Here is a 143,451-nt window from a genome sequence, read left to right on the forward strand (position 1 = left end):
CCCCTGACTAAAATACAGTGTATGTGAGCCTTTTAGATTGTGAGCCCTTTTGGGACAGGGAGCCATTTAGTTATTTGATTTTTCTCTGTAAACCGCTTTGTGAACTTTTAGTTGAAAAGCGGTATATAAATACTGTTAATAATAATATGTGGATGGATTGGGTGCGGGTATGTTGGATTAGATCTTCTCTAGACTTTGGAACTCCCTGACTCAAGAAGTTCTTTATTGGGAACTCATTTCCTCTCTGCTTTTTATCACCAACTGAAAACTCATGTTTCACTGAATTGAAAATATATTTTAATGCAGAAATACATATTTCTTCTGGGCTGATCATATTTACAGTACATATTTCAGTACAGAAAACACTGAATCTTCCTTATATGTTTTGTATTGACTGCAGACAAAACTGACTATAGAATTAAAATTACACATATATCACTATTAAGGCAGACAGTCACATTTCCTTTTAAAAAATTATGTTCTTTCTTTTCTTATCTATACCCCCTACCCCTCCATTTGATTGTCTCTGAAGTTTACATATGGCTCTGCTTCAGGAATGGATGATGACAAAGAACATTCCTTCTACCAGATGGTCCCAAATGAAGCCCACCAATATAATGGTATAAGTGAACTACTTCTGCACTTCAGATGGACATGGGTTGGGGTCCTTGCTAATGATGATATAAATGGTGAAATATTTGTGCAAAACTTATTCATGGTGTTTCACCTGTATGGCATCTGTTCAGCTTTCCTAAAAAGGCTTAAGGAAATTTATAGCGACGGCATTTTGGATACAGTGAATTGGATGCTAGACATAAACAGTGCGGCCATGAAAAGCAATGCTAATGTCTTGGTTGTCTATGCGGATCACATACTGCATTTGCGATGGTTGTTTTATATATCAGAACTAGGATTAGAAAGGGAGCTTGAAGGTAAAGTGTGGATTTTGACTGCTCACATGGAGCTTACAGCATTGCCTTTTCAGAAGAGTTGGGCTGTACAAGGCATCCATGGTGCTCTGTCCTTCACGATACATTCAAATGATGTGACAGGATTCAACAGCTTTCTTCAGACCAGGAATCGTTTCTTATCGAAAGAAGATGGTTTTATCAGGGACTTCTGGGAACAGGCATTTGACTGTGTTTTTCCAGATTCATTTGCTGGCACTGAAGGCGAGAATCTCTGCACTGGGACCGAGAAACTAGAGAGTCTTCCTGAGGCTTTTTTTGAACTCAGCATGGTGGGCCATAGTTACAGCATCTACACTGCTGTATATGCTATCGTGCATACATTACATGACCTGAAATTGCACCAAGCCAAACACAGAACAAAGTTGACTGGAGAGAGACAGTATCTTCAGAGTCAGCAGTCATGGCAGGTAATAACCCGAGAAGTGACTGGGCAGGGAACATTTGCAAACATTTGTGTCACTTATCTTAGATAGGAACTGGAATTGAAGAATGAAGTTGCAGATCTCTTGACTAAGATATGCAACTTGTTCCTCAAGATGGCCACGGTGCCAGAAGATTGGAGGATAGCAAATGTCACGCCGATCTTTAAAAAGGGAAAGAGGGGGGACCCGGGAAACTATAGGCCAGTCAGCCTAACATCTATACCGGGTAAGATGGTGGAATTCATCACCTATTTCATCAAAGATAGGATCTCAAAACATATAGATGAACAGGCCTTGCTGCGGGAGAATCAGCATGGCTTCTGTAATAATAATAATAATATACAGTATTTATATACCGCCTTTCTTGGTCTTTATTCAAGACTTTATTCAAGGCGGTTTACACAGGCAGGCTTATTAAATCCACGCAGGGATTTTTACAAATTGAAAGAAGGTTCTCTCTTTCAAGAACCACCACATTCAAGATGTTACACTCCGATCTGGTTTCACATTCTGGCCTCCATCCTCCCACGCTCCGAGCAGATGGAACAGCTCAGCTGCAGCTTGCCGGCTGCTTCAAGGTCGCACGGTGCCGGTGGCCTCGAACTGGCGACCTTGTGGATGTTAATCTTCAGGCAAATGGAGGCTCTACCCTCTAGACCAGACCTCCTGCCCCAGACCCTCTAGACCAGACCTCCTGCTCCTGTAAGGGTAAGTCTTGCCTCACGAACCTTATAGAATTCTTTGAAAAGGTCAAAAGGCATGTGAATGTGGGAGAACCCATGGACATTATATATCTGGACTTTCAGAAGGCATTTGACATGGTCCCTCACCAAAGGCTATTGAAAAAACTCCACAGTCAGGGAATTAGAGGACAGGTCCTCTCATGGATTGAGAACTGGTTGGAGGCCAGGAAGCAGAGAGTGGGTGTCAATGGGCAATTTTCACAATGGAGAGAGGTGAAAAGAGGTGTGCCCCAAGGATCTGTCCTGGGACCGGTGCTTTTCAACCTTTTCATAAATGACCTGGAGACAAGGATGAGCAGTGAGGTTGCAAAGTTTGCGGACGACACCAAACTTTTCCGAGTGGTGAAGACCAGAAGTGATTGTGAGGAGATCCAGAAGGATCTCTCCAGACTGGCAGAATGGGCAGCAAAATGGCAGATGCGCTTCAGTGTCAGTAAGTGTAAAGTCATGCACATTGGGGCAAAAAATCAAAACTTTAGATATAGGCTGATGGGTTCTGAGCTATCTGTGACAGATCAGGAGAGAGATCTTGGGGTGGTGGTGGACAGGTCGATGAAAGTGTCGACCCAATATGCGGCGGCAGTGAAGAAGGCCAATTCTATGCTTGGGATCATTAGGAAGGGTATTGAGAACAAAACGGCTAGTATTATAATGCCGTTGTACAAATCGATGGTAAGGCCACACCTGGAGTATTGTGTCCAGTTCTGGTCGCCGCATCTCAAAAAAGACATAGCGGAAATGGAAAAGGTGCAAAAGAGAGCGACTAAGATGATTACGGGGCTGGGGCACCTTCCTTATGAGGAAAGGCTACGGCGTTTGGGCCTCTTCAGCCTAGAAAAGAGACGCCTGAGGGGGGACATGATTGAGACATACAAAATTATGCAGGGGATGGACAGAGTGGATAGGGAGATGCTCTTTACACTCTCACATAATACCAGAACCAGACGACATCCACTAAAATTGAGTGTTGTGAGAGTTAGAACAGACAAAAGAAAATATTTCTTTACTCAGCATGTGGTCGGTCTGTGGAACTCCTTGCCACAGGATGTGATGATGGCGTCTAGCCTGGACGCCTTTAAAAGGGGATTGGGCAAGTTTCTGGAGGAAAAATCCATTATGGGGTACAAGCCATGATGTGTATGCGCAACCTCCTGATTTTAGAAATGGGTTATGTCAGAATGTCAGATGCAAGGGAGGGCACCAGGATGAGGTCTTTTGTTATCTGGTGTGCTCCCTGGGGCATTTGGTGGGCCGCTGTGAGATACAGGAAGCTGGACTAGATGGGTCTATGGCCTGATCCAGTGGGGCTGTTCTTATGTTCTTATGATATGTTCTTATGTTGGTCTTCTCTCCTACACCCCCATGTTGAGGGAAGCTCAAATCTTACTTGCCCTTAGCACTTAGCAATGGGCAATTAGCAGATTTGATCTTACAGTTAACTGAGATCTACTGGTGCATCAAATAATGCTAGAGTAACAACTCTCCAATTTCTTAATAATCAGCAAGGTTCAAAATGATGCTAGGGTGTTGATTACTCATTAGGAAGAAAATTGGGAGATTTGATCTTGTGAATTCTCCTTTGGAAAAGTCTCTGAATTAGAATTTCAGGAGTGGATGTGGGGTTGGGTTGGGTGGTTAGGCTATACTCGGTCTAATGGGACAAGGATCTGACTCCAAATAAGGTCGCCCTATTTTGTTACCCATTTGCATCTATTTGGAAAATGTGTTTTCATTTTTCTAATGGAGCATTTTTCTAGCTCCACAACTTCCTGAAAGGAGTCTCATTTAACAACAGTGCTGGAGACAAGGTTTCTTTTAATCAGAAGAGGGAATTGGTCTCTTGGTTTGACATTATAAACTGGGTCACTTTTCCAAATCAATCTTTTAAGAGAGTGAAAGTCGGAAAGCTGGATCTCCAGGCTCCTCTGGGCGGAATGTTCATCATTCATGATGATGCCATCATATGGCACAGGAGGTATAACCAGGTAGGAATTGACCACAGGTAATGTCACAATTTTTCACATTCTGAATGGACACTCAATCTGAAAGTGAATGTAGTGAGTGAGTGTAGTGAGGAAAGACTGCAGTATTACTGGGAGTATGAAAGTGGTGATAATAGTGGCAGCAGCAATATTGTCACTCCAGAGGCCCAATCCTATCTAAATTCCCAGTGCTGAGGCAGCTATGCCAACTGGGCGAGTGCTGCAACCTATAGTGGGGGGGATGGCAGTCATGGAAGCCTCTCCAAGGCGAGGGAATGTTTGTTCCTCTACCTTGGGGTTGCTTTGTAGCTGCACTGGCACTGGACAGTTGAATATGATTAGATCCCAGGCAATATGTCCATAGTATGTAAGACTTAAGGCATTGAACGTAATTGTCCCAGTCCTTTATCATAAGGGGAAAACAGACTAATGGTGCCATTTGCCATACATACAAATCTTCATCATCCCACTGCATAATCCCAAGGTTGATGGCCAGATGAAGCTTCACTCCTTTTGATCATGGCACTATAGCTGTGGAATGCACTGACAGGGACGCCCATATGACTTCTGCAAAGTGGTGAACAGCTAGCTATTCTGTAAGGTGTTGGGGAAATTGCATGTGCCTTCCTTTATACCAGTGCTCTTCAACTTGTGGGTTGTGACCCCAAAGGAGTTGCAAAACCTCATTTGGGGGGTCATGGCAACTTTCCTAAACCTGTGCAGGAGTGAGTTTGGATCCAATCCAGTTATGGTAATGTCCTATCAAAACTGAGTTCTTGATATAATCCTGAACAGCCTCTTCTTGCTGTCTTACCCTACAGCTCCTAAGCCCTGCCCTCTTCGGGCTACTACCTCATAGGGCTGTTGTAAAGACAAAAGGGGTAGAGGGAAATGGGACAGTTGGGGCAGAGGGTGGGCTCATTGGTCCGAGGAGGGAGGGCAGGATCTGCACTGGGTCCCTAGCCTCATAATTTCCTTATTTAACTACTGAAGTTGTGGCATGAAAAATGTTGAGGACCGCTGCTTTATACTATTGTTCGTTTATGTGTTTATTTTTCTGGTAGTGATAGTTAGTGGTTTTCTTGTTGTTTTCTAGCATATATTTTTCGTGAGTCATTTTGAAAGGTTTTGTTTAATAAAAGCAAAGCAGGAAATTATTGTTCTAAATTGAAATGATCAATAATAACAAAAACAACAACAATAAGCTGCTTTTTCCATTTATGCACCAGGTATTGCCGCTTTCTATATGTAATGATAACTGCCACCCTGGTTACAGAAAAGGAAAACAGGAAGAGAATCCGTTTTGCTGCTATGATTGCATCCCTTGTCCAGACGGGAAGATTTCAAGTGAGAAGGGTAAGAGACATAGAGCCCAATCCTGAACTCAGCGCGCTGGCTCACTGCTGGTGCTAGCCCAGTGCTGGCCGACACTTGGCTAGCACCAGGCGAGTGCCGGAGCTCCACCACTCAGCAGTCACGTGGACCGCTGAGCAGTGGAGAGGTAGGTGAGGCATGGGGGGAGGTGGGGAGGAGGTGTTCTGGGGCAGGGGGAGGAGGAAGGAGGGCGAGGAGAGGGCAGGGAAGAGGCATTTCAGGAAGGTGTAGCAGGGCGGGAGGAAGGCGGAACCAGTGGAACTTCATTCCACTGGATCCAGAGCCTACATGTCAGGATCACCACCTTTGGGTCGGTGTAGAATGGAGTAGCCCCATTGCAGGGCTACTCGCTTTACCCAGGGGAAGAGGACGAAAGTCCCTTTCTCCTGAGGAGCCTCTGACGGCTGCCTGGAGCGCGCAGGATTCGGCAGCAGCCATTTTTGGTCCTGTTGCAGCCCAGCACACTGGGCAGTTCAGGACTGGGCTGTGTCTAAAGCACATTTATCAACACATGGCAGGAAGAGGGAGTGACATGTACTGGCAAGCCTCTTCTTATGCAAATGTACTTCAAAGTGATGCCCTTCCCACTGATCATTAGTATATCCCTAATCGGAGGGAGGATCTCTTCAGACAAATGCCCTACTTTGGCTAGCAGGGTGTGCTTGCGAGTGCATGAGCTTGCATCTTGCCAATGCACTCTCCTTGTCTTCCCCCCCCCCCCCAAGACCAGAGGGGAATGTGCAGGGTTTAGGCACACCAGCATAGGGGTATTCTGTGCTGAGTTATCTATTGATCCCAAAGTATATGAGCAGCAGATCCATGTACATTTAATGATGGAGACCAAATCTGATGCAGCTGCAGAAGTCCAACTTTCCCCCTCTTCTGATATAAGAATGGAAATAAAGTTTGTTTTCCTCTGAAAATTAAAAAGCAGTGTAATTCAATTGCACCAATTTACTTCTAGAGAAGCAAAAATATACCTTTGGGTAAACCGCTACAGTTCTGTAAGAAAGAGGAACGCTGGGAGGATCTCAATGTGTTTAGACTTCTAAATAGACATGGTAGCCATTTTACCACTAAAAGATGTCAGAGACTTACACTATGGCATTTGATTAATTCCAGAACTTACACCCACAAGGTGAGGTGTATTAAAAATTGAAGGAGAGTCGTTCTTTCTTTCTTTCTTTCTTTCAGACATGGATGTCTGTTTTTGTGCCCAGAAGGTCATTACCCCAACATGGACAAGAATACATGCATTCCCAAAAATGTAACTTTCCTATCTTATGAAAATAATTTGGGGATAGCTTTAGCCATGTTGGCACTTTTGTTTTCTTCAGCCACAGCCCTGGTTCTAGGAATGTTTATGAAGCACCGGAACACTCCCATTGTCAAAGCCAACAATCGGAACCTCACTTACACCCTCCTCATCTCCCTTATGTTCTGCTTCCTCTCTTCCTTGTTGTTCATTGGCAGTCCTGAGAAAGTGACGTGTCTCCTCCGCCAAACTGCCTTTGGCATCATCTTCTCAGTGGCTGTTTCTTCCGTGTTGGCAAAAACCACCACTGTGGTTCTAGCTTTCATGGCCACCAAGCCAGGGTCCAATTTGAGGAAATGGATGGGGACAAAACTGACCAACTCCATTGTTATTTCCTGCTCCCTTTTCCAAGTTGGCATCTGTATTGTATGGCTGGCCACCTCTCCCCCATTCCCAGATGTTGACATGCATTCAATGAGTGAAGAAATTGTGCTAGAGTGCAATGAGGGATCACCCTCCATGTTCTACTGCGTCTTGGGCTATATGGGCTTCCTGGCCATTGTCAGTTTCTTTGTGGCATTCCCAGCCAGGAAACTACCTGACAGTTTCAACGAAGCCAAGTTTATCACTTTCAGCATGCTGGTCTTTTGTAGTGTTTGGCTGTCCTTTGTCCCAACTTACCTGAGCACGAAAAGGAAATACCTGGTAGCTGTGGAGATCTTCTTCATCTTAGCCTCCAGTGCTGGATTGCTGGGTTGCATCTTTGTCCCTAAATGCTACATCATTTTGCTGAGGCCTGAACTAAATAGCAAGGAACAACTAATAAGGAGACACTGAAAAGAAAAAAAGTGCAATCCAGTATATATGCACGCACTGGAACATTTTCTGAAATGAGCGGTTTTCAGCATGTGAAACTTTAACAAAATGCTTCCTAAATTCCCATTAAAAAAGGATTAAGTTCAAAGTTAGTTGGAGCGTTTTTAAAATGAGCTAATTCAAAGTGCTCCTCCAGATTGTTTCCAGAGAAATGTTGTACCGAGGGAATGGTTGGCAACTTTCAGTCTCGAAAGACTATGGTATAAGCCTACTGCACCCGGTATTCCCATGCGGTCTCCCATCGAAGTACTAACTAGGCCTGACCCTGCTTAGCTTCCGAGATCAGAAGAGATCAGGCATGTGCATGGTAACAGTTGCTGTTGTACCTAGGGAACACTGGGAACATGGCTATGGAGCACACTACTGTTAGGCTTCTACCCATTCCCACTGTACCCGGGCACAACTACATCTGAACACTGCTAGGGATAGAGCTGAAATCTGATATAAGGCACCTTCAGATTGAGGGTGCCTGTTTGGGGTGATGGTGGATGTAAACCTTTGTTTAACAATTTTTACTCAAGAATGTGATGTAAACACTATAGTATTGTGTAATTGTCATTATTTTTCTTCGGGCAGTGGAATATATCATTCTCCTCTTGCAATGATTCATAGCTGCGTAGGTGTACTTCCGCAGTACAGAGGGGCAAACATAAATGAATGTAAGGATCTGAAAGTGGAAGCAACATTTGCAATCAGGGCATGCTGTATGACATTGTGAAACAAAAACTGGAAGGTTTCAAATGGAGCTCTGCTTCTGAACCAGAATTAAGAGCCAGTGTGCTGTAGTGGTTAGAGCAGGGGTCTTCAAACATGTTGGCAGGAGGGCCGCATTGTATATCTGACTTGGTGCCAAGGGCCTGAACATAAATAAATAATAAAAATATGGAGAACCAATGTGCTGAGAGTTTGATTGAAGTGGGTGTGCTGGAAGGAGGAGGGAAGCAGAAGACAAAATTGTCTTCCACAGGAAGAGGGGAGAATGGAATTTGAAAAAAAGAGTTGAAAAAGCATGGGTATATACCACATTCAGCCACTAGAGGTAATTACGTTGCATTACATTCAGCTCCTCTAGCGACTGAATTCAGTATATACCCATGCTGGGAGATCCTGAATTGCATCTTTTTGAGCCATTCTTAGCCCTGAGAGGATGGGGAACTGTGTGGGTTGGATAAAATCCTCAAGAGGGCTGGATGTGGCCTGCGGGCCAGAGTTTGGAGACCCCTGGGTCAGGACCTGGGACCTGGAGGAGGAATACCTGGATTCAAATCCCCAATCCGCCAGAGAGCTGATTCAGCTGATTCTGGCCTCAGTACTACACAGCGCCATTCTAAACCTCACCTGAGCTGGTGTGGCCATTTGTCTGCTGGCTCAGAGTTTTGGAAATGTGCCATCAAGCAAGTTTGCAACTACTTGTGAGCCAGCAGTTCCAGCTCAAAGGCCTGCACCAGCCTTCCGGCACTGCATCCAGGAGCAGCACCAGCCAGAGCAGGTAGTGCAGGTACGGCACAGGGGCATGGGGAGCTTGGTATGGGAGCGCCCACATTCCTAAGTGTGTTTTGTGTGTGTCTGATTGTAGGCTTTTCTGTCAATTGCAACTGCTCACACTTAGAGTCTACCTGTGTGAAGGAATGAGACACTGAATTGTTTTGGCCTTGATTCACTTTCCCTAATTTTGGTTTCCTGCTACATGAACGAGTCCTGGAAAATTGTGGACTTCCACACCCCTCTTTCCATTACCGCCTTGGTTCCATTGTGATGTTTCAGTCCTGTTTTCTGAATCAAATTGTGAAACCAATTTCAAACTCTGGTTTCACATCCTGTGTTTGAAAGTTAGTTAAAATGCAATTTCCAACTTTCACAAGCCATCTAGTTATTGTTTAAAGAAACCAAATTCCAATTGTGTAATTTTGTTACTTGCACTTTCACCCTTGTGTCCATCTTTCTTCCCTCCAGAATCACTGTTGGCCACTGTATAGTGTCCCAGCACAGGAAATAGATTTCCCCCATGTGCATGTATTCACAAAAGTCTGAAAAGTGCACTGGTAACATAATTTTCATTGAAGATGTGTATGATCCAGCAAATTGGTCCGACTGAATAAGACAGCTGACATTTTAGTGTAGAAGAATTACTTGGAAAAAAATAACTGATAATTACTATGTGGTACCAAAGAATCATGATAATCAATGCTTTCCGAAAGACTTACAACATACCATTTCCCAAACAGAGAAAGGGTTGAAAGGAATGTTAGAGAAAGCCGAAGCAACTCTTTTTTTAAATTTAGTCATTTCTGCTGCAAATTGTACAACCCAAAAATAGCATGTAAATTAGCAAAGGAAGGCTGCAGTGACTAAATATATCTCAGTGACTGACTGATTGACATCTCTCATAGCCTCCAGTGAGCATATTGTAAGCTAAAAGAAAGAATTGAAATAGATAGAAGATTGTGAGCAATTAAAACAAGAGATTATTACACGCTGCAAGAAAAAAAAAAAACAGGGAGAAGAAACATTGGCAACTGGTGTTGACACAGGTTAAAGCAGGTATTCCCTACCTTGCTAAGCATAAATTAGCACTTCATAGAACAAATGCAAAGCTTTAGGAACATAATAATGGTAATTTGGGACTAACTGGGTTTATAGCAAAATTCAACCCTACAGTGCAAGAATATTTCTCATGCTTCAAAAACAAAACGAAAAAAAAAAAAGCATTACAATTATCTAGGTCTCCTATTTAAAATGAGCTGATATCAATGATGATATTGTAAATGATGGGGAAAAAAATCATTGAAAACTGCAAAGGGTTTTGCGGTTATCGCAGTCTTGACTGTATTCCTAATCTGAGAGCCAGGATGGTGTAGTGGTTTGAGAACTGGACTTAGACCAGGAAGATTCAGGTTTAAATCCCTCCTCAACCACAAAGCTTCCTAGGTGACTTTAGGCCAGTCACGATCTATCGGCCTTGCCTCCTTCACAGGGTAGGCTTTGTTTTATTGACATGACTTCTAAAGAAATGGTTAGGGGAGAATTTTGTTAACTTTCAGTTCAAGGCAGAAGTGGACTGTCAGATTCTCTTCTAACTGCACAGGATGGACTTGGGCTACAGTCCTATACAAACTTATCTAGGACTACCTCCCACTGAAATCAGGGCCTTCAGGAGGGCCTTCAGGATTGTGCCCTGGGGCAGCTTAGGAAATGGGAGATAGGATCTGGCAGGTGTTTTGCCACCAGGATCCATCCCCTCCAGTCCACTCACCATCCCTCCCCTCCTCTCCCTGCTCTGAAATTTCCCTCTGCTCTCTTCCCACAATATGCACTGATTCTTTACTGATCAGCCCTGGCAGCACTTCCAGGAGCTGCTGCTGCATACGCTGTTTCTCACTTGCAGTAGTGGCTCAGAAACACACAGTGGTAGCACACCTTTTGAGACACCACAAAGGGGCTTGCATTGCTGGAATGTGAGTTCTGACAGTGCAAAGTCCAATCATTAGGGCCCAATCCTGTGGTCCGCACCGCGCCTCTGTGGCATGGACCGCAAGGCACATTTGCGGGGCTTACTGCCGGGCTCCCGCTGGAGGTGGCTCAGCTCCAGCTGGTGCTGATCCACCACCTGGCGGGCGCCCGCGTTCTACACCTCGGCAGTGCCTGCGACCGCCGGGCTGCAGAACGGGAAATGGGGTGGAGACGGGGAGTTCCGCAGAGGGGGGAGGCCAGTGTGATGTGGGGAGGGGGCAGGGAGACCGGCGTGACGCGGGGAGGGGGGCATGCCAGAGGCGTGCCTGGGGGCGAGCGGGAGGAGGATCCGCGGAGCTCTGCACCGCAGGATCCTAGGTGCTCGTGGAGGCTGCATGCCTTACACAAGCGCCTTTACTTTAGCCCACCTCCCCTCTCCCCGCGCTCTGCTTCCCCGCACAGCTTCCAAGCTGAGGAGGAGGACGGACAGCCAGCCAGACAGCCAGGGAGACGGGTTGTGGCACCCACAGAATGCCCAGGTACTGGCTTGGCGGAGGAGGAGGGGAAGGAAGCTGGCTGGTGCAGCCCCCATGCCAATCTGCAGCACGAGCCTAGGCGTGTCTACTCAGAAGTAAGTCTCATTGTGCTCAATGGGGCTTGCTCCTGGGAAAGGGTGCATAGCCTTGCAGCCTGAGAGCCCAAGCCTATGCAAGTCTTCTCAGAAGTAAGTTCCATTGTGTTCAATGGGGCTTACTCCTGGGAAAGTGTCATAGCCTTGCAGCCTGAGTAGACAGGCAGAGGAAGGGCTCTGAGGCTGCAGTCCTGTCCACACTTTCCTGGGAGGAAGCCCCACTGCCTCTAATGGGACTGACTTCTGAGTAGACAGGCACAGGATTGGGTCCTGAGGCTGCCATCCTATCCACAGTAAGTCCCATTCACTAAAGTGGACTTCTGAGTAGACATGCATAGGATTGGGCTCTTAGGCTGCAATCCTAGGCACTTTCCTGGGGGTAAACTCCATTGACTAGAATGAGACTTACCGTACTTCAGAGTAGACATACCTAGGATTGGGCTCTTAATCCTGGCAGAGATATATATCTGCACCCATTTTCACATGCTAAGGGCAGGTTAAAAGGGATTCTACATGTGTACAATGTGCTGTCCAGCCTTGCCAGAGATCCTCCTCATCCTTCCCCCACAAGCATGCCCTCCGCCAGCCAGCATTTGCAGCTCCTCTCCAGCAATGCACAGCAGCTGCTCAGGGCAGCAGAGAACATACAATTGCATGCCAAGCGCCTTCCCAAAGACACAGAGTATTCTGATACCTGAATTAAACCATATTTAATTGCTTGTTTGCAAATGTAGCTGTTTCTATGTGCACCTAAGGACCCCTTCCGTGTAAGAATTCCTTTTTTGTTCTTACTCCCACAGTTGCTTAGAGTAATTTTACTACATGGAACTCATGTAAGCCTTTTTTCGGAATCCATTCACTGCTTCCTCTCCTCGAAGTAGTGCCACACTACATACTACATGCTACAAGTGCACCTGTACAGTATTTTTCCCCATGTGCAGAAAAAGTAGCTAGGGGGAAGGGGATGTGGAGATTGACAGCCCAATCCTATGCATGTCTACTCAGAAGTAAGTTCATCTTTAGGGGGGAAGCACATTAAAAATATTTTATTTCTCCAATAAAAATGGTATAAAAACAAACAAACAAACAAACAAACAAACAAACAAACAAACAAACAAATAAATAAAAGATTAACAAGTTGTGAGTTCCTGCACCTTTTTTTCTTTCTTTCTTTTTTCTTTTTTACAAAAAACAACAACACTGGATATAATTGCTATTTCGAATCATGCTCCTATTACATTAATTTTTCACCTCTTACATGATTCACGCCTGTGGAATTTTAATGTTTCTCTTAAATGATTATTTCAAATCAGAATATTTTGAAGACAATGAAAGATCAACTGACTTTTGATTTATTGACTGAGAGACAAGCAAGGCTGTGATGAGGGAATATTATTGCCTCTGCATCTTGTAAGAAAAAACTTGGCGAACTAAGAGGAAACTTTGAAGGGTAAGTTGAAATATTCATTGAGGCAGTTAGCTACCTTCCCTATGCCTCATTCATTGAGGTCCCAATCCTATCCTGTACCATTTATGGAAGTGCAGCTGTGCTGATGAAGCATGTGCTGCATTCAATAGTGGGTGCCATTGGATCAGGAAGCCTGCCAGAGATATTATTTACTTACCTCTGGGTACACCTCCTGGTGGCCTATGATCCACTTTGAAACCACACCAGTTATGTAGCTGGCATAGGTTCAAAAAAAAAAAAGTAGGGGGTGCCCCAATCCTAACCTGCCCTGGATCAGGCAGGCTGGCAGGCATGCCCCACATCCAAGGCAGGGTTGGGGTTGAAAGCAGCTCAGTCTAGGGCAAGGGGAATCACTTCCCCTTACCCCAGGTAAAGCAGCAGCAGCCCAAATGGGGCTACCCGGATCTGTACCGCCTAAAGGGTGGCACAGATCTGAGTGTCCCGGAGCTGCCTGGGAACAGGGATAGGATGCGGCATAAGTGCCAGATCCTGGCCCTGCCTCACTTCCCCGTCGCCTGTCACAGGCCTGCCTTCCCCTTGTCCTACCTCTACCCTGAAATTGCTCCCTCCCAGAACCTAGGCCTCCCCAGACCCCCATGCCAACCGAGCTTGCATGAGAGGAGCAGCAATAGCCCACAGGGGGATACCATCATGGACCTTTGCCCTGGATGTGGGGCTGGGGAGATTCGCTGCTGATGTAGGAAGAGGAAGGATCTTTAGGGAAATGATTTGGAAATGGTTTTTATTATCTGTTGGGTTATATGTTGGCACATTGAGAAGTATCATCAAAGAGCCTACAATAAAATACCGTATTTTCCGCTCCATAAGACGCACCTGACCATAAGACGCACCTAGGTTATAGAGGAGGAAAACTTACTTTTAAAGTAAGCCTGCCCTTCCCCTGTGGTGCCTGTGCAAATGAGGACCTTGCCCCCAGTGCGGACCTTGCCCCCTTTGTTCTCCGCCTGCCCTCCCCCTGTGGCGCCTGTGCAAATGAGAACCTTGCCCCCAGTATTCGCTCCATATGACGCACACACTTTCCCCCCCACTTTTTTGGGGGGAAAAAGTGCGTCTTATGGAGCAAAAAATACGGTATGTCTTCATTACAGTGTCAGTGCACCTGATTAAAGCTTTTGTGCCATACAATGGCAACCTCATCAATGTTGAAATCTTTGCCCGGAAGAGCCCAGGGATCCATCTTTCCAACATTCACTCTACGAAAGTAGTTGTTTGGGAAAGTGAGCACATTGGTAATGTCAAACCCCATCATAAATTCCCCTTTCTCTTTTAATTGTACGGTTTCTCCAACACTGGAACATACCAAGATTCAGGTCTACAGAGCTTGCGTCCTGAGTACACTTCTGTACTGCAGCGAGTCATGGACTCTTCACTCACAACAGGAGAGGAAACTGAGCGCTTTCCACATGCGCTGCCTCCAATGCATCCTCGGCATCACCTGGCAGGACAAAGTTCCAAACAACACAGTCCTGGAACGTGCTGGAATCCCTAGCATGTATTCACTGCTGAAACAGAGACGCCTGCGTTGGCTCGGTCATGTCGTGAGAATGGATGATGGGCGGATCCCAAAGGATCTCCTCTATGGAGAAATCGTGCAAGGAAAGCGCCCTACAGGTAGACCACAGCTGCGATACAAGGACATCTGCAAGAGGGATCTGAAGGCCTTAGGGATGGACCTCAACAAGTGGGAAACCCTGGCCTCTGAGCGGCCCGCTTGGAGGCAGGCTGTGCAGCATGGCCTTTCCCAGTTTGAAGAGACAATTGGCCAACAGTCTGAGGCTAAGAGGCAAAGAAGGAAGGCCCATAGCCAGGGAGACAGACCAGGGACAGACTGCACTTGCTCCCGGTGTGGAAGGGATTGTCACTCCCGGATTGGCCTTTTCAGCCACACTAGACGCTGTGCCAGAACCACCTTTCAGAGCGCGATACCATAGTCTTTCGAGACTGAAGGTTGCCAATAGTATCTCCAACACTGTTGTTAAATGACATGGTCCTCAGAAAGCCATGGAGCTAGGTTGGAAATATGAAATTAAAAAAAAAAAATCAATCAAGGAAATAAGTTAATGGTGCTACTTTCAGTGGAATGTGACATCTTCCTTTGAAAGATGGAGAGTGGTAGAACAGTACTAGTTTAAACTCTTTTTGAGAATACAATGACAGTAAATCAGCACGTTCAAATCCTATGGCACTGAAGGTAGATGCTGCAAGACTTCATGTCATTATGTTACTCCAATATTGAGGAAGAGGAAGTGTTCTGCATACACTCATAGCCCCATCCTATAGTTCATCCCAGCTGATGCAGTGGTGCCAAACTGGCGACAGCTGCATCCTGTGGGGCAGGAGACTTGTGGAGGGTAATCATTTTTCCCTTACCCAGCAGTAAGCATCCATGGCGCAAGGGGGTCTACATGGACCCGTAAGCAGAATCAGGTCTGGAATGGATTCTGCTACCTCTGCTGCCACCAAATCTGTTCCCTTCCTGGCCATGATCCATTCTTCCCCTGACCCTTCACCACATCACTCTGCTCTTCCTCTGTCCATTCTGCCCACCCTGTCCTGTCTCCCCTGTCACCTTCCTTCTGTTGGCAGCACCTTTAGGCTGCCAGTGTGTGGAAAGGTTCTGGCTTTCCCATTGCTGTTCCAACAGTATGTGAGTTCACATGCTTCTGGAGCACATTTCACAGCTGGTGTTGGCTGCTATATAACACTAGTGAAACATAGATTCCACTGCATCCAGGCCCCATTAGGATTGGGGCACGGGATATTGTACTCCCATTGCTTATCTACTTCTGAAAAACTAGATAATTTTCCCCCCCAAATACAGTACCTTCCGTGCCTTGATGTTTCGATACTCAAACCTCCCTCTGTCTACTGTTAATCTGAATTTAGCTTTGGATGAGGAGAGGGCATGTAGAGCATATGCCACAGCATAGACAACATTGTAGATACTGTAGCTGTGGCCAGTCATGCTCATTTCAAGGAAAGGTCCAGGAATGCTCTCCAGTTTCTCTTGCCCTGTGCAAGAGTTTAAACCAGTTTAAACCAGTTTTTGGTTAGCGTGATCTGACAGCTTCTGAAAATTAACAGAGGAGCACTCATGGAAAGGAAAATTACTGGATATATAATAGAGGGAATGCATAGAGAGCCTTTCTGGGAATTACAGACTCTATAATTTGAAATGACCAGTCATGCAGCAAGCAACCCCAACTGACTGGGTCTTGAGTAGCATAATGTCTAAGCACAGATCCTGGAGACAGCAAACATGTTGACCAGGCAGGCCACAATGATTGTTTCAGAGTGTTTCTAGATCACAAGCAGGAAAACAGTGAAAAATCTAAGCAAAGTGCTGAATGGTATCAAAGAGGAAAGGTTTGGGATGGAAGTACAGGTGTGCATCACTTAGCTACCTTCCAAACAATGACCGACCACGTATATGATGGCATTCGCTCCTCTGCAACTCCAAACCCCCATGCAAAGTTGTCTTGCACTTCACTGGGGCATCCTGTGGGTCTCTTTTTGACGGTGGTTGAAGCAGAACAGCTGGACTCATTCAGAATTAGCCACTTGTTTGCCAAGCGTTCTGCTGAGCACAATTCTTTGATCTCTGGAACTGAAGTGAGAGGTCACACTCAATTGCGGGTGCCTCACTTCCACCAATCTGGGAGATCAAAGGATTGCACTCAGCAGGGCGATCAGCAGGCAAGCAGCTATTTCGGCACAAGTTCAGTTGTTCTGCTTCAGCAACACTGAAAGGATTTGCAAGCAAAAGAAAAAGATTTATTTATTTATTTATTTATTAGATTTGTATTCCGCCGTCTGGGCCGTCAATTGAGAATATTCCTTAAGCTTCGTAGATAATTCACAAGGATCTCCATTAATCATTTGTGCACTCCCCTGCAACTGAGAAGAATGCTGAGTTTCCAGCAGAGGTTGTTCTTTCGAAAGGGGAGACACAGGCTGGAAAAACTCTTCCAGAGACGGCTGACTCTCTTTGGCATTAGAGTTGTAGGAGGGCATAAACTTCTCTAATTTAGTTTGTTTCAGAGAAGGTAATGATGGCTCAAGGTCAGGACCAGACGGAGACAAAGCTCTTTTACACCTCATTTGGAAAGACTGATTAGCCGTAGTTTTACAAACAATTGAGCTCTGCACAAGGAAATGGCGGCCAAATAACGACAGGCTGACGATAAACTCAAGGGCAAGGCTTATCAAACTCAAGCACTTGAAGTCTGTAAAAGCAAAAACATGCTGGGAAGAAGTTCCTTAGTTCACGAGCAAGAAAAATAAGACAAAAAACTCTCCAAATTGGCAGGGAAAATTAAAACAAAGTACAGTTACCGGAGCTCCGAATTCCAACGTCCTGTGGCTTGGACTCTCCCACGTGACCTCCAGCTTTGTATTCCGCCTTTCTCCCCGAAGGGCACCCAAGGTGGCTAACAATCAATTTAAAATACAAGCAAAGTCTTGTTGGCATCCTTCAGTCTCGGAAGACTATGGTGTCACGCTCTGAATGGTGGTTCCGGAATAGTGTCCTCTCCAGTGCGCGAAGCCTGGGTAAAGTAGGTATGGAGGATAGGCTGTTACCCATGCAGCAAATCCCCCCTCTCCACGTCTCCGAAATGGTCCAATGGAAAGGCAGAGGCCAATATGGTTGGTTCCAGCGACGTCGCAGGAGTTGCCAGAATGTGACTGTGTTCAGCCATGAACTGCCTCAGGGACTCCGGCTCCGGATTTTGCCTCGAGGTTGACTCCTGAAGCCTTTTCCATAACTGGATGTAGCCACAAGGCAGTGGAGGTTTGGGATCAGAGTTTCCCTTCTCTCAGATGAGCTGCCTTCCCAGGCTGACGAGTCCCATCTACCCGGTGGCTGTTTAGTCGCCTCTTACGACAAGTACAGCCAAACTGAGGGCCTATTCTTATCCCCAGCCCCCAGGGGCTAAACAAGTAAGATACAAATAAACATTAAAAATAAAAAAACAATTAAAAACAATTAAACCAAGATAAAATAAATAGCAGCAGATTAAAAGCACGCAGTAAAAGACATAATTTTTAAAAGCCGCCCCTATAAGGCCTCGAAGGCTTTCCTGAATAAAAAAAAGTCTTCATGGCTGGTTCAGCACAAGTTCAATGGTTTTGCACTTTGCAAGCAAAGAGACCCACAAGATGCTCAAGGCAAACTTCATCTGCTTGGCTCCCCACTTCCCCCAGCCTGGTTGTAATATGCACCATTTTTTTTTTAATTGTGCAGGGGGTCGTCTGTTCACTTAATGACAGATTTGCTTAACAGGGATTTGAGAATGTATTCCTATCATAAACAACACACGTCTGTACATAGCAAACAGCTGAACAGCTTTTATACAATCGGAAATGGGTTTATGCTGATGGATCCTAAGATCCATCAGCCAACATGTAGAATTGGATTGGGCCATAATGACTTCATGCTTCCATGTTATTGCACATGAATACCCAATTCTGTGGAACGTTTTTGTCCTTGTTGTTTGTTTTGTATTTTTTTTTATAGAGGAGCATTCAACCAACCCTTCCCTTTTAGTCTATAGCAGTTCAGACACAGATTTACCACCTCATTGAGAACTAGGGCTATGTTGCATTGCATTGCGTTAGTACACACAGAAGTCACGTTCTTTGTACGTTTTGACTAATAAGTGTCAGTTGATACATTTGCCAACCTCTATTGGTGTATGCTTCTTTTGGTTTCTCTTTCCTACTGTCCATCCATTTATTATTTGCCTGGTATGATTGTCAAGTGTATCAGATTATAGATCATGCGCAGTCTGGAAGAATACGGATAAATCAAGAGTTATTGGGCAGGATGGGAACAATAATGATGTGGTTTCAGCATTTTTAAGTTAGAAAGGGGGGTACAAATTTACTGAATAAGGCCCCAATCCTATCCCCTGCCTTGTTATAGCATGCAGATCCTATCCTGTCTTTCCCAGATCACATAGCTCCTTTTCTCACCTCAGACTTACATCAGCAAAATGGCTGGCATAGGTCTATAGAGACCCATAGGCATTTGGGTAACCTACCAAGAGTAAGTACAAAATATAAATAAGCTGGCTGTTTGATCACCCACTACTACTACTACCATCACCATTGACTACACTGTGCACTCCATCAGTTTGGGTGGATAGGCGCAAAAAGTAGGGGATGGGATTGGGCAGTAAATCTAGATTTACAACACAATCCTATGCATATCCTACTTAAAATCACAGTAGATTAAACCTGAATCTCAAACCACTTAGCTGAAATGCTACAGCAGCTTTTTAAGTTCAGTTGCTGAGTAGTCAGTATTGAGTTCCACAGCAAATTTAAGTGGCTCTCAACTCTAATGAAATATTGCTAACATACTGACAAAGATGGAGAGCTATTTTCAAGACATATGAATACTAGGAATAAAAAATGATCACTGACACTTTTTAAAATAATCACTACAGTATTTATTCTTTAATGTGTTTAATGAATAATGGACAGAAAGGCTGGTGTATAACTAGGATTGGGGATAGGTTCCATGGTTCCCAATCCCTGAACAGTAGACGAAAGCATCTTGGTAGGATTTTCTTTTCTTTATCCTTTTCTCTTTATTAGCTGATCTCTTTGGTTCAGGTCAGGCCTCAGCACAATAATGTAGCATTTAGGGAAGAAAATGCAACCCAGCAACCCAAATGTGGAGGCTAAGAGAGAGAAGATCTCCACAACCACCATAGACTTCCCCCTAGTCCTTTCCAGAGAAGCTGTTGGTCTGATCTTGGAAGCTAAGCAGCATCAGGCCTGGTTAGTACTTGGATGGGAGACCGCATGGGAATACTGCATGCTGTAGGCTTATACCATAGTCTTTCGAGACTGAAGGTTGCCAACCACCAGTGCTCAGATAGGTTGGCACAAAGGATAACCAAACACTGCAGAAGACCAGCATGCTGAAAGTGATGAACTTGGCTTCATTGAAGCTGTCGGGGAGATTCCTGGCCAGGAAAGCCACAGTATAGCTCACAATAGCCAGCAGCCCCATGTAGCCCAGGACACAGTAGAACATTGTCACAGACCCCTCGTTACATTCCAGTACCGTTTCTTCAACCACTGAGTGGTAGTCAATGTCTGGGAAAGGGGGAGATGTTGCCAGCCACAGAACACAAAGGCCTACTTGGATAAGAGAGCAGCCAAGAACAATGGAAATTGCCATTTTCTTCCCTACCCATTTTCTCATACTACTTCCTGGTTTGGTGGCCATGAAAGCCAGAACAACCATGATAGTTTTGGCCAACACACAAGATACAGCCACTGAAAAGACAATACCAAAGGCAATTTGTCGGAAGAGACACATCAGCTTGTCTGGCTGCCCAATGAAGAGTAAGGCACAAAGGAAGCAGAGCAGGAGGGAGATGAGGAGAGTGTAGGTGAGGTTCTGGTTGTTGGCTTTGACGATGGGAGTGCTGTGATGCTTCATAAACATTCCTAGCACCAGAGCTGTGATCCAAGCAAATAAAACAGATGAAATGGCTAAAGTCATCCCCAAAGGTTCTTCATAAGTCAAGAATGTTATTGCCTTGGGAATGCACTGGCTCTGTTCTTGGTTTGGATAGTGATCTTTTTGACACGTGGTGCAGGAATCCATGTCTGAAAAGAGACGGGTCACTGCCAACCACTTCACCAAATAGATCTTTCCGTCATAATTATTTTATGCTTGACCAGATATACTAAAGCCAGTCAGATCTTGATAAGGACATATTCCACCTGTCTGGCCAGCCACCTTCCCTTCAGGACATGGGACACAATCATAGCAGCAAAATGGCTCATCTTCCTTCTTTTTCTTATGGGAACCAGGACTGCAGTTGTCATTACAGAGAGAAAGGGGTGTCACCTGGCCATAGAAATGATAGAGGGGATATTTGTACTCAGCAAAGATGTTTTAAACACAATTTTCAAAGATAAAAGAATTGGAACGTGAAATAGATGTGATTGCTATTTCTTGTTATCCTCCGATTGTTTTAACATTTCACTTTTTGAATGACATTAAACCTCAGTGGTTATGGCATTTTAATGTTTTCCTCCCAAATGATAATAATCATGATTATGACAGTTCCGACATCAGTGGTGGGGGGCAAGAAGAACCATAGCCCTTTCTTGGGATTCAGTCTTACCACTGTTGGGCAGTGGAGGAAGCTGGATGCAGAAAACCCCTTCCTTACCCAGACCTCTGAGGCCAGGTCTGCCCTAGAGGGGTCATAACCTAGCATATTACCCTCTGGCAAGCCCTGAGTGGCCCCTTCCAGCATGGGCACTAACTTCCTGCTCTTGTTTTTTTGGTGGACAGACCCACAATGGACATTAATCCAATGTATAGAGAAGGGGAAAAAAGTAGAAACCAATAATAAGAACTAATTCCCATATTTCGTAAACAAAAACTTGATGTTATGGGGTGTTGTGTTCTTTTCCACTGTTTTCCATCTGTAATTCCTGCGAACTTTCTATTGTGTAACATATAAAGCAGAACTGATTCCTATATGATATGTTTCAATAGATAGTGCAATCAGAACACATATCTGCACATTTCAATGTGCAGACATATAACCCAAAAAATATATTATTGAGCTAGAGATGGTTGAAACATGTTATCAAAGAGCCTACAATCTGAGTAAAATATGTCTCCATTACAGCATCATCCCACCTGGTTAAATCTTCTGTGCCACACAATGGCATCCTCATCAATGTTGAAATCTTTGCCCGGAAGAGTCCAGGGATCCATCTTTCCAACATTCACTCTAAGAAAGGACTTGTTTGGGAAAGTGACCACATTGGTAATATCAAACCCCATCATAAATTCCCCTTTCTCATTTAATTGTATGGTTTCTCCAACACTGTTGTTAAATGATATGGTCCTCAGAAAGCCATGGAGCTAGGTTGGAAAGACAAAATGAAAAATTAGGACAAAAATCCTAGGTACCACTTTCAGTTGAATGTTACAAGATCTTCCCTTGACAGATGGAGAGTGATACAGGATATGTACAGGATGTGATACAGAAGAGAATGAGTCTATAAAGCACTTATTTTAGAGGGGAAAAAAAGTGGTTTATGCAAGTGTTACTCATTTTGTAGAAAGAGAGAAACTCTGAATCAGTAAAAATGCTGCCTTTTTATCCTCCAGCTATAGGAAATGGTGTCAAAACCTGAATCAGATAAATGTCACTTTCTGAGAATATATTAACAGTAAAGAAGTACATTCAAATCCTATGGCGCTGCAGGCAGATGTTGCTAGACTTCATTATAGTATGTCACTTTAATATTAGGGACAATGGCAGTGTTCTGCATACACCAAGGTACTGAGCGCCCATTCCTTACAATTTATTTATTTAAAGTCTTTTTATATAGCTTTTCTTAAAATGTGGTGTACAACAAAACATAAATACATTAACAGTAAAACAAAATATTAAAATGAAAACCATTGCAACCATTACAACAATTTTTTTAAAAAATAGCAACAATAAAAGAGGAGATAACGAATAAAATAATGTATAGCAGCATAAAAGTTAAGGGGTCACTAAGGAGTACCTCCCTCCCAAAAGGTCAGGCAAAACGGATGGGTCTTCAAACCCCACCAGAAACCATATACCAAAGAAGCTACTCTCAGAACTTCTGGCAGCTGGTCCCAGAGGTGTGGTGACACAACCAAGAAGGCCCGACACTTTGGCGCCATCCCCCTGGCTTTGTATGGTATGGTATCCTGAGAAAGGCTCTTTCTAATGACCACAAGGGATGTGCAGGAATATATGGGGGAAAGCGGTGTTTGAGGTATCCTAATCCTATGCTGTATACGGCTTTAAAGGTCATCACTCACACCTTGAATTGGGCTTGGAAAGGAATGGTTGGCCAGTATGGCCACCGGAGTAATGGCACAGCAGAATCCACATGTCAAGCTGCAGTGACCAACTAAGCTGCTACATTCTGCATTAACTGAAACTCCTGAAGCGTTTTCAGGGGCAGCCTCATGTAGAGTGCATTATAGTAGTCTAACCAAGACATCACTAGGGCATGGACCACCATTGCCAGATCCGACTGACAAAAAGTAGATTCTCTTTTTTGCCAAAATATAGTATCTTCCATGCTTTGATGTTCCGATACTCAAACCTCCCTCTGTCTACTGTTAATCTGAATTTAACTTTGGATGAGGAGAGGGCATGTAGAGCATATGCCACAGCATAGACAGCATTGTAGATACTGTAGCTGTGGCCAGTCATGCCCATTTCAAAGAAAGGTCCAGGAATGCTCTCCAGTTTCTCTTGCCCTGTGCAGGTCTCCTCATCATCCATATCAGAACTGGGATTTGGAAACAAACAGCCAAATGCTTGCTCCCAGAATTTGTGGATGAAACCATCTCCTTTTGCCAAGTGAGGGTTTACACTCTGAAGAAAATGTTGGAATCCTGGCACAGCACGTGAATGAACTGTGAAGGCCAAAGCACCTTGGAAGGTTTCAATATTCCAATCCCTCTGCATGGGCACTGATGAAATGTCTAATGGGGCTGCCATAATCCACACTTTGCCATATACTATCTCATAGTCATTTTCTCCTTGGCTCAGCAACCATCTCAAACATGTCATAGTTTGGGTTTCTCCATGGACAATAACAGCATTGGCTTTACTTTGCATCACAACAAAGAATGTCTCCTTCCAGCTTTGTTGCGCACTGAAGAAGTCATCAAAAAGACCGAATGTGGCAATTCTTTCTGTGAAGGCAGCACAAATTCTACTCTGAGAAAGTATGGGTAATAGGTTCTTCAGGAAAAGTTCTCCACTATCATCCTTTAAGGTCATCAGACCCACCCATTTCCATGCAAAGTGCAGAAGTAACTTTACAATCCCATCGTATTGATGGACTTCCTTTGGAACCATCCGGTATAAAGGAAGGAGATGAGACTGGCCACTCAAAGTGGGGGCAAAATCACCATAGCTGAACTGAAAGACAAAAGCCGAAGGTTTTATAAGAATGAATTCCAACTCAGTTTTGAATGCTTTACCATTTTGTTTTACATCTCTGAAATACTAATTGGAAAAAATGAACATTCAACTGGAATTACGGTTCTGAGCTTTCCTGGAAATCGGCAATCTTGCAACCCGAATGAATGTTTTTATATCCTGTGAGGAAGACCGCTGTAACATACTCTGTGTGAGGCTGACATCCATTCTGAAATTGTGAGCGATTTTATAATTTCTGACTTTTAAAATACTCTGGAAATGATGAAACATGAGTGCAAAAGAGTGAGAAAGTTCATCCTTTCATCAGCAAGTCAGATAATGCATATATTCTTCATAAAAGCAATCTGACCAACAGAGTAACAACAATGGACAGCCTGATTCAATGTTGCCTCAGTGCCGGAACTGCAGGGAGTGTCACAAATGTGCCATAAACCATTTTGCACCACCCAGGGAGTAAATTGTGCTGGAAGGGAGGCCTATGCATCCCTATTGACACCGCAACGGGAGCCCTGCTAGCAGTGGAGTGCAGGTAAGTGCCGAGTGGCACAAGGGTGTGGGGAGGGCGGTGGAAGGGCATGGAGGATGGGTGGAGGGAGGGCTGAGAGAGAAACAGGTCAGAGAGGGGGAGGGGTGAGACTGGCGGTGGACTCCTCCTCCAGTTCCAAACCACCTGGTTTGAAAACCCAGCATGGGGCTTCTTGTGTTTGCAGCAGCAAAATAGCTGGCCCAGAGTTGAGAAGCCCCATTGAGCAGGCTGGGCTTTACTGGGGGTAAGGGAATGAATGTTCCCTTACCCCGTGGAGACCTCCAGCCTGCTCCATTCCAGCACAGGATGCAGCAGTAACCATTTAGAGCCAGTGCTCATGTGCCGGATAGGATTGGGCCATCTGTTTTGGAAAATAAGACTCTTTTTAGTATCCATTTAAAATAACAATGTGCCTTTGGTTTATGGTATGCCACAAGGTTTCCTCTTGCCCCCACACCATTTAGCATATGGAAGAAACAACCAGTTGAAGTCATTTCAAAGTGTGGGCTGGTGTTTCATAGTATGTAGACTGCGCACAGCTCAACCTTTGCTTTCCAAAGCTGACCCTTGAGGAATGGCAAATCAGGGAAAACAAACTGAAGCTCACACAGAAGTTATGTTAGTGTCAGTCATAGTTTACTCTGAACGTGCAAAAATATATCACAACATACATTTCCAGGAAGGTGAAAGAAATGTTATCACTGCCTCTGATTTCTGAAATCACCCTCTATCTGTGGCAGCTTGTATTGGTCCAAAATGGCGGACAAATGGTGTGAGGTTTCAGAACCCAGTCCCCCAATGACTGTGATCAGGTTGTTCTGACTGTCACATTTATAGTTGGGGACAAACCTATGTTGTGTGGAGAAAAATTCCATTGCAGTGTGATAGACTCTCTTTGGACTGAAACAGATTTCAGACACATGGAATCCCAATGAGACATTGGATAAGATCTTGGGGTTTTCATTTATTTCATCAACTGCAAATGCCAAGGCCAAAACTTGCTGGTAATTCTTTGTGACTATCCTGCAGTAACAACAACAAAAAAACAACACATATTGTTTCACAGAATTGATGCATCAGTTTCTGAAGTACTTCACTCTTGGATCTGCTACACTTCCCATCATCCTTCTACCAAGTTCTGTCATAGAAACTGTAACACGCTTCTGCCATGTTTTAATCACATTCATGCTATTTTACATAATATCATTTGATTTCTAATCTTGTGCACAGAGATGATTCAAAAGGAGCATGGATTACATAACAGCTTGAAAATGAATCATAAAGGTAGAAACTGTTTCAATCAGAGAGCAATGTTAAGAAGAAAGACAAGGATATATTTTAGCAAGGGGGAGGGTGGCAGACCGAAAAGAGGAGGACTCCCAAGATTGGATACTAAGCAAAGTACCTAATAAAATTCTGCCTAATGAAAAATCTTATCAAATATCACAAAGGAAGGTGTTTTGGTGGACATGGTGCTGTAGAAGATGTTACAGTGACTGTGAAATAGCAAAACCCATAATAATAGGAGCAAAATGGGGGGGGGGAGAATAGATATACTTCAGTAGATAATCAAAGATGGGATGGAGAGGAATGGAAAAACTGGGAATGATGGAAATTCAAATTGCATGATAGAGAGGAATGTAAACAAAAACACAATAAGAAAAAAAATCTAAGAATACAATCTTAATAGTCAATTAATATTTTTAACAAGTTATCAACCATAGGTCAATAGGAATGTGATACAAAAAGAACTTACGTGGGATAGTCAAAATAAGGAATAGGGTATGTATTAAAAGACAATGGATCAGAGAATACCAAAGTCTGAGATGCAGTCCCACCAATCATGAAGTGCCCAGCTTTATGATATTTATAAAGAATATTGAGGGGGTCACGGACCCCACAATTAACAATCTCTTCCTGGAGCTCAGTGTAAGAAATCAGCTGCAAGAACAGAAGCAGTTGCAACATCAGTACCCTCATTTTGATCCTATCTTCATGCAGATCCCACTTTTTTGACCTCCAACTATATGATCATTGATCTAACAGCCTGTTGTGAAAGACAGTTGTCCCTGCTGGTACCATTTATGGAACTCTTGCCTTTCACCCTCCCCTCCAAAGCAGACAATTATCAGAAATTGGAGTGATGGAACTCTGTCATTCACGCTCCAGTTCTTCTGAATGTCAAAACTGATGCTCAAAACTTATTTTGGCCCTGATTAGTGTGTTGATATGCACCTGAAAGTCCATAAGGGACGCTGATGAAAATGAGAATTACAGGGCTTATATAAGTGAGGAGTCCAGACTTAACCCTGTTGACGATTATAGGGTATATTTCTTGGACTGACAAGGGATATAAATAATTACCCCTCCAGAAAATGGGCCTTTAGTGTATGGAAATGCATCTCTCTCTCTCTCTCTCTCTCTCTCTCTCTCGTTCACACACACACACACACACACACACACACACACACACACACTTTTCCAACTGCCTCTTTTAACTGCTCTTTCTGAACATGCCAACTGCCCCTCCAACTGCTTTTCCCCAACCACCATTCCACCACACAAAGTTCTCCTTTCCTTGAATCTCTCCCTGTTCCTCACAATCTTTCCTTGCCTCCTCAGTGTGCAACATCAGTGCTGTCCCCCACTGTTCCTTGATGCCATAGTAGACAGTGTGTCAAGCATTGTCATGATAAGAAAACACAATTTATTGTAGAGACAGTGGAAAATTTCTGAGGGAGTTAATCTGATAGAATATAAATGAAAAATCCATCTCCGTTCAACTAAGTTTTCAGTTTTGCTTTACTCTTGACATCGCTCTTTACTCAAAAGCGTGATGGAAGGATCTTCATGAATTGAGTTCACTATGGGGCTTACTCCCATGAAAGTGCTATCAAATTTCAGCCTCTCTGGTCAATCATGTGCTATCTAGCACAGGTGGAATGGGCATGTGTGCTGTCACAAGCATGTCATAAGTCATGTTGTGGCAATGTGGTAGCCTGTGGAACCAGTGGCAAGGTCTGTACCCATATGCTGCTGCCACTAAGAGGTCTGTAGGTATGTTGTCTGCTGAGCAGCAGGTGGGCAGGGGGAGGGTGGAATGCAGGTAAGAGGAAGAGTTATGGGACATGGGGAATTGGGAAAAGACATTTCAGGTCTGGGTGGGGCAGGGACAGTGGCCATGGCTACTGCCAAATCCTAACCCCCCCCCCCCCCCCCACAGGTCTGAAAGCCTGAAATGAGGTGGCTGGGATTTATGCCAGCAATATCGCTGGCATGGATCCAAGTAGCCCCAAATAGGCTGCTGGGGCTTTACCCTGGGTAAGGGGACAAATGTCCCCTTCCCCCAAGGAGAACTCCAGCAGCCTTTAATCCCACACTGGGTGCAGCAGAAGCTGCACTGGCCCTGCTGGATCGCAGTGTGGGTCTGTCATCAGGTTTGGGTTGCCCGCCTCTGATGGGCTAGCTAAAAGACAGGGAAAGCTGTCAAATGCGAGGTGCGAATGAAAGCAGAGACATTCTGAATCCTCATCAAGCAGCACAGTTGCTTTGCTGCACTATTTACAATTCTGTAAGTTCAGTTACATAGAAGTCCATGTTCTATCAGTTCTCCAGCAAATTCTCATGGCTCTCAATTTCAATCAAAATATTGCTGAAGCAGTGAAAGAAATGAAGGACTATTTTTGAGACATAGGGATACTTAGAAAAAAAATAAAATTAAGGGATCACGTGGGAGAGTCAAAGCTACAGGACGTTGGAATTTGGAGCTCCGGTAACTGTATATTGTTTTAATCTTCCCTGCCAAATTTTTTGTCCCATTTTTGATTGCTCATGAACTAAGGAACTCCTTCGCAGCATTTTTCTGCTTCTACAGACTTCAAGTGTCCAAGTTTAATATGTCTCGACCTTGAGATTGTATATCGTCAGTTTGTAGTTATCTGGCCGCCATTTCCTTGTGCAGAGCTCAGTTGTTTTTATAACTACGGCTAATTAATCTATCCAAATGAGGCGTAAAAGAGTTCTTTCCCCGCCAAGTCCTGACCTTGAGTCATTATTACCTTCTCTGAAACAAACTAAATTAGAGAAGTTTCTGTCCTCCTACAATTCTATTCCTAAAGAACTTTCTCTGAGCCAGTCGCCTCTGCAAGAGTGTTTCCAGCCTGTGTCTCCCCCTTTGAAAGAACAACCTCTGCTGGAAACTCAGCAGTCATCTCAGACTGAGGAGAGTGCTCAAATGGTTGACGGAAAGCCTTGTGAATTATCCATGATGCTTGAGGAATACTCTCAACTGATGGCCCAGACAGTATCATCTATATTTTCTCCGATTTCCCATATATTGAGCCTCTTAAAGGAGCAACACCAAATAATTTCTAAGTTATCAAACCTTCTTGTTAATACTTTCTCTCAATCTGCATTGGAGATGAGTCATCCTACTTTAGCCTCAACGTCTCATTCCAAGCTTGTCTCTGCAATCTTGATGGATCATTCAGGCCAACTTGTTTATCAAGCTTCTGCAGCTGTGCTATCCGATCTTCTGGCACCCAGGAGACACCCAGTCTGGTCCAAAATCCATTCGGCCAGAAGACATCTAGCCACCTTACTTAAAATTCCTGTTTTTAAGGTGGATTTACAGAATTTAGTTCAACTACCTTCTGTTCGTCGCCCTTTCCGTCTCCTCCTGGAATTTCATTCTACATATATTCTGAGACTCTTATTTGCTACCACCAGTTCTTTCCAGGAAGTAGGCATATCTGCCCATCGTTATTTTCGTGATACCATCATAACCAAACTTGCTCCAACCAAAACTTATTTCCAAGGAGGAAACATGGATGTTCCTGCGTCAGTACAGTCTCCCTGCTTGGCAAAGAATTGTTCCTCTCCTATTTCCCTTTTGGATTGTTCTTTGTCTGCTTCCAAATTATTTCCCTTCCCTTGCCCTCTGGAGGCTGCTAAACTAGAAACTGTATCCTCAAGGAAAAAAATTGTTGTCAAATTTTTCTGCAGGGTCGAATGATCCTTGTTTTAGTCAGCCTTCTCCTATGCCTATTATGTTGAATTTAGAAATCTCTACTGATACTCTGATTCCAAATGATGTTTTGTCTTCCCCAGTTGTTCCCCCTAATTCTAATCCTATGCCCCTTTCACATACATCCCTTTTCCCCACTTCTATTATTAAGAAAAGCACTTTATCTGATTCTTTTCGTTTAATCGATGCTACTTCTCAATATCCCCGCCTCTAAATTTTGATTTTATTGGTCCTAGTATGCAAAAAAACAATGTGATTAACAAATTTACATCTGGACCCCCTTTAGACACCCAGAACCATTCCCTTATTCCAACTACAACTCAGCTAGAGGTTTCTCACCACCCTCAAGCTTCCTCTAATAGTCATACTGCTCTTCTCTCTCCCTGTTGACTAACTGATGGTTGTTCCCCTCCTTCGCAAAATGCCATGACTATTACTTTGATTTCATGGAACATTTCGGGGTAGTCCAGAAAAGCTTCAGATAAAGCTTTTGAGATGTGGTGACCAGAACTGGACACAATACTCCAGGTGTGGCCTTACCATCAATCTGTACAACGGCATTATAATATTAGCTGTTTTGTTCTCAATACCTTTTCTAATGATCCCAAGCATAGAATTGGCCTTCTTTACAATCAATCAATCAATCAATCAATCAATCAATCAATCAATCAATCAATCAATCAATCAATCAATAGTACCTTTATTGGCATTTAAGTGGGTAAACGAGATTACAACAATCACTAAAAGATAAACATAATAGGAAAGGGAAATGGGAAATAATTCAAAAGAAGAGGGAAGTTTTCCCTACTTTTTATTTTTTAGGAAGCGGGGATATTTTAATAATTTGGGATAAAAAACTGGCAACTGCTGTGGTAATGTTAGCCTGGTTGTCACTTAGCGAAACAAAGAGGGGGTCAACGAATGGGCCGGTGCGATGCCATAAAAAGGGATCCAAATACAGCTTTCGAAGTAAACAATGCGCTGGACAATGAATCAGGATATGCTCAAGTGTATCCGGTTTGAGGTGACAGAACGAGCATAATCTGCAGTTCCGAGGAATATGGAAAAATCTGCCAAAATGATACGAGGAGGGAAAAATATTAAAAAGCGTGAGCATAAAAGCCCTTCTAAGGGAGGGGTTTATTAAGGTATCAAAATAATTAGATGGCTGACCTGGTAGAGGGCAGAGACCAAAAGAAAGAGGGGAACATACTGGGTTAAGATCAGCAAAAAGAGAGGTAAATTCAGCTTCCCAGAGCCTGGTTTGGATTAACTTCAGCTATTATCTGAAAACTTTTGATTTAATTTTACTTCAGGAGACATGGTCTTTGTCTTCCCCGACCATTCCAGGTTATGCCCCTTATCATTTACCTGCTTACAAAAACAATATTTTGGGACGCCCACGTGTTGGACTTTGTTGTTTTGTAAAGCTATCATTACCTTTTTCCTTTTCCCATATACCGATTCAATCCTTATACTTTCAAATTTTTCTTCTGCAGATCAACTTTTATAAAAATTTTGTTGTTTAATGTGTATATCCCCCCTGCTGCTATTACTCCCTCCAATCTATGGGAATCTCTTGAAAAAATTATAGAAGATAATCTAAAAGCTTTTCCTTCTGCTTTGTTGATAATAACAGGGGACCTCAATACTAGAATAGGCCCCAGTAATACTGCGCTAGTCCAACATATGAATTGGTTTACGGATGACCAAATCCCTCCTTGGTTTTATCTTCCAAGGGCTTCCAAAGATTCAACCTTTAATAGTTATGCTGCTTCCTTTATTGATTTATGTGCTTCTGCTAATGTAGTTATATTAAATGGCTCTAGAGGTAACGATACCCCAGGAGAGTTTACCCATTTTTCAGTGAGAGGCCTGAGCGTTATTGATTATGCCCTTGTTTCCCCTGATCTCTTACCATTTCTCTCTGACTTCTCATTGGGCCATCGTTCTGAGGGAGATCATCTTCCACTTTTATTAACACTTTCTTTTCCCTATGATGTTTCCCACTCTTCTCCACTTTCTCCTAACCCCAGTCAATCTTATAAATGGTCTTCTATCTCACAACATGCTTTCTCCCAGTGGACTTGTCACTCGGAGACTACTGTTCTTATCAGTAACGTTCTTTTTCCTTCTTCTTCATCCTCAGCTATAAGAGACTACAATTCTTTTATTGATTCTCTAGTTAATTTTCTTAGCTCGTCTAGTCCCTCCCAGCCATCAAGGGCTCCTTTTAACCACAATTCTCGGTTTGATGCTGATTGTTGGCAACTAAAAAAACTAATATGCTCCCTCTTTTTTTTATTCGTTCTTATTCAATTCCATCATTTTTAAGAGACTACTTTCATTTACGCAGAACATGCCATGATTTATTTGATGAGAAAAGACATCAGTATGCCCTACATAAGTGGGATCAATTACACTCTGCAATTATTTCCCATAATCAAAAGGCCTTTTGGTCTTTAGTTTCCAGATCAACCCGTTCAATTTCAAATTTGCTTCCATCTATCTCTACAGTCACTTGGGTTGACTTTTTTTTTCAAAAAAATTCTCATCTCTGACCCCAATACAACCCTCCAATAATATTCCACAGGATCTTTTGGAATGGCCTCCAGTTTCCCCTAATGAAATACATGAGTTAATTCTCTCTCTAAAACCTGGTAAAGCTCCTGGGCCTGACAACATTTTGAATGAGACTCTGACCGATAATCCCAAATGGTGGGCAGAACCACTTGCATCTCTTTTTACCTTGGTTAATGCCACCGGTCATTTTCCTGATGCCTGGTTGACATCCACTCTTATTCCAGTTTATAAAAAAGGTGATCCTTCATTACCCTCAAATTATCGCCCAATAAGTCTTTTGTCAAATATTGGAAAATTGTACTCAAAGTATCTTTTAACAAAACTCTCTTCCTGGGCAATTTCTAAAAACCTCCCCAGAAAGGAACAGATTGGTTTTCGGACAGGAGCTTCTACCCTTGACCATATTTTTACATTGACTTATCTAGCAGAGAAGTATTTTATTCATAATAAAGCTAAACTATTTGCTGCATTTGTTGATCTCCAAGGGGCTTTTGACTCTGTAAATAGAGCCCTCCTATGGTCCAAACTACTTAAATGGGGAATAGACCTGCGTTTATTATTCCTGCTATGCCAATTACACTCCCAGAATTTTTGTCAGGTCCGGATACCAAATTCCAATACTCTCACTGACAGATTCCCTATTTACAATGGTGTCCGCCAGGGATATATCCTTGCTCCTTTATTATTTAATTTATTTCTATCTGATTTACCTTCTTTTCTTTTTTCTTCTTCCCATTCTACTCCGGTTCTAAATGGGGTCCCTGTCTCTACTCTTTTATATGCAGATGATGCAGTACTATTTTCCTTAACTAAATCTGGACTTCGCTGTATTTTAGCTACATTTCAGGAGTACTGTAAACTTAATGACCTAACAATTAATTCAAATAAAACCCAAATTATGGTATTTTCTCGCACTTGGTCCCCTACAACATGGACGATAGGTCCCAATATATACAAACAAGTCCAGTCTTATAAATATTTGGGTCTTATATTTCATTATAAACCCTCCTGGTCTTTTCACAAGAAAGCTATCACTTCGTCTCTCTCACCCCAACTCAAAGCAATTTCAAAATTTTTTCATAATGAAGGTAACCAGTATGTCCCCATCGCTATTCAGATTTTTCAGTCCAAAATTGTCTCCCATTTGTTTTACGGTGCCCCAATATGGATCAAAGTAATCAACAAGGATATTGATCAGATAGCAGCATCTTTTTTTGCAGAATTTTAGGTATCCCAAACTTAATTCGTGTTTCCACAATTATCCTAGAATTAGGTACTCATCTTCCAACAACTACAGCCTGGTTACTTACTTTTAATTATTGGCTTAAACTGTTTTTAAATTCTCATTCTGGTTCCCTTTTACACGATTTGTTAAGAGACTCTTATTTCTCTTCTTGGTTTCGTTTGATAGACAATAAACTTGCTTCTCTTGATCTTCCATTAGAATCCCTGGCAGATATGAGTCTTCCAAGAGCATATTCATTGATAAAAGACAAGCTCCTATCATCCGAATTCAATTATTTAAGTAATAACCTCAATCCTACTTGTTCCCCTCTTTCTCTTGGTTTAGCCCCATCTTTTGATCATGCACCTAACTATTTTCATACGTTAACCAACTCGTTACATAGACGAGCCTTTATGTTAGCTTGCTTCAACATCTTCCCCTCGGCAGTTCATTCTGGCCGCTTTCTTAATATTCCACGGGAGAAAAGGCTCTGTCCCTTCTGTCACAAGTCTCCTGATTTTTTGTTTCACATTCTCTTTCTTTGTCCAGTTCACCTCGATATTTGTAATCATTACCTTACTTCTTGGATTCCTTCTGATCTCTCCCCCTCTGATATTACTCTCTCCAAGTTCATGAGAGATGGTTGTGTTTCTCTGACTGCAGCTGTTGCTGGTTATCTATCCGAGATCCTTAAAGTAATGTTGTCAGAATTTAAATAACTTTGGTATTTTGCTCTAAATTGTTGAGTTGTTATGCAAATTGTTATGTCAATTTGTAAATTTTGATTGCAAATCGTGTTTGATATGCCAATAAAGGTCTCAGAAATAAATAAATAAATAAATAAATAAATAAATAAATAAATAAATAAAATTAAAAAATGATTTTGACTCATTGGGTGCAATCCTAGCCCCTTATGCCAGTACTTTCCAGCACTGACTTAAGGGCAATGCAGCTCTGAAGTAAGGGAACCAACATTTCCTTGCTTTGAGGAGGCCTCCATGAGTGACACCCAACTGCAGGATGCAGCACACCTACCATTGGCACCACTATGCCAGTGCTGGTAAATACTGACATAAGAGGTTTGGATTGTGTCCTTACTAGTATATTGAAGTGAACGAATATAGGGAAGTGGGTTTGCAGCTTAGTTCAAGGGATAGGATTCAAGAATGCCCATGTCACTGGACAATAGAAACAAAACTTAATTGAAGTATTCAATTTTTCTAATTAAATTTTCTCTTTATCAGCTGATCTTTTTTGTTCAGTTCAGGCCTCAGCACAATAATATAGCATTTAGGGAAAAAGATGCAACTCAGCAGTCCAAATGTGGAGGCTAAGATTGAGAAGATCTCCACTGCTACCATAGACTTTCCCTTAGTGCTCAAATAGGTCGGCACAAGGATAGCCAAACACTGTAGAAGACCAACATGCTGAAGCTGATGAACTTGGCTTCATTGAAGCTGTCAGGTAGCTTCCTGGCCAGAAAAGTCACAGTAAAGCTAACAAAAGCCAGCAGGCCCATGTAGCCCAAGACACAGTAGAACATTGTCACATATCCCTCATTGCATTCCAGCACCATTTCTTCAACCACTGATTGGAATCAACATCTGGGAATGGGGGAAAAGTTGACAGCCACACAGAGCAAATGCCAGCTTGGATAAGAGAGCAGCCAAGTACAATAGAGGTGGACATTTTCTTCCCCACCCATTTCCTCATGCCGCTTCCTGGTTTGGTGACCATGAAAGCCAGAACAACTGTGATGGTTTTGGCCAACACACAAGATACAATACCAAAGGCAATTTGTCGGAGGAGACACACCATCTTGTCTGGCTGCCCAATGAAGAGTAAGGCACAAAGGAAGCAGAGAAGGAGGGAGATGAGGAGAGTGTAGGTGAGGTTCTGGTTTTTGGCTTTGACGATGGGAGTGCTGTGATGCTTCATAAACGTTCCTAGCACCAGAGCTGTGATCCAAGCAAATAAAGCAGATGAAATGGCTAAAGACATCCCCAAAGGTTCTTCATAAGTCAAGAATGTTATTGCTTTGGGAATGCACTGGCTCTGTTCTTGGTTTGGGTAGTGATCTTTTTGACACGTGGTGCAGGAATCCATGTCTGAAAAGAGAGGAGAAGGTCACTGCAAACCACTTCACCAAATAGATACTTTCCATCATAATTATTTTATCCTTGACCAGATATACTAGAGCCAGTCAGTGATTCCAATACAGGAAGCCCCATTGATATTTAGTTGTACTCACTCCCAGTTCAATGTGTATATGATTACATCTACAAGCTGCAATTCTAAACAGGCTTACAGGAAGTAAGCCCCATTGAATAAAACTACTTCTGAGTAAATATGCACCCACATTCCTTTTTTTATTTGTGCTTTTGCTATACAAATTCTCATGTCTCTATCTGCACATGTTAAATCTATCCCTCTTTATGCATACCAAAATTTTCATTATCAAGTCCAGGAGAGATATGGGGAAAAAAGATCTACCTCCCATTTTGCTAATTTCATGCACCTTCCCTGCATTTGATTCCAGAAACTGAGAAGGGGACAAATCAGTCTCATTCCCAAACTGTGAGCTGTGGCTCCTCAGGAAGCTGCAAAAACCAGCCAGGGGAGCTGCGGAATCCTCGCAAAATACCCGCCACCCTATACAATGTGTAGGATTGTCACCCTAATGGAGAGCTGTGGCCAATGGGAGTTACCAGTCGAAAAAGTTTGGGAACTACTGTGCTGGAGTCAGTCAGATCTTGATAAAGACAAACTCCACCTGTCTGGCCAGCCACCTTCCCTTCAGGACATGGGACACAATCATAGCAGCAAAATGGCTCATCCTCCTTCTTTCTCTTGTGGGAACCACAACGGCAATTGTTATTACAGAGAGAAAGGGGTGTCACCTGACCATAGAAAAGATATATGAGTTGTTAGTACTCAAAAAACAATGAACACACATCTTTGATTTAAAGAAATCAGAGCCTATGAAAAAGATGTAATTTGTATTTCTGATCACGCTCCTATTACATTAATTTTTCACCTCTTAGATGATGTAAAATCACAACTCCCATGGAATTTTAATGTTTCTCTGACATGATTATTTCAAATCAAAATGAAACGGAGGCATGGAGGTTACTCTGCACTGCAGCTTGGAAACAGGGTTCACACTGCAGAAAGTCTGCATTAGTGAACTAAACCCATTCCAAAACCTTTATTGGCATAAGCAAAAATTAAATAAAACATTAAAATACAGTACAGGAAAGTAATCAAGACAATGGCTGTGCTACCGAGAAAAGATCACAACGAAACAGAGATATATCAGGTTAAAGGTTTTAACTTAGCAACTGCAGATAGAAATTCTGCTACCTCACCAGTGGTGGCTACAACCGAATCACTCGAAAGTGCAGATAATGTCTCTGACAAAGAACTTAGAGGAAAAGAAAGTACAGAATGTAAATGAATTTCTCGGAGTAGTTGAAGGGACGGACAACAGAGTAAAATGTGGGCCACTGTGTCCAGCTCCAAAGAGCAAAGGGGACACAATCTTTGTTCCAAGGGGATATTAGAAAATCTGCCAAAATGTACGGCTGATGGAAAGATGTTAAATCTCGCCAACATAAATGCCCTCCTTTTAACAGGATTAATCAACATAGTAAAATAGTTGTGTGGACGGCCAGATGAAGGAAGAAGGCCAAAAAACCGAGGAGAACAGGTAGGATTGAGGTTGGATGAGAGATGAATAAATTCAAGTTCCCATAGTTTGGTCTTAATAACTGAATGGGCTTGATGAAGACTAATGTCCACAAGAGATTCAAGGGACAATCCCAATGATAGAAGTTTGGAATTGATCACTTGAAGCCACTTAGTAAAAAAGGAATATTTTAAAAGATGGTTTAAAAGAGATTCAGGGTGGATATTTAAATGCAGACAAAGCCAGAACTTGAATGTAAGGGACCACACCATAGTAGAGGGAAGGTGGATCCCTAATTTGAGAATGAGAGTGGATAATCTGATTAAATTAGGAACCCCCAAGATCCGTCTGAGGAAAGAGGCTGCAACTTGGTCAAGATCATGATTTGCAGCCTCTATCCAAATGGGAGCACCATACAATAATTGAGAAAGAATTTTAGTTTTAAAAATGTGAAGGGCAGCAGGGACATACTGATTACCACAAGAAAAATAAAAATGTGCAATCGCATTTAAATGAGGTGCAACTGAGGAAATGGCAGATTTCCAGTGAGGTGACCAACTATGGCGAAAATGAAAAAGAATCCCTAGATATTTAAAGGACGGTACTTGTTGGAAAGAAAGGGTACCAATCGTCCAGGGAAACAAAGTCCAAGACTTAGCGAAAACCAAAATTTTGGTTTTTTCAGAGTTAATTATTAAGTTATTGGATAAACAATAATCCAGAAAAGCAAGCAAAGAATGACGCAGGCCAAGTCTGGTAACAAGATGTTAATGTTTCTCTTAAACATTAAGTGAATGAACAATGTTCATGAGAACATTAAGAGAATGAACAATGTTCATGAGAACAATGAGAACAATGTTAATGTTTCTCTTAAATGATTATATCAAATCAGAATATTGTGAAGACAATGAAAGATCAACTGACTTTTGATTTATTGACTGAGAGACGAGCTGTGATGAGGGAATATTATTGCCTCTGCATCTTGTAAGAAAAAACTTGGCGAAATAAGAGGAAACTTTGAAGGGTAAGTTGAAATATTCATTGAGGCAGTTAGCTACCTTCCCTATGCCTCATTCATTGAGGTCCCAATCCTATCCTGTACCATTTATGGCAGTGCAGCTGTGCTGATGAAGCATGCGCTGCATTCAATAGTGGGTGCCATTGGATCAGGAAGCCTGCCAGAGATATTATTTACTTACCTCTGAGTACACCTCCTGGTGGCCTATGATCCACTTTGAAACCACACCAGTTACGTAGCTGGCAAAGGTTCAAGAAGAAAAAAAGTAGGGTGTGCCCCAATCCCAACCTGCCCTGGAGCAGGCAGGCTGGCAGGCATGCCCCACATCCAAGGCAGGGTTGGGGTTGAAAGCAGCTCAGCCTGGGGCAAGGGGAATCACTTCTTCTTACCCCAGGTAAAGCAGCAGCAGCCCAAATGGGGCTACCTGGATCTGCACCACCTAAAGAGTGGCACAGATTTGAGTAGCCCGGAGCTACCTGGGAACAGGGATAGGATGTGGCATAAGTGCCAGTTCCTGGCCCTGCCCCACTTCCCCATGCCCGCCTTCCCCTTGCCCTCCCTCTACCCTGAAATTGCTCCCTCCAAGAACCTAGGCCTCCCCAGATCCCCACGCCAGCCGAGCCTGGCTCTTGTGGATTCACCATTTGCCTTGTGTGAGTGGGTCCCACCTCAGCCTCTGGAGGCCAGCGTACACCCAAGCACTGGCCTCCTTATTGCAAAGTCAGCGTGAGAGTGCTTGACGGCACTTTTGCAACGGCGATGGACCAGCGCAAGGGACTTGCGTCGGCCCAGGGTGCCTTCAGGATTGTGCCCTGGTGCAGCTTCGGAAATGGGAGATAGGATCTGGCAGGTGTTCTGCCACCAGGATCCATCCCCTCCACTCCACTCACCATCCCTCCCCTCCTCTCCCTGCTCTGAAATTTCCCTCTGCTCTCTTTCCACAATATGCACTGATTCTTTACTGATCAGCCCTGGCAGCACTTCCAGGAGCTGCTGCTGCATACGCTGTTTCTCATTTGCAGTAGTGGCTCAGAAACACACAGTGGTAGCACACCTTTTGAGACACCACAAAGGGGCTTGCATTGCTGGAATGTGAGTTCTGACAGTGCAAAGTCTATTGTGTTTGGAGCATTAGGGCCCAATCCTATGGTCCGCACCACGTCTCCGTGGCATGGACCACAGTGGCAAACGTGCCACAAGGCACATTTGCAGGGCTTACCGCCGGGCTTCCGCTGGAGGTGGCTCAGCTCCAGCCGCTGCTGAGCCACCGCCTGGCGGGGGCCCGCGTTCCACACCTCGGCAGTGCCTGCGACCACTGGGCTGCAGAATGGCAAATGGGGTGGAGACGGGGGCATTCCACAGAGGGGGGAAGCCAGTGTGATGTGGGGAGGGGGCAGGGAGGCCGGTGTGACGTGGGGAGGGGGGCATGCCAGAGGCATGCCTGGGGGCGGGCGGGAGGAGGATCCACGGAGCTCTGCTCCACAGGATCCTAGGTGCTCATGGAGGCTGCATGTCTTACACAAGCGCCTTTACTTTAGCGGCGCCCAAAGGGTGCCGCTAATGACAGTAGCCCCATTGCGGGGCTGCCTCCCTTATCCGGGGGAAGGGGACGAACGTCCCCTACTCCCAAAGTGCTTCCAGCGGTAGTGCGGTACCGCCTCCAGTGGTAGCTGGATTCGGCGGCAGCCCTCGTGGTGCCGCTGAATGGGGGCACCCCGGGCAGCTCAGGATTGGGCTGCGTGTTAGGATTGGGCTGTTAGTGAGTTGCAAAAAACTGAACAAAAATCAGTGGCTAAATTTTCAGTAAATATGGAATCAAAAATACTGAGAAACAAGAGTGAGAGTGAGAGCTGGTAGTATTTTTGCACATCAACTGAGCAGACAAAGTATATAGATCATATTTCTCTGGTTAAAGATGATGAAAATATAATGCTACTCCTAACAAAATTCACGTAAGCTTGTGTAAGTTTAATTCTAAATTATGTAGGAGAGTTGTGAACCTAGCATAAGGTCCAACGGGGCAAAAGCCCCAGGGGCCGACTGCTAGGACCCTGCAGAAGCCTCTCTGAGGCTACCAACAGGGGTGGAAACTTCCAATTTTCCAGAAGCACAGTTTATAGTGTCGGGGAATCTCACAGAGGTTTTTTCAGACATGAATGACTGCTCCAAGTGCTCAGAACAACAATATCCAAACAGGGCCAAAGATTCCTGCATTCCCAAGATTGTAAACTTTTTATGTTACGAAGAATCTTTGGGGACAGGTTTAGTCAGACTAGCACTTTCTTTTGCTTTGATCACAACTCTCATACTAGGAATATTTGTAAAGCACCATGACACTCCCATTGCCATAGCCAACAACCGGGACCTCACCTACACCCTCCTCATCTCCCTCCTGCTCTGCTTCCTTTGTTCACTGCTGTTCATTGGACAACCTGGGAAGGTGACGTTTCTCCTCCGACAAACTGCTTTTGGCATCATCTTCTCAGTGGCTGTTTCTTGCGTTCTGGCAAAAAAACATTACTGTAGTTCTGGCCTTCATGGCCACCAAACCAGGATCCAGGATGAGGAAATGGGTGGGGAAAAGTCTGGCCAGCTCCATTGTGCTTTGCAGTTCCCTGCTTCAAGCTGTCATTTGTGTGGTGTGGCTGACAAACTCTCCCCCATTCCCAGATACTGACATGAACTCAGTACCTGAAGAAATGGTCCTGGAATGCAATGAGGGCTCTGTGACGATGTTTTACTGTGTCTTTGGGCTACATGGGCTTCCTGGCCATTGTCAGCTTTGCTGTGGCTTTCCTGGCCAGGAAGCTCCCGGACACCTTCAACGAAGCCAAGTTCATAACTTTCAGCATGTTGGTCTTTTGCAGTGTTTGGCTATTGTTCATTCCCACCTACCTGAGCTCTAGGGGAAAATCCATGGTAGCTGTGGAGGTCTTCTCTATCTTAGCATAGATAGCGCTGGGTTGCTGAGCTGTATCTTTTCCCCCAAATGTCACATTATTATATTGAGGCCGGAGTTGAACGTCAGGGAACAACTCACTAAGGGGAAAGCACTGGGGTAGCTCAAGTGATTCAGATGCGCCTGCAAACTTGGACTGTTCTGAGACTACCTTGCTAAGCAGTTGTCACTTTCAACCCCCTCAACAAGCTTTCTAGGGCTACAGCCCTATGCACTCTTTCCTGGGAGTAGGCCTTATTGAACACAATGGGACTTGCTTCCGAGTAGATATGCATAGGATTGTGCTGTATTTATCTATTATGTTTTAAATAAGGGTTTGAGTTTAATTTAAACGTTAAGTTTGTATTAGACATTTATATTGAGTTTTATATGTTAAATCCAACATTTGCATGAGACATTCATACTGGGCATTTACAAGCCTTTTAAGCCTCCATATTTTTTTTAAATGAGACTTTGGCTTTGCTTCTGTTGAAATCACTTTAATATTTACATCCCAATACCAATTAGTAATAATTTCTTGGTGCAGCCTCCACTTCATTGAGCTTGGGAACAGAGGCTGCTAGATGTCTCCTTGCCGTACTTAGCCCAGATAAAATCCCCTGCAGCCAGCGCCAAAGTGGTTACATGGCAGCTGCTATCTCCATGGGAGAAGGGGACTTCTATCCCCCTCCCCTGGGGAAAGGTCCAAGCCCCACAATGGGGCTTCTCATGGGCCGGCTATTTTGCCAGCACAGACTTGAGAGAATTCATGTTGGGCCTTCCATCCCAACTTGGAGTTCAGGATCCTGCCCCCGTCCTGACCCAGTTCCTCGTCCTGAACCACCCTCCCCTGCCCTCCCTCTCCCCAGAACGCCTCCCACCTGTCCTCGAAGCCCTTACCGCCACCTGGAGCTCTAAACTAGCTTATCTAGCTCTAGCACCGGCACTGACTCGGCACAAAGTGTCTTGGGCATGCCTTATGGCACATTTGCGACACCCATTAAAGAGCTCAGGATTGGGCTCTGAGATAGGATTGGGTTGTGCTTCTGAAAGTAGAGGTGATTCAGAAGCAGATAAAGCCAAACTTGGACTCTAACAAATGTTGGAACTCTAAATAATGAACACATAAAAAACCTTGACTTTAACGTCAAAAACATGTTTTCCTCAGCAAAGTCATAATTACACACAGTTATGGTATGTATATCTAATACAGAATTATTACACACATAATTTGAACAGATAACGTTCTCTCCCCGGTAATTAACAAACTACTGGAATTAATTCTGCTGCTTGTTACAACCTCTGGGGAGTGGCTCAGTGACCACAAGCAAGAATGAGAGTGAAGAAAAATGGTATATATACTCTTAAAGAGGGCCACATTGGAATCAGTCTGATCCCGGAGACTTTGGAATTAATCACTCAGATGTCAGAATTGCATATAAGAAGAGTTGATGGCCATTCCGATCTGTCTCTTAGATGCTCCGTGGAGGAGAATTTTGTTTCTGATTCTGCTGATGCTGTCATCTGACATATCATACGAAACGCATACATTGAAATGCATGGATTCGGATCCCTTCCCTTTTCTTTACAGGTATTTGCGACCAGGAAGCATCACGATTGGTGGCATTACATCGCAAATCAGTATGCACTTTGAAGTGGATGACTTCTATCAGCACCCGCGCCACTCAGTGACTGGTGGGACCGTGTAAGGACTTCATTGTTTTCTTCTTCCCAATACGTTTGTGCTCAGCTCCTGTTCTCTGGCAGGCCAGTTCTGGAATTATTTATAATGATCTGTGACCTTATTTTACCAGCTGATAGCATCTATCTGTCATCATTCTTTTTCCTTAGTGTGGTCTGAATAGAAGCAGAGACAACTGATCACCAAAACAGGAATGCAGCCTACAATTAAAAACTAAAAAATAGGAGGGAGATACAGTGGCATAACTAGAACGGGTGCAAAGCACTAAGTTTTGCAGGGATCCTCTCTGCGGCATGCAAGCAGCCCCTTCCCCCCTCCCCTTCAGAACCTTCCAGGCGGTGGAAGCAAAACGGAGGCATATGTCTCCAATTTGGTCCCACTGCCTGGAATGGCTCTGAAGGGGAGTTGGAGACGAGACGAGGGGCTGCTTGCACACTTTAGTGAGGCTCCCTGCAAAACTTAGAGCTTTGCACCCCTTCTAGCTATGCCATTGGAGAGATACATATACACGCTTGATATGGGGCAAAATTGCACTCTGCTGTTTCTAGGAACGAGAACGCAAGAACTGGGGATTTCACTGTAAAAGATGTATTTCAACCCCAAAGTACCTTGTTTTTACAGGAAAAGCAAAAACGGGCAAAGGAATTCTGTCCTGGCCCTTTACTGAATGAAATGGGTTGCATTGAAAGTGGTGTCATTTGGCCTTCCTCATATTCCTGTTCTCTCTTGCAAAATGTCTGTGCCCCAGAGGTGTTTGAAAACAGTGTTCTTTACTTTACTCAGAATTAAGCTCATTGTGTTCAGTAAGACATAGGCTGTAAACTTATCCTACTCACTGTAAACAACACTTCTACACCATCACTTTTTTGCAAGCTGTTTGCTAGGAACTGATAGCTTTTCTTGACGCAACAACAGCTCTGCCAGGTAGGCTAGCCCAAGGCCATGTGGTGCTCTAGGACAGGGCTTCCCAAGTGTTTTCACTTGCGTACCGCTTGGCAGCCCATTTCCATAAATGGTATCTCTCATATTAGCAAAATGAGTGTAATGAATCTAATTGCTGTTATTTCAAATTTATATATTTTCAACTACTGAACGATATCTGGAAATACAGAAATTGATGACCAGAAATTAACGTTGAGGCTTTCTCAGCCTCTTAGCTGCCTTCATTGCTATGCTGCCAGCCCCACTAGGCTTTCCAATGCAGACCTGCAATTTCCCGCCACCGTTCAATTCTTTTTTCATGTACCCCTAAAGGTTATGGCAAGTACCCTTGGGGGTACTCATACCCCAGGTTGGGAACCACTGCTCTAGGTGTATTTCCTGTTGCTTGACAGGGGGTTGGACTAGATGACCTTTTATGCCCTTCCCAACTCTAGGTTTCTATGATTCTATGAAAAATGTGCTGTTACATAGTGCATTGATTATGCATTATGTAGGATTATGGATTATGCATTATGTAGGATTATGTAGGATTATGGAGGATTATGGAGGATCAGGAGGTATGCGCAACCTCCTGATTTTAGGAATGGGTTAAGTCAGAATGCCAGATGTAGGGGAGAGCACCAGGATGAGGTCTCTTGTTATCTGGTGTGCTCCCTGGGGCATTTGGTGGGCCGCTGTGAGATACAGGAAGCTGGACTAGATGGGCCTATGGCCTGATCCAGTGGGGCTGTTCTTATGTTCTTATGTTCTTATGATTACATATAAATAAAAGGCAGTATTATTAAACACTCAGTAGTCATGCCATCAATTTTTAAAGAAATGTAGAATTTATAACTTTGTAAAGGTAAAGCAAGCAGTCACTGCCAAAAGGAAACCTTATAGAATTCTTTGAAAAGGTCAACAGGCATGTGGATGCGGGAGAACCTGTGGACATTATATATCTGGACTTTCAGAAGGCGTTTGACACGGTCCCTCACCAAAGGCTACTGAAAAAACTCCACAGTCAGGGAATTAGAGGACAGGTCCTCTCGTGGATTGAGAACTGGTTGGAGGCCAGGAAGCAGAGAGTGGGTGTCAATGGGCAATTTTCACAATGGAGAGAGGTGAAAAGTGGTGTGCCCCAAGGATCTGTCCTGGGACCGGTGCTTTTCAACCTCTTCATAAATGACCTGGAGACAGGGTTGAGCAGTGAAGTGGCTAAGTTTGCAGACGACACCAAACTTTTCCGAGTGGTAAAGACCAGAAGTGATTGTGAGGAGCTCCAGAAGGATCTCTCCAGACTGGCAGAATGGGCAGCAAAATGGCAGATGCGCTTCAATGTCAGTAAGTGTAAAGTCATGCACATTGGGGCAAAAAATCAAAACTTTAGATATAGGCTGATGGGTTCTGAGCTGTCTGTGACAGATCAGGAGAAAGATCTTGGGGTGGTGGTGGACAGGTCGATGAAGGTGTCGACCCAATGTGCGGCGGCAGTGAAGAAGGCCAATTCTATGCTTGGGATCATTAGGAAGGGTATTGAGAACAAAACGGTTAGTATTATAATGCCGTTGTACAAATCGATGGTAAGGCCACACCTGGAGTATTGTGTCCAGTTCTGGTTGCCCCATCTCAAAAAAGACATAGTGGAAATGGAAAAGGTGCAAAAGAGAGCAACTAAGATGATTACGGGGCTGGGGCACCTTCCTTATGAGGAAAGGCTACGGCGTTTGGGCCTCTTCAGCCTAGAAAAGAGACGCTTGAGGGGGGACATGATTGAGACATACAAAATTATGCAGGGGATGGACAGAGTGGATAGGGAGATGCTCTTTACACTCTCACATAATACCAGAACCAGGGGACATCCACTAAAATTGAGTGTTGGGCGGGTTAGGACAGACAAAAGAAAATATTTCTTTACTCAGCGCGTGGTCGGTCTGTGGAACTCCTTGCCACAGGATGTGGTGCTGGCGTCTAGCCTAGACGCCTTTAAAAGGGGATTGGACGAGTTTCTGAAGGAAAAATCCATTATGGGGTACAAGCCATGATGTGTATGCGCAACCTCCTGATTTTAGGAATGGGTTAAGTCAGAATGCCAGATGTAGGGGAGAGCACCAGGATGAGGTCTCTTGTTATCTGGTGTGCTCCCTGGGGCATTTGGTGGGCCGCTGTGAGATACAGGAAGCTGGACTAGATGGGCCTATGGCCTGATCCAGTGGGGCTATTCTTATGTTCTTATGTTCTTTTCTTGCTGCTTACATTCGAACATGCATAGCACATGTATGTGCTCTTAATGTATAGACCTGTTAGTCACTCAGTGGAGAAATTCTCTGTAATATAGCAAATGACTCCCATTACAGTGTCCTGGGTAAAAACTACCAGCATACCTTGGCTTTGGCATTTGCTGTGGAGGAGGTGAATGCAAACCATGAACTCTTACCTAATGTCACCGTGGGCTTCCACATCTGTGACAGCTACTTCCAAGGGACACCCCGGGCCATGATGGAGCTTCTTTTCACACACAAATCATTTATTCCCAACTATAAGTGTGGTGTACAGAACAACTTGATAGCAGTCATTGGGGGACTTTATTCTGCGATCTCTGAGGACATGGAAATCTTCCTGAGCAGCTACAAAATTCCACAGGTAGAATAAGCACATGGTGAGAATACCTAGGTATGAGAAAACCCCATACCTAGTATGTTCTCCACCCCTGACTAAAGTACAGTGTATGTGGATGGATTGGGTGGGGGTATGCTGGATTAGGTTTTCTTCAGACTTTGCAACTCCCTGACTCAATAAATTATTTATTGGGAACTCATTTCCTCTCTGCTTTTTATCACCAACTCATGTGATTTCACTGAATTGAAAATATATATTTAATGCAGAAATACATATTACTTCTGGGCTGATCATATTTACAGTACATATTTCAGTACAGAAAACACTGAATCTTCCTTATATGTTTTGTATTGACTGCAGACAAAACTGACTATAGAATTAAAATTACACATATATCACTATTAAGGCAGACAGTCACATTTCATTTTAAAAAATTATGTTCTTTCTTTTCTTATCCATACCCCCTACCCCTCCATTTGATTGTCTCTGAAGTTTACATATGGCTCTGCTTCAGGAATGGATGATGACAAAGAACATTCCTTCTACCAGATGGTCCCAAATGAAGCCCACCAATATAAGGGTATAAGTGAACTACTTCTGCACTTCAGATGGACATGGGTTGGGGTCCTTGCTAAAGATGATATAAATGGTGAAATATTTGTGCAAAACTTATTCATGGTGTTTCACCTGTATGGCATCTGTTCAGCTTTCCTAAAAAGGCTTAAGGAAATTTATAGCGACGGCATTTTGGATACAGTGAATTGGATGCTAGACATAAACAGTGCGGCCATGAAAAGCAATGCTAATGTCTTGGTTGTCTATGCAGATCACATACTGCATTTGCGATGGTTGTTTTATATATCAGAACTAGGATTAGAAAGGGAGCCTGAAGGTAAAGTGTGGATTTTGACTGCTCACATGGAGCTTACAGCATTGCCTTTTCAGAAGAGTTGGGCTGTACAAGACATCCATGGTGCTCTGTCCTTCACAATACATTCAAATGATGTGACAGGATTCAACAGCTTTCTTCAGACCAGGAATCCTTTCTTGTCGAAAGAAGATGGTTTTATCAGGGACTTCTGGGAACAGGCATTTGACTGTGTTTTTCCAGATTCATTTGCTGGCACTGAAGGCGAGACTCTCTGCACTGGGACCGAGAAACTAGAGAGTCTTCCTGAGGCTTTTTTTGAACTCAGCATGGTGGGCCATAGTTACAGCATCTACACTGCTGTATATGCTGTTGTGCATGCATTACATAGCATGAAATTGTACCAAGCCGAACACAGAACAAAGTTGACTGGAGAGAGACAGTATCTTCAGAGTCAGCAGTCATGGCAGGTAATGACCCGAGAAGTGACTGGGCAGGGAACATTTGCAAACTTTTGTGTCACTTATCTTAGTTAGGAACTGGTGTTCTCTCCTACACTCCTATGTTGAGGGAAGCTCAAATCTTACTTCCAAGTAAGCACTTAGCAATGGGCAATTAGCAAATTGGATCTTACAGTTAACTGAGATCTACTGGTGCATCAAATAATGCTAGAGTAACAACTCTCCAATTTCTTAATAATCAGCAAGGTTCAAAATGATGCTTGGGTGTTGATTACTTATTAGGAAGAAAATTGGGAAATTTGATCTTGTGAATTCTCCTTTGGAAAAGTCTCTGAATTAGACTTTCAAGAGTGGATGTGGGGTGGGGTGGTTAGACTATACTGGGCCTAATGGGACAAGGATCTGACTCCAAACGAGGTCACCCTATTTTGTTACCCATTTGCATCTATTTGGAAAATGTGTTTTCATTTTTCTATCTAGCTCCACCACTTCCTGAAAGGAGTCTCATTTAACAACAGTGCTGGAGACATGGTTTCTTTTAATCAGAAGAGGGAATTGGTCTCAGGGTTTGACATTATAAACTGGGTCACTTTTCCAAATCAATCTTTTAAGAGAGTGAAAATCGGAAAGCTGGATCTCCAGGCTCCCCTGGACAGAAAGTTCACCATTCATGATGATGCCATCATATGGCACAGAAGGTTTAACCAGGTAGGAATTGAACACAGGTAATGTCACAATTTTTCACATTTTGAATGGACACTCAATCTGAAAGAGTGAGTGTCGTGAGTGAGTGTAGTGAGGAAAGACTATAAAAGTGGTGATAATAGTGGTGGCAGCAATATTGCCACTCCAGAGGCCCAATCCTATCTAAATTCCCAGTGCTGAGGCACCTATGGGCAGCCAACTGGGTGAGTGCTGCAACCTATACTTGGGGGGGGGGGGTAATCATGGAAACCTCTCCAAGGTGAGGGAATGTTTGTTCCTCTACCTTGGGGCTGCTTTGCAGCTGCACTGGCACTGGACAATTGAATAGGATTGGATCCCAGGCAATATGTCCGTAGTATGTAAGACTTAAGGCACTGAACGTAATTGTCCCGGTCCTTTATCATAAGGGGAAAACAGACTAATGGTGCCATTTGCCATACGTAGAAATCTTCATCATCCCACTGCATAATTCCAAGGTTGATGGCCAGATGAAGCTTCACTCCTTTTGATCATGGCACTATAGCTGTGGAATGCACTGCCAGGGAGGCCCATCTGACTTCTGCAAAGTGATGAACAGCTAGCTATTCTGTAAGGTGTTGGGGAAATTGCATGTGCCTTCCTTTACACCGGTGCTCATCAACTTGTGGGTTGTGACCCCAAAGGAGTTGCAAAACCTCATTTGGGGGGTCATGGCAACTTTCCTAAACCTGTGCAGGAGTGGGCTTGGATCCAATCCAGTTATGGTACTGTCCTATCAAAACTGAGTTCTTGATATAATCCTGAACAGCCTCTTCTTGCTGTCTTACTTTACAGTGCGTAAGCCCTGCCCTCTTCAGGCTGCTACCTCATAGGGTTGTTGTAAAGACAAAAGGGTTAGAGGGAAATGGGACAGGTGGGGGCAGAGGGTGGGCTCATCGGGACCCAGGAGGGAGTGCGGGATCTGCACTGGGTCCCCAGCCTCATAATTTCTTTATTTAACTACTGAAGTTGAGGCATGAAAAATGTTGAGGACCAATGCTTTAGACTATTGTTCGTTGATGTGTTTATTTTTCTGGTAGTGGTAGTTAGTGGTTTTCTTGTTGTTTTCTAGTATATATTTTTCGTTCATTTTGAAAGGTTTTGTTTAATAAAAGCAAAGCAGGAAATTATTGTTCGAAATTGAAAAGGTCAATAATAACAAAAACAAGAACAATAAGCTGCTTTTTCCATTTATGCACCAGGTATTGCCGCTTTCTGTATGTAATGATGGCTGCCACCCTGGTTACAGAAAAGAAAAACAGGAAGAGAAGCCGTTTTGCTGCTATGATTGCATCCCGTGTCCAGATGGGAAGATTTCAAGTGAGAAGGGTAAGAGACATAGAGCCCAGTCCTGAACTCGGCACGCTGGCTCACTGCTGGTGCTAGCACAGTGCTGGCCGGCGCTCGGCTAGCACCAGGCAAGTGCCGGAGCGCCACCGCTCAGCAGTCACGTGGATCGCTGAGCAGTGGAGAGGAAGGTGAGGCATGGGGGGAGGTGGGGACGAGGTGTTCTGCGGCAGGGGGAGGAGGAAGGAGGGCAAGGAGAGGGCAGGTAAGAGGCATTTCAGGGGATGTAGCGGGGCGGGAGGGAGGTGGGACTAGTGGAACTTCATTCCACTGGATCCAGAGCTTCCATGTCAGGCTCACCACCTTTGGGTCGGTGTAGAATAGAGTAGCCCCATTGCAGGGCTACTCGCTTTACCCAGGGGAAGAGGACAAAAGTCCCTTTCTCCTGAGGAGCCTCTGACGGCTGCCTGGAGCGCGCAGGATGCGGCAGCAGCCATTTTCGGTCCCATTGCAGCCCAGCACGCTGGGCAGTTCAGGACTGGGCTGTGCCTAAAGCCCATTTATCAACACATGGCAGGAAGAGGGAGTGACATGTGCTGGCAAGCCTCTTCTTATGCAAATGTACTTCAAAGTGATGCCCTTCCCACTGATCATTAGTATATCCCTAATTGGAGGGAGGATCTCTTCAGACAAATGCCCTACTTTGGCTAGCAGGGTGTGCTTGCAAGTGCATGAGCTTGCATCTTGCCAATGCACTCTCGTTGTCTCCCCCCCCCCCCAGACCAGAGGGTAATGTACAGGGTTTAGGCACACCAGCATAGGGGTATTCTGTGCTGAGTTCTCTATTGATCCCAAAGAATATGAGCAGCAGATCCATGTACATTTAATGATAGAGACCAAATCTGATGCAGGTGCAGAAGTCCAACTTTCCCCCTCCTCTGATATAAGAATGGAAATGAAGTTTGTTTTCCTCTGAAAATTAAAAAGCAGTGTAATTCAATTGCACCTATTTACCTCTAGAGAAGCAAAAACATATATTTGGGTAAACCACTACAGTTTTGTAAAAAGAGGAATGCTGAGAGGATCTCAGTGTGTTCAGACTTCTAAATAGACATGGTAGCCATTTTACCACTAAAAGATGTCAGAGACTTACACTATGGCATTTGATTAATTCCAGAACTTACACCCACAAGGTGAGGTGTATTAAAAATTGAAGGAGTGTCGTATCTTAGCCTTCCTTCCTTCCTTCCTTCCTTCCAGACATGGAGGTCTGCTTTCAATGCCCAGAAGGTCATTACCCCAACATGGACAAGAATACATGCATTCCCAAGAATGTGACTTTCCTATCTTATGAAGATAATTTGGGGATAGCTTTAGCCATGTTGGCACTGTTGTTTTCTTCAGCCACAGCCCTGGTTCTAGGAATGTTTATGAAGCACCGGAACACTCCCATTGTCAAAGCCAACAATCGGAACCTCACCTACACCCTCCTCATCTCCCTTATGTTCTGCTTCCTCTCTTCCTTGTTGTTCATTGGCAGTCCTGAGAAAGTGACGTGTCTCCTCCGCCAAACTGCCTTTGGCATCATCTTCTCAGTGGCTGTTTCTTCCGTGTTGGCAAAAACCACCACTGTGGTTCTAGCTTTCATGGCCACCAAGCCAGGGTCCAATTTGAGGAAATGGATGGGGACAAAACTGACCAACTCCATTGTTATTTCCTGCTCCCTTTTCCAAGTTGGCATCTGTACTGTGTGGCTGGCCACCTCTCCCCCATTCCCAGATGTTGACATGCATTCAATGAGTGAAGAAATTGTGCTAGAGTGCAATGAGGGATCACCCTCCATGTTCTACTGCGTCTTGGGCTATATGGGCTTCCTGGCCATTGTCAGTTTCTCTGTGGCATTCCCGGCCAGGAAACTACCTGACAGTTTCAACGAAGCCAAGTTTATCACTTTCAGCATGCTGGTCTTTTGTAGTGTTTGGCTGTCCTTTGTCCCAACTTACCTGAGCACGAAAGGGAAATACCTGGTAGCTGTGGAGATCTTCTCCATCTTAGCCTCCAGTGCTGGATTGCTGGGTTGCATCTTTGTCCCTAAATGCTACATCATTTTGCTGAGGCCTGAACTAAATAGCAAGGAACAACTAATAAGGAGACACTGAAAAGAAAAAAAGTGCAATCCAGTATATATGCACGCACTTGAACATTTTCTGAAATGAGCTGTTTTCAGCATGTGAAACTTTCTCCAAATGCTTCCTAAATTCCCATTAAAAAAGGATTAAGTTCAAAGTTAGTTGGAACATTTTTAAAATGAGCTAATTCAAAGTGCTCTTCCAGATTCTTTCCAGAGAAATGTTGTACCTAGGGAATGGTTGGCAACCTTCAGTCTCGAAAGACTATGGTATAAGCCTACTGCACCCAGTATTCCCATGCGGTCTCCCATCCAAGTACTAACCAGGCCTGACCCTGCTTAGCTTCCAAGATCTGAAGAGATCAGGCATGTGCATGGTAACAGTTGCTGTTGTACCTAGGGAACACTGGGAACATGGCTATGGAGCACACTACTGTTAGGCTTCTACCCATTCCCACTGTACCCGGGCACAACTACATCTGAACACTGCTAGGGATAGAGCTGAAATCTGATAGAAGGCACCTTCAGATTGAGGGTGCCTGTTTGGGGTGATGGTGGATGTAAACCTTTGTTTAACAATTTTTACTCAAGAATGTGATGTAAACACTATAGTATTGTGTAATTGTCATTATTTTTCTTTGGGCAGTGGAATATATCATTCAGTGTTGTCCTCTTGCAATGCTTCATAGATGCTCACGCAGATGTACTTCCGCAGTACAGAGGGGCAAACATAAATGAATGTAAGGATCTGAAAGTGGAAGCAACATTATGTTACCCTGCACATGCCCAATCTTGTCTGATCTTAGAAGCTAAGCAGGGTCAGGCCTGGTTAGTACTAGGATGGGAGACCACCTGGGAATACTGGGTGCTGTAGACTTATACTATAGTTTTCGAGACTGAAGGTTGCCAACCATTTGCAATTAGGGCATGCCATATTACATTGTGAGACAAAAACTGGAAGGTTTCAAATGGAGCTCTGCTTCTGAACCAGAATTAAGAGCCAGTGTGCTGTAGTGGTTAGAGCAGGGGTCTTCAAACGTGTTGGCAGGAGGGCCGCATTGTATATCTGACATGGTGCCAAGGGCCTGAACATAAATAAATAATAAAAATATGGAGGACCAATGTGCTGAGAGTTTGATTGAAGTGGGTGCGCTGGAAGGAGGAGGGAAGCAGAAGACAAAATTGTCTTCCACAGGAAGAGGGGAGAATGGAATTTGAAAAAAAGAGTTGAAAAAGCATGGGTATATACCACATTCAGCCACTAGAGGTAATTACGTTACATTACATTCAGCTCCTCTAGTGACTGAATTCAGTATATACCCATGCTGGGAGATCCTGAATTGCATCTTTTTGAGCCATTCTTAGCCCTGAGAGGATGGGGAACTGTGTGGGTTGGATAAAATCTTCGAGAGGGCTGGATGTGGCCTGCGGGCCAGAGTTTAGAGACCCCTGGGTCAGGACCTGGGACCTGGAGGAGGAAGACCTGGATTCAAATCCCCAACCCGCCAGAGAGCTGATTCAGCTGATTCTGGCCGCAGTCCTAGGCAGCGCAATTCTATACCTCGCCTGAGCTGGTGCTGCCATCTGTCTGCTGGCTCAGAGTTTTGGAAATGTGCCATCAAGCATGTTTGCAACTACTTGTGAGCCAGTAGTTCCAGCTCAAAGGCCTGCACCAGCCTTCCGGCACTGCATCCGGGAGCAGCACCAGCCAGAGCAGGTAGCGCAGGTGTGGCACAGGGGCATGGGGAGCTTGGTATGGGAGCGCCCACATTCCTAAGTGTGTTTTGTGTGTGTCTGATTGTTGGCTTTTCTGTCAACTGCAACTGCTCACACTTAGCGTCTACCTGTGTGAATGAATGAGACACTAAATTGTTTTGGCCTTGATTCCCTTTCCCTACTTTTGAAATTGTCAGGGTCCCTCTGGCTTACCTTGGGGAGACCTGGGACAAGGGGGCTGCTTGCAGGGCGACAGGGGGCTCGAGGCAAGAAGAAGGCTGACCCGGAGGCCAGCTGTGGAGGAACACTGACTGGGAGAGCCAGGAAAGGAGGAGGGTGGAGGAGTGTGAGGGCCCAGCCTTTTAGCCATCTCAAGGAGGAAGGGGCAGGGCCTAGAGGGGCAGGTCAGCAGCATACAGCCTAACCGGGCCAGGGATGATGGCAGTCTGGGCTAGGCAGCCGGCTGGAGCAGAAGCCAGCCTGCCTGAGAGCCAGGACTCTCTGGGAGTCCAGGAGCCCCAGCAGGTGGGGAGAAGGACCAGGGTGACGCAACCCCCCACATTCCTTTCTGAGGCCCCCTGCCTGGGTCATTGCTGCTTGAGCTGGAATCCTCAGTGCCCCACTGCTGCCTCTCACACCTGGGAGGGTTCACCGAAACCCGGGGCCCCACAGTAATATTATCCCAAAATATCCCTGCCTGAGGGGGGACATGATTGAGACATACAAAATTATGCAGGGGATGGACAGAGTGGATAGAGAGGTGCTCTTTACACTCACACATAGCACCAGAACCAGGGGACATCCACTCAAATTGAGTGTCAGGACAAACAAAAGGACAGACAAAAGAAAATATTTCTTTACTCAGCTTGTGGTTGGTCTGTGGAACTCCTTGCCACAGGATGTGGTGATGGCATCTGGCCTGGACGCCTTTAAAAGGGGATTGGACAAGTTTCTAGAGGAAAAAACCATTACGCTTTACAAGCCATGATGTGTATGTGCAACCTCCTGATTTTAGAAATGGGCTATGTCAGAATGCCAGATGCAAGGGAGGGCACCAGAATGAGGTCGTTTGTTGTCTGGTGTGCTCCCTGGGGCATTTGGTGGGCCGCTGTGAGATACAGGAAGCTGGAGTAGATGGGCCTATGGCCTGATCCAGTGGGGCTGTTCTTATGTTCTTATGTTGAAAATAAAATTTTGTTACTTTCACCCTTGTGTCCATCTTTCTTCCCTCCAGAATCACTGTTGGCCACTGTATAGAGTCCCAGCACAGGAAATACATTTCCCCCATGTGCAGGTCTGAAAAGTGCACTGGTAACATTTTCATTGAAGATGTGTATGATCCAGCAAATTGGTTCGACTGAATAAGACAGCTGACATTTTAGTGTAGAAGAATTACTTGGAAAAAAATAACTGATAATTACTATGCGGTACCAAAGAATCATGATAATCAATGCTTTCCGAAAGACTTACAACATGCCATTTCCCAAACAGAGAAAGGGTTGAAAGAAATGTTAGAGAAAGCCGAAGCAACTCTTTTTTTTAAATTTAGTCATTTCTGCTGCAAATTGTACAACCCAAAAATAGCATGTAAATTAGCAAAGGAAGGCTGCAGGGACTGAATATATCTCAGTGACTGACTGATTGACATCTCTCATAATCTCCAGTGAGCATATTGTAAGCTAAAAGAAAAGAACTGAAATAGATAGAAGATTGTGAGCAATTAAAACAAGAGATTATTACATGCTGCAAGGAAAAAAAAAAAAAAACAGGGAGAAGAAACATTGGCAATTGGTGTTGACACAGGTTAAAGCAGGTTTTCCCTACCTCGCTAAGCATAAATTAGCACTTCATAGAACAAATGCAAAGCTTTAGGAACATAATAATGGTAATTTGGGACTAACTGGGATTATAGCAAAATTCAACCCTACAGTGCAAGAACATTTCTCATGCTTCAAAAATGAAAAGAAAAAAAAGCATTACAATTATCTAGGTCTCCTATTTAAAATGAGCTGATATCAATGATGATATTGTAAATGATGAAAAAAAATTCACTGAAAACTGCAAAGGGTTTTGCAGTTATCGCAGTCTTGACTCTGTTCCTAATCTGAGAGCCAGGATGGTGTAGTGCTTTGAGAACTGGACTTAGACCAGGAAGATTCAGGTTTAAATCCCTCCTCAACTACGAAGCTTATTAGGTGACTTTAGGCCAGTCACTATCTATCGGCCTTGCCTCCCTCACAGGGTAGGCTTTGTTAAATTGACATGACTTCTAAAGAAATGGTTAGGGGAGAATTTTGTTAACTTTCAGTTCAAGGCAGAAGTGGACTGTCAGATTCTCTTCTAACTGCACAGGATGGACTTGGGCTACAGTCCTATATAAACTTATCTAGGACTACCTCCCACTGAAATCAATAGGTCTTTCTTCTGAATAGACACGTATATGATTACACTGTTGGTCTCCATATTAGCATCCATTCATGGGGGAAACATGGAAGGCCAAAAACAAGGAGTAGAGGCATGCATAATTCAACCCAACTTTCTCACACCATATGGCTACTGCAACTTAAATTTGATATTGGGAGATATGAGGAAAAGTAGCTCAAAAGCCATGACGCTTCTTAGAGTTGTACAGAGAATTTGTACTATACCTGTAGCTCCAACAAAGACGAAAATGAAATTGAGACTGCGTGCTCCCTCTCTAATGGCAAATTTATGGTCTTGTTTTGTGTGTGAAGTGCATAGATGAAACGGAGACATGGAGATTACTCTGCACTGCAGCTAGGAAACAGGGTTCACACTGCAGAAAGTCTGCATTAGTGAACTAAACCTGTAATTGTAGAATGAGATTCTGATTACGTTTTCCTCTTTCTTAGCTGATCTCTTTGATTCAGGTCAGGCCTCAGCACAATAATGTAGCATTTAGGGAAGAAAATGCAACCCAGCAACCCAACTGTGGAGGCTAAGAGAGAGAAGATCTCCACAACCACCATAGACTTCCCCCTAGTTCTCAGATAGGTTGGCACAAAGGATAACCAAACACTGCAGAAGACCAGCATGCTGAAAGTGATGAACTTGGCTTCATTGAAGCTGTCGGGGAGCTTCCTGGCCAGGAAGGCCACGGTATAGCTCATAATAGCCAGCAGCCCCATGTAGCCCAAGACACAGTAAAACATTGTCACAGAGCCCTCATTGCATTCCAGGACCATTTCTTTAACCACTGAGTGGTAGTCAGCGTCTGGGAATGGGGGAGATGTTGCCAGCCATAGTACACAAAGGTCAGCTTGGATAAGAGAGCAGCCAAGAACAATGGAAGTTGCCATTTTCTTCCCCACCCATTTTCTCATATTGCTTCCTGGTTTGGTGGCCATGAAAGCCAGAACAACCGTGATAGTTTTGGCCAACACACAAGATACAGCCACTGAGAAAACAATACCAAAGGCAATTTGTCAGAGGAGACACACCAGCTTGTCTGGCTGCCCAATGAAGAGTAAGAAAGGAAGCAGAGCAGGAGGGAGATGAGGAGAGTGTAGGTGAGGTTCTGGTTGTTGGCTTTGATGATGGGAGTGCTGTGATGCTTCATAAATGTTCCTAGCACCAGAGCTGTGATCCAAGCAAGTAAAACAGATGAAATGTCTAAAGTCATCCCCAAAGGATGTTCTTGGTTTGGATAGTGATCTTTTTGACATGTGGTGCAGGAATCCATGTCTGAAAAGAGAGGAGATTCCATTTCAGAGCAGATTCTGTTATAAGATAGTTACCATGCAGTTGTTTGCCTTTTCCCTCAGAAGGAAGTGTTCTGCCAAATTCCCAATCCAAGCTCTGCCTGGAGAATTATGCCCACATTTAGCTAATTAGCACCCCTTTTGTACCCAAGATTGACTCTGGTTCTGCCCTGCAGTACTGCTGGACCCCACCACCAGGATAGCTTCGCCTGTTTAACCTACAGAGGTCCTCCTTCCTGCCAGCAGCCTGCCGCCACTACAGCAGCCCCTTGGTTCTCAGCAGGTCTCAGCAGCCAAACACCAGTCTTAGTGTCTCCAGTAGTTTCTGCTCCAGCAGCTTCCAAAGTCCATTCACACATCAGTCCATCAGCAGTCCATTAGCCATCAATTCCTCAGTCCATTAATCCAGTCTATTCTTCCTCAAGCTTTCCTCCTTCTGCTGCCCACAGGAAACTCTACCTTCATCAGGTGCTTTTATGCCTGATGGCCTTATTGCCTTCAAGTGGCTGCAGCTATGCAGCACACTCTGCTGGATGCCCAGGCCTTACCCTTAAAGGGGCCACTGCTGATACCACATCTACCTCCTCACCAGATCTTCAGAAATTCCAATACAGGAAGCCCCATTGATTTTTAGTTGTACTCACTCCCAGTTCAATGTGTATATGATTACATCTACAAGCTGCAATTCTAAACACACTTCATTGAATAAAACTACTTCTGAGCAAATATGCACCCACATTCCTCTTTTATATGTGCTTTTGCTATACAAATTCTCATGTATCTATCTGCACATGTTAAATCTATCCCTTTTTATCCATACCAAAATTTTCATTATCAAGTCCAGGAGAGATATGGGGAAAAAAGATCTACCTCCCATTTTGCTCATTTCATGCACCTTCCCTGCATTTGATTCCAGAAACTGAGAAGGGGACAAATTTGTCTCATGTGCAAAAGGTGACCCAGGTGTTTGGATCAAATTATTTCTTTTTTTTTTTTTTTTTTGGGGGGGGGGTGCTCCTGTGGACTTCAAGGGAAGCACTCTTAATGACCCTCAGAGGACCAAGCAGGTCTGGGAAGAGGGGCCTTCCATGTAAGGCACACTGCCTGATGAGTAGCGCATTCCCATGCTTTCAAGCCACATGCATTTTATGCTCCTTATCACAGTGAATCTCTTTCTGTGCTGAGTTTCTACTAATTACTTTCAGAATGGAACTTAAAGAACAGAACATGGTGAAAACAAATCATGGGAAAAGTGGAAAAACCGGTGAAATGAAAGAGAGTTGCTCTTAGTTTTCAACTAAAGTTTGAGGTGCAAAACCTGTTTATGTGATGCTGCTGAACAATTTTTCATTGTCGACTTTAATACTTTATTGATGCTGTGTAATGTTGTTATTAAATGCTATTTATTCTGTTTTAGTGTGTCATGCATCTTTTTCATGCTGTTAGGCATTTGAGGTGATTTGGGGGTGAACTTCAAATGGCTTTGGAATGAGTTAGAAATATTCCCATTGAAATTAAAGCAACTATTGCACTTGTTCTCCAGATTTTCACTGTATGGGCCGATCACATAAAAAAGGGGCAGAAAGATGTTCTTCAAACTGTTCTACTGATTATTTCAAAGGTGTGTAAACACATTAGTTCAAACTAATTGATGAACAGGAATACATTTAGGAATACTAACAGACCAACAATCTCTGTGCCAAGGAAAACTGTAGACCATTACTGACAGTTATTGCAAGCTCTTTACCAAATAGACATTTTTCAGCATAATTATCTTACTCTTGACTGGATATATGACAGCAGTGGTTCCCAAACTGTGAGCTGCGGCTCCTCAGGAAGCTGCAAAAACCAGCCAGGGGAGCTGCGGAATCCTCGCAAAATACCCACCACCCTATACAATGTGTAGGATTGTCACCCTAATGGAGAGCTGTGGCCAATGGGAGTTACCAGTCAAAAAGTTTGGCAACTACTGTGCTGGAGTCAGTCAGATCTTGATAAAGACAAACTCCACCTGTCTGGCCAGCCACCTTCCCTTCAGGACATGGGATTCAATCGTAGCAGCAATATGGCTCATCTTCCTTCTTTCTCTTGTGGGAACCACGACGGCAATTGTCATTACAGAGAGAAAGGGGTGTCACTTGGCCATAGAAAAGATACATGAGTTGTTAGCACTCAAAAAACAATGAACACATGAGCTTGGCTCTTGCGGATTCACCATTTGCCTTGTGTGAGTGGGTCCCACCTCAGCCTCTGGAGACCAGCTTACATCCAAGTACTGGCCTCCTTATTGCAAAGTCAGCGTGAGAGTGCTTTACGGCACTTTTGCAATGGCGATGGACCAGCGCAAGGGACTAGCGTCGGCCCAGGGTGCCTTCAGGATTGTGCCCTGGGGCAGCTTGGGAAATGGGAGATAGGATCTGGCAGGTGTTTTGCCACCAGGATCCATCCCCTCCAGTCCACTCACCGTCCCTCCCCTCCTCTCCCTGCTCTGAAATTTCCCTCTGCTCTCTTCCCACAATATGCACTGATTCTTTACTGATCAGCCTTGGCAGCACTTCCGGGAGCTGCTGCTACATACGCTGTTTCTCATTTGCAGTAGTGGCCCAGAAACACACAGTGGTAGCACACCTTTTGAGACACCACAACGGGGCTTGCATTGCTGGAATGTGAGTTCTGACAGTGCAAAGTCCGGTGTGTTTGGACCATTAGGGCCCAATCCTATGGTCCACACCACGCCTCCATGGCATGGACCACAGTGGCAAAGGTGCCGCAAGGCACATTTGTGGGGCTTACTGTCGGGCTCCCGCTGGAGGTGGCTCAGCTCCAGCTGGTGCTAAGCCACCACCTGGCAGGCGCCCGCGTTCCACACCTCAGCAGTGCCTGCGACCGCTGGGCTGCAGAATGGCAAATGGGGTGGAGACGGGGGCATTCCGCAGAGTGGGGAGGCCAGTGTGATGTGGGGAGGGGGCAGGGAGGCCGGTGTGAGGCGGGGAGGGGGCATGCCAGAGGCGTGCCTGGGGGCGGGCGGGAGGAGGATCCGCGGAGCTCTGCTCCACAGGATCCTAGCTGCTCATGGAGGCTGCATGCCTTACACAAGCGCCTTTACTTTTGCGGTGCCCAAAGGGTGCCACTAATGACAGTAGCCCCATTGTGGGGCTGCCTCCCTTACCCTGGGGAAGGGGAAGAACGTCCCCTACTCCCAAGGTGCTTCCAGCGGTAGTGCGGTACCACCTCCAGCAGTAGCTGGATTCGGTGGCAGCCCTCGTGGTACCGCCGAGCGGGGGCACCCCAGGCAGCTCAGGATTGGGCTGCCCGTTAAGATTGGGCTGTTAGTGAGTTGCAAAAAACTGAACAAAAATCAGTGGCTAAATTTTCAGTAAATATGGAATCAAAAATACTGAGAAACGAGAGTGAGAGAGAGAGCTGGTAGTATTTTTGCACAGCAACTGAGCAGACAAAGCATATAGATCATATTTCTCTGGTTAAAGATGATGAAAATATAATGCTACTCCTAACAAATTCTAATTCTAAATTATGTAGGACAGTTGTGGACCTAGCATAAGGTCCAACGGGGCAAAAGCCCCAGGTGCCAACTGCTAGGACCCTGCAGAAGCCTCTCTGAGGCTACCAACAGGGGTGGAAACTTCCAGTTTTCCAGAAGCACAGTTTATAGCGCCGGGGAATCTCACAGACGTTTTTTCAGACGTGAATGACTGCTCCAAGTGCCCAGAACAACAATATCAAACAGGGCCAAAGATTCCTGCATTCCCAAGATGGTAAACTTTTTAAGTTATGAAGAATCTTTGGGGACAGGTTTAGTCAGTCTAGCAGACTGAGGGAGGAGGAGCTTCGGTCTCAGAGGGGGAGGACATGTTTCACCTGAGCTCCATCTAAAAAACTTCTTTTCTCCTGTTTATGTGTGCCTTATTATAACTTATTCTATTCTGTGGCACCTCTGAATGTAGGTCTGCAAGCCAAGTGTTTTGGTTTGCAAATGTCCTTGGTGGGGATAAGAAATCAGTGTTTATCTGTTGGTATGAAGAAACGAAGCAAGCAAGAGAGAACCAGCCCAGCTGCCTCCGGGGAAACCGTCCTGAAAAAGAAACGCAGCCTCAAGGTTTATAAACAGCTGCTGCTATCTGAATGCCCACTTAATCATGCAAAAGTGAGTAAGACTGTGGAATTAACTTCAGAGGGGGTCGAGGAGATAGAAGAAGGGAGTCAAACATTAAGTCATCCTGGAGAGAGGAGTGAGACGCCATTATCCTCCGGTGTTTTCAAGGGGGCGGTGAAATCCAGCTCAGTGTGCAATGCAGCTACCAGCACAGACAATTTGAAATGGATAGGTCTCAAGGAACTGAAAGCCCTGTCTGGTAAACAATGTGCTCTTATCTCACAAACTCTGCTTACTATCTTTAGAGGCCAGCAGGCTATGGCCTGTAAGTTAGAGGCTTTGTGTGGTCAGTTGAAAATACTCACAGTGAAGGACAGTCCTCCCTGTGTGGTTGACATTCCTGTTGTTTCTTCAACATCGGAAGTGAGGATGGGAAGAAGATTGCAACCTTGCAAGATCTCCCTCTCCATTTTTCAAAGCCAGCTAAACTATGGCAGATGGCACAAAAAATTCAGAGCAAAATTTTCTCTGAGCAGTCTTTTACGCTGCGATTTGCACGAGGTGGACTTGCAGAATGTGACCAGATTAAGTTCTTTTCCCAATTGGCAAAATATCCTGTTGTCTTTTTGACAGGATGTTATACCTCAAATGCTTCTTAAGTCATCTTCTCTTTTACATCGTTTTGGAATACGACCTAGGAAAGTCTACTATGAACCTCCCATTATTGCTTTCACTCAATCTCGGGGAGTTAGACATCCCAATACAGTCAGGGCAGAGGTTTCTCCTATTGGGCCTAGGACTTTTGAGCATTTGGATTCACAGCTTTTAGACCCCACTTTTGAACTTCAGCTGAAAGAGTCCTTTTCAGAGCTAGCTTTGCTAGAACAGGAGCATTTGATTTCAGCCTTGAAGGAGCTGGGGCAAGACTTTCAAAACATACAAGACACATCAGCTTCTACTCCATTCCATAAACAGGATGTTTCTCCAGAAGATTCGATGGAAATGGAGGTAGCTGCGAAGCAGATACCTGCTCCTAAGATTATTCATCCAGACCTACAGTGTCTAATGGACTTCAAAGAACAGTCTATGTTATTTTCTCTTTCTTCAACTTCTCTGTTGCTCCCTTCTCAGGTTGGAGAAAATACCCTGGAAGAAGTAAAGTCTGTGTCTGTTGCCCATGGTTCGATGCTCTTGTCTGCACAAAGTGGATGTCAAACCCCTGGAATAATAGAAACTGACGTTTCACTGCAAAGTCATCTATCTAATAATTTGACTATGTCGGAGGTTGTTGAACCTTCATCTGGCAATGACCAAACAATTTTGGACTGTTCAGCTCAGTGTACTCATCCCTCTCCAAAAATTGCAAACTTATATCCTGTTGTGGAGTTGGGCTCAAGCCTAGTTGGGATTCAAAGAGTTTCCAATGGGGTTCCCTGTAGAAATGTGGGGGCTGTGACCCCGGTACCGAACCCCTGCGTGGCAGCCGATATTAGTTTTACCATCTCCTCTTTTGCAAATAGTCAGGCTCCTTCAGCAGCTTTTTGACCTGAGTGCAGCCAATGAACTTAATCTTGTTTCATGGAATGTGGCGGGGTGGGCGGGGAAATTTGGGCAGTCTGATTTTTTTGATTTTGTCAAGAAATGGGATGTTTTATGCTTCCAGGAAGTCTGGCTCTCCTCTTCCCCCCCCCCCAACTAGATGGCTTTAGAGCTTTCTTAACCCTGGCGGTCCCTGGTTTGGGAAGGGGCAGACTTAAGGGGGGATTACTTTCATTGGTTTCTACGAATTTGTCCATTGCAGTGGAATCCTTGCCCACTTTTGACCGTTATACTCTGGTGGTAAAACTCAATTTACAGCTAATTCCCTTAATTTTGGTAAATGTGTACTTCCCACCACTTGTGGGTTTAGCCACTCTAAGGCAAATATGGATCAATTTTGAGAAACATCTTGGGGAGATCCAAGAGGCTAATCCTTCTGCTCAGGTGGTCATTTTGGGGGACTTTAATGCAAAAATGGGCAGAAATGATTTGGAACTTGTTATGAAATTTGGAGCTTTCCCCCCACCCTTTTCAGACCCTCCTCCATTGCACAAATGGGTATCCAATGACTGTAGGTGTAATCGCCAGGGCTTATTTTTGGCCCAATGCTGCATAAAGCAAGATCTAATAATCCTTAATGGCTCATGGCCAGAGGATTACCCAGCAGTGTGTTCCTTTTGGAAGGGGACTAAACCCTCACTTCTAGACTACGTGGCTATTTCTAGGTGGTTGCTACCGGATTTGCTGGATTTTAGGGTACTTAGTAGATCAGAGAGTGATCATCTCCCTTTATTGCTCAAATTTTCAACAGTTGAGCAGTTTAAGTCAAGAGAGATCCATCACCTTTCTGACCATTCAGGTCCTGTGACAAGTTGTGTGAAATGGACCAGTCATGTCAGTGCTAAAATTCAGGGGCTTTTGAGCTGTTAGCGGGTAATGGGATTCAGAGATGCAAATATAGCTAAGGAAGGTGATCCTTTGTCATATTATAATAATGTTGCTGCCTTAAAACCTTTTTTAAGTAATTATACGCGCAACAATATTAGTCTGAGAAGTAGATCTTATGAATGGTACGATTTTGTATGTAGGATCCTGAAGAAGCAGGTTACCGCTGCTTTGATTATGGTGAGAGAATCTCAATTGGAGGCTCATTATGCGCACTTAAAAAAATTAAAAAAACAATTTAAGGAAACAATTAAATTTAAGAAGGAAATCTTTATAAAGAAAAATTGGGAAGATTTAATTAGTGCGGCTAACCAGAAAAATACATCTCTCTTTTGGTATATAATTAATCCATTACTGAAAGTGTTTCCCTCGGGAGCCTCAAATCATATCACGGCATGAGAATGGGTGGAACATTTTCAGGGCATTTATATATTGAAGGAACCCCCTTGTCCAGTTTTAAGATCAAAATTATTAGCTGAAGATCTCCCATCTTGGGAACCTGTAACCACTGAGGAGATTGTCTCTCTTATTAGGAGAGTTAAAAGTGGAAAAGCTCCAGGGGAAGATTTTATTAGATTTGCTTAAAGAACATCAGGATTGGTGGGCTCCAACTTTGGCTGCCCTTTTTACGTATATGGATGAAACAGCTTTTGATTGGGGTTGGGCGATTATAGTTCCCATTTATAAAAAGGGAGGTCATGAAATTCCCTCAAATTACAGGCCTATCAGCCTGCTTAATGTTATTAGCAAACTCTACACTCTGCATCTGAGAGAGAGACTGTTGGCCTGGATGGAATCTCAAGACATTATAGCCGATATTCAGGCAGCCTTTTGCCCTGGAAGATCACACCTTGATCAGACTTTAGTGCTACAATTTCTTGTTGAAAAACATCTGGCCACTAGGGGTTCTAGACTTTTTGCAGCCTTTGTTGATTTCAAGGCTGCTTTTGATCTAATCCCTAGATCAAGGCTATGGGATAAGTTTGCAACTTTGTCCAGTGATCGTCGATTATTGCTGCTTATGGTTAGCTTGTACAGCAATTCTGGCATAAGGATTAGGTGTTCATCTAATGGTCACTTAACGAATCCAATCTTGGTTAATAAAGGGGTTAGACAGGGTTGTGTTCTTGGCCCCCTTTTATTTAAATTTTATATAAATTCATTGATTACTTCTTTTGATGATCTGGCTTTACATCCTCCAAAGCTTGCTGATCGTCATGTCCCTGTTCTGGCATATGCAAATGATGTGCTTATATTATCAAGAACACAAGTCGGCATGAGGAGGGCTCTTTGCCATCTAGCCCTGGTTAGTTCACAGGAGGAATTAACTATAAACTCTGATAAAACAAAGGTGCTGGTTTTTGCTAGACGTTATAAGGCCTTTCGATGGCTCTTAAATGGGAAACCCATTGAGCAGGTTAAAGTAATAAAATACCTGGGGGTGATAGTTCACTATCAAGGAGGCCGTCTGGCCCATAAAAACTATGTTGGTCAATCAGCACAAAAAAACATCTAGTGCCATTTATTGTTTTTATTCATCTAAAGGTGCCAAATTTTTCCCTGCGGCTTTAAGGCTGCATACTGCCAAAACTAGGGTTCAATTGCTCTATGGTTCTGAGATCACCCCATATTTAAATACTAGGTCTCTGGAGGTGATCCAGACCAAATTTTTGCGTCAAATGATGTACGTTCCCTGAAGTGTGCTGAACACTGTGGTTAGGCTGGAATCCAGTACCCCAAGTATAGAGATATCAATGTGGCTAAATGCCTTACATTATTTCTTGAAGATTCTCTTGAGACAGGATAACTTTACTTATTTGATCCTTTCGGATTCTTTCATAGGCACCTGTGAAAGAAGGTGCTTGGATCATTTCAAACTCTGCGATCTCTCCCCAGAGTCTTTAATGATGATGAGCCCGGGAGACGCAAAAGAAATATTGCATCAGAGGTTGGTGGACCTTGAAATGAGATCTTGAAATGAAATGGGCAGGAGGTCTGGTCTAGAGGGTAGAGCCTCCGTCTGCCTGAAGATAACATCCACAAGGTCGCCAGTTCGAGGCCACCAGCACCTTGAAGCAGCTGACAAGCTGAAGCCGAGCTATTCCATCTGCTCTGAGCGTGGGAGGATGGAGGCCAGAGTGTGAAGCCAGATCGGAATGAAACACCTGAATGTAGTGGTTCTTGAAAGAAAGAACCTTCTTTCAATTGTAAAAATCCCTATTTAATAAGGGATTTGGATAAGCCTGCCTATGTAAACCGCCTTGAATAAAGTCTTGAATAAAGACCAAGAAAGGCGGTATATAAATACCTATTATTATTGTTATTATTATTATATTATCTGTGAGAGCCAGTCTTTCTGTGTATGTTTTTCTTGGGGATCAAGCTTTTGTACTTTCACCTGCCAGATATTTTTATAATATTGTTATTCTTAAATTTAGGATTGCTTTTACCAAAGCTAGGTGTAATGTACTTTTATCAGCAATTCTTTTGGGGCGCTACGCAAGGCGTCCCTATTCAGAGAGACTGTGCCCCTGCCCTCAAAATGTGGTGGAGGCAACTGCTCACATTGTTTTGCAATGTCCATATTACAATGATTTGAGAGCTAAATTTATCTCCCGGATCTTCGGTACTGAAATGGGGATGCAGGTGGAGGAGCAGCTTGCTTTTCTGCTTTCTGACGTATACTCAGATATATCATTCAGGGTTGCCCACTTTTGTTATGCTGCACAGTTGGTAAGAAAGAAAATTGAGAGTGTAAACCTCTGATTTTATGATTTTATATATATGTAAAGGGGTGTTGGTTTTAATTCTGTGTATTTTGTCTTGTTGTCTGTGTTTAGCTGGTCGGATGACCGTAAATAAAGTATCTGAGCTGAGCTGAAATTTAATCCAGCAAAGGCAGAGGTGCTGCTGTAAGGAGAAACGACCTGGATTTGGGGAAATAGCATGTTCTGGATGGGATAGAACAAAGTGTGAAGATCAGACTTGCAACATGAGGGAGGAAGGATCCTGGATCTGGTTTTGCTCCTGCATAGCAGACATAGGGCCCAATCCTATCCAATTTTCCACAAGTGCCAGTGCAGTTGTGCCAATGGGGTGTATGCTGCATCCTGTGGTGGGGAGGTAGTCACAACGTCCTCCTCAAGGTAAGGGATATTTGTTCCCTTAGCTTGGGTCTGCATTGCGGTTGCACCGGTGCAGTAACGTTGAATAGGATTGGGCCCATAGCCAGCAGTGCTTTTGTGGAGTAACACCCAGTGTGCCAACCACACTCCTGTCTAGCTAGAGTAGATCTGACCAGTTTCTCTCTCTCCCTCCCACGCACCCCCAAATTAGATTACTATAACATGCTGCATGTGCACCTATTCTTAAATACATTGAGAAGGTTCAAGACATTGAGAAGGTTCAAGTGGCCCAGAACACCAGAATGAAAATGTTACTCTATTCCAATGTCTCATTTGTTCAGTGGCAGATCATCAATTAATGTGATGCAAGTTCCTCAAATATATATTCTAAGGAGAAATATGCTCTAATTCTCCCATTTCTGAACCAGACCCTGCCAGTTTCTGTGTGTACTGCTGCCTGCTGCCTTGGTTATTTCAGAAGACAAAAAGAGGGGAAGCCATTTCGCTGTTACGATTGCATCCCATGTCCAGAAGGGAAGGTTTCTAACCAGAAGGGTAAGAGATGTATCTTATAACCCTCACTACAATGCCTTATGATAAGGCATCTTTCCCAGGCCTGTCTTATAACCCTGGGAAAGTTGCCTTGGATATTCCTGCCTATATTACAGCTGAGACCAGACCACACGGGTTAGATGGAAGAGGCAGATTCCATGTGTAGAATTCCACGGGCAGCCCAATCAAAACCTTGGCCTGAGCCTGTGCAGGCCCCCTGCGCCAGTTCCCCAGGGTCCCAAACAGATCATAAGGCCTTGAAAATGTGTAATGAATAGCAGAATGTACTTTATTTTAAATCAATCAATAATGCAAATGTCTTTCTGACTGAGGGGACAGCAGGCCATGGGCACAAGAACAAGCCTTTAGTGCTCCAGAATTATCTTAGAAGGGACCCAGAACGAAGCAACGTGAGGTTCAGAAGCCACAACTTTTCAGATGCAATGGCAACCAGTTCATCACAACTGATCCCTCCTGTCACCGAGCCCTGGCAGAACCCTGTCTCAGACTGGAATCGTGAATCAGGTGTGTATGGAGAATGCTGGAGCAAACTGTGTCCAAATCTCTTCATTTCAGATGCTGATGATTGTTCTGAATGCCCCGATTATCACTATCCCAACAAGGACCAGGATTCATGCATTGCCAAGCACACAACCTTCTTGTCTTATGGCGATCCTTTGGGGGTCGGTTTAGCCAGTCTGGTCATTTTCCTTTCTGTGTTGACAGCTTTGATCCTTGGAACCTTCATTAAGCACCACAACACTCCTATTGTCAAAGCCAACAACCGCAACCTCACCTACGCCCTCCTCCTTTCCCTCCTGCTCTGTTTCCTATGCACATTGCTGTTCATCGGACACCCCACAAAAATGACTTGTTTCCTTCGACAAACTGCGTTTGGCATCATCTTCTCTGTGGCTGTTTCTTGTGTGCTGGCAAAGACCATCACGGTGGTTCTGGCTTTCATGGCCACCAAGCCAGGAAGCAGGCTGAGGAAGTGGGTGGGAAAAAGGCTGGCCAACTCCATTGTCCTTTATTGCTCCCTTATCCAAGCTGTCATTTGTGCTGTGTGGCTGGCAACTTCTCCCCCATTCCCAGATGTTGGTGCACACTCTGAGAATGAAGAAGTCATACTAGAATGTAATGAGGGGTCTGTGAGTATGTTTTACTGCGTCCTGGGCTACATGGGCCTCCTAGCTGTGATCAGTTTCACTGTGACTTTCCTGGCCAGAAAGTTGCCAGATGGTTTCAGTGAAGCCAAGTTCATCGCATTCAGCATGTTGGTCTTCTGCAGTGTTTGGCTGTCCTTTGTTCCAGCTTACCAGAGCACCAAGGGGAAATCCATCGTAGCCGTAGAGATCTTCTCCATCTTAACCTCCAGTGCTGGGTTGCTGGCTTGTATCTTCTTCCCCAAATGCTACATTATTGTGCTGAGGCCTGAACTGAACAACAGAGAACAACTAATTAGAGGAAAAGTTGAAAAGAATAAAATTGAAGGTAGAAAGAAGAAAAGTGACAAAATAGAATACAGTTTGTTTACTGAAAAGAGTTACATGCTGCTCTTCTGTCTCTAAGCGACCAGCTGGGGGTACACTAATTAATGGACTGAGGAAATAATGGCTGATGAACTACTGGAACTGCTGATGGACTAACTGACCAAAGGACAGATGGGTGAATGGACTTTGGAGACTGCTGGAGACACTGGAGATTGGTGTGTGGCTGCCACGCCCAAGGACGTGGCACGCTGAGGACCAAGGTGCTGCTGTAGTGGTTGGAGAAGCGGCTGGCAGCAGAGGGAAGGAAAGAGGACCTCTGCAGATTGAACAGGCAAGCTACCCAGGTGGTGGGGTCCAGCAATCTTTTTGCCAAAATGTTATATAATGGTATTGAGGCCTGAATTGAATGATAAGGAGCAGTGAATAAGAAGAAAAAACGAATGAAAAATTATGATGTGTCAGCCTGCACTTGGAATTTTTCTGAGAATATTTCTCTCTTTTTTTCCTTAGTTCTGGTGTCTTGAAAAAGGCGTTTTGGACCTGGCTGATTGACTGAAGTGCCTTTCACTCTGGAATCTTTCTGGATGCCTCAACAGCATTCAGTACCATCAACCATGGTACCCATTTTGCGGCTTCATCACCATCTCATCATCATCAATAACAATAAAAAGGCTGCTTGCATTTGTGTGATACAGATTTGTATTTTAATCCTGCTCATTCTTATTTTATTTGTTTTCTTGTTGTCTGCTACTTTTAGTTATTGAGAAGAAAGCAGGATAAATGGACAATAAGAATGTTTATGGGCGCAATCTGAACCCACTTTCTAGCAGTGGCATAAGGGCATTGCTGCTCCGAGGGAAGGGAACAAACATTCCCTTACTTTGAGGAGGGCTCTGTGAGTGCCATCCAACTGCAGGATGCAGCACACATCCTATTGGCACAGCTATAACAGGGCTGAAAAGTTGGTTAGGATTTGGGCCTAAATTGTCTAAATTTAAAAGAAAAAAAAATCAAGATTTCAAAATTAAAAGAAAATAAAAATAAAAAAAGTTCCATGGGCTGTAAAGCACCATACTCCCATGTGGTGGAGAAACTTGTATTACACTTAACCAATGTTTCAAACCTCCGATATGGCATCAAGTGGAAGTGGTGATCTTTCTTGATCTTGGAGTTCTTGACAGATCAGTTAGAAGAAACTCTGAGTTGGAGGCCAGAGACTAACCATTAGACATAAGAGCATAAGAAGAGCCCCCCCCCCCCCAGATCAGGTCAAAGGCCTATTTAGTTCAGCTTCCTGTATCTCACAGTGGCCCACCAAGTGCTTCAGGGAGCACACAAGACAACAGATACAACCTGCATCCTGGTACCCTCCCCTGCATCTGGCATGCTGAGGTAACCTACCCTTAAATAGGAAAAGATAGATTCAGAAGTCCTGAATGCCACAACATGCTCACAACACTCACACCAAACATAGTAGGAAGCGGTAGAAACACTAAGGGCGCAATCCTAACCAAATTTCAGCACCAGCTTAAGGGCAATGCAGCTCTGAGATGAGGGAACAAAATTCCCTTACCTTGAGGAGGCCTCCATAACTGCCACCCAACCGCAAGATGCAGCACATGCCCCATGGGCACAGCTGTGTCAGTGGTGTAAAGTTGGTTAGGATTGGGGCCTAAATGTGTTGTTGGTCTGACTGTATGTGAGACACAGAAGGCAGTGGTGGGATTCAGAGTGCTGAAGACCAATGTTGGCTATCCATATCTGCTGGAACATAGCTTGCTGAATTGCGGGGATTTGCCAAGGCACAGCAATCTCCTAACTCAAAGGTGAGTACAAATGCTGGAATGGTCTTCATAAGCACACTCAGGAAGGGCTAGGCAGTAGCACCAGCTAGGTTGAGGAGCATGGCAAGAGTACTAATATTGCTTTTCTAGGGGAAGACTTCTTGGAAGGCATCTCACTGGCTCATAAGTTGCAGCTTCAGGAAGCACTTGGAGGAAAGGTTGCTCCAACCTTTGAGAGGCAGGATGGTACAGTGGTTTGGGTGTTAGATCTGATCCATGTTCAAAACCCTGCTCAGCCTTGACACTTCCATGACACTTTCATGATCTTGAACCTGTCTAATCTAGATCTAATCTACCTCAGAGGGCTGTTGTGATGACAAAAGGAGGAGCTATGCACACAATTCTAAGCTCCTTGGAGGCAGTGGTATAGAAATGTTAATGTATTATTATTATTTAATAATAATAATAATAATAATAATAATAATAATAATAATAATAATAATAATAATAAAAAACACCAGTTCAGTTTCCCCTACACCAGTGTTTTTTCAAACTGGGGCGTCGCAACGCCATAGCCTAAGGGCCCTAGGCTCTTCCCCTTATTGGGGGGAAAGGCAGAGACGCAATCCCTTGGATCACACCTCTGATCAGGGCGCAGGGGTGTGTTTCCACTCACCCCCCTAAAGTAGTCTCCTGGAGGTTGGAGGGGCCCAGCACCAGCCTCAGCAAAGCTCTCCACGCAGCACAGACCCCTGCAGAACTTCCAGTTTTGCAATCGAGAAACAGGAAGTGGTCACGATTGCGTTCTGCAGAGGTCTGTGCTGCGTGGAGAGCCTTGCTGAGGCTGGTACCAGGCTCCTCTGACCCCCGGGAGGCTGCTGCAGGAACGGGTGGGTGGAAGTGCACCCTGTGCCCCTCCACGCCAGAGTGATGCTGGGCATCATGTCGCTGCCTCCCACCCGTGCAAGCACTTACAGGCTCTCAGATTCTCACAGAGAGTTTGAGAAATACTGCCCTACGCAAATATGTCATCCTATTCATTTTGATGTGGCATTCTCTTGTCGCTCAATCCCATACCATCTATCTCAGTGGTTTTCAACCTTTTTCATCTCCGGCACACGGAAAGGCATTAAAATTGTCAAGGCACACCATCAGGTTTCTGACAATTGACAAGGCACACCATGCTGCCAGTGGGGGTTCACATCCCCCATTGGTCCTACTAATAAATGACCTTCCCCCAAATTCCTGTAGCACACCTGTGGACCACTCCTGGCACACCAATGTGCCATGGCACAGTGGTTGAAAATGACTGGTCAAACTGCTTGCTTCTGTCCCATGACTGATTTGGAGAAGACTTGTGTTTACAGATGGTAAACATGTTTCCTTCATCAAGGCCACAGATGAAAAAGAGACAGGTGGAACTGCTCCTTCTGTAATTATCCAGATGACAGTGATTACTTCAGCTCCTTGTTTAACCCCATGGAGGGTCAATGATCACTAGTTAACTATAGGCCAAAAGAAAATAGAAATATCCCTCCTACAATGCAGATTTGTGGCTAGGCCCAAAAGATAGGCAAGATTTCATCCTTCTGATCTTTGATAGATCAGCCTCCACATCAGAATATGAGGGAATGACCATTCAAAGCAGGCACTGACTATAGTGTACCCTTGGAGTCTGTAGGTAGAACCTAGAAGCAAAGATACCTTTGCCTTCAGGGAACCTTTGAATACGGGATGGTAGCTATAACGGTCTTGCTGTTCTTCATGCTGTTGCCCCGCGTGGGCTGCAAAACTAATGCGGTGCAGTGCAATACTGGAGATCCTGTCTTTGCTCTTCGCAGCTACATGCATTCTGACAATCTGGTCATCGGTGGCATCACCTCTCACATCTTCATGCCTACTGAGCCAGATAACTTCAATGAACATCCTCGTCAGTCAGTCATTAGTGAAACACTGTGAGAACAATGCCTTTTTCTGTTCTTCTCTCTGTGTGTCTGTATGCTTGTGTATGTCATATTGTACCTCAGTTCTACAGATGGGAATTAACCTCGCTAGGTTGATTTTATATAGTCATTTATTTCATTCAAATAATTAAAATTCAGGTTAAAGGAAGGATACAAGATAAAAAAAATACCTGATAGCAACCTACAAACCCCCCCCCCCTTCTTTAAATGGCAAGAGGGTGCAGAAGCACATAAAATCATCAACAATAAATGAGGGACATTAAAATTCTAGTCATTGGAAAGTTTTTACGGCTCTCATAAATCTAGATGCAAAATTCCAGTGTCAATAGTACAGAATTGATTCAGCCAAGATCCAGTGGGTTGGCAGTAGCCACTTAGCAAGTCTTCACCTACATTCATGGTTTTGTGTCCAATCAGAAAGAAGACCTAAAGTTAATTGAGGTAATTTCATTTATTGAAGCAGATGCTCTTGGTGGAGAGGAACTCAAGGGCAGTGATTTTGTTAAGTCCAAAATTGACCTGTGATACAGGATGTGATTCTCATTGTAGTGTAATAACAAAGAACTACCAGCATATCCTGGCTTTGGCATTTGCTGTAAAGGAGATCAATGCAAACCACCAGATCTTGAAAAATGTCACCTTGGGCTTCCGGATCTATGACAATTATCACCTTGCTAGGTGGACCTTTCAGGCTATAATGGAACTTCTCTCTACACAGGATAGATTTACCCCCAACTACAGGTGTAGCATCCAGAACAATCTGATAGCAGTCATTGGGAGTCTATACCCTGAAACATCCCTCTACGTGTCAAGCATCCTATCCATCTACAAAATTCCACAGGTAGATGTCTGAGTGTAACATGGCAATGCAATGATATGTTCAAGTCTAAATTTACTCCAGGGGTGACTTTGTGGTTTGGAAACAGAGACAGATATATTGAGTACAAACTAGGATGTCACATATTTGTTGAATCCTCCTTGTTCATAAATATTTGCTAAAGACACCAATGCCAATTAAAAGTGTCAGGGTGCAATCCTAACCCCTTATGTTAGTGCTTTCCAGCACTGGCATAGCGATGCCAATGGGACATGTGCTACATCCTGTAGTTGGGTGTCACTCACGGAGGCCTGCTCAAAGTAAGGGAATGCTGGTTCCATTACCTCAGAGCTGCATTGTCCTTATGTCAGTGCTGCAAAGCACTTCTGACTGAAAACCATTACAAATCATTTAGATAAGTTTTATTTTTCACTCTTCTCCCCACTCATTCACTTATTCTTCCTGTAGTTCACATATGGCTCAACTCCGATGAGAGATAACTCTGAACCCCCTTCCTACTACCAGATGGTTTCAAGTGAAGCCTACCTATATCAAGGAATTATTCAACTACTCCTGCATTTCAAGTGGACCTGGGTTGGGGTCCTTGCTGCAGATGACGACAACGGGCACCGATTTGTACGGGCTGTACTTAAAATGTATCCTCTGAGTGGGATCTGTGTTGCCTTCATAGAAAGAATAATGCCAGTTTCTGTTGCTGAGATTTATCACCTTCTGAATCTGATGATAAGAATATATCATCTTTCAATGAGCAGCATTGCTAATGCAGTGCTTGTGTATGAAGAACATATATTACATTTCCGATTGTTGCTGCATTTACCAGAACTAGAATTCGTGGACACAGAACCCAAAGGTAAGGTCTGGATTATGACAGTCCAAATGGAGCTCACAGCCCTGCAGCTCCAAAGGAGTTGGGACATACAAGCCCTTCATGGTGCTCTTTCTTTTGCTGTTCACTCAAATGAAGTGTTTGGATTCCAAAATTTCCTTCAAACTAGAAACCATTTCTCCACCACAGAAGATGAATTTTTGAGGGATTTCTGGGAACAGGCTTTTGTCTGCACATTTCAAAATCCATTTGGTGGCGAGGAAGCTGAGACACTATGCACCGGGAAAGAGAAACTGGAGAGCCTTCCTGGGGCTTTCTTTGAAATGAGCATGACTGGCCACAGCTACAACATCTACAATGCTGTCTATGCTGTTGCCCATGCGCTGAATGCCATGCAATCAAGCAAACCTAAACACCAGGCAATGGCGGCAGGGGCAAAAATGAAATTTCAGGATCACCAGCCATGGCAGGTAATAGTTTGATGGGACACAGATACAGCAGAGGGCAATACCTGTGGGTGGAATAGCATGTCTCAATGTATTCAGAAATTGTTACTTGAGAGGGTTCATCGGGTATATCTGGATAAGTGATTTCATGTAGCAGTTTATGAGACTTTTGCATGAGACCCTGGGCTCCTGAAGTTAGTGTGCTAGATCAACCACTAGTTTCCACTGTGTAAGGGTAGCTTAATATGTTGTCCATTGACATCTTCAGGGAAACTCTGAGCTTTCTTTTCTAATCCAGCTCCACCACTTTCTAAAGAGAGTGTCATTTAACAACAGTGCTGGGGACAAGATTTCATTTAATCAGAATGGGGAACTGGTAGCTGGCTTTGATATTATCAACTGGGTGACTTTCCCAAACCAGTCCTTTCAGAGAGTGAAAGTTGGACAGATGGATCCTCAAGCGCCCCCTGACAAAGTGCTCACCATTCATCATGATGCCATCATATGGCCCAGCAGTTTTAACCAGGTAGGAGCTGCCTCAGGTAATTGGGAAAATCTCCCAGTGCTTAACACATTTTTATGCATAATTTGAATTCCAATGGAGAAGCACAGGGTTTTCAATATTCTTTGAGTATGTCCTGCTACGTCATTTTACTGCTTAGCTACAGAAAAACTTTAAGACCTAAGAAGACACTGAATGTCCTTATCTCATGCCTTAAGCACAAAGAGGACAAATGCAATATGCAGTCAGTCATAATATGATGACTACCAGGTGTTTTTCATTCATTTTGGAATGAATGAAAAACATCTGAATCAGGCCCACTCCATGCAATTTTTCTTACTATTTCATTTCAAACCCAAAGACTTATTAGTGCAGACGGTTTCCAGAAACCCATTCCTATCCATTAGTTCCACATTTTGGATCCCAACCCCCATTCCCAAGCAGCATGGAGCGGCTTCAAGTCAGTCCGCTCTCCTTGGACTTGTGCCACCTCCTGAGCCACTGCAGTGGCTTACCTGAGGGTAAGGGGAAGAGTTTCTCCTTACTGCTGACTGAGCCACTTTGGCATCCTATCTTGTACTGGATACAGCGCAAGCCTCCTAGCTTGCCTGTTCCAGCGCAAGACAGGATCGCACTGCACATAACACTGAATAAATAAGCAAAGTGGTTTTGGTCCTGAACCCCTCCCTGAACTCAGATTGATATTAGATGCTTCTTGTTGTTGTTTTGTGTTGACAGCAGCAGAGCTTGGTGACCACCATTTTATTATGCCACACTGTCCTGGATGTAGCATTGTTCTAATCTAGGCCACTGTTGGAGAAAAATGGCAGCCAGCGGAAGACATCTTTAGTGTGGTGGCTACCATTTTTTTTCTCCCACAGTGACCTGGAGCAATGCTAAGCCCAGTGCTAAGCTCTTTCCAAGAGAAAGCCAAGCATACACATCATTCCACCAGGGAAAGGGAAATGTGTAAATGATGGGTAAAAATGCCACTCCCTTCCCCACGTTCTTTGCCAGGTTCTGCTCCTACATGTGACTGTTGCGAGGGCATCACCCAATTGGCTGTCAGGTGAAGGGGAGGTGATTAGAGTGTGGCTATTCAGCATGTCAACCTCTACACATCATTCTGGTTCTGGCAAGTCAGGACCCAACCCATCCATTTGTTTATCCAAGATTAGCTGGTTTCTGTTTGAAGCCTGGTAGGAATTTTTTGCTTCCCTCCTGCTTGGCCTAGAAATGGAGTCCCCCACCCCACCCCAGACAGTCCTCATGAGGAAACATAACCCTTCGGCTCCCCGCCTGCCTGCCCACCCCAAGGATCGCCCTCCGCCTGCCCGCCCTCCCCCCACCCCGGAACACCTCCCTCCTGTCTCCTTCCCACCTCCTCCCTGTCCACCCCTGAGCCTTGCGTCAGCTGAGCTCGGCCAACACAAGGCTTGCCCCACAAGTCACCGCAAAGGCTGAATGCAACCTCCGTGATCCAGCACACCCCTGTGCACTGGCACAGCTTGCTCCTGAGGAGGCATAAACATGCTTAACTCATGGTTAGGATTGTGCCCTTACTGTGTTGCTGTTTAAATAATATCTATGGAGAAGTAATAATGGTTCCAACTTTGTTGTTGGTAAACCACCATCCAAAGGCTCACTTGGTCAAACATCAATCAACTAACGTGATGTAAATTCCTCAAATACATTTTCTACATACTACTAGACTAAGTTTTCCATTTACGAACAGGCATTGCCCCTCTCTGTATGTACTGCCAGCTGCCACCCTGGTTATTTCAGAAGACAACAAGAAGAGAAGCCATTTTGCTGTTATGATTGCATCCCATGTCCAGAAGGGAAGGTTTCTAAGCAGATGGGTAATAAATGTGCTGTACAAATATATCAAAAATTTCAGATATAATCCAGACATTCCTGGTCACTGCCATACATCCCGTGCAAAAATGCACAACAGTGTAATGTAAACAAATGGCCACTGAAACATGCTATATGCACAGAGCATATGCTGCAACATGCCACACACAAACATGTGTGATACTGCCACATGAAAACATGCACCACAAGAGACCATGGTCTATTCCAACATACAGCAAGTTTACTGCTTGCATGACATGACAGTTAAAGTGAGCACTTGACATTGCAATTCCCATGCTGTTTTTGTGGGTGCATAAACTCACATGTAGCTTCACCTCTCTCTCTTAGACTGAAGGTCACAGACATTGACCGGGGCGGGGGGGGCGTGAACATTTATGACAAGGTTGCTTTATGATGGTTAGTGGAAGTCTTTGTTGCTACCATGACAACTGAGGGACTGATCCAGTGCATGGCCACACTACTGTGTAATGAATAGCATGGAAAAGATGTGGGATTTTGCTTAAGAACAATGATGAGGGTCCTATAAATGTAAAAAAAAAAGAAAAAAAGAAAAAAGGGCACTTCCGCAGTTTTTGTCGCAAAACCGGAAATGCCTTTTTTCGCAATTACAGAGGCTAAGGGAGCCATCTGCAGGGCCCCCCAGACCCCCGCACTCCCCAGGACTCCACCACTGACTGGAGGTAAGCAAATTCACACACCCCCTCCATCCCTGGCAGCAGCACGATCCTGGGGATCGCATTGCATTGCATGGGGATCGCATTCCCCTGCCCCAGCAAATACTTACATAGTTCCCTCCTCCTAACAAGAACTTTGGGAACCACTGCTATATATACAAACCCGTGACTGTATTTTTACTTATTTCAGACATGAATGATTGCTACAAATGTGCAGATGACACCTATCCAAGCAAAACCCAGGATTCATGTATACACAAGGACATCAGCTTCTTATCTTATGAAGAAACTTTGGGGATCTGTCTAGTCTGTGGAGCTCTTTCTTTTTCTTTCTTCACAGCTCTGGTGCTCGGACTGTTTATGAAGAACCACAACACTCCCATCGTCAAAGCCAACAACCGAAGCCTCACCTACATTCTTCTCACCTCCCTCCTGCTTTCCTTCCTTTGCACGCTGCTATTCATTGGACGCCCTGAGAAGATGACATGTCTCCTCCGAAAACCTGCTTTTGGAGTCATCTTCTCGGTGGCTGTTTCTGCTGTGCTGGCAAAAACCGTCACTGTGGTCCTGGTTTTCATGGCCACCAAGCCAGGGTCCAGAATGAAGAAATGGGTGGGGAAAAGACTGGCCAACGCCATTGTTCTTTGCGGCACACTTATCCAAGCAGGCATATGCACTGTGTGGCTGGCCACCTCTCCCCCATTTCCAGATGTTAATAAACACTCAGTGATTGAAGAAATAGTGCTGGAATGTAATGAAGGGAGTGTGGAAATGTTTTATTGTGTCCTGGGCTACATGGGCTTCCTGGCCACTGTCAGTTTCACTGTGGCTTTCCTTGCAAGGAAACTACCAGACAGTTTCAATGAAGCCAAATTCATCACTTTCAGCATGTTGGTCTTTTGCAGTGTTTGGGTCTCTTTTGTTCCAACCTACTTAAGCACAAAGGGGAAATATCTGGTAGCTGTGGAGATCTTCTCTATCTTGGCATCCAGTGCTGGTCTGCTAGTTTGCATCTTTTCTCCCAAATGTTACGTTATTATTTTGAGGCCTGAGCTAAACAGCAGGGAACATTTAAGGAAGAAAGTTTTGGAGAATGCAAGAGTTTAACTGTGTTAATATGCAGTCCTCTATGTGTGTGTGTGTGTGTGTGTGTGTGTGTGTGTGTGTGTGTGTGAGAGAGAGAGAGAGAGAGAGAGAGAGAGAGAGAGAGAGTGATAATGTGCCTATCCTAGAATTTTATCTTCAAGAGTTTACTTCAACTTTAATTTGGGTTCCAGCCCAAAGACACAGCAGACCTAACCTGGTCACTTCAGTACATGTTCCTTTGCTAGTAGATTCCACTGTTTGGCTTACTCTTTAATAGGTGGCTGTAATGTTGCAGTCTTCACATGCTGGATAAAATTAAATCATTAATAACTGCATTTAGGCCTCAATACTTATAGGGCCTTTTGCTGCCAGAATCAGACTCAGGGAAACAACAGTGGAAGGGGAAGAAAGTGAAAATGATGTTATTCTTTGGGGGCGGGTGGCCCATGCCTTTGTTTCATCCCCAAAGTAGTGACCTTATCGGGAAGATACTCTTTAGGGTTGGCTATTTAGGGTCATTCAGGCACTAGCATCAGGCTTGCAGGAAATATTCCAATCATTCAGAAATACTCTCTAGATATTGTTTCAAATGATAACCTCATCCAGGTACAACTAGATAGAATATGGGTGTGGGAAATTGGTCATGGGTCACACTATCCTTCTACTGTATAAATGCATGTGTTTACCTTCAAGAGGGCAGTTGAAGCTAGGCAGTCAAGCACTCTTTGGTACTGAGGAAGCTGAAGGAAGACAGATAATGTCCAAGAGTAAATTTTCCTCCACAAATAAGTCAAATTGTACTCTCAAGAAGATCATTCTTATCATCAGACAGCAGTCAGCACCAGACACAAAAGGCACTCTATCAGTGCATCAGTGTGTCATTACTTAGATGCAGATGCCAACTGATGAGGAAGATAAATTAATGGGAGAGGCAGGAGGGGTGGCTGGAGGGTGGAATGGGGGCAGGGAAGGGGAGAATTGAGTCTGGGAGAGTAGGGGTTGAGCAGATTGCATCTGGCAGGGGGGCTGGATCAGCATTGCTAGAGCCACCAATATCCTAACCCCCATCCTGAACCTGACCCTGCTTTTTAGCTGGCATAGGTCCAAGTAGAACCCCACATGCCATAGAGACTTACTTCCAGGTAAGGATGCCAGATGCAAGGGAGGACACCAGGATGAGGTCTCTTGTTATCTGGTGTGCTCCCTGGGGCATTTGGTGGGCTGCTGTGAGATACAGGAAGCTGGACTAGATGGGCCTATGGCCTGATCCAGTTGGGCTGTTCTTATGTTCTTAAGGGAACATATATTCCCTTACCCAGAGGAGACCTTCGTAACTGCCCCCCAACCGTAGGATGCAGTCATCACCATTTTGATGTGACTGCATTGAAGAGGGGGGAGTGGATAGGATTGGGCTGTTAACCAATTGTTTCCTTTTCAGACATGAATGAGTGTTACAACTGTACAGAATAAAGCTATCCAGACATATCAAGAACATTTGCTCTTTACTGAACCTTTGCTCTTTCCTTTTCTTTGATCCTGGAAACCCTGAACTATGAATTGGGGATTACCTTCCCCTTTAATTATTAAAAGAACTAAATTCATTGTTTTTCTTGTCATCCCCTCCCAGTAGAAAATGAGTAATTAGCTAGTAGCCAACCCAATACTACTAGATGAGTGGGTTGTTTTTAATATACCTAGATACATTTAGAGGCCAGTCTATGGAACAGGAACAGACAAGGCTGCATCTTGCTGTTCCCTGATGCTTCCTTTCCTTGTTAAACCGAAGGCTGTGGGGCTGAATGAGAGGCTATTCCAGTCATACCATTTCTGCCACTGAAACTAATGACTGATGGAAATAGAGAATCAATGTGTCAAAGGAAGATCTTACTTTGCGGCTCAGAATGGGAGCCTTACTTGTGTTGCTGCTTGCACTACTTCCTCAGATGGCATGCATGGTTCACATTCTTAAGTGTGGGCTCTGTGATCCACACCCTCCATTCCGGAAGTATCATCAGTCAGGAGACCTCATCCTTGGTGCCATTGCTTCTCAGGCCTCCATCAACTCCAGTCTAAAAGGCTTCACTGAAGAACCAGCTCCAGTATCATTTCAAGACCTTATGTAAGGAATTACTTTTTTTTCTTCATTTCTCTCCATATTCTTGGGCACTGACTTGATCAGCCCTAGGATATACAGTCCCCGAACAGTGGCATGCTGGACTGGGGCAGTAAACCTGTGCACATTTACCTGGAAGTAAGTTCCACTGTAATCAGAAAAGTTTATTTCTGAGTAGACATGCACATGATTGCATTACAGAATATCTAAAAGGTTAATGTCATATAGGACATGTTTAATAAAAGAAACCCCCTTTTGTCAGTGGGGGAAGTGGAGCTTCTGAAAATCCTTTTGTTTCTTATGCTTTGTATGCGTTACATATATATATAAATGTGTGGGGCACTGGTTCATGACCCAGGAAAGCATGACCCAGGCCAGCACTGTGAAACAGAAAAGGGAAGCAGTGAGCAACCTTTAGTGGAGTCTCATGACTTATTAGGGTATGCAGTCAATACAGTAGTAATGTTGTGCAGTGTGCAATAACCAGGTGATACAGCATGCACCTCTCGTTCTAGCTCAGACACCAAGAATTACCAGCACATCCTGGCCTTGGCATTTGCAGTAAAGGAGATCAATGAAAATCTTCAGCTCTTACCTAACATCACTTTGGGCTTCCACATCTATGACAGCTTTTACGATGCAAAGTGCACTTATCAAGCCACATTGCTGCTTCTGTCTACATGGGAGAGATTTGTCCCCAACTACGTATGTGACGTTCAGAATAAATTGACAGCAGTCATTGGGGGACTGGATTCACAAACCTCCCTTCATGTGGCAACTGTCTTGGATATCTATAAGGTTCCACAGGTAGGCTATGGATGTGTGTAATATGTTTGAAGTCTGGGAATAAACCACAGGTAAGATTTGGAAGTTTAGAGGCAAAGGTAGGTGCATGTGGAATAAGGAGGAAGACTTCAACTTTGTGTGAAAGTCTTAGAAAAAGATGTGTAATGGTTTGAATGAGTTAGATTTGGACCCCAATGCTATCCTGTCCAGCCTTGCTGCATCATGCGAGCTGGCCTGAGACCACAGCATGACAGAGATGTAAGTAAAGGAATTTGCCTGGCACAAGTCTGAGTGAACCCAAGGAATTATGGTGAGGCCGGGGAAGGGCATAAGGTACTGGTGGCTGATAATCACTCATTGTCCTCCCCAATATGCCTCCCAATGTCTCTGGTCCTCACCCAGTCTTCCTCCCTCTGACCAGTGACTCCACCTCTCTACCCACTGCCTATCCAATTATGCCAAGTTCCTGGTGCCGGGGGATCTAAGAGGGCTGCAGCCACATGGCCAGCACTGTTCACCATTTCCAGCAGCATCCCAAGTAGTGTGTAGTAGCATATCACATATTGCAGTGCTGTAAGTTCTGGAAGTGCAGCCTGATGATAGAACTGGGCTGTCAGACTCTCATGGTCTTCTTTCACTTCTCACCATCTTTCTTTAGCTCATCTATGGACATCCTCCTGCAATGAATGATAAAACCCCAGGACTTCCATTCTACCAGATGGCTGCTACAGAAACACTGCAATGTACAGGAATTCTCTATTTACTTCTGCATTTCAGGTGGACGTGGATTGTGCTCATTACAACATATGACGATGATGGAGAAAGTCTTGTGCAGTCAGTGTTTCCACTGTACTCCCAGCATGGCATCTGTTTTGCCTTTATAGGAAGACTCCCCCAAGTAACTTTTATTACTGAAACTATAGACCAGGTGATCAAAATACATGATCGCATAATGGGGAGCAGAGCCAACACAGTGGTGCTTTATGCAGATAGGGAGAATGTTTTATTTGTGATAGTCAAAAATTTTACAAAGACAACATATACGATGAGTAAACCAAAAGGTAAAGTGTGGATAGCAACTGTCCACGCAGATCTTGGTGCGCTGGAAGATGAATGGGAACAAAAACTCATCCATGGTGACTTATCCTTCACGCTTCACTCCAATGATGTGCCAGGATTTTATGAATTCATTGAGAACAGAAGCCCTTCCACTTCAATGGGAAATGGTTTTCTCCATGACTTCTGGCTAGAAACGTTCTCCTGTATAATACCAAATGTGGTTGTTGGCCATGATAAGTTCCTCAACTGCACAGGAAAGGAGAAGATAAAGGACCTTCCTGCAGATGCATTTGAAATGAGCATGAGTGGCCAGAGTTACAGCATTTATAATGCGGTCTATGTCATGGCCCATGCTTTAGATGCCATGTTATTGTCTCAGCTCAAACACAGATCAATGGAGGAGAGTGGGGCATGGAACAAATTGTGGCAGGTAATGGGCACAAATATTTAGCTCTGTATTGTGGGTATAAGAACAGGCATTAACTGTAATTGCATCTTCCTGCTCTCACATTTTCATCTTTGCTTGACTTCCCATGGACTGGAAATGGCAGAATAGCTCATGTTTCAATCAGCAGTCCGTGCTTGCATTCTTCTGGTCTAGGACTGTACTCAGTGCACGATGTTCAGTGTTGTAAGTTTGCTAAACCAGATTTCAACCTTGTGTTGGATTGGTATACCTCTTTTCCACCAAAATAAAATCTGCCACAAAAGTGGAGACTGTTTGTCACTTTCATGAGTCACTCCACAGAAACCGATGAAAGTGTTTGGGCTTTTGTGCAGTGGCGAGATCAGGTTCTTCTTTCTTTACAAAACAAAGACTATTACTATATCTGTGGACAGAGGGCACAAATTCAGATGCTGCCCCCACAAAAAGCTATCTGTTTGTAGACATCAAATTTACTATTCTGATGAACTGCCAGAATGACTGAAAATTCAAGTGCAACTTTTGAATGAAATGGAAATGAGTTTTGATATGTAAAAAATAAAGTCAGGTCTTAACTCTAAAATTTAAAACATGACTATGTCTTGAATACAATGTAATATGATACCATCCAGGACACAACAGATATTGGTACAGGTTGGGAATCCCTTATCTGAAATTTTGAAATACAGAGTATCCTGAAATATGGAACTTTTTTGAGTACCAATATACTTTAAAAAAAAAAATTACCTAAAGAAATAAAATCAGAAACTGGGTTTCATGCACAAAATTATTTAAAAATATTGTATAAAATTACCTTTAGTCTATGTGTATAAGCGGTATATGAAACATAAATGAATTTTGTGTTTGGACTTGGGCCCCATCCCCAAGATCTCATGTTATGTATATGCAAGTATTCAGAAATGTGGAAAATGTGATATCCAAAATGCTTCTGGTCCCAAGCACTTCAGATAAGGGATGCCCAACCTGTATATTTCAGGCTGATCAGTGAAACACACAGCTTTCTCACAGCTTCATTTAACCCATTGACTTTTCTTTCTTATTCCAGCTCCATCACTTTCTGAGAGGGGTCTCATTTAACAACAGCGCAGGGGATGAGGTTTCCTTTGATCAGAATGGGGAGATAAGCACAGGATATGATGTTATCAACTGGGTCAGTCCCTCCAATGAATCATTTCAAAGAGTGAAAGTTGGGAAGATAGTTTCCTGGGCTCCTGCAGCCCAGGCATTCACCATTAACGAGGAGGCCATAACATGGCCCAGTTGGTTTAATCAGGTAGGATCCAGATTTTGCAGATGCACTGTAGCGAGTTTATGTGTCCGATATGGCAAATATTAAACTTTATGCAGTCAAAGTGGCATTTTTCAGCAGTACCTTCTGAAACCTGTCTTTTAGATAGGACAAAAGCCACTATAAAATTATCCACCAAAAATAATCCCAGTCAGTAGGCCAAGAAAGATATCATTGTTGATAGTACTAAACCTGCCGAGAGGTTAAGAATGCCATGAATGCATGCTTCAGGTCTACTTCCCTGCAGAGCTTGTTTTCCAGGGTGACTGTCAGCCCAATCCTATGGGCACCTTCCACTGACGGAATGAGCATTCTCTTGCCACTCTGGCTGCAGTGACATATGCAATAAGGCTGCCAGCATGAAAGACTGGTGGCCGCAAGTGTTTGCCACCTCCAGAGGAGGTGAGTTGATGCAGGAGGTTGACTGTGGACGGGGAGGGGGAGTTTCATATTGGAGAGGGGATGATAGGGACAGGGTTTATGGATGCTGAGAGGTGTGTTGGGAAGGGCAAGGGGCACAACTGATATATATGCATATATGATATATATGCATGGCTTTGCCTCTCCCTTGCGTCCACTTGGATGCACGCCAACCAAACTATCACAGACTCTAGTAGGACCATTAGGAACCATGGCACAGCTGAGTAAGAATTTTGATTACTGACCTCTCCATCATTCCATGGTCCTTCACTGGCCCTCAGGATGCAGTGGATGCTGTGTCAGCACTGCTGTGCCTCGCAGGCCAGCCAAAGATAGGAATGAGTTATACATTTTTTCCATTCCAAAATATAGATGAATTGCTCTTGCATACAGCTGTTTCATACCTGTCTATTCAGGTAGCAACTAGGTGGGAAGATCACAGAACGATGGCCCTAGCATTTTCAACATTTACATGGTGACTAAAGCTGTGGAAATGTAGTTCACGTGTCACTGTAAAAAGAGATGAAAAGTCCCAAGAATCCAAAAGATTCCAAGTTTGTTTTTCTCAAGATAATCATGCCCTCTTTTGTTTCCGGATTAGGCACAACCTGGTTCTGTATGTAGTGAGAGTTGCCATCCTGGATCAAGCAAGAAGATGAAGAAGGGGAAGCCATTTTGCTGCTATGATTGTGACCCATGTCCAGAAGGAAAAATTTCAGATCGGACTGGTTAGAAATATGTACTGAGTTATTTAAACAGATTTTCAGGGAATACGTGGGTGGAGAAAATTTTTTTTTGGGGGGGGGGGTTAGTATGAAGGGCAGTGTGTGCATGTGGCATTGTCACAAAACCTAGACCAGGAGTGATAATACAGGATTCTTGTAAGGATTTCAACAACTTCATTAACCTAAACACTCTGTTCACTAGAGAAAGGCTATATCAATGTCTACAGTGTCGTTTAATATCTGTGTGTCCAACCTTTGGGAACAAAACTTTAGAATTGGGCTATATGTTTGTTAAAGTAACTTTTGCAAGGCTCCCAATTTCACCTGAGTTCCAAACTCTAGTGCAGGGAAGTCAAAGTCATTTCATGCAGTGGGCTGAACAGCATTATTGTCTCTTGCTGAGGGCCAGAAGTGACGTCATTATGCAGGAGATGTCCTAAAATAAGCACTTTTTCTCACATAGGCATGAGAAAAAAGTTAGCTGCAAATGACAGAAGAGAAATTATGCAAATCTTGATCATATTTTCAAGATATGGGACAGCCCAATTATCACACAGGCTGCCCTTTCAGCAGTGACACCTCAGCACAACTCAGAGGCTGAGAGCATCTGATGGCCCAACGCCAAGATAAAGAGCTTCTGTAGGCCACATATGGCCAGCAGGCCTCATGTTTGACAGCCCTGGTTTAGGGGGTAAATATGAAGTTTTTGGTTTAGACCTCCAGAGCTGCAACCTATTGGAAGGTTTCATTTTTTCAAACATGCAAACATGCCACAGGCTCCTCAGCATCATTAGATCTCTCCACAAGGACATGAAGGCACTGTTGTCTTTGATGGCTCCACATCAGATCCCTTTGACATCCAAAGTGAAGTAAAGCAGGACTGTGTTCTTGCACCAACCTTGTTTGGGATCTTCTTTGCTGTCCTGCTGAAGCATGCCTTTGAACTGCAACAGAAGGCATCTATCTCCGGACCAGATCAGACAGAAAGCTCTTCAACCTCTCCAGACTGAGAGTAAAGTCCCATGTCCAGCTGAAATGTCTGTGTGACTTCCTCTTTGCTGACGATGCAGCTGTCACTACCCACTCTGCCAAAGATCTCCAGCAGCTCATGATTCATTTTAGCAAGACCTGCCAAGATTTTGGACTGACGATCAGCCTTAAGAAAACACAGGTCATGGTTCAGGATGTGGACTCACCTCCCTGCATTACAATCTCTGCTCATGAACTGGAAGTTGTCCATGACTTTGTGTACCTTGGCTCAACGATCTCCGACACTCTTTCTCTCGATACCGAGCTAAACAAACGCATCAGTAAAGCGGCTACCATGTTTTCCAGACTCACAAAGAGAGTCTGGTCCAACAAGAAGCTGACAGAACATACCAAGATCCAGGTCTACAGAGCTTGCGTCCTGAGTACACTTCTGAACTGCAGCGAGTCATGGACTCTTTGCTCACATCAGGAGAGGAAACTGAACGCTTTCCACATGCGCTGCCTCTGATGCATGCTTGGCATCACCTGGCAGGACATAGTTCCAAACAACACAGTCCTAGAGCGAGCTGAAATCCCTAGCATGTATGCACTGCTGAAACAGAGACGCCTGCTTTGGCTCGGTCATGTCTTGAGAATGGATGATGGCCAGATCCCAAAGGATCTCCTCTATGGAGAACTTGTGCAAAGAAAGAGCCCTACAGGTAGACCACAGCTGTGATACAAAGACATCTGCAAGAGGGATCCGAAGGCCTTAGGAATGGACCTCAACAAGTGGGAAACGCTGGCCTCTGAGCGGCCCGCTTGGAGGCAGGCTGCGCAGCATGGCCTTTCCCAGTTTGAAGAGACACTTGGCCAACAGACTGAGGCAAAGAGGCAAAGAAGGAACACCCATAGCCAGGGAGACAGACCAGGGACAGACTGCACTTGCTCCCGTTGTGGAAGGGATTGTCACTCCCAAATTGGCCTTTTCACACTAGACGCTGTTCCAGAACCACCATTCAGAGCGCGATACCATAGTCTTCCGAGACTGAAGGTTGCCAACTGAACTGAAGATACTGTAGCTGTGGCCGGTCATGCTCATTTCAAAGAAAGGTCCAGGAATGCTCTCCAGTTTCTCTTGCCCTGTGCAGATCTCCTCATCATCCATATCAGAACTGGGATTTGGAAACAAGCATCCAAATGCTTGTTCCCAGAATCTGTGGATGAAACCATCTCCTTTTGCCAAGTGAGGGTTTACGCTCTGAAGAAAATGTTGGAATTCTGGCACAGCACGTGAATGAACTGTGAAGGCTAAAGCACTTTGGAAGGTTTCAATATTCCAATCCCTCTGCATGGGCACTGCTGAAATGTCTAATGGGGCTGCCATAATCCACACTTTGCCATACACTATCTCATAGTCATTTTCTCCTTGGCACAGCAACCATCTCAAACATGTCGTAGTGCTGGTTTCTCCATGGACAATAACGGCATTGGCTTTACTTCGCATCACAACAAAGAATGTCTCCTTCCAGTTTTGTTGCTCACTGAAGAAGTCATCAAAAAGACTGAATGTGGCAATCCTTTCTGTGAAGGCAGCACAAATTCTACTCTGAGAAAGTATGGGTAATAGGTTCTTCAGGAAAAGTTCTCCACTATCATCCTTTAAGGTCATAAGACCCACCCATTTCCATGCAAAGTGCAGAAGTAACTTTACAATCCCATCGTATTGATGGACTTCCTTTGGAACCACCTGATATAAAGGATGAGACTGGCCACTCAAAGTGGGGGCAAAATCACCATAGCTGAACTAAAAGATAAAAGCCAATGGTTTTAAAATATGAATTCAAAGTATCTCAAAATGATTTTCTGTTCTTACCCAGGTATTGAAGATCTTGCAGTACTGATCTGTGTTCTCATACCCTTGACTCTTTTAATACATTGTACACAAGACAATTCAAAAGCTTCAGCAAGTCTAAAGCTCTGCTGTACTGCTCCTGGTATAGAAGACATGAACATGTACAACCAATATGGGGTGGCAATCTGTCTGCACTGCGGGAATTTTTCTTTTTGCCCTCCAGGAACTATACCAAAAGGCTCCACTTGGCTTTCAACTCAGAAGCAGTACCTAACGTCATTTTTAACGCCAGAACACATTTTAGGAATTTTAACATAACTATCCAGAGAACTTTTATACAGACCGGAAGCCAAATGCTTTTTAAATCCAAATTTCATAAGCCACTTACCCTAACTAAGAGACTGTCTTCTAGTTCTCGAACAAATGTCTCTTCCAGAATTCCCTCGTGTAGCTCAGTGCATGGTGCCAATCGAATCCTACCGGTGGTGGATCCTGTGGGTGCAGGAACCATGTCTACAAAGTGCCAGCACACGAAGACCTCCTTCTGTTCCCAACCGGACTCCTCGATCCACCCCCCTTGTGATGCTCCAAATACGCTTCCTTAGGATGATCCTCTCTTAGCCTCAAATTCATTGATCTCAACCAAACCTCTGACGCCCAATATAGCTGAAAGGCCATTATTTGTGCCTCCCTTGTCCAATTCAATTCCCGGCTATTTGACCAATTCCATGGGCCCAATCCTACAATTAGAGAAGACTAGTGTGCACTCTTCCAGATATGATTTGAAAAATTTGCACACCAACGCGTCCCGGGAGTTTGAGACCCAACAGAGTGAGCGTCCCCCTCCCTTGGAGACTGCTGAGTGCCAGCCTTTGCCAATTGTAACATCTTTGCTTATACCTGACTTGGACGCCCGTCCCAAGGCATCTTACCATCGATCTCCCCCTAGACAACTCTCTTGCCCAACTCCTTTAGTGCAGAAGGAAGTACTAGGTGACTCTAACACGTCTACTATGAAGCCAGATCCAGCTGGAAGTTATTTCGACTCAGTAATGACTAACTCTGGCTGGCCTCTCAATCGCCCTGCTACGCCCCCATTGAACTCTAATCCTCCCCAACTGTGACTAAGGCAACTCTCGGCTGACAGCTATCTTCCTCACAGCCCCGATGTCGTTACACACTCATCCAGCCAGGTAAAGCTGGTTGCCTGGAACATTGCGGGCTGGAAACAAAAGTGCCTTGATAAGGAATTCCTAACCTATTTAACATCTTTTGACATCATACTCCTGCAAGAAACATGGTCAACAGAACCAATCTTCCTTGAAGATTACCAATCCTTCCATCTACCAGCCTATAGACTTAACAAGAAGGGTCGCGCTCAAGCGGGCCTGGCAATTCTAATCAACCTGCGCCTGCCAGTGACCCTTGTGGAGGCATCGAAAAATCTTTGTAACTTATTAATCATCAAATTGGTTATTCAACAGTGGATTTTTCTTGTTTTTAATGTTTACTTACCCCCCTGTCAAAATAGATCGCAACGGGAGCAAGCTTGGAATTTCCTTTCAGAACAATGCAATGCCGCATGCAGTACTCTTCCTAATGCTACAGTTATCCTTGGTGCAGACTTCAACTCAAGAGTTGGGGATGGTATTGAGATCTTTCACAAGATGGCCTGCGAGGATTGCAAACCTTTTATTTCTACCCATGGACGCCTAGCGAGGTTCTCTAAAGATATCTGTTTCAACGATGCTGGGTTTTACCTGGCAAATTTTAGCCTCCAGTTCAATTTGATTTGGCTCAATGGCTTATGTAACTTTTTAGGGGCTTCGGAATTTACTTAAGTTTCCCCAGTAGGTACCAGTGTTATTGACTACGTTTTAATCTCAGCCTCTCTTTTGCCTTTTGTTTCCACCTTTAAAGTCGACGACTTTTAACTGAGTGACCATTTGCCTCTATGTACTGTTTTCAACATAGACTCACCTTGTACTGTTCCCCCACTGTGTGTTAGGGATAGCCCCACCCGCTTGGCAAAAATTAGATGGAATGACTCCACCCTTTCTGAAATTCAGTTATTATTGAACAACTCGAGGGGTAAGATCCTGAGGGAACATGTTCTGACCCTATCAGAGCCTGAATCTATAGTGTCTGCCTTTGAATCTCTAATGAACTATATCCTTGTAAATATTGTTAATCCAATGGGCCTAGCCAAAGGCAGGCCTAGTAATGACAATTCAGGATGGTATGATCGGGACTGCAAATGAGCCAAGGCCCATGCCAGGGAGTGTTTCGGAAACTTTAGAGTTAGCAATTTAAAGGAAGATCCAAAAATCTACTTCACAGCCACTGCCTCCCTAAAGGATCTGATTAAGTCTAAGCAGCATTAGTTCATCAAAAAGTCCTGGGAAAGACTGATCCAAGCTACAATTAGCAACAATCATAAGCTATTCTGGGATATTGTCTCTAGAGCCTCCAATGAAGGTACGGGCAAGCCTAACCTAATCTCTAATTACACTTGGCGCCAATAATTCTCTGACTTGTTTTATGATCCAACAGCTGCCTGCAGTGGGGACCCAGAGTTCTCCTTTGCCAACTTTGAGGCTTGGCCCAACATATCGAAAGGGGAAATCTTTGATCTAATTGTAACTCTAAAGTCGGGCAAGGCCCCGGGGCCTGATGCCATTCCCACCACCTGGCTCAAAGAAGACCCATCGTTTTGGACTTCCATTCTGGCCCCGCTTTTTTCATCTATCAATGCCTCAGGTTGATTCCCCAAAGTATGGCTTAAAGCCACAGTGATCCCTATTTTTAAAAAAAGTGATTCTAGGAAGCCGGATAATTACAGACCTATCAGCTTAATCTCTCTAATCAGCAAGCTGTATGCAAAACTTCTTCTCCAGCGCCTCAATCAATGGATTACCCATTCTAACATCATAGGTATAGAACAAATAGGCTTTAGACAGGGGAAATCCACCTTGGACCATGCCCTCACCCTTCAACATCTAGCACAAAAGTATTCAATACAAATGAAATAAAAACATTTTGTAGCATTTTTTGAACTTAAAGGGGCTTTTGATAATGTGAACAGAAACCTTCTTTGGAAAAAACTAGCTCGTATGGGACTAGATCCTAAATTGCTTGCTCTTATCCGGGGCCTATATTCTAATACATCCGCTCAAGTCAGATATACCCCGGGAGGCAATTACACCGACGAATTTCTTACCAACAACGGGGTGAAGTAAGGCTGTGTGCTGGCTCCCGCAATGTTTAATCTCTTTCTAAATGACCTGGCTCCTTCCCTGGCCACAGTTGACGGACACCCTCCCAGATTGAGGGACTTGTAGGTCCCGATCCTACTCTATGCTGATGACGCGGTCATCTTATCTCGTTCTTACTTGGGGTTAAAATGTCTGATTAGGAAGTGCATTGAATTTTTCTGCTCTAATGAGCTACAAATTAATTACAACCAATATGCACTTTGTTGGTGCAAGTCTGAGTGGAACCAGGAAGGTGAATTGAGGCCAGGAAGGGAAATATGATATTAGCAGTGCCACTGCTGCCAATACAGCCACCTTCCTGGCCTCAGTCCACTCCCTCCCTGCCCCATCTGCTCCACACTCCATCTCCCCGCCACTGCTGGACTTACCTTGCTGCGCCTGGCAGCGTGGTTCACTTGTGCTACCACCATTTGTGGCAGCATTCCTAAAATAGCTGCAAGTGGTGCATGGTGCTCACTGCCAGGAGCCATTTTATTGCAGTGGAACCCAGTTCCACTGTCATAAACCCCTCCAAGCATCAGCACAATCCTGGATAAGATTGTGCCTTATGACTTTGGATATTATATTTATTAAGCAATATAAAGCATTTACAGGACAAAAAAAATTGTAGGCTTTTCTCCATTAACTCAATAGTTAATGCAATCCTAAACAACTTTCCAGTGCCAATGCAGCCCCAAAGAAAGGGAACTAACATTGCATTACCTTGAGGAGGCCTCCATAATTTCCCCCCACCACAGGATGCTGCATGCATTCCAGTGGCACAGCTGCATTGGTACTGGAAAATTACAGCCCAATCCTAAAGGCGCCGTTGATGCCAGGTGCCGTTGATGCCAGGTGCAGCGGTGCCAAAGTGGCTACATGGCAGCTGCTATCTCCATGGGAGAAGGGGACTTCTATCCCCCTCCCCTGGGGAAAGGTCCAAGCCCCACAATGGGGCTTCTCAGGTGCTGGCTATTTTGCCGGCACAGACTTGAGAGACTTCATGTTGGGCCTTCCATCCCAACTTGGAGTTCAGGATCCTGCCCCCGTCTTGACCCAGTTCCTCCCCCTGCCCCACCCTCCCCTGCCCTCCCTCTCCCCAGAACGCCTCCCACCTGTCCTCGAAACCCTTACCGCCACATGGAGCTCTTAACGAGCTTATCTAGCTCTAGCGCCGGCACTGACTCAGCACAAAGTGTCTTGGGCATGCCTTATGGCACATTTGTGACACCCATTAAAGAGCTCAGGATTGGGCTCTGAGTTAGGATTGGGTTGTGTTTCTGAAAGTAGAGGTGATTCAGAAGCAGATAAAGCCAAACTTGGACTCTAACAAATGTTGGAACTCTAAATAATGAACACATAAAAAACCTTGACTTTAACATCAAAAACATGTTTTCCTCAGCAAAGTCATAATTACACACAGTTATGGTATGTATATCTAATACAGAATTATTACACACATAATTTGAACAGATAATGTTCTCTCCCCGGTAATTAACAAACTACTGGAATTAATTCTGCTGCTTGTTACAACCTCTGGGGAGTGGCTCAGTGACTACAAGCAAGAATGAGAGTCAAGAAAAATTGTATATATACCTCTTAAAGAGGGCCACATTGGAATCAGTCTGATCCCGGAGACTTTGGAATTAATCACTCAAGTGTCAGAATTGCATATAAGAAGAGTTGATGGCCATTCCGATCTGTCTCTTAGATGCTCTGTGGAGGAGAATTTTGTTTCTGATTCTGCTGATGCAGTCATCTGACGTATCATGCGAAATGCATACATTGAAATGCATTGATTCAGATCCCTTCCCTTTTCTTTACAGGTATTTGCGACCAGGAAGCATCACGATTGGTGGCATTACATCGCAAATCAGTATGCACTTTGAACTGGATGACTTCAATAAGCACCCACATCACTCAGTGAGTGTTGGGACCATGTAAGGACTTAATTGTTTTCTTCTTCCCAATATGTATGTGCTCAGCTCCTGTTCTCTGGCAGGCCAGTTCTGGAATTATTTATAATGATCTGTGACCTTATTTTACCAGCTGAGAGCATCTACCTGTCATTATTCTTTTTCCTTAGTGTGGTCTGAATAGAAGCAGAGACAACTGATCACCAAAACAGGAATGCAGCCTACAATTAAAAACTAAAAAATAGGAGGGAGATACAGTGGTGTAACTAGAGCAGGTGCAAAGCACTAAGTTTTGCAGGGATCCTCTCTACGGCATGCAAGCGGGCCCCTCCCCCATCCCCTTCAGAACCTTCCAGGTGGTGGAAGCAAAACGGAGGCATACCGTTTTGGAAGCAAAACGGAGGCATAACGTATGCCTCCGTTTTGCTTCCACTGCCTGGAATGGCTCTGAAGGGGAGGGGGAGAGGACGGGAGGGGTCGCTTGCACACTTTAGTGAGGCTCCCTGCAAAACTTAGAGCTTTGCACCCCCTCTAGCTATGCCATTGGAGAGATACATAAACACACTTGATATGGGGCAAAATTACACTCTGCTGTTTCTAGGAACGAGAAAGCAAGAACTGGGAATTTCACTGTAAAAGATGTATTTCAACCCCAAAGTACCTTGTTTTTACAGGAAAAACAAAAACAAGCAAAGGAATTCTGTCCTGGCCCTTTACTGAATGAAATGGGTTGCATTGAAAGTGGTGTCATTTTACCTTCCTCATATTCCTGTTCTCTCTTGCAAAATGTCTGTGCCCCAGAGGTGTTTGAAAACAGTGTTCTTTACTTTACTCAGAATTAAGCTCATTGTGTTCAGTAAGACATAGGCTGTAAACTTATCCTACTCACTGTAAACAACACTTCTACGGCCATCACTTTTTTGCAAGCTGTTTGCTAGGAACTGATAGTTTTTCTTGACACAACAACAGCTCTGCCAGGTAGGCTAGCCCAAGGCCATGAGGTGCTCTAGGACAGTGCTTCCCAAGTGTTTTCACTTGCGTACTGCTTGGCAGCCCATTTCCATAAATTGTATCTCTCATATTAGCAAAATGTGTGTAATGAATCTAATTGCTGTTATTTCAAATTTATATATTTTCAACTACTGAACAATATCTGGAAATACACAAATTGATGACCAGAAATTAACAGTTGTTGATGCTTTCTCAGCCTCTTAGCTGCCTTCATTCCTATGCTGCCAGCCCCACTAGGCATTCCAACGCAAACCTGCAATTTCCCACCACTATTCAATTCTTTTTTCAAGTACCCCTAGAGGTCATGGCAAGTACCCTTGGGGGTACTCATACCCCAGGTTGGGAACCACTGCTCTAGGTGTATTCCCTGTTGCTTGACAAGGGATTGGACTAGATGACCTTTTATGCCCCTCACAAATCTAGGTTTCTATGATTCTATGACAAATATGCTGTTACATAATGCATTGATTACATATAAATAAAAGGCAGTATTATTAAACACTCAGTGGTCATGCCATCAATTTTTAAAGAAATGTAGAATTGATAATATTGTAAAGGTAAAGCAAGCAGTCACTGCCAAAAGGAAAGCATTCTTTTCTTGCTGCTTACATTCACACATGCATACCACATGTATGTGCTCTTAATGTATAGACCTGTTAGTCACTCAGTGGAGAAATTCTCTGTAATATAGCAAATGACTCCCATTACAGTGTCCTGGGTAAAAACTACTAGCATACCTTGGCTTTGGTATTTGCTGTGGAAGAGGTGAATGCAAACCATGAACTCTTACCTAATGTCACCGTGGGCTTCCACATCTGTGACAGCTACTTCCAAGGGACACCCCGGGCCATGATGGAGCTTCTTTTCACACACAAATCATTTATTCCCAACTATACGTGTGGTGTACAGAACAGCTTGATAGCAGTCATTGGGGGACTTTATTCTGTGATCTCTAAGGACATGGAAATCTTCCTGAGCAGCTACAAAATTCCACAGGTAGAATAAGCACATGGTGAGAACAAAAGATTCATATTTCATTTGTCTTTTGAGATGTGGCATTGTGTTGCCAACTCAGGGAGGAGCTTGTCTGAGATAGACTTGCAGAGTTGTCCATGAAGTACTGGGGGAAACCAAAACAAGTTCTTGAAAGTGTTTTGCCTTTCTAGTGGTCAAAGTTTCCTATTCAAGGGTTTATGGGGAATTGCATTCATTTTTATAGCTAAGAACATTTGCACAGATAATAAAGTCATCGTCAATTATTTGGGAGACACGCGTATCTTAAGAATGCCTCATGTTATTTCCTTAAACTTATGATGAATACTTATTATTATTATTATTATTATTATTATTATTATTATTATTATTATTATTATACCGCTTTTCAACAAAAAGATCAAAAATGGTGTACAGAGACAAATCCAATAACTAATGGCTCCCTGTCCCAAAGGACTCACAATCTAAAAAGATGCAAAAGAACACCAGTAGACAGTCACTAGAAAAGACAATGCTGCGGTGAGGAGGGCCAGTTACTCTCCCCCTGCTAAATAAAAGAGGAGCACCCGCTAGAAAAAGTGCCTCTTACCCAGTGATCAGGACCCCATACCTAGTATGTTCTCCACCCCTGACTAAAGTACCGTGTACATGGATCGATTGGGTGGGGGTATGTTTGATTAGATCCTCTTCAGACTTTGGAACTCCCTGACTCAAGAAGTTCTTTATTAGGAACTCATTTCCTCTCTGCTTTTTATCACCAACTGAAAACTCATGTGATTTCACTGAATTGAAAATATATGTTAATGCAGAAATACATATTTCTTCTGGACTGATCATATTTACAGTACACCAGAAAACACTGAATCTTCCTTATATGTTTTGTATTGACTGCAGACAAAACTGACTATAGAATTAAAATTACACATATATCACTATTAAGGCAGACAGTCACATTTCCTTTTAAAAAATTATGTTCTTTCTTTTCTTATCCATACCCCCTACCCCTCCATTTGATTGTCTCTGAAGTTTACATTTGGCTCTGCTTCAGGAATGGATGATGACAAAGAACATTCCTTCTAACAGATGGTCCCAAATGAAGCCCACCAATATAAGGGTATAAGTGAACTACTTCTGCACTTCAGATGGACATGGGTTGGGGTCCTTGCTAAAGATGATATAAATGGTGAAATATTTGTGCAAAACTTATTCATGGTGTTTCCTCTGTATGGCATCTGTTCAGCTTTCCTAAAAAGGATTAAGGAACTTTCTAGCGATGGCATTTTTGATACAGTAAATTGGATGCTAGACATACACAGTATGGCCATGAGAAGCAATGCTAAAGTCTTGGTTGTCTATGCAGATCACATAGTGCATTTGCGATGGTTGTTTTATATATCAGAACTAGGATTAAAAAGGGAGCCTGAAGGTAAAGTGTGGATTTTGACTGCTCATATGGAGCTTATAGCATTGCCTTTTCAGAAGAGTTGGGCTGTACAAGGCATCCATGGTGCTCTGTCCTTCACAATACATTCAAATGATGTGACAGGATTCAACAGCTTTCTTTAGACCTGGAATCCTTTCTTGTCGAAAGAAGATGGTTTTATCAGGGACTTCTGGGAACAGGCATTTGACTGTGTTTTTCCAGATTCATTTGCTGGCACTGAAGGCGAGACTCTCTGCACTGGGACCGAGAAACTAGAGAATGTTCCTGAGGCTTTTTTTGAACTCAGCATGGTGGGCCATAGTTACAGCATCTACACTGCTGTATATGCTGTTGTGCATGCATTACATGACATGAAATTGCACCAAGCCAAACACAGAACAAAGTTGACTGGAGAGAGACAGTATCTTCAGAGTCAGCAGTCATGGCAGGTAATGACCCGAGAAGTGACTGGGCAGGGAACATTTGCAAACATTTGTGTCACTTATCTTAAATAGGAACTGGTCTTCTCTCCTACACTCCCATGTTGAGGGAAGCTCAAATCTTACCTCCAAGTAAGCACTTAGCAATGGACAATGAGCAGATTGGATCTTACAGTTAACTGAGATCTACTGGTGCATTTCTTATCTGACCTCGAAAGCTAAGCAGGGTCAGGCCTGGTTAGTACTTGGATGGGAGACCACTTGGGAATACCGGGTGCTGTAGGCTTATATCATAATCTTTCAAGACTGAAGGTTGCCAACCAACCTCACTGGTGCATCAAATAATGCTAGAGTAACAACTCTCCAATTTCTTAAAAATCAGCAAGGTTCAAAATGTTGCTTGGGTGTTGATTATTAGGAAGAAAATTGGGAAATTTGATCTTGTGAATTCTCCTTTGGAAAAGTCTCTGAATTAGACTTTCAGGAGTGGATGTGGGGTGGGGTGGTTAGACTATACTGGGTCTAATGGGACAAGGATCTAACTCCAAATGAGGTCAACCTATTTTGTTACCCATTTGCATCTCTTTGGCAAATGTGTTTTCATTTTTCTATCTAGCTCCACCACTTCCTGAAAGGAGTCTCATTTAACAACAGTGCTGGAGACAAGGTTTCTTTTAATCAGAAGAGGGAATTGGTCACGGGGTTTGACATTATAAACTGGGTCACTTTTCCAAATCAATCTTTTAAGAGAGTGAAAGTCGGAAAGCTGGATCTCCAGGCTCCCCTGGGCAGAATGTTCACCATTCATGATGATGCCATCATATGGCACAGGAGGTTTAACCAGGAAGGAATTGAACACAGGTAATGTCACAATTTTTCACATTCTGAATGGACACTCAATCTGAAAGAGTGAATGTAGTGAGTGAGTGTAGTGATGAAAGACTGCAGTGTTACTGGGAGTATAAAAGTGGTGATAATAGTGGCGGCAGCAATATTGCCACTCCAGAGGCCCAATCCTATCTAAATTCCCAGTGCTGAGGCAGCTCTGCCAACTGGGCAAGTGCTGCAACCTATAGTGGGGGGGAGGGCAGTCATGGAAGCCTCTCCAAGGTGAAGGAATGTTTGCTCCTCTACCTTGGGGCTGCTTTGCAGCTGCATTGGCACTGGGCAGGATTGGATCACTGGCAATATGTCAGTAGTATGTAAGACTTAAGGCATTGAACGTAATTGTCCCAGTCCATTATCAAAAGGGGAAAACAGACTAATGGTGCCATTTGCCATACATAAAAATCTTCATCATCCCACTGCATAATCCCAAGGTTGATGGCCAGATGAAGCTTCACTCCTTTTGATCATGGCACTATAGCTGTGGAATGCACTGTCAGGGAGGCCCATCTGACTTCTGCAAAGTGGTGAATAGCTAGCTATTCCGTAAGGTGTTGGGGAAATTGCACGTGCCTTCCTTTATACCAGTGCTCTTCAACTTGTGGGTTGTGACCCCAAAGGAGTTGCAAAACCTCATTTGGGGGGTCATGGCAAATTTCCTAAGCCTGTGCAGGAGTGGGCTTGGATCTAATCCAGTAATGGTACTGTCCTAACAAAACTGAGTTCTTGATATAATCCTGAACAGCCTCTTCTTGCTGTCTTACCCTATAGCTCGTAAACCCTGCCCTCTTCGGGATACTACCTCATGGGGCTGTTGTAAAGACAAAAGGGGTAGAGGGAAATGGGACAGTTGGGGGCAGAGGGTGGGCTCATGTGGTCCGAGGAGGGAGGGCGGGATCTGCACTGGGTCCCCAGCCTCATAATTTCTTTATTTAACTACTGAAGTTGTGGCATGAAAAATGTTGAGGACCACTGCTTTAGACTATTGTTCGTTGATGTGTTTATTTTTCTGGTAGTGGTAGTTAGTGGTTTTCTTGTTGTTTTCAGGTATATATTTTTTGTGAGTCATTTTGAAAGGTTTTGTTTAATAAAAGCAAAGCAGGAAATTATTGTTCGAAATTGAAAAGATCAGTAATAACAAAAACAACAACAATAAGCTGCTTTTTTCATTTATGCACCAGGTATTGCCGCTTTCTGTATGTAATGATAACTGCCACCCTGGTTACAGAAAAGAAAAACAGGAAGAGAAGCTGTTTTGCTGCTATGATTGCATCCCATGTCCAGACGGGAAGAATTCAAGTGAGAAGGGTAAGAGACATAGAGCCCAATCCTGAACTCGGCACGCTGGCTCACTGCTGGTGCTAACACAGTGCTGGCCGGTGCTCGGCTAGCACCAGGCAAGTGCCGGAGCTCCACCACTCAGCAGTCACGTGGACCGCCGAGCAGTGTAGAGGTAGGTGAGGCATGAGGGGAGGTGGGGAGGAGGTGTTCTGGGGCAGGGGGAGGAGGAAGGAGGGCAGGGAGAGGGCAGAGAGGAGGCGTTTCAGATGGATGTAGCGGGGCAGGAGGGAGGCGGGACCAGTGGAACTTCATTCCACTGGATCCAGAGCCTCCATGTCAGGCTCACCACCTTTGGGTTGGTGTAGAATGGAGTAGCCCCATTGCAGGGCTACTCGCTTTACCCAGCGGAAGAGGACAAAAGTCCCTTTGTCCTGAGGAGCCTCTGACGGCTGCCTGGAGCGCGCAGGATGCGGCAGCAGCCATTTTCGGTCCCATTGCAGCCCAGCACGCTGGGCAGTTCAGGACTGGGCTGTGTCTAAAGCACATTTATCAACACATGGCAGGAAGAGGGAGTGACATGTGCTGGCAAGCCTCTTCTTATGCAAATGTACTTCAAAGTGATGCCCTTCCCACTGATCATTAGTATATCCCTAATTGGAGGGAGGATCTCTTCAGACAAATGCCCTACTTTGGCTAGCAGGGTGTGCTTGCAAGTGCATGAGCTTGCATCTTGCCAATGCACTCACCTTGTCTCCCCCCCCCCCAGACCAGAGGGTAATGTACAGGGTTTAGGCACACCAGCATAGGGGTATTCTGTGCTGAGTTCTCTATTGATCCCAAAGAATATGAGCAGCAGATCCATGTACATTTAATGATAGAGACCAAATCTGATGCAGGTGCAGAAGTCCAACTTTCCCCCTCCTCTGATATAAGAATGGAAATGAAGTTTGTTTTCCTCTGAAAATTAAAAAGCAGTGTAATTCAATTGCACCTATTTACCTCTAGAGAAGCAAAAACATATATTTGGGTAAACCACTACAGTTTTGTAAAAAGAGGAATGCTGAGAGGATCTCAGTGTGTTCAGACTTCTAAATAGACATGGTAGCCATTTTACCACTAAAAGATGTCAGAGACTTACACTATGGCATTTGATTAATTCCAGACCTTACACCCACAAGGTGAGGTGTATTAAAAATTGAAGGAGTGTCGTATCTTAGCCTTCCTTCCTTCCTTCCTTCCTTCCTTCCTTCCTTCCTTCCTTCCTTCCTTCCTTCCTTTCAGACATGGAGGTCTGCTTTCAATGCCCAGAAGGTCATTACCCCAACATGGACAAGAATACATGCATTCCCAAGAATGTGACTTTCCTATCTTATGAAGATAATTTGGGGATAGCTTTAGCCATGTTGGCACTGTTGTTTTCTTCAGCCACAGCCCTGGTTCTAGGAATGTTTATGAAGCACCGGAACACTCCCATTGTCAAAGCCAACAATCGGAACCTCACCTACACCCTCCTCATCTCCCTTATGCTCTGCTTCCTCTTTTCCTTGTTGTTCATTAGCAGTCCTGAGAAAGTGACATGTCTCCTCCGCCAAACTGCCTTTGGCATCATCTTCTCAGTGGCTGTTTCTTCCGTGTTGGCAAAAACCACCACTGTGGTTCTAGCTTTCATGGCCACCAAGCCAGGGTCCAATTTGAGGAAATGGATGGGGACAAAACTGACCAACTCCATTGTTATTTCCTGCTCCCTTTTCCAAGTTGGCATCTGTACTGTGTGGCTGGCCACCTCTCCCCCATTCCCAGATGTTGACATGCATTCAATGAGTGAAGAAATTGTGCTAGAGTGCAATGAGGGATCACCCTCCATGTTCTACTGTGTCTTGGGCTATATGGGCTTCCAGGCCATTGTCATTTTCTCTGTGGCATTCCCGGCCAGGAAACTACCTGACAGTTTCAACGAAGCCAAGTTTATCACTTTCAGCATGCTGGTCTTTTGTAGTGTTTGGCTGTCCTTTGTCCCAACTTACCTGAGCACGAAAGGGAAATACCTGGTAGCTGTGGAGATCTTCTCCATCTTAGCCTCCAGTGCTGGATTGCTGGGTTGCATCTTTGTCCCTAAATGCTACATCATTTTGCTGAGGCCTGAACTAAATAGCAAGGAACAACTAATAAGGAGACACTGAAAAGAAAAAAAGTGCAATCCAGTATATATGCACGCACTTGAACATTTTCTGAAATGAGCTGTTTTCAGCATGTGAAACTTTAACAAAATGCTTCCTAAATTCCCATTAAAAAAGGATTAAGTTCAAAGTTAGTTGGAAGCTTTTTAAAATGAGCTAATTCAAAGTGCTCCTCCAGATTGTTTCCAGAGAAATGTTGTACCTAGGGAATGGTTGGCAACCTTCAGTCTCGAAAGACTATGGTATAAGCCTACTGCACCCGGTATTCCCATGCAGTCTCCCATCCAAGTACTAACCAGGCCTGACCCTGCTTAGCTTCCGAGATCAGAAGAGATCAGGCATGTGCATGGTAACAGTTGCTGTTGTACCTAGGGAACACTGGGAACATGGCTATGGAACACACTACTGTTAGGCTTCTACCCATTCCCACTGTACCCGGGCACAACTACATCTGAACACTGCTAGGGATAGAGCTGAAATCTGATAGAAGGCACCTTCAGATTGAGGGTGCCTGTTTGGGGTGATGGTGGATGTAAACCTTTGTTTAACAATTTTTACTCAAGAATGTCACTATCTATCGGCCTTGCCTCCCTCACAGGGTAGGCGTTGTTGTATTGACATGACTTCTAAAGAAATGGTTAGGGGAGAATTTTGTTAACTTTCAGTTCAAGGCAGAAGTGGACTGTCAGATTCTCTTCTAACTGCACAGGATGGACTTGGGCTACAGTCCTATACAAACTTATCTAGGACTACCTCCCACTGAAATCAGGGCCTTCAGGATTGTGCCCTGGGGCAGCTTGGGAAATGGGAGATAGGATCTGGCAGGTGTTTTGCCACCAGGATCCATCCCCTCCAGTCCACTCACCATCCCTCCCCTCCTCTCCCTGCTCTGAAATTTCCCTCTGCTCTCTTCCCACAATATGCACTGATTCTTTACTGATCAGCCCTGGCAGCACTTCCAGGAGCTGCTGCTGCATATGCTGTTTCTCATTTGCAGTAGTGGCTCAGAAACACACAGTGGTAGCACACCTTTTGAGACACCACAAAGGGGCTTGCATTGCTGGAATGTGAGTTCTGACAGTGCAAAGTCCGTTGTGTTTGGACCATTAGGGCGCAATCCTGTGGTCTGCACCGTGCCTCCATGGCATGGACTGCAAGGCACATTTGCGGGGCTTACTGCCGGGCTCCCGCTGGAGGTGGCTCAGCTCCAGCCAGTGCTGATCCACCACCTGGCGGGCGCCCGCGTTCTACACCTTGGCAGTGCCTGTGACCGCCGGGCTGCAGAACGGCAAATGGGGTGGAGATGGGGGCGTTCCGCAGAGGGGGGAGGCCAGTGTGATGTGGGGAGGGGGCAGGGAGACTGGCGTGACGCGGGGAGAGGGGCATGCCAGAGGCATGCCTAGGGGCGAGCAGGAGGAGGATCCGCGGAGCTCTGCTCCGCAGGATCCTAGGTGCTCGTGGAGGCTGCATGCCTTACACAAGCGCCTTTACTTTAGCCCACCTCCCCTCCCCCCGCGCTCTGCTTCCCCGCGCAGCTTCCAAGCTGAGGAGGGGGACGGGCAGCCAGCCAGACAGCCAGGGAGACAGGTTGTGGCACCCACAGAATGCCCAGGTACTGGCTTGGCAGAGGAGGAGGGGAAGGAAGCTGGCTGGTGCAGCCCCCATGCCAATCTGCAGCACGAGCCTAGGCGTGTCTACTCAGAAGTAAGTCTCATTGTGCTCAATGGGGCTTGCTCCTGGGAAAGGGTGCATAGCCTTGCAGCCTGGGAGCCCAAGCCTATGCATGTCTTCTCAGAAGTAAGTTCCATTGTGTTCAATGGGGCTTACTCCTGGGAAAGTGTCATAGCCTTGTAGCCTGAGTAGACAGGCAGAGGAAGGGCTCTGAGGCTGCAGTCCTGTCCACACTTTCCTGGGAGGAAGCCCCACTGCCTCTAATGGGACTGACTTCTGAGTAGACAGGCACAGGATTGGGCCCTGAGGCTGCCATCCTATTCACAGTAAACCCCATTCACTAAAGTGGACTTCTGAGTAGACATGCATAGGATTGGGCTCTTAGGCTCCAATCCTAGGCACTTTCCTGGGAGTAAGCTGCATTGACTAGAATGAGACTTACCGTACTTCAGAGTAGACATACCTAGGATTGGGCTCTTAATCCTGGCAGAGATATATATCTGCACCCGTTTTCACATGCTAAGGGCAGTGAAAAGGGATTCTACGTGTGTACAACATGCTGTCCAGCCTTGCCAGAGATCCCCCTCATCCTTCCCCCACAAGCATGACCTCCGCCAGCCAGCATTTGCAACTCCTCTCCAGCAATGCACAGCAGCTACTCAGGGCAGCAGAGAACATACAATTGCATGCCAAGCGCCTTCCCAAAGACACAGAGTATTCTGCTACCTGAATTAAACCATATTTAATTGCTTGTTTGCAAACGTAGCTGTTTCTATGTGCACCTAAGGACCCCTCTCATGTAAGAAATCCTTTTTTGTTCTTACTCCCACAGTTGCTTAGAGTAATTTTACTACATGGAACTCATGTAAGCCATTTTTCGGAATCCATTCACTGCTTCCTCTCCTCGAAGTAGTGCCACACTACATACTACATGCTACAAGTGCACCTGTACAGTATTTTTCCCCATGTGCAGAAAAAGTAGCTAGGGGGAAGAGGATGTGGAGATTGACAGCCCAATCCTATGCATGTCTACTCAGAAGTAAGTTCATCTTTAGGGGGAAGCACATAAAAATATTTTATTTCTCCAATAAAAAATGGTATATAAATAAATAAATAAATAAATAAATAAAAGATTAACAAGTTGTGAGTTCCTGCACCTTTCTTTCTTTCTTTCTTTCTTTCTTTCTTTCTTTCTTTCTTTCTTTCTTTCTTTCTTTCTTTCTTTCTTTCTTTCTTTCTTTCTTTTACAAAAAACAACAACACTGGATATAATTGCTATTTCGAATCATGCTCCTATTACATTGATTTTTCACCTTTTACATGATGTTAAATCACGCCTGTGGAATTTTAATGTTTCTCTTAAATGATTATTTCAAATCAGAATATTTTGAAGACAATGAAAGATCAACTGACTTGATTTATTGACTGAGAGACGAGCAATGCTGTGATGAGGGAATATTATTGCCTCTGCATCTTGTAAGAAAAAACTTGGCGAAGTAAGAGGAAACTTTGAAGGGTAAGTTGAAATATTCATTGAGGCAGTTAGCTACCTTCCCTATGCCTCATTCATTGAGGTCCCAATCCTATCCTGTACCATTTATGGAAGTGCTGATGAAGCATGTGCTGCATTCAATAGTGGGTGCCATTGGATCAGGAAGCCTGCCAGAGATATTATTTACTTACCTCTGGGTACACCTCCTGGTGGCCTATGATCCACTTTGAAACCACACCAGTTACGTAGCTGTCATAGGTTCAAAAAGAAACAAAGTAGGGGGTGCCCCAATCCTAACCTGCCCTGGAGCAGGCAGGCTGGCAGGCATGCCCCACATCCAAGGCAGGGTTGGGGTTGAAAGCAGCTCAGCCTAGGGCAAGGGGAATCACTTCCCCTTACCCCAGGTAAAGCAGCAGCAGCCCAAATGGGGCTACCTGGATCTGCACCGCCTAAAGAGTGGCACAGATCTGAGTGTCCCAGAGCTGCCTGGGAACAGGGATAGGATGCGGCATAAGTAGCAGATCCTGCCCCTGCCCCACTTCCCCGTCGCCTGTCACAGGCCTGCCTTCCCCTTGTCCTACCTCTACCCTGAAATTGCTCCCTCCCAGAACCTAGGCCTCCCCAGACCCCCACGCCAACCAAGCTTGCATGGGAGGAGCAGCAATAGCCCACAGGGGGATACCATCACGGACCTTTGCCCCGGATGTGGGGCTGGGGAGATCCGCTGCTGATGTAGGAAGAGGAAGGATCTTTAGGGAAATGATTTGGAAATGGTTTTTATTATCTGTTGGGTTATATGTTGGCACATTGAGAAGTATCATCAAAGAGCCTACAATAAAATACCGTATTTTCCACTCCATAAGACGCACATGACCATAAGACGCACCTAGGTTTTAGAGGAGGAAAACTTACTTTTAAAGTAAGCCTGCCCTTCCCCTGTGGTGCCTGTGCAAATGAGGACCTTGCCCCCAGTGCGGACCTTGCCCCCTTTGTTCTCCGCCTGCCCTCCCCCTGTGGTGCCTGTGCAAATGAGGACCTTGCCCCCGGTGCGGACCTTGCCCCCAGTATTCGCTCCATATGACGCACACACTTTTCCCCCCACTTTTTTGGGGGGAAAAAGTGCGTCTTATGGAGCAAAAAATACGGTATGTCTTCATTACAGTGTCAGTGCACCTGATTAAAGCTTTTGTGCCATACAATGGCATCCTCATCAATGTTGAAATCTTTGCCCGGAAGAGCCCAGGGATCCATCTTTCCAACATTCACTCTACGAAAGGAGTTGTTTGGGAAAGTGAGCACATTGGTAATGCCAAACCCCATCATAAATTCCCCTTTCTCGTTTAATTGTACGGTTTCTCCAACATTGTTGTTCAATGACATGGTCCTCAGAAAGCCATGGAGCTAGGTTGGAAAGATGAAATTAAAAAAAAAAAATCAATCAAGGAAATAAGTCAACGGTGCTACTTTCAGTGGAATGTGACATCTTCCTTTGAAAGATGGAGAGTGGTAGAACAGTACTAGTTTAAACTCTTTTTGAGAATACAATGACAGTAAATCAGCACGTTCAAATCCTATGGCACTGAAGGTAGATGCTGCAAGACTTCATGTCATTATGTTACTCCAATATTGAGGAAGAGGAAGTGTACTGCATACACTCATAGCCCCATCCTATAGTTCATCCCAGCTGATGCAGTGGTGCCAAACTGGCGACAGCTGCATCCTGTGGGGCAGGAGACTTGTGGAGGGTAATCATTTTTCCCTTACCCAGCAGTAAGCATCCATGGCGCAAGGGGGTCTACATGGACCCGTAAGCAGAATCAGGTCTGGAATGGATTCTGCTACCTCTGCTGCCACCAAATCTGTTCCCTTCCTGGCCATGATCCATTCTTCCCCTGACCCTTCACCACATCACTCTGCTCTTCCTCTGTCCATTCTGCCCACCCTGTCCTGTCTCCCCTGTCACCTTCCTTCTGTTGGCAGCACCTTTAGGCTGCCAGTGTGTGGAAAGGTTCTGGCTTTCCCATTGCTGTTCCAACAGTATGTGAGTTCACATGCTTCTGGAGCACATTTCACAGCTGGTGTTGGCTGCTATATAACACTAGTGAAACATAGATTCCACTGCATCCAGGCCCCATTAGGATTGGGGCACGGGATATTGTACTCCCATTGCTTATCTACTTCTGAAAAACTAGATAATTTTCCCCCCCAAATACAGTACCTTCCGTGCCTTGATGTTTCGATACTCAAACCTCCCTCTGTCTACTGTTAATCTGAATTTAGCTTTGGATGAGGAGAGGGCATGTAGAGCATATGCCACAGCATAGACAACATTGTAGATACTGTAGCTGTGGCCAGTCATGCTCATTTCAAGGAAAGGTCCAGGAATGCTCTCCAGTTTCTCTTGCCCTGTGCAAGAGTTTAAACCAGTTTAAACCAGTTTTTGGTTAGCGTGATCTGACAGCTTCTGAAAATTAACAGAGGAGCACTCATGGAAAGGAAAATTACTGGATATATAATAGAGGGAATGCATAGAGAGCCTTTCTGGGAATTACAGACTCTATAATTTGAAATGACCAGTCATGCAGCAAGCAACCCCAACTGACTGGGTCTTGAGTAGCATAATGTCTAAGCACAGATCCTGGAGACAGCAAACATGTTGACCAGGCAGGCCACAATGATTGTTTCAGAGTGTTTCTAGATCACAAGCAGGAAAACAGTGAAAAATCTAAGCAAAGTGCTGAATGGTATCAAAGAGGAAAGGTTTGGGATGGAAGTACAGGTGTGCATCACTTAGCTACCTTCCAAACAATGACCGACCACGTATATGATGGCATTCGCTCCTCTGCAACTCCAAACCCCCATGCAAAGTTGTCTTGCACTTCACTGGGGCATCCTGTGGGTCTCTTTTTGACGGTGGTTGAAGCAGAACAGCTGGACTCATTCAGAATTAGCCACTTGTTTGCCAAGCGTTCTGCTGAGCACAATTCTTTGATCTCTGGAACTGAAGTGAGAGGTCACACTCAATTGCGGGTGCCTCACTTCCACCAATCTGGGAGATCAAAGGATTGCACTCAGCAGGGCGATCAGCAGGCAAGCAGCTATTTCGGCACAAGTTCAGTTGTTCTGCTTCAGCAACACTGAAAGGATTTGCAAGCAAAAGAAAAAGATTTATTTATTTATTTATTAGATTTGTATTCCGCCTTTCTCCCCGAAGGGCACCCAAGGTGGCTAACAATCAATTTAAAATACAAACAAAGTCTTGTTGGCATCCTTCAGTCTCAGAAGACTATGGTGTCATGCTCTGAATGGTGGTTCCGGAACAGAGTGTCCTCTCCTGTGCGCAAAGCCTGGGTAAAGTAGGTATGGAGGATAGGCTGTTACCCATGCAGCAAATCCCCCCTCTCCACATCTCCGAAATGGTCCAATGGAAAGGCAGAGGCCAATATGGTTGGTTCCAGCGACGTCGCAGGAGTTGCCAGAACGTGATTGTGTTCAGCCATGAACTGCCTCAGGGACTTCGGCTCCGGATTTTGCCTCGAGGTTGACTCCTGAAGCCTTTTCCATAACTGGATGTAGCCACAAGGCAGTGGAAGTTTGGGATCAGAGTTTCCCTTCTCTCAGATGAGCTGCCTTCCCAGGCTGACGAGTCCCATCTACCCGGTGGCTGTTTAGTCGCCTCTTACGACAAGTACAGCCAAACTGAGGGCCTATTCTTATCCCCAGCCCCCAGGGGCTAAACATGTAAGATACAAATAAACATTAAAAATAAAAAATAAAAACAAATTAAAAACAATTAAAACTAGATAAAATAAATAGCAGCAGATTAAAAGCACGCAGTAAAAGACATAATTTTTAAAAGCCACTCCTATAAGGCTTCGAAGGCTTTCCTGAATAAAAAAAAGTCTTCATGGCTGGTTCAGCACAAGTTCAATGGTTTTGCACTTTGCAAGCAAAGAGACCCACAAGATGCTCAAGGCAAACTTCATCTGCTTGGTTCCCCACTTCCCCCAGCCTGGTTGTAATATGCACCATTTTTTTTTTAATTGTGCAGGGGGTCGTCTGTTCACTTAATGACAGATTTGCTTAACAGGGATTTGAGAATGTATTCCTATCATAAACAACACACGTCTGTACGTAGCAAACAGCTGAACGGCTTTTATACAATCCTAAGATCCATCAGTCAACATGTAGAATTGGATTGGGCCATAATGACTTCATGCTTCCATGTTATTGCACATGGATACCCAATTCTGTGGAACGTTTTTGTCCTTGTTGTTTGTTTTGTATTTTTTTTTATAGAGGAGCATTCAACCAACCCTTCCCGTTTAGTCTATAGCAGTTCAGACACAGATTTACCACCTCATTGAGAACTAGGGCTATGTTGCATTGCATTGCGTTAGTACACACAGAAGTCACGTTCTTTGTACGTTTTGACTAATAAGTGTCAGTTGATACATTTGCCAACCTCTATTGGTGTATGCTTCTTTTGGTTTCTCTTTCCTACTGTCCATCCATTTATTATTTGCCTGGTATGATTGTCAAGTGTATCAGATTATAGATCATGCGCAGTCTGGAAGAATACGGATAAATCAAGAGTTATTGGGCAGGATGGGAACAATAATGATGTGGTTTCAGCATTTTTAAGTTAGAAAGGGGGGTACAAATTTACTGAATAAGGCCCCAATCCTATCCCCTGCCTTGTTATAGCATGCAGATCCTATCCTTTCTTTCCCAGACCACACAGCTCCTTTTCTCTCCTCAGACTTACATCAGCAAAATGGCTGGCACAGGTCTGTAGAGACCCATAGGCATTTGGGTAACCTACCAAGAGTAAGTACAAAATATAAGTAAGCTGGCTGTTTGATCACCCACTACTACTACTACCATCACCATTGACTACAGTGTGCACTCCATCAGTTTGGGTGGATAGGCGCAAAAAGTAGGGGATGGGATTGGGCAGTAAATCTAGATTTACAACACAATCCTATGCATATCCTACTTAAAATCACAGTAGATTAAACCTGAATCTCAAACCACTTAGCTGAAATGCTACAGCAGCTTTTTAAGTTCAGTTGCTGAGTAGTCAGTATTGAGTTCCACAGCAAATTTAAGTGGCTCTCAACTCTAATGAAATATTGCTAACATATTGACAAAGATGGAGAGCTATTTTCAAGACATACGAATACTAGGAATAAAAAATGATCCCTGACACTTTTTAAAATAATCACTACAGTATTTATTCTTTAATGTGTTTAACGGATAATGGACAGAAAGGCTGATGTATAAGTAGGATTGGGGATAGGTTCCCATAGTTCCCAATCCATGAACAGTAGACGAAAGCATCTTGGTAGGATTTTCTTTTCTTTATCCTTTTCTCTTTATTAGCTGATCTCTTTGGTTCAGGTCAGGCCTCAGCACAATAATGTAGCATTTAGGGAAGAAAATGCAACCCAGCAACCCAAATGTGGAGGCTAAGAGAGAGAAGATCTCCACAACCACCATAGACATCCCCCTAGTGCTCAGATAGGTTGGCACAAAGGATAACCAAACACTGCAGAACACCAGCATGCTGAAAGTGATGAACTTGGCTTCATTGAAGCTGTCAGGGAGCTTCCTGGCCAGAAAAGCCACGGTATAGCTCACAATAGCCAGCAGCCCCATGTAGCCCAAGACACAGTAGAACATTGTCACAGACCCCTTATTACATTCCAGTGCCATTTCTTCAACCACTGAGTGGTAGTCAATGTCTGGGAATGGCGGAGATGTTGCCAGCCACAGAACACAAAGGCCTACTTGGATAAGAGAGCAGCCAAGAACAATGGAAGTTGCCATTTTCTTCCCCACCCATTTTCTCATATTGCTTCCTGGTTTGGTGGCCATGAAAGCCAGAACAACCGTGATAGTTTTGGCCAACACACAAGATACAGCCACTGAAAAGACAATGCCAAAGGCAATTTGTCGGAAGAGACACACCAGCTTGTCTGGCTGCCCAATGAAGAGTAAGGCACAAAGGAAGCAGAGCAGCAGGGAGATGAGGAGAGTGTAGGTGAGGTTCTGGTTGTTGGCTTTGACAATGGGAGTGCTGTGATGCTTCATAAACGTTCCTAGCACCAGAGCTGTGATCCAAGCAAATAAAGCAGATGAAATGGCTAAAGACATCCCCAAAGGTCCTTCATAAGTCAAGAATGTTATTGCTTTGGGAATGCACTGGCTCTGTTCTTGGTTTGGATAGTGATCTTTTTGACACATGGCGCAGGAATCCATGTCTGAAAAGAGAGGAGACGGTCACTGCCAACCACTTCACCAAATAGATACTTTCCGTCATAATTATTTTATGCTTGACCAGATATACTAGAGCCAGTCAGATCTTGATAAAGACAAACTCCACCTGCCTGGCCAGCCACCTTCCCTTCAGGACATGGGACACAATCATAGCAGCAAAATGGCTCATCTTCCTTCTTTTTCTTATGGGAACCAGGACTGCAGTTGTCATTACAGAGAGAAAGGGGTGTCACCTGGTCATAGAAATGATAGAGGGGATTTTTGTACTCAGCAAAGATGCTTTAAACACAATTTTAAAGATAAAAGAATCGGAACGTGAAATAGATGTGATTGCTATTTCTTGTTATCCTCCGATTGCATTAACATTTCACTTTTTGAATGACATTAAACCTCAGTGGTTATGGCATTTTAATGTTTTCCTCCCAAATGATAATAAACATGATTATGACAGTTCCGGCCTCAGTGGTGGGTAGCAAGAGGAACCATAGCCCTTTCCTGGGATTGAATCCTCCCCCTGTTGGGCAGTAGAGAAAGCTGGATGCAGAAAACCCCTCCCTGACCCAGACCTCTGAGGCCAGATCTGCCCTAGAGGGGTCATAACCCAGAATATTACCCTCTGGCAAGCCCTGAGTGGCCCCTTCCAGCATGGGCACTAACTTCCTGCTCTTGTTTTTTTGGTGGACAGACCCACAATGGACAGTAATCCAATGTATAGAGAAGGGGAAAAAAAGTAGAAATCAATAATAAGAACTAATTCCCATATTTCGTAAACAAAATCTTGATGTTATGGGGTGTTGTGTTCTTTTCCACTGTTTTCCATCTGTAATTCCTGTGAACTTTCTATTGTGTAACATATAAAGCAGCACTGATTCCTATATGATATGTTTCAATAGATAGTGCAATCAGAGCACATATCTGCACATATCAATGTGCAGACATATAACCCAAAAAATATATTATTGAGCTAGAGATGTTTGAAACATGTTATCAAAGAGCCTACAATCTGAGTAAAATATGTCTCCATTGCAGCATCATCCCACCTGGTTAAATCTTCTGTGCCACACAATGGCATCCTCATCAATGTTGAAATCTTTGCCCGGAAGAGCCCAGGGATCCATCCTTCCAACATTCACTCTAAGAAAGGACTTGTTTGGGAAAGTGACCACATTGGTAATATCAAACCCCATCATAAATTCCCCTTTCTCATTTAATTGTATGGTTTCTCCAACACTGTTGTTAAATGATATGGTCCTCAGAAAGCCATGGAGCTAGGTTGGAAAGACAAAATGAAAAATTAAGACAAAAATCCTAGGTGCAACTTTCAGTTGAATGTTACGAGATCTTCCCTTGACAGATGGAGAGTGATACAGGATATGTACAGGATGTGATACAGAAGAGAAGGAGTCTATAAAGCACTTATTTTAGAGAAAAATAGTGGTTTATGCAAGTGTTACTCATTTTGTAGAAAGAGTGAATCAGTAAAAATGCTGCCTTTTTATTCTCCAGCTATAGGAAATGGTGTCAAAACCTGAATCAGATAAATGTCACTTTTTGAGAATATATTAACAGTAAAGAAGTACATTCAAATCCTATGGCGCTGCAGGCAGATGTTGCTAGACTTCATTATACTATGTCACTCTAATATTAGGGACAATGGCAGTGTTCTACATACACCAAGGTACTGAGCGCCCATTCCTTACAATTTATTTATTTAAAGTCTTTTTATATAGCTTTTCTTAAAATGTGGTGTACAACAAAACATAAATACATTAACAGCAAAACAAAATATTAAAATAAAAACCATTGCAACCATTACAACAATTTTTTTAAAAATAGCAACAATAAAAGAGGAGATAACGAATAAAATAATGTATAGCAGCATAAAAGTTAAGGGGTCACTAAGGAGTACCTCCCTCCCAAAAGGTCAGGCAAAACGGATGGGTCTTCAAACCCCACCAGAAACCATATACCAAAGAAGCTACTCTCAGAACTTCTGGCAGCTGGTCCCAGAGGTGTGGTGACACAACCAAGAAGGCCCAACACTTTGGCGCCATCCCCCTGGCTTTGTATAGCATGGTATCCTGAGAAAGGCTCTTTCTAATGACCACAAGGGATGTGCAGGAATATATGGGGGAAGGCGGTGTTTGAGGTATCCTGATCCTATGCTGTATATGGCTTTAAAGGTCATCACTCACACCTTGAATTGGGCTTGGAACAGAATGGGTGGCCAGTATAGCCACCGGAGTAAAGGCACAGCAGAATACACATGTCAAACTGCAGTGACCTACTAAGCTGCCACATTCTGCATTAACTGAAACTCCCGAAGCGTTTTCAGGGGCAGCCTCATGTAGAGTGCATTACAGTAGTCTAACCAAGACGTCACTAGGGCATGGACCACCATTGCCAGAGCCGACTGACAAAAAATAGATTTTCTTTTTTGCCAAAATATAGTACCTTCCATGCTTTGATGTTCCGATACTCAAACCTCCCTCTGTCTACTGTTAATCTGAATTTAACTTTGGATGAGGAGAGGGCATGTAGAGCATATGCCACAGCATAGACAGCATTGTAGATACTGTAGCTGTGGCCAGTCATGCCCATTTCAAAGAAAGGTCCAGGAATGCTCTCCAGTTTCTCTTGCCCTGTGCAGGTCTCCTCATCATCCATATCAGAACTGGGATTTGGAAACAAGCATCCAAATGCTTGCTCCCAGAATTTGTGGATGAAACCATCTCCTTTTGCCAAGTGAGGGTTTACACTCTGAAGAAAATGTTGGAATCCTGGCACAGCACGTGAATGAACTGTGAAGGCTAAAGCACCTTGGAAGGTTTCAATACTCCAATCCCTCTGCATGGGCACTGCTGAAATGTCTAATTGGGCTGCCATAATCCACACTTTGCCATACACTATCTCATAGTCATTTTCTCCTTGGCGCAGCAACCATCTCAAACATGTCATAGTTTGGGTTTCTCCATGGACAATAACGGCATTGGCTTTACTTCTCATCACAACAAAGAATGTCTCCTTCCAACTTTGTTGCACACTGAAGAAGTCATCAAAAAGACTAAATGTGGCAATCCTTTCTGTGAAGGCAGCACAAATTCTACTCTGAGAAAGTATGGGTAATAGGTTCTTCAGGAAAAGTTCTCCACTATCATCCTTTAAGGTCATCAGACCCACCCATTTCCATGCAAAGTGCAGAAGTAACTTTACAATCCCATCGTATTGATGGACTTCCTTTGGAACCATCCGGTATAAAGGAAGGAGATAAGACTGGCCACTCAAAGTGGGGGCAAGATCACCATAACTGAACTAAAAGACAAAAGCCAAAGGTTTTATAAGAATGAATTCCAACTCAGTTTTGAATGCTTTACCATTTTGTTTTACATCTCTGAAATACTCATTGGAAAAAATGAACATTCAACTGGAATTATGGTTCTGAGCTTTCCTGGAAATCGGCAATCTTGCAACCCAGATGAATGTTTTTATATCCTGTGAGGAAGACCGCTGTAACATACTCTGTGTGAGGCTGACATCCATTCTGAAATTGTGAGCAATTTTATAATTTCTGACTTTTAAAATACTCTGGAAATGATGAAACATGAGTGCAAAAGAGTGAGAAAGTTCATCCTTTCATCACCAAGTCAGATAATGCATATATTCTTCACAAAAGCAATCTGACCAACAGAGTAACAACAATGGACAGCCTGATTCAATGTTGCCTCAGTGCCAGAACTGCAGGGAGTGTCACAAATGTGCCATAAACCATTTTGCACCACCCAGGGAGTAATTTGTGCTGGAAGGGAGGCCTATGCATCCCTATTGACACTGCAACGGGAGCCCTGCTAGCAGTGGAGTGCAGGTAAGTGCCGAGTGGCACAAGGGTGTGGGGAGGGCGGTGGAAGGGCATGGAGGATGGGTGGAGGGAGGGCTGAGAGAGAAACAGGTCAGAGAGGGGGAGGGGTGAGACTGGCGGTGGACTCCTCCTCCAGTTCCTAACCACCTGTTTTGAAAACCCAGCATGGGGCTTCTTGTGTCTGCAGCAGCAAAATAGCTGGCCCAGAGTTGAGAAGCCCCATTGAGCAGGCTGGGCTTTACTGGGGGTAAGGGAATGAATGTTCCCTTACCCCGTGGAGACCTCCAGCCTGCTCCATTCCAGCACAGGATGCAGCAGTAACCATTTAGAGCCAGTGCTCATGTGCCGGATAGGATTGGGCCATCTGTTTTGGAAAATAAGACTCTTTTTAGTATCCATTTAAAATAACAATGTGCCTTTGGTTTAAGGTATGCCACAAGGTTTCCTCTTGCCCCCACACCATTTAGCATATGGATGAAACAACCAATTGAAGTCATTTCAAAGTTTGGGCTGGTGTTTCATAGCATGTTGACTGCGCACAACTCAACCTTTGCTTTCCAAAGCTGACCCTTGGGGAATGGCAAATCAGGGAAAACAAACTGAAGCTCACACAGAAGTTATGTTAGTGTCAGTCATAGTTTACTCTGAATGCACAAAAATGTATCACAACATATATTTCCAGGAAGGTGAAAGAAATGTTATCACTGCCTCTGATTTCTGAAATCACCCTCTACCTGTGGCAGCTTGTATTGGTCCAAAATGGCAGACAAATGGTGTGAGGTTTCAGAACCCAGTCCCCCAATGACTGTGATCAGGTTGTTCTGACTGTCACATTTATAGTTGGGGACAAACCTATGTTGTGTGGAGAAAAATTCCATTGCAGTGTGATAGACTCTCTTTGGACTGAAATAAATCTCAGACACATGGAATCCCAATGAGACATTGGATAAGATCTTGGGGTTTTCATTTATTTCATCAACTGCAAATGCCAAGGCCAAAACCTGCTGGTAATTCTTTGTGACTATCCTGCAGTAACAACAACAAAAAACAACACATATTGTTTCACAGAATTGATGCATCAGTTTCTGAAGTACTTCACTCTTTTATCTGCTACACTTCCCATCATCCTTCTACCAAGTTCTGTCATAGAAACTGTACACGCTTCTGCCATGTTTTAATCACATTCATGCTATTTTACATAATAGTATTTGATTTCTAATCTTGTGCACAGAGATGATTCAAAAGGAGCATGGATTACATAACAGCTTGAAAATGAATCATAAAGGTAGAAACTGTTTCCATCAGAGAGCAATGTTAAGAAGAAAGACAAGGATATATTTTAGGAAGGGGGAGGGTGGCAGACTGAAAAGAGGAGGACTCCCAAGATTGGATACTAAGCAAAGTACATAATAAAATTCTGCCTAATGAAAAATCTTATCAAATATCACAAAGGAAGATGTTTTGGTGGACATGGTGCTGTAGAAGATGTTACAGTGACTGTGAAATAGCAAAACCCATAATAATAGGAGCAAAATGGGGGGGGGGGGAGAATAGATATACTTTAGTAGATAATCAAAGATGGGATGGAGAGGAATGGAAAAACTGGGAATGATGGAAATCAAAATTGCATGTTAAAGAGAGGAATGTAAACAAAAACACAATTAGAAAAAAATCTAACAATACAATCTTAATAGTCAATTAATATTTTTAACAAGTTATCAACCATAGGTCAATAGGAATGTGATACAAAAAGAACTTACGTGGGATAGTCAAAATAAGGAATAGGGTATGTATTAAAAGACAATGGATCAGAGAATACCAAAGTCTGAGATGCAGTCCCACCAATCATGAAGTGGCCAGCTTTATGATATTTATAAGGAATATTGAGGGGGTCACGGACCCAACAATTAATCTCTTCCTGGAGCTCAGTGTAAGAAATCAGCTGCAAGAACAGAACCAGTTGCAATATCAGTACCCTCATTTTGATCCTATTTTCATGCAGATCCCACTTTTTTGACCTCCAACTATATGATCATTGATCTAACAGCCTGTTGTGAAGACAGTTGTCCCTGCTGGTACCATTTATGGAACTCTTGCCTTTCACCCTCCCCTCCAAAGCAGATAATTATCAGAAATTGGAGTGATTGGACTCTGTCATTCACGCTCCAGTTCTTCTGAATGTCAAAACTGATGCTCAAAACTTATTTTGGCCCTGATTAGTGTGTTGATATGCACCTGAAAGTCCATAAGGGACGCTGATGAAAATGAGAATTATAGGGCGTATATAAGTGAGGAATCCAGACTTAACCCTGTTGACAATTACAGGGTATATTTCTTGGACTGACAAGGGATATAAATAATTACCCCTCCAGAAAATGGGCCTTTAGTGGCACAGTTCCCAATGAATACAAATATGTTGACCAAACTGGCCACTGCTATCTTCTGTAAGTAAGTGTATGGAAATGCATCTCTCTCTCTCTCTCTCTCTCTCTCTCTCTCTCTCTCACACACACACACACACACACACACACACACACACACACACACACACACACACAGTTTTCCAACTGCCTCTTTTAACTGCTCTTTCTGAACATGCCAACTGCCCCTCCAACTGCTTTTCCCCAACTGCCATTCCACCACACAAAGTTCTCCTTTCCTTGAATCTCTCCCTGTTCCTCACAATCTTTCCTTGCCTCCTCAGTGTGCAACATCAGTGCTGTCCCCCACTGTTCCTTGATGCCATAGTAGACAGTACATCAAGCATTGTCATGATAAGAGAACACAATTTATTGTAGAGACAGTGGAAAATTTCTGAGGGAGTTAATCTGACAGAATATAAATGAAAAATCCATCTCCGTTCAACTAAGTTTTCAGTTTTGCTTTACTCTTGACATAGTTCTTTACTCAAAAGAGTGATGGAAGGATCTTCATGAATTGAGTTCACTATGGGGCTTACTCCCATGAAAGTGCTATCAAATTTCAGCCTCTCTGGCCAATCATGTGCTATCCAGCACAGGTGGAATGGGCATGTGTGCTGTCACAAGCATGTCATAAGTCATGTTGTGGCAATGTGGTAGCCTGTGGAACCAGTGGCAAGGCCTGTACCCATATGCTGCTGCCACTAAGAGGTCTGTAGGTATGTTGTCTGCTGAGCAGCAGGTGGACAGGGGGAGGGTGGAATGCAGGTAAGAGGATGAGTTATGGGACATGGGGAATTGGGAAAAGACATTTCAGGTCTGGGTGGGGCAGGGACAGTGGCCATGGCTACTGCCAAATCCTAACCTCCCCCCCCCCCCCCACAGGTCTGAAAGCCTGAAATGAGGTGGCTGGGATTTATGCCAGCAATATCGCTGGCATGGATCCAAGTAGCCCCAAATAGGCTGCTGGGGCTTTACCCTGGGTAAGGGGACAAATGTCCCCTTCCCCCAAGGAGAACTCCAGCAGCCTCTAATCCCACACTGGGTGCAGCAGAAGCTGCACTGGCCCTGCTGGATCGCAGTGTGGGTCTATCATCAGGTTTGAGTTGCCTGCCTCTGATGGGCTAGCTAAAAGACAAGGAAAGCTGTCAAATGCGAGGTGCAAATGAAAAGCAGAGACATTCTGAATCCTCATCAAGCAGCACAGTTGCTTCGCTGCACTATTTACAATTCTGTAAGTTCAGTTGCCTAGAAGTCCATGTTCTATTCAGTTCTCCAGCAAATTCTCATGGCTCTCAATTTCAATCAAAATATTGCTGAAGCAGTGAAAGAAATGAAGGACTATTTTTGAGACATAGGGATACTTGGAAAAAAATAAAATTAAAAAATGTTTTTGACTCATTGGGTGCAAGCCTAGCCCCTTATGCCAGTGCTTTCCAGCACTGACTTAAGGGCAATGCAGCTCTGAGGTAAGGAAACCAACATTCCCTTGCTTTGAGGAGGCCTCCATGAGTGACACCCAACTGCAGGATGCAGCCATTGGCACCACTATGCCAGTGCTGGTAAATACTGACATAAGGGGTTTGGATTGTGTCCTTACTAGTATATTGAACTGAACGAAGATAGGGAAGCGGGTTTACAGCTTAGTTCAAGGGATAGGGTTCAAGAATGTCCATGTCACTGGACAATAGAAACAAAACTTAATTGAAGTATTCAATTTTTCTAATTAAATTTTCTCTTTATCAGCTGATCTCTTTTGTTCAGTTCAGGCCTCAGCACAATAATGTAGCATTTAGGGAAAAAGATGCAACTCAGCAGTCCAAATGTGGAGGCTAAGATTGAGAAGATCTCCACTGCTACCATAGACTTTCCCTTAGTGCTCAGATAGGTCGGCACAAAGGATAGCCAAACACTGCAGAAGACCAACATGCTAAAGGTGATGAACTTGGCTTCATTGAAGCTGTCAGGTAGCTTCCTGGCCAGAAAAGCCACAGTAAAGCTAACAAAAGCCAGCAGGCCCATGTAGCCCAAGACACAGTAGAACATTGTCACACATCCCTCATTGCATTCCAGTACCATTTCTTCAAACACTGATTGGTAATCAACATCTGGGAATGGGGGAAAAGTTGACAGCCACACAGAGCAAATGCCAGCTTGGATAAGAGAGCAGCCAAGTACAATAAAAGTGGACATTTTCTTCCCCACCCATTTCCTCATGCCACTTCCTGGTTTGGTGGCCATGAAAGCCAGAACAACTGTGATGGTTTTGGCCAACACACAAGATACAGCCACTGAGAAAACAATACCAAAGGCAATTTGTCGGAGGAGACACACCAGCTTGTCTGGCTGCCCAATGAAGAGTAAGGCACAAAGGAAGCAGAGAAGGAGGGGGACGAGGAGAGTGTAGGTGAGGTTCCGGTTGTTGGCTTTGACGATGGGTGTATTGTGATGATTCACAAAGGTTCCAAGCACCAGAGTTGTGATCAAAGAAAATAACAGAGTGAAACTTATTAAACTCATCCCCAGTGTTTCTTTATGAGTCAAGAATGTTGCTGCCTTTGGAATGCACTGACTTTGTTCTTTGTTTGGGTAGTGATCTTCTTGACATGTGGTACATGAATCTGTATCTGAAAATAGAAGGCAGTCACTTTCAGAAGTGATTCAAGTTCATGCACTTGTGTGAGTGCGTGTGTGTTTTACAGTTTCAGCAATTCTTATTTATTTCAAACATTCTACTGAGGAAGTATTATAGTTCTTGTATCTTGGCGCACCACTCTGGTGGGTCATGAGACATCTTGTGGCCCAAACCAATAGGAGCACCAGTGGAACATGAGTTCTGCCAATGCATGCTGTTACAAAAGCACCATAAAGTGCCCCCATACAATTATGAAGAGAAGGGAACAGAATAGGAAGAGGAGCAGGCCACCCCCTGCCTAATTGAGCAAAAAGAAGCCAGTTTGGAAAACTATGTTTGATTAGCTGTTCCATTAACTATGTGGAAAGTGGGAAGACTTTCCCAGGAAGAGTAGACTCCTGGGAAGTGCTTTGCGCTCTCTTCCCTGAAGTTTCTAAAAGCATCAGGGAGCCCTGAGGAGGGCTGTGTGTGGCTCCCTGCACCTCCTGGAGCCTCCAGCAACCCTTTGTAAGTGAAAGTAAGTGAAAGCACCCCTTTTGCCCCCTTAGCGACACAATCCATGGGGTCGTGTTGCTGCCCTTGCCCCTTCCCCCACCACTTAAAGGGACAGGGGAACCTTTACAGGAACTGGTGGGTCACAACCTACCAGTTTGAGAACCACTGTTCTAGTGTGGGCTATAAGCAATAGTCATACGTACTAGATATACTACCTGTTTGGTCAGACATCTTTCCTTCTGGGCATGGGACACAATTGTAGCAGCAAAATGGCTCCTCTTCCTTTTTTTTCTTATGAGAACCAGGATGGCATTTGTCATTGCAGAGAGAAATGGGCATTGCCTAGCCATAGAACATATAAGGTGTTAGCACTGAGGGGAAAAAAATGAAGTACAATGCTTGGTTTCAGCAAAATTCAATGTTTTGTCTTTGTGATAAACTGAAAAATAAGAGCAGTTCCAAAGCAAACCTGTATGTTGACAGCACTGAACTCCAAACCCATTCAATTTGACTCAACTCAAGTCAACTCAACTTGACTTCTCCCAGTGGTTTCATGTAGATCTTAATCCAGGTGGTGGGTGTATTGGAATTGCAGACGATATTACCGAGGAGATAGGGTGTGGTGTCCACAGTGCCCCTTGCTCTGAGTAAATGCAGGATTAAGGTGGTAGCTGGAGGTGTGCTGCACAGCTGCAGCCACTAGAGCATAAGGAGATCCCTCAGGTATATAGGAAGCACCTGAAGCAGAAAGGGTTTGGTGGGTTTTGAAGGAATGCAGGTTGGAGGTAGGAGAGGAGACTGACTGACTTGGTTTATGGAATTGGGAATCAGACTGTGGATTGTGACTGGACTTTGGCTTTGGACTTTGATTTGGATACCCTGACGGATTGGACTGACCTACCTGGAACCTGACTTTGGACTGTAACTTGTCTTATTGGCAACTCTGATTGATTGGACTGGTTTACAAGGCCCAGTGGATTGGGATTTGGCAAAACAGTGGGCAAGATAGAATCCTGTGGCACCTCACAAGCCAAAGGCCAGGGTAATAAATGAGTGTCCAACAAGAACAGGGTAATAAATGAGTGTCTCCATTACAGCTTCATCCCACCTGGTTAAAGTATCTGTGCCACACAATGGCATCCTTGTCAATGCTGAAATCTCTGCCGGAAGGAGCTCAGGGATTCATCCTTCCAACTTTCACTCTAACAAAGGACTTGTTTGAGAAAGTGACAATGTTGGTAATATCAAATCCCATCATAAATTCCCCATTCTGATTTATGTATGGTTTCTCCAGCACTGTTGTTAAATGAGATGTTCTTCAGGCACTGATACAGCTAGATAAAATACAAAAAACACGACTTCTATTGTGTCACATACAAATTGGATTTCAAAATACCTGTCTATATGGATCAAGATAGAGTGAAGAAAAACATGTAATTTTTAAATATTAGATTTTTGTTCAGAGTGGGGGGTGTTTGCTTATTTGTTTTGGTGGATAAAGGGATAGAGAAAGTAAGATTTGAATCTGCAGGTTGTTGCCCTTTTTATATCTCAACAATAAGTAGTGATGCTAAAATCTGAATCAAGGAAATGTAAGTGGTTGGCAATTGACCTTTATGAAAGTCAAGCTATATGCTGAAATTGTAGACAACTGATGTGAAAAGAATATCATTGCATTACTTGGAGACCAATTCTGCCGCCCCCCCCAACTGATGCAGTCGTGCCAAAAATGAGTGCACTGTATCCAGTGGGGTGCAGATTGGAAGGATTTGAAGGAGAAAGGGAAATTACCCCTCACCTCCTACTCCACAATAGTAGAAGTTTCTTCAGACCTGTTGTAACAGCTACAGAGGAGACAAAGGGGACTGGGAGGTTTGCAAAGCAGGGGATAGGATCCAGCATACGCCATCGCTACCAGATCTACCCCCTTCCACAGTCTCCCTGTTCCCATTCCTCCCCACTCACCACACAGTTCTCCCCGTCCATCCCCACCAGTGCTTTACCTTCTCAAGTGGGTGAAGTGGGGTATGGTGTTGGAGCTCCGTTGGCAGCCATTATATAACTGCAGAATTCACTTCTGCTGTCATAAGAGGCCCCGCAAGGCAGCCCAACTTGCAATAAGATTGGGTTGTTAGCTATATTGCGCTACCTAATGAAATCTTCTAGACACAGGAGCGTGTTATGATTCTGTATTCCTGACTAATCGGGGCAACTAAGGTTCAGTTTGCACAAGACAAGGCAGTTATCACCTGCCACGACTTTATATTTTGATATTTCAGCCTCCCTTTGTACGCCATTGGTCTGGATTTAACACTGGATGAGGACAAGGCATGTAAGGCATTTGCCACAGCATAGACAGCATTGTAGATACTGTAGCTATGGCCAGTCATGCTCATTTCAAACAGAGGCCCGGGCAGACTTGCCAGCTTCTCCTCCCCTGTGCATGTTTCCTCAGCATCCACATAGGTATTTGGAAAAGAACACCCAAATGCTTGCTCCCAAAAGGTTTGGAAGAATTCATCTCCGGTGATCAAATGAGGGTTTAAGTTTTGAATAAAATGTTGGAACCCTGGGACTTCACGTGAGTGAGCTGTGAAGGCTAAGGCCCCATGGAAGGCTTGTATATCCCAATCCCTGTGCATGGCCATGGTTGCAAAATCCAGCTGGGCAGACAGAATCCACACTCTACCCACTGCTATCTCATAGTCTGTTTCTCCTTGGCGCAGCAGCCCTCTCAAACAGATCATAGCTAGGATTTCTCCATAGACAACCACAGCATTTGTTTTACTTCTTATAACAACTAAAAATGTTTCCTTCCACTTTTGTTGCACTTCTAAGAACTCTTCAAAGAAATGGAACACAGAAATTCTCTCTGTGTAGGCCGGGCAGATGCTATTTTCGAAAAGGATTGGTAAGAGGCTTTTCAGGAAGAATTCTCCACCGTTGTCATCCATGGTCATGAGACCCACCCATCTCCACGTGAAATGCTGAAGGAGCTGAACCATCCCATTGTATTGATGAAGTTCATTTGGAACCATGTGGTATAAAGGGAGAGAATGGAACTGACCACTCAAAATGGTCTGAAAATCACCATATGTGAACTAAAATTAAAAAGCGAAATCTTAAAAAAATAATAATAATTAGAAGTTCAGAAGGTTTGTGTCCTGATATTTGCTAACCTCTGAGGCTACAATCCTATCCACACTTTCCTGGGAGTAGGCCCTATTGACTATAATGGGACTTACTTCTGAGTAGACATGCATAGGATTGAGCTCTGAGGGTTTTTTGTGTGTTTTTTTAGTGTTTCTTTCTTACTAGTGGTGGCTCAACTGGAATTGAGGCTCTCCTTCTTCCTGGATATGTAAGAGCCTGCCAAAATGTATACATGGAACACAAACAGCTCCTTATGCTCACAGCACAATTCTGTCTTTGTGCTGGGCCAGTGCTGCAGCTGCTGTAATGGCCGGGGTGTGTGTGTTGCAAATGTGACACCACGCAAGAAGGCAACACCGGTGGGTAGGCCTGCATCACCCTACTGGCACTATATGGCCTCATGTGTAGTTAAGTATGCTGCCCAGAGATGATTCTCTCTCTCTCTCTCTCTCTCTCTCTCTCTCTCTCTCTCTCTCTCTCTCTGTGAGTGTGTGTGAGAAAGAGGTCATTTTCTTTGCATACAAACTCACAACTAAACACATTTTCCAGAAAGGCAAGGATAAGGCAAACAGAGTTTTCCCATACAATCTGAGGTTTTTGAAGCTGACATTGCTATTATTACAACTAAAATTGTATGGGTTTAATGGCCACAGGTCTAATAAACTTGTATATTTTAATTGTAATAATAGTGTTTTCATAACTGCTAATGCTCATTGAATACCATCTACCTGTGGAAGTTTGTAGAGGTCCAATATATTGGCCAAAAGACTTGAGGTTTCAGGGCTCAGTCCCCCAATGACAGCCATCAGGTTCCTCTGTGTGTCACATTTATAGTTGGGAGCAATTCTATGCTGTGTGGAGAAGAATTCCATTGCAGCATGATAGATCCTCCTATGACCAAAGTAGGTCTCCTCAATGTGGTAACCCAAGGAGACATTGGGTAAGAGATTGAGATTGTCATTGACCTCACTCACAGCAAATCCCAAGGCCAGGAGCTGTTGGTAATTCTTTGTAATTATCCTGCAGCAAAAAAATTAAATATGTCAAAGCAGTAGGGAAGAAATCAGTGATTCTTTCCTCTTTATCATGCTCCAACAATTTCTTCTGCATCATTTTTATTGCATCCTGCAATTTCTTCTGCAATACATTTTCAACATTATCAAACTGATATATCTTTGAATAGGCTTTACAGAAGGTGGATCATCATCCATGATGTTCTCTTTACTCTCCCAAAACATATTTTTAGAGATGTAAGGAATCAAATCATACCGTAAATCAATCATACCCCATTACTTCTAATCACAAAAGCCAATGGAAAGGTTTTGCTTGACCATAACTATCTACTGTCACACAGTGAATGAATTTTTAAAATTACATTCCAGAATAGCATTTTGATGGTTCAACAACTCAACCTCTTCAAGCGGTTGACAAACCTAGGGTTAAGTGCATGTCAGAGAGAAGGCATATCACTTTACGTTGGAGAGTCACCATCATGAATAGGGTGATGAACGAAAGTGTATGGTTCCAAAAAGGATACCATCTGAGCGGCAGTCCCACCAATCATGAAGTCACCTGCTTCGTAATATTTATGCAGTCTAACAATGGGAGTGTGGATGGTGCAGGCAAGAGTCTGCTCCTGAAACTCAGTGTAGGGTATCTGCAATAAGAAAAGCAGCACTTTCAGAAACACCATTCTGATCATCGTAGATCCCTTCCAGGTGCAGTTTTCACATTTTCCAGAGATATTCCGACCATTACAATTGTTCTCACTATAGCAATCTGTCCTGAAAGACAGCTGATTCTGTTTATATAATATGTGAAGCCCTTACTCTTCAATCTCCAAAACATCCAAAGGCAAAAGAACCAGTAATTGGAGTGGCCGAGATCTGCCTCTTCCATCCCAGTTCTGAATATGAGGTCCAAAGGTTTTAACTCTATCTGGCCATGTTGCTATGTCACAACTTCTGGAAATCTACACAGAGACTATGAAATGGAGAACTACAAGGCATGTAATTGAGGGAATCCACAGGGAATATTGGTTAGAATAACAAAGGGTATATAATTGGGAAGGATCAGACATATAATTAGTTTCCCCAAGAAATTTGGGGCCTGAGTGGCATCATATCTAGCAATTTCCTAAGGAAATCAAAATATGTTGATCAGATTGGCCAAAACTACTCTCTATTTCGTAGCGGGTTAAAAAGTATCAAGGCTCCAAATCACCCAAAGAGCAAAGGGAAGAGCCACCCCACTAATGCAAGCATGTTTAATGCGATTATTTTCCATTGCTACTCTTTTTCTTTGATTTGTGCATATTTTAATCTATGGCAGGTAATAAAGGTGCTTAACATTTTGTATATTTATTACTGCATTTCATATGTAGTATGGTGCCTCAGATGCCTTATTTGCAAGGGAAGAAGCAGGATAGGAGCATTTTAAACCAACAAACAAGACTTTATGGAATTTTTTTTTCCCCTGTGTATCTTGTATGTTGGGGCAAAATAATGCACATCTTTCCCTGGTCTGTATGACTGGCTAAAGAGAGAGAGAGAGAGAGAGAGAGAGAGAGAGAGAGAGAGCTCAAAGCAAAAAATTCTGGATTCTGGTCAAACAGCTCAGAGTGCAATCCCGCACCAGCCTAGAGTGTTCCAAAAGTGCCATAAAGCATAAAGCGCTATGCATAAAGCATAATGCGACAACTCTAGAGTCAGCAGTGCTGTGTGTGTGTGTGTGTGTGTGTGTGTGTGTGTGAGAGAGAGAGAGAGAGAGAGAGAGAGAGAGAAAGAGAGAGAGCATGTGTACCAGGGTGGTGTAGTGGTTTGGGAGATGGACTAAGACCCAGAAGATCCAGGTTCAAATCCCCCTTCAGCCATGAAGCTTCCTGGGTGACCTTGGGCCACTCATTTCCTCTCAGCTTCACCTACGTCACAGGATTGTTGTGAGGACAAAAGGGGGGAGCAGCTGTGTAGACTGCCCTGAGCTCTTTGGAGGAAGGGTGGTATAAAAATGTGGAAAATAAATAAATAATACATAATAGCACTGCTGCTCGGAGAATGGAGGAGAGCAGAGGCAGGGAGGGGTATAACAGGATGGGGTGGCTGGAACAGGCCCGGGATGGGAGGCCTCTGCTGTGTGCTGGAATCCCTACATGGGGCTACCCAGATTTGCCCATTTGCCCTAATGATTTAGCTTGCGCAGCTTCAAGTAGCCCCGTTGGGCAGGGTGAAGCAGCACTGCTCAGGGTAAAAAGGAAAACATTCCCCTCCAGCCTCTTCCTAACTGGCATTGGATACAGCAGAGGCCAAGCAGCCTCTTGGAATTGGGCTGCCTGTTACTTTGCAGCTATGCTACAGCTGCTTTGTAAGCCAAAATGCATTGCAGCCAGTATGCCTGTCCGTTTCCTCTCTGCAAACTTCAACAGCACTAAATTGTAATCAAAATATTGTTGAAGCAGCAAAGGAAACTAAGAGCTATTTTTGAGACATTTTTGAAAGAAACAGAGAAACATTTTTGACAATCGCTACTATATATATTTTTTAATGTGTTATAACAGATGTCAAACAGGGAGGTAAGTGGATAAGTAGGATGGAGGTCTTTGATTCCCAGGTCAGTAAACACTATGAAAAAAAAAACAAAAACCCTCATTCTAAAATTAGTTACTGTTTATGCTTTTCTTTTTGTTAAATTATCTCTTTTGTTCAGCTCTGGCCTCAGCACAATAATGTAGCATTTAGGAAAAAAGATGCAACCCAACAGCCCCAATGTGGAGGCTAAGATGGAGAAGATCTCCACCGCTACCATAGATTTCCCCTTAGTGCTCAGATAGGTTGGAACAAAGGACAGCCAAACACTGCAGAAGACCAACATGCTGAAAGTGATGAACTTGGCTTCATTGAAGCTGTCAGGGAGCTTCCTGGCCAGGAAAGCCACAGAAAAACTCACAGTAGCCAGGAAGCCCATGTAGCCCAAGACACAGTAGAACATTGTCACACATCCCTCATTGCATTCCAGTACCATTGCTTCATCCGACTGGTAGTCAACATCTGGGAATGGGGGAAAACTTGACAGCCACACAGCACAAATGCCTACTTGGACAAGGGAGCCGCCAAGAATAATGGAAGTAGCCATTTTCTTCCCCACCCATTTCCTCATGCCACTTCCTGGTTTGGTGGCCATGAAAGCCAGAACAACTGTGATGGTTTTGGCCAACACACAAGATACAGCCACTGAGAAGACAATGCCAAAGGCAATTTGTCTGAAGAGACAAACCAGCTTGTCTGGTTGTCCAATGAAGAGTAGTGCAGAAAGGAAGCAGAGAAGGAGGGAGATGAGGAGAGTGTAGGTGAGGTTCCGGTTGTTGGCTTTGACGATGGGAGTGCTGTGATGCTTCACAAATGCTCCTAATACCAGAGCTGTGAGCCAGGAAAAGAATAGAGCAAACATGGCTAAACCCATCCCTAAAGGGTCTTCGTATGCCAAGAACGTCAACGCTTTTGGAATGCACTGGTTTTGTTCTTTGTTCGGATAGTGATCTTCTAGACAGAATGTGCAGGACTCCATCCCTGAGAAGAAAAGAGATGCAATTTTAGATCTGATTCAAAGGTTGTTCTTATGTGTTTCAGCAACTTGCTTTTTTACTTCAATGAACTGCATGATTTAGGTGTTACTGAATGATTTGGCTTTCAAGCTATGGGGTGACAGTCACCAGTGAAGCATGAGTCAGCTCTGGCTATCTGCTGGCCTGCCTGCCTACCTGCCTACCTGCAGCTTAATGGCAGCTGCTTCAGCCGGGGATGGGGGGGATCGTGCCAAACCATCATCCGGCATCAGTGCTAGCCTCACCTAGCATTTCTATTCACACAGACTTCGCATTCATTTCATTGTAAAGGTTTGTGAAGAAGGATCTGCAGAGGTTGCCTCACTGATGAGTTAATGTGCATTTTGTTGGGTGGAGTCTGAAGGTGTCGGCATTTAGTACATACTCTACCTGTCCGGTTAGAAATCTTCCCTCCTGGGCATGGAACACAGTCATAGCAGCAAAATGGCTCCCCTTCCTTCTTTTTCTTGTGGTTCCCAGGATGGCAGTCTTCATTACAGAGAGAAAGGGGCATCACCTAGCCACAGGAATGATGTATGAGATGTGAACATTTGGTTTTCCATGTTCCATTTCACTGCAAATCAATATGCTGCTGACCACTGTGAAGAGAGACCTCAGAGCTGAGGGTAGAGGGTGCTATTCCAGCTCCGTATGCAATGGGGTGCAGCTGTTGTTTGCAACTTCCTATCTTGCTATTCTACTTTCCAGCTGAATCAAGTCAGACAAGAAAAATGCCCCATGGTCCTCAAGTCACCAGGATAAAATGATGTGCTCTGGATTCAGTGTGCTGATCAAGCCATTAAAACACACACACACATACTCATGTGATAAAAGATGAGGCAAGACTTTGGAAGCTAATAGATTTCACAATTTGCTTATAGCCCAATCCTAACTAAATGCTGGGCTCTGCTGCCTAATGAGTCTGGTAGGAGACCACATGGGGGTGGAGAGGTAAGTAAACATTTCTTTTACTTACTTACCTCCACTCCCACATGGGTCTTCTCAGACCTGTGCCAACTCTCTAGCAGACTGTTCATGTAGATCAGGGGTGTCCAAAGTCTTTGGCAGGAGGGCCACATCATCTTTCTGACACTGAGTCGGGGGCCGGGGGAAAAAAAGAATTAATTTATATTTAATATTTGAATAAATTTATGTTAAGTTTACATAAATGAATATATTAAAGATGAACTTATATGAATGAATGAAGGTCTTGCAATAACTTGAGGCTTATAAAAGGCCTTGCACAAAGCAAGGCTGGCCTTTCCTTTGCTGCCACTACAGCATCACAGACGTGAAACAGCAAGCAGTGGAGGGAGCCCGCATCCCAAAGCTCACGTGAGACGTCAAACAGTTGCCCTCACACTGAGAGCATTTGCGTCAGGCCAGTGTGGGCTCCAACAAATCTCCAGAGCGCCAGAGGCTCATTGGAGATTGGGGGCTCTCTGAGGGCTGCATTGAGAGGCCTCGAGGGCTGCAAGTGGCCCCAGGGCCGGGGTTTGGGCACCCCTGATGTAGATGGAAGGAAGAATGTCTGGGGCGGAATGGAGGACAAAATCTATATTGCCGGAGCCATTGTAGCCTATTCCCACCCTCTTCCCACCCCCTCCCCATTCTAGATACCCTCTGCCCAATTCCACCTACCTATACCCCCTCTGTGGGGTTTTCAGCACCAGTGGGGATGAAGGGCTACATTGGTGCTCCTCTAGTGCTGCTGCCTCTGTTCCACTGTGGTAAACCCCTTGACGTGATGGCCTGATCCTAGTTAGGATTGGGCCATTATTTATTTAATTCAGTCATTAATTAATGTAGAAGGGATTGAGGGGAAACCTACAGTTAAGCAAATAACAGAACAATCCTACTTAACTCCCAACTCTTGATGCAGCTGTGCTAACGAGAGCGCACACTGCATCCAGTGGGAGGCAGGCCTGAAGGTGACCGCAAGGTAACTTTTGTTCCCTTAACCTGGTGCAAGCCTCTGCTGCCTCAATGACTCCCCTTTCATCTGCACCATTTCTTTTGCTGTCACAGATACAAGTGGACATAGAGAGGTGGAACAATTCCAGGAAGCAGGGTAGGAAATTGGCAGAGCTGCTACTGCTGATAGCCACCCCCTTCCTGCCCTTGACACAACCCCATCTCATCCCCATTTTCCTCCTCCTTGCCTCATTTGGCCTACACCCACCCACCCCTGCACCAACTTCCTGGCACCAGTGTGTCTGCATGGTCTGGTGTCACACTAGCACTGCCACTCACTGCTTCTGGTATTCTCAGACGTTCTAAAATGTTTGAAAGCCACAACATTTAAGAAGCATTTAATTTCTTAAATATAGTTACTCACCAAGAACATTATGTTTTAATCAAGTGGACTCTCACTTTATACCTGGTAAACAATTACAAAGCTTGATTTTTTTTAAATTACTTTTTATATTAATTGTGATGCAAACAGGAGCTCAGTCAACATATTTCCTTGAGCTGTACATTAGAGGTCACATGTGACTTGCAGGTCACAGTTTGCCCACCAGACATAGACAGCAAAGCAATTATTGTCCCAACAGGTACTAATTTACAGTGCATTCAGACCTTGTTAAGTTCAAGCCATCAAAAAATGATATAAGCATACTGGGCTGAAGACAATCATGATCAGCCCTGAGACACAATAATTCTCCATTACATTGTCATCTCACCTGGTTAAAACTTTGGTGCCACTCAATGTCATTGTCATCAATGCTGAAACCTTTGTCTGGAGGAACCCAGGGATTCATCCTTCCAACTTTGACTCGAGCAAAGGAGTGGTTTGGGAAAGTGACCACATTGGTAATATCAAACCCCACCGTACATTCCCCATTCTCATTTAATTGTATGGTTTCTCCCACGCCGTTGTTAAATGAGATGCTCCGCAGAAAGGAATGGAGCTAAAGGAAGGAAGGAAGGAAGGAAGACTAAGATATGACTCTCCTTCAATTTTTAATACACCTCACCTTGATACAACTGAGCATCCAATCATAACTAAATCCCTCCCTGCCAAAACGGCTGTGATAAGGAACAAGGTTAGGATCCAGTGAATGTCAGTGCCTCTGAGCACCCCTGTCTTCCAGTCTTCCACCAACCTCCTCCTCACCTAGGAACATCCCCATTTCTTCCATTCTCCACCCTGTTCAGCCATCCTCGCAACAATTCCTGCCCCCACTCCTAGCTTACCTCCACACCGCCATACGCCCATTTATGACAAATGGAAATGGCATCCTAATTCTAATTAAAATTCGGCCGTCAGCAAGAATAAAACTGACTTGTAGTATCTATTATTTTAGAATAGATTTATGAAAATATTTTCAATTTCACTTTGATTTAGAAGTAGAGATGACAAAATTTGAATCAGCAAAGATAGCTTCTGCTATCCCATCAGTCAACAATTTTTCTATAATTCATCTGTATAAAAATCAATCTACTAATTGGCATTTACAGTTCTGAGGACAGCTGCAGAAAGACTGCATATGGCTTTTATTCAGACTGTGAGATCAATACAATTCTTCTATGCATAATATTATCACAACCCCATATTGTTGATTGCTTGCGATCATGCAGGACATCCCCCCCCCCAAGACCTATTACCTGCCATGGCTTTATAATCTGGTATTTCACCCTCCCTCTGTCCACCCTTAATCTGGATTTAACACTGGATGAGGACAAGGCATGTAAAGCACTTGCCACAGCATAGGCAGCATTATAGATACTATAGCTATGGCCAGTCATGCTCATTTCAAAGAAAGGCCCAGGAACATTCTCCAGTTTCTCTTTCCCTGTGCATGCTTCCTCAATATCCAGATTGTAATTGGAAAAGGAACACCCAAATACTTGCTCCCAAAAGGTTTGGAAAAAGTCGTATCCGGTAACCAAATGAGGGTTTAAGTTCTGAAGAAAATGTTGGAATCCCGGGACTTCACGTGAGTGAGCTGTGAAGGCTAAGGCCCCATGGAAGGCTTGTATATCCCAATCCCTGTGCATGGCCATGGTTGCAAAATCCAGCTGGGCAGACAGAATCCACACTTTACCCAGAGCTGTCTCATAGTCTGATTCTCCTTGGCGTAGCAACCCTCTCAAAGAGATCATGGCCTTAGTTTCTCCATGGAGAACAACAGCATTAGCTTTGCTTCTCATAATAACTAAAAATGTTTCCTTCCACTTTTGTTGCACTTCTAAGAATTCTTCAAAGAAACCGAACACAGAAATTCTCTCGGTGAAGGCTGGGCAGATGTTACTTTCGTAAAGGATTGGTAAGAGGCTTTTCAGGAAGAATTCTCCACTGTTGTCATCCATGGTCATGAGACCCACCCACCTCCATGAAAAATGCTGAAGGAGTCGGACTATTGCAATGTACTGATGGACTTCATTTGGAACCATCCAGTATAAAGGAAGGGAATGCGATTGACGGTTAAGCATTAAGCCAAAATCCCCATAGGTGAACTAAGAGAAGAAATAAGACAAATTAACAACCCAGTCCTATACTTTTCTCCTGCTGGTAGCACTCCTCTTCTGTTGGCCAGTCATAAAAGCTACTACAGCAGCACACTACATTGCACGCTTCCAGGAATGCCGGTGCCTTCCTCCCACATCTTCAACTCTCCTGCTATTTGCTGGAGCAAGTAAGTCAGCAGGAGAGGCTGCAGGGTAGGGGAAGGGTGGAATGTGGGTGTGGAGAAATTGGGCAGGAAGGGGGTAGGGATGGGTGGATCAAGCCCGAGAGGGGGACAGTGGTGCCCCTGCTTCATTCAAACCCTCTTGCCAGTCCTGATCCACTTGCACATGTCAGTGCAGACTTATTTCAGTGATATCATTGGCGTATATCTAAGTTAACCCATAGTAGCTGCTGGGGCTTAGCCCATGACAAGGGTACAAATGTCTTCTTTTCCTGAGGAGACCTCCAGGAGCCAGAACACCCCTGCAGGGTGCAGCAGAGGCTCTGCTAGTGCTACTGCATCACCGTGTGTGGGGTCAGTAGGATTGGGCTGTTGAGTCTACCTAAAATAATGAGGCTGCACCAGGAAGTTGTTGTTGTTGTTTCTCTGAAACTGAATTTCTTCTTTGAATATGGGATGAACTCTAGGTGTCAACTCCAGTTAAACTTTTTCTTTAAATGCACACTCACACCACACTACCTTTCCAGAAAGGCAAGGGAAAAGCAAATTCTGTGTCTCATGTGTTAAAACTCTGTGCTCCATGGGCCCCCTCTACCTGTGGCAGTTTGTAGACTTCCAACATATCAGCCAAAAGGTGTGAAGTTTCAGAGCCCAGTCCCCCGATGACAGCTATCACATTGCTCTCAGTGTTACACTGATAGTTGGGGACAAATCTATGCTGGGTGGAGAACAATTCCATTATGGTTTGGTACATTCTCCGTTGACTGAAATAGGTCTCAGAGAGGTGAAATCCCAAGGAAATGTTGGGTGAAAGGTTGGAATTTTCGTTGATTTCAGTCACAGCAAATCCCATGGCCAGGACCTGCTGGTAATTCTTTGTAATGATCCTGAAATAGAAGTTAGATGGTGTGTCAAGGAGTATACACCAGCGGTATGAAATTCTTGTAGTGCTCCTGCAATTTTTCTACATAACAGCAAAATGCAGTATAGACATACTGGAAATTCAGAATCACAGAGAGGTGAAGTCAGTGTCAACTGGCATGTCCTGTTTGCTGTAATTTCAAAATAATTTCATAATCCAAGATACACTTCTATATTTATTGTAATAAAATTCATCAGTAATCCTGTCTATGCAGATGTTTCAAAAGGAAGGGATAATACATAATGGACGAAAAATCAAAGATTCAATGAAAGCTTGGACTGATAATTTAGATCCAATATTATTTTGATGATGAACAAGGGCATATCTAAATATGCAGGGATGGAGGCCATAAGAAGGTAGATGCACAAAATTGACCCCAAAGATTTCCTTCCTCTGTCAGAAGGAAAGAGACCTCTGAATTCAAACTATAAAATACAATGCTAAATTATTCATCATTTTATATATATTTTGGTTGGAATATACAATAGAAGGAGATGCAGTGTCTGGGAAATAGAAGCCATGATTGCACTAGAAAGCAAACTGAAAAATGACAGCACGTGAGAAGAGATGAAAGTCAATGATGAAATAGCTATAAGAGCAACGATCGCAATGACAAGCTGCTATGAGGAGGAGAGCCTGGATAGACAGAAATGGGAAGCAAATGATGAAAATAAGGGAATAATTCTAGGTATGATTTAGATACAAGTTACGTTAGTAGACACATGTCAGTAGTTTGTATCCTTAGAACCAGGCTATAAATCAAGGAAAATTAGCAATGCCATAGTATGCAAGTTCCATCAAAATTAAGTTTCATTATGCTCATTGAACTTACTCTCAGGAATTGTGCATAGGATTGCAACCTATACCCCCCTCCCAACATTTGCTATACAGATTTTAGCAGTGCGTGATTATTAACTAGTTACAAATGGATCTCCAACCCAGTAGCATAACTTTACTGCCAAGAAGCAACTGTCTATATTTTCCTCAGCTATACCAATTGGTTTCCTTCCAATTATGGAAAGTTGCCCTGCTCTGTAGCAAGACGTCTTTTCTCAGAAGAAAGCTTCCACACGGACTGAAAACCTTACATTACAACAACAGTACAGAAATGCCACTTCCTGTTCAAGTTGCTGTTAACCATATTTTTTCTTTCCCATTCCTAAATGCATTTTAGAGACTAAGAACCCAAAGTGTATACCCAAGAAGTTATCTTTGCTCCTAATCACAATGAACCATTGAGTGAGTTTAGCTTTGGTTAAACTTAAAAGATATTGTTATGCAGTTTTTGGTTCCATTAAGGGCACAATCCTAACCCCTCATGTCATTCCTTTCCAGCACCGGCATAGCGGTGCCAATGGGACAGGTGCTGCATCCTTCAGTTGGGTGTCACTCACGGAGGCCTCCTCGAAGTAAGGGAATGTTTGTTCCCTTACCTCAGAGCTGCATTGCCCTTATGTCAGTGCTGGAAAGGGGTTAGGATTGTGTCCTAAGTCATTTTAGCTCGGTTTTATAGTACTATTTTAATAAACTAAAAACAGTAACTAGTCACAAGTTCATGAAATAATTCCTTACGTGGGAGAATCAGTATCAGGAGTGGGGAATACCCTGAAAATATAGGGTTCCAGAAATACCACCAGCTGCGACGCAGTCCCACCAATCATGAGGTCCCCTGCCTTATGATACTTGTCAGGTCTAAGGATGGGGTTATGGAAGGCACAATTGAAAATATGCTCCTGCAGCTCAGTACAAGGTAACAGCAGCAGCAACAACAGTATTTCCATCACTACCATGCTGAGGAATTTGGTGCCCTCCAAATGCAGCCCCCACATTTTCTGCCAAGCATTATAAAATGGCCTGACTACACCAATCTGTTTTTGACGGCAATTGTCTCTACTTTGTTATGAAGCCCAAACCTGTCATAAATATACTGAGCGGAATACTATCAGGCACTGTTAGTGACCAAGCCTTATCACTGTCACTCCAGTTGAGAATGACAAAACACAATATTTTTGTGTTGGGGTGTGTTGGGATGGGGTTGTTTGCACTTATTTTGACCTCTATTAGCTACTGGAAATCCACAAGGAACCCTTGTGAAAAGGATAATGACAGGGTATATAATTAAGAAAATCCATGGGGAATCTTGGTAAAAATTACAGTTTATCCATTTAGAAGTGACAGGTCATGTAACTATTTCCCCAAGGAACTGAGGCTTTCGTGACACCATGTGTAGCAGATTAAAATCAACATCATGTGTAGCAGATGGGCAGCCCAATCCTGAGCTGCCCGGGGCACCCAGGCTCGGCGGCATCGAGAACAGCTTGCGCTGGATCCTGCACGCCCCGGGTTACTGCGTGAGGCACCTTGGGAGAATGGGACTTTTGGAAGCAGCCTCGCAATGGGGCTACTCACTTTACCACCATCCAAAAGGTGGTGCCCCTGGCACCCCTCCAGCCCACCTCCCTCCCCACATCATGCCTCCGCATGACGCCTTGTCCCCGCCCTCTCTCCGCCCCCGCCGGCCTCCCCCCTCCCCAGAACGCCTCCTCCCTGCCCCTGTCCTAGGCCCCGCTTACCGTGCCATGGCTTGGCGGTCCAGGAGACCGCCAAGCCACAGAAGCTGGGCGACCGCCCCACGCTAACCCAGTACCAGCTGGTGCTGGGCTAGTATGGGCAGGAGCCTGGCAGAGAGGCTTGCAAACGTGCCGTAAGGCACGTTTGCGACAGTGCTCGGTGCCACGAAGCCATGCCGCTGAACACAGGATTGGGCTCTAAATAAATTATTGTTTTTTGTTCTTAAGTGTTCTAAAAAGTTTCATGGCTGAAAATATTCTAAAGCTGGATAAGGGGAGAGAATCCGAGCAAGACCCTGGGACAGCATCATAGTAAAATGAGAGTTGTGTCTGGAATGAAAGTAGCTAGTTGGCATCTAATTTCTTCACTTGGTTGCTTTCTTCCTTATTAGCACACATGGCAGGTTCAAATGTCTTCATGTTATTGTACATGAACACAGAATCATGAAAAGAAAGGATACTTTTTTCCTTCTGTCTGTCCCTGTGTTCCCTAATAGCCTTACAGGAAGTCCCATCTTCTGTCAAATCTTTCATTCCCAGATGTTCCACCATGATGGTTTTATGTCTTCTGCTGCATCATGAAAAGCTTACCTCTAATAACTATGCAATTGGAATAGATGCCCATACAGAATAATTTTTGTCCTGTTCTACTTGACACTGGGATTTCTAAAGTCTCTGTGATCCTATGGGATTTGGAGCCCACATATGAGAAATAATGCCTGTTTGAATACAGTTGTCATCCCCTTTATCATGCCTATTTTCCATCACATGGAATATAAAACCTTTTCGTGTTGGGTCATAAGGGTTAAGAGACCTATGGAAATCCAAACCTAAAGTGGTAGGGAGATAAATAATTCCAGTCTTATAGTACTAAAGCGTTTCATTTCCAGGCACAAGGGTTGGGTGGGTTTCCAGTTGTGTAGGGGACCATAAAACCTTTGAGGCAGTATATTCAGTCACTTGGAATTTTGACAAAAGTTAGGACCTGAAACTATTGGTAACTATAGGAAGAAGGTACCAGAAAGGGGGAATTCATCCAGAACTCTGCTCCTGATTGAACATCAACCCACAACTCTTGAGCCTGCTTTTAAGCTTTGGAAAATATTTCAGAAGATATTGATCTTCCACATTACTTCCTGTTTGATTCTGAAATGATTCATAACTTCAGTCACCTCTTCTCCTGATTAATCTTTGTTGTTCAGGCCTCAGGAAAATAATGTCACATTTGGGTAAGAAAATGCAACCCAGTAACCCAATACCAGAGGCTAAGATGGAAAAAAGCTCTACAGCCACCACATATGTTCCCTTTACGCTTAGATATTTTGGAGCAAAGGTTAGCCACATATTGCAAAACACATGTCTCAAGTGATGAATTTGGCTTTATTGAACCTGTTAGGTTGCTTCCTTGCTAGAAATGCCACAGAGAATCTAATGATAACTAGGAAGCCCATGTAGCTCAAGACACAGTAAAACATAGTCGATGGCTCTGCATTATATTGTAGCACAATTTCTTCATCTACTAAGTTAATGTAAACATCTGGGAATGGTGGATAGGTTGCCAGCCAAACAGTATGGATGCCTGCTTGGATTAGGGAAGAGGAATGAACAATGAAGTTGGCTAGTCCTTATGCCACTCACTTCCTCATCCTCCTTCCAGGCTTGGTGGCTATGAAAGCCAGAATTACAGTGATAGCTTTTGCCAATATACAAGATATAGCCACTGAGAAGAAAATGCCAAAAGCAGTTTGTTGGAAGAGACAAGTAATTTTCTTAGGCTGGCCAATAAATACAAATACACTCTGGAAATAGAGTGGATGGATAATGTTGGTAACTTCTGGTCGATGGCTTTGACAGCAGGAGTACCATGGGGTTTAACAAATGCTGCCAGGACCAGAGTTGTGATGAAAGAAAAGGAAATTGTGAAAATATTTGAACCGATCCCCAAAGGCTCTTTATAAGACAAAAAAAGAGACAGCTCTGAAAATGCACAGATTTTGTTCTCTGGTGGGATACTGATCTTCTTGACATGTGGTACCCTAATCCATATATGAGGATTGAATTGGAAAACAGATTCCTCTGTAATGGCTTTCAGTAGCTACAGAAAATATCTTGTGTTGCATGTCAGTCTCGGGTCTTGGTCCACAAACTATGGGATGGACTCAAATTGTAGTGACATAGCATTTGCAGTGAGAAGTGTCTGTTAATTCCAGACCTTTCCAGTAAGCAGGCAGTTTGAATCTTTTGCTTAATATCAATCTCAGTTCCAGCTAGTGTCATTTCCTCTCTCCTTTCAATCCACAAGTTGGTGAAAGAGAGGGACTTATGCTGGGCAAGAGAGGGGGGATCCCTACATGGCATGAGACTTTCCTCCCCATCAAGCTGGATGCTCCCTTGCTAGGGTTGCCAACCAGCTGGAATTGGTTTGGAGTCTCCAGAAATCAGCATCAATCCCCAGGGGACTACTGAATGCAGCAAGGCCATCAGAAATTTTATGGCCCCCTACATAACAGGAAATCTAGAAACTGGAAATCATGTTGGAAATAAATATCCTCAGGGATACACTCAGTCACAGTTGGCAGAGTTTGTAACACTATTCCCAGGAGACACCAAATTAATAGCCCAATCCTATATTGGGCCCGCATCAATAAGCTTGGCTATGCTGTGCTGAGGGAAGCCTCCCTAAATTACCAACAGCTAGGCTTCAAGGCTATAGGTGGGCAAAAGAAGGCAAGGGTCAAAGGGGATTTGGTCCCTGTCATTCAAGTATCAAAGCTCAGGGAGACAAACGTAAGCACCCCCACCCCCACCCTGGTGGCTCTTCAAGGCTAAACAATTACTCCTTTCCTTCATTACCCTCGCTTCCTTAGCAGCAGTCACCATATTCTATGTTGGGGTGGCCAACCTTTCAACTTTAGGGCTCCTGGATCTTTAACAATTGTGTAAAAGAGACAATTTCAGCAGGTGAAACTTGTCATCTCACAAATGACAGCTGCACCTGCTGAAATTCTCTCCTGTACACAGTTGTTAAAGATCCAGGAGCCCTAAAGTTGGCCACCCCTGTTTTTAATGAATTCTAGAATGAATGAATATTCTGGTGCCACATAGGCAGGAACCCAAGTCAAGTGCAGACCGATGGGAAAAATTGCTAGTGCAACTCAGGGCCAGGGGACAGGTGCCATGTTGCTTTAAATAGTGCTAGAGATGATAGGGTTTCATTTTGTATGGCACCAGAAGAAGCCATAGCCCTGAAGTTCTGCCTCCATCCCAAGGTTAGGCACAACACCCCCCAGCAGTGGCAACACATACTTTAACTATAGGCAGCAATTCATAAAAGTAAACTACATGTGAGCAGAAACTGTGTTTATACAATAACAGCAGCAGCAAAAATTCTCTTCTCATTTTCTGGTGGCCATTTCTTCCTGTGCTTCTGTCCAAACTGATCCATTTTTTGGACTTCTACTGACCAGTTAGTGAAAACTTGTGTTCAGTGGTAACAAACATATTTTCTTCAGCAATGCCGCAGAGATAGCCCAATTTGCACGAGAGTCTCGTTCTACTCTATAATTATCAAAATGATGAAGATTAATTAAGTTCCTAGCTAAAGTTCCTTCCAGAGGCCCAGTAGAAAAGAACCAAGAGTGTAATGAATAGTATAATAGTATAAATACCTCAGGTAACGTTCAGATCTGCAGTTAGGGAGCAGGGGGAATGTTTTATGAACTGAATTTTGATTTTCAGGATCCAATCTAACACAGGAACAGAAGTGATTGGGCCATTCAGATTGGGTTAATTCCACCTTGGAGGCTTTAAGGATGATGTGGAAACCAGGCACTCTGTGTACAGGGAAAATCTACTTTTAAGATGGTTGTATTAATAGTTTGGCTTCTACTGCTGCTGCCTCATGTGACATGCAACAGTCAAACTGCAAAATGCATTATTCGTGCTCCTCGGCCTATTCTTCGCAAGTATTTTCAACCAGGTGACCTCATCATTGGTGGCACTGTGTCTCTTGTCCTCCTACCTAGGCAGTCAGAAATCTTCCAGGAATGCCCCCATCAGTCATCGACTGACCCATTCTTGTAAGGAGTTAGGGATTGTTGTTGTTTTTGTTGCTGCTCTTTTTCCTCCTTTTTCTAATTTCTATCTGCCCAGCTCATATTATCAGGTAGGCCAGTTCGAAAGATTAAAATTCATTTCAGCAGTGCAAGGACTCCTTTTTCTAGTAAGAGCGAACATGGGATCAAAACTGCACATCTCTGACTTTAGTGAAGGGATGCAAGTACTAATATACTACTCCAAGAGTAGCCAGTGGGTATCAGTACACAAAGAACACACAGTTGGACTGGGACCAGATTTTTATCCCCTAAGATAACTGCTTATTGAATTTTCCTGTAGGAACAGAATTGCTCAAAGAGTGAACCCCCCCCTTAACAATGGAAAGAGAAGTGTCATTCTACCCATGCTAAATATTCCCAAGATGAACTGAAACATTTTAACCAGTGTTATTTTTTTTTCTTGTTTTGCATGGGTCATACTCTATAGCTCTCTCCTGCACAAACTGTGCAGATATATCATATAAGTTTTTTTTTTTAAATTAGGATTTCTAATTTATTTAAGAATTTTTGTTGATGGTCATTCATTCATATACCCATGATTGAATGATGAATGCATTACCGGCATGATCCTAAACAGGCTTATTTGGATGTAAGTCCCACTGTTCAACAGGGCTTGCACCCAGATAAGAGTATATCGGATTGCAGCCTAATTTGCACCAAAGCTAACCTCAGTACAGTATAACCATCTTTTCGGAGAAGGCAAGCAAGTATGGAAATCTCACAATTTATAAGCTCATAGGACCTTAAGCTGCCTTAAACTGAATCAGACTTTTGATTCATCTAGGTCAGTATTGTCAACACAAACTGGCAGTGGCTCGGAGAGGGTGGAATTTTTCATTTTTCTGTACCCTACCTGGAAGATACAGCTGTACAACCAAATTTCTTTCCATTGATTCTGTGGACATGGTTGTGATTGCAGGTGCTCATCCTGCTGCAGCTCTTGTAACTGTTGTCACTCTCTGAACTTCCCCAATACTTGGGTTCCTCCACCAATCAGTCCCCTAACTATATCTTTATATTTTATAAAACAATTGATATTCAGCTTTGTGTGCCCAAATGCCACACTGGTAGCACTGCATTCTCTATGGCTGAAGATCCCCATAGAGCAGTGTTTCTCAATGTTTGTTCTCCGCCGTACCACTTCACAGGGTCTACCTATTCAAAGTACCACCAGAAATAACTGGCACTGACATCACCAGTTACTTCTGGTTTGGGAGACCAACTGCGAGACAACAAACATCAGTAAGAGGCTCGGGGTGGACAGGAGGGCTTTTTTGAGCATGGAAAAGCATGCAGTGGAGCTCTGCCCATGGAACCAAGCTTCCTGCTGCTGTTTGTTGTGTCACATTCCTAGTCTTGCTGGTGGATGGCAAGGGTCCTGCAAGTACCACCAGACACCACTTCAAGTACCACTTGGTGGTACCCATACCACTGGCTGAGAGACACTGTCATAGAGTTGTTATTTGTATGGGGCCCAACATAACCTAGCATGTGAAGCAACATCTCCTGTAATAGGTGAGAGAAGGACATTTTAAGCTGATCTGTATATACCCTGCCTTGATGGAGGTGGCCAAAGGGATGCTTGGGAAAAAAAACAAACCATGTGTTACACTCACAGGCTATTATCCACTGTGTTTCTGTCTATATGCATAGGTTTACTGGCACCAGGAAGCAGATATAAAGCAAGTAGTAGTTCTCCATCCCCACTTCATTTCATATCTGGAACATCTGTGCTCATTTGTGCACATAATGGATCACAAATCAGTGTTAATTATTGTACAAATTGTTGGATGTCCTCTGATGGTGCATACAATTATCATTGCAGTGTGATAACAAAGAATTATCAGCATATCCTGGCCTTGATATTTGCTGTGAAGGGGATTAATGAAAACCACCAGCTCTTACCCAATGTCACCTTGGGCTTCCACATCTATGAAAGCTACTCCAAAGAATGGTGGACCTATCAAGCCACAATGGAACTTCTCTCCACCCGGAATAAATTTATCCCCAACTACAAGTGTGGCATCCGGAACAACCTCATATCAGTCATCGGGGGTCTTCACTCTCAAATCTCGCTCAGCATGGCAAACATCCTGGGTACCTATAAAGTCCCACAGGTACAATATATGGGCAAAGTGACAAAGGGGAAGGGAGAAAGTCATATATGCTATTTTTTTTCTTTCCAGATGTGTTATACATACAGAGAGGGACATAGAAATTTCTAATATACATGTGGCCTACTCAGTGGTGTTGCTAGGATTTGTGCCACCTGGCATGGGAGACCAGCATGTTACTCCTTGACACCAGCATTGTCACTCCATGCAATGGGCAGGGCAATGCCCCATGTGATGGGCATGGTGATGCACCATTGCCGCACCCCCACTGTTGTTGTTTTTTTTGCTATAACTTTTGATAGGATATAGATATTTCAACATGGTTTGTTTTGTTTTGTTTTGTTGCATTCTGCATGGAAT

At 44.1% G+C, this 143,451-nt stretch overlaps 8 protein-coding genes across 8 annotated transcripts in view; 6 read left to right on the forward strand and 2 right to left on the reverse strand.

Annotated features, from left to right (window-relative positions):
• The window catches only part of LOC136653325 (vomeronasal type-2 receptor 26-like), a 15,425-nt gene extending 7,841 nt beyond the window's left edge, over window positions 1-7,584 (forward strand). Inside the window, exons 4-6 of the mRNA XM_066630234.1 lie at window positions 533-1,378; window positions 5,348-5,474; window positions 6,830-7,584. Coding sequence (XP_066486331.1) covers window positions 533-1,378; window positions 5,348-5,474; window positions 6,830-7,584 — 1,728 coding nt within the window. The remainder of the gene's footprint in view (window positions 1-532; window positions 1,379-5,347; window positions 5,475-6,829) is intronic.
• A 12,191-nt stretch (window positions 7,585-19,775) lies between these two features.
• Window positions 19,776-39,599, reverse strand: LOC136653326 (vomeronasal type-2 receptor 26-like). Its single transcript, XM_066630235.1, has 9 exons — window positions 39,464-39,599; window positions 35,354-35,646; window positions 26,461-26,645; window positions 25,429-25,727; window positions 23,264-23,928; window positions 21,874-22,101; window positions 20,940-21,066; window positions 20,070-20,822; window positions 19,776-19,942 (listed from the first exon to the last, which is right to left on the reverse strand). Exons 1-9 carry the CDS (start codon window positions 39,597-39,599, stop codon window positions 19,776-19,778), a joined length of 2,853 nt encoding a protein of 950 aa, XP_066486332.1.
• A 1,402-nt stretch (window positions 39,600-41,001) lies between these two features.
• LOC136653327 (vomeronasal type-2 receptor 26-like) lies at window positions 41,002-51,922 on the forward strand. Its single transcript, XM_066630237.1, has 6 exons — window positions 41,002-41,096; window positions 42,774-42,887; window positions 46,163-46,448; window positions 46,917-47,762; window positions 49,679-49,805; window positions 51,024-51,922. The coding sequence occupies exons 1-6, from the start codon at window positions 41,002-41,004 to the stop codon at window positions 51,920-51,922; spliced, it is 2,367 nt and encodes a 788-aa protein (XP_066486334.1).
• Window positions 51,923-61,365: 9,443 nt separating this feature from the next.
• LOC136653328 (vomeronasal type-2 receptor 26-like) lies at window positions 61,366-69,175 on the forward strand. Its single transcript, XM_066630238.1, has 4 exons — window positions 61,366-61,494; window positions 62,077-62,598; window positions 67,481-67,607; window positions 68,181-69,175. Exons 1-4 carry the CDS (start codon window positions 61,366-61,368, stop codon window positions 69,173-69,175), a joined length of 1,773 nt encoding a protein of 590 aa, XP_066486335.1.
• A 3,440-nt stretch (window positions 69,176-72,615) lies between these two features.
• Window positions 72,616-79,116, forward strand: LOC136653329 (vomeronasal type-2 receptor 26-like). The gene is made up of 6 exons (XM_066630239.1): window positions 72,616-72,836; window positions 73,395-73,686; window positions 74,131-74,979; window positions 75,254-75,481; window positions 77,193-77,319; window positions 78,200-79,116. The coding sequence occupies exons 1-6, from the start codon at window positions 72,616-72,618 to the stop codon at window positions 79,114-79,116; spliced, it is 2,634 nt and encodes an 877-aa protein (XP_066486336.1).
• A 1,931-nt stretch (window positions 79,117-81,047) lies between these two features.
• Window positions 81,048-102,138, forward strand: LOC136653330 (vomeronasal type-2 receptor 26-like). The gene is made up of 9 exons (XM_066630240.1): window positions 81,048-81,214; window positions 81,724-82,015; window positions 82,653-83,483; window positions 84,544-84,771; window positions 88,339-88,517; window positions 93,836-93,932; window positions 95,669-95,932; window positions 99,859-99,985; window positions 101,240-102,138. The coding sequence occupies exons 1-9, from the start codon at window positions 81,048-81,050 to the stop codon at window positions 102,136-102,138; spliced, it is 3,084 nt and encodes a 1,027-aa protein (XP_066486337.1).
• Window positions 102,139-127,802: 25,664 nt separating this feature from the next.
• On the reverse strand, window positions 127,803-136,873 carry LOC136653331 (vomeronasal type-2 receptor 26-like). Its single transcript, XM_066630241.1, has 6 exons — window positions 136,866-136,873; window positions 133,966-134,257; window positions 132,346-133,197; window positions 131,421-131,648; window positions 129,127-129,253; window positions 127,803-128,701 (listed from the first exon to the last, which is right to left on the reverse strand). The coding sequence occupies exons 1-6, from the start codon at window positions 136,871-136,873 to the stop codon at window positions 127,803-127,805; spliced, it is 2,406 nt and encodes an 801-aa protein (XP_066486338.1).
• A 4,667-nt stretch (window positions 136,874-141,540) lies between these two features.
• Window positions 141,541-143,451, forward strand: part of LOC136653332 (vomeronasal type-2 receptor 26-like) — a 7,514-nt gene continuing 5,603 nt past the window's right edge. Inside the window, exons 1-2 of the mRNA XM_066630242.1 lie at window positions 141,541-141,566; window positions 142,803-143,094. Coding sequence (XP_066486339.1) covers window positions 141,541-141,566; window positions 142,803-143,094 — 318 coding nt within the window. The remainder of the gene's footprint in view (window positions 141,567-142,802; window positions 143,095-143,451) is intronic.

This window comes from Tiliqua scincoides, chromosome 5, assembly GCF_035046505.1.
Source record: "Tiliqua scincoides isolate rTilSci1 chromosome 5, rTilSci1.hap2, whole genome shotgun sequence".
NCBI lineage: Eukaryota > Metazoa > Chordata > Lepidosauria > Squamata > Scincidae > Tiliqua > Tiliqua scincoides.

Bases quoted from the DNA above. Each gene is read 5' to 3' on its own strand.
- LOC136653326 (XM_066630235.1), bottom strand. From the start codon at position 39,599: ATGCCCCCGTCTCCACCCCATTTGCCATTCTGCAGCCCAGTGGTCGCA. The intron at 23,929-25,428 runs GTGATTTCAGAA...CTGCCTTCACAG, and splicing joins CAAGCTGCCACAGATAGAGG to AAAGAATTGCCACATTCGGT. The intron at 19,943-20,069 runs GTGGTTGGCAAC...TCAGACCAACAG, and splicing joins GCCAACCTATCTGAGCACTG to CTTCTCTGGAAAGGACTAGG.
- LOC136653327 (XM_066630237.1), top strand. From the start codon at position 41,002: ATGGGCTTCCTGGCCATTGTCAGCTTTGCTGTGGCTTTCCTGGCCAGG. The intron at 42,888-46,162 runs GTAAGGACTTCA...CTCCCATTACAG, and splicing joins TCAGTGACTGGTGGGACCGT to TGTCCTGGGTAAAAACTACC. The intron at 46,449-46,916 runs GTAGAATAAGCA...TTGTCTCTGAAG, and splicing joins GCAGCTACAAAATTCCACAG to TTTACATATGGCTCTGCTTC.
- LOC136653328 (XM_066630238.1), top strand. From the start codon at position 61,366: ATGAAGAAACGAAGCAAGCAAGAGAGAACCAGCCCAGCTGCCTCCGGG. The intron at 61,495-62,076 runs GTGAGTAAGACT...TCTTTTTGACAG, and splicing joins GCCCACTTAATCATGCAAAA to GATGTTATACCTCAAATGCT. The intron at 62,599-67,480 runs GTAAAGTCTGTG...TTTCTGAACCAG, and splicing joins GAGAAAATACCCTGGAAGAA to ACCCTGCCAGTTTCTGTGTG.
- LOC136653329 (XM_066630239.1), top strand. From the start codon at position 72,616: ATGGTAGCTATAACGGTCTTGCTGTTCTTCATGCTGTTGCCCCGCGTG. The intron at 73,687-74,130 runs GTAGATGTCTGA...TTCTTCCTGTAG, and splicing joins CCATCTACAAAATTCCACAG to TTCACATATGGCTCAACTCC. The intron at 77,320-78,199 runs GTAATAAATGTG...TACTTATTTCAG, and splicing joins GAAGGTTTCTAAGCAGATGG to ACATGAATGATTGCTACAAA.
- LOC136653330 (XM_066630240.1), top strand. From the start codon at position 81,048: ATGGTTCACATTCTTAAGTGTGGGCTCTGTGATCCACACCCTCCATTC. The intron at 83,484-84,543 runs GTAATGGGCACA...TTCTTATTCCAG, and splicing joins CATGGAACAAATTGTGGCAG to CTCCATCACTTTCTGAGAGG. The intron at 84,772-88,338 runs GTAGGATCCAGA...TCCTTGGCACAG, and splicing joins GGCCCAGTTGGTTTAATCAG to CAACCATCTCAAACATGTCG.
- LOC136653331 (XM_066630241.1), bottom strand. The intron at 133,198-133,965 runs GTAGAGGGGGCC...TTCTTCTCTTAG, and splicing joins AAGTCTACAAACTGCCACAG to TTCACCTATGGGGATTTTGG. The intron at 128,702-129,126 runs GTAGAGTATGTA...TTTTCTTCTCAG, and splicing joins GAAGATTTCTAACCGGACAG to GGATGGAGTCCTGCACATTC.